The sequence below is a fragment of the Aquarana catesbeiana genome, linkage group LG09 (assembly GCF_042186555.1).
Source record: "Aquarana catesbeiana isolate 2022-GZ linkage group LG09, ASM4218655v1, whole genome shotgun sequence".
NCBI classification, from domain to species: Eukaryota; Metazoa; Chordata; class Amphibia; order Anura; family Ranidae; genus Aquarana; species Aquarana catesbeiana.
The window spans coordinates 255,300,652-255,430,236 of NC_133332.1; the positions used below are offsets into that span (position 1 = coordinate 255,300,652).

Here is a 129,585-nt window from a genome sequence, read left to right on the forward strand (position 1 = left end):
AAGAAAGAGGCAGTATCTTTTCAAAACCAGAAAACACTTAAAACAATACAACACTACAATACAATACTGCAGCCCTGTCACTATATTATAGTACTATATATAGTATATGTACTGCGGCGGGTCAGAAAATGGTTAAAGTTTAAGTTCACCTTACAGAAAATCTGTAAGTTGAACTTGCACTGGACCCAGTGGCATCACTAGGGTTGGTGTCACCTGTTACGGTAAAACATTGTGTCACCCCCCCTGTCTAGGCTGCCCAGCACCATTCGGGTAACGCACGGTCATGGGGCGCACCCCAAACCAGCCCCTGTAAATTATAGTATAGGGTGGTATAGTGGCTGTTAGGGAAAAATTTTCTATCATTTTTCTTTCAGCTTTCTTTTGGTGGTATTTAAAGGGGTAGTAAAGGTTTATTTTTTGTTTTTTTAAATAACAAACCTTAAATAAGGTTTTTGCACAGAGTGGCCCCGATCCTGCTCTTCTGGGGCCCCCCAGCGGCACTCCTGGCTCCTCCTCTTCTCAAGTGCCCCCAAGGAGAGCCGCATTCCACAGGGGAACTCGTGCAGACGCATTCCCGAGTCCTGCTGCTGCGTCCATTGACACAGACAGCAGGACTCTGCCCTGCCCCCTGGTCCCATGTAACTGGATTTAATTGACAGCAGCGGGAGCCAATGCTGCTATCAATCTATCCAATGAGGACCTGAGATAGCGGCTGAAGTGGGTGTGCTCGTCCCTGTCGCTGGAATGATCGGGTTCAGGTAAGTAAAATGGGGGCTCTGGAAAACTGCTGCACTACAGAAGGTTTTTCACCTTAATGCATAGAATGCATTAGGGTGAAAAACCTTAAGGGGTTTACAATCCCTGTAATCACCACTGGGGTTTTTATTTTTTGCTAAAAGAATGATAAAAGATCGAAATAAAAAAAAAATAAAAAAAAGTTTTTCTTAGAAAATTTTGTAAATAAGTAATTTTTCTCCTTAATTGATGTGCTGATAGACTGCACTGATGAGGAGGCACTAATATGCAGCGCTAATGAGCACTGATAGGTGGCACTGATGGGCACTTATATGCAGCACTGATGGACACTGATAGGCCGCATGAATAGGCGGCACTGATTGGCAGCACTGATAGGAGGCACTGATGAGCAGGCACTGATGGGCACTAAAAGGCAGCATTGATTGGTATCACTGACTGGCATCACTGCTGGGCACTGTTGGAACTACACTGATAATCCAGGCACTGATTATCTGTGCAGATCTCCTCTGTGAGGAAATGCCACTCATCGGCTCTCCTATCCTCACACTCCGCCAGTGTGAGGATAGGAAAGCCAATAACAAGCATTTCTTTGTTAACATGTGATCAGCTGTGATTGGATACAGCTGATCACATGGGTAAAGAGCCGTCATTGGCTATTTACCGAGATCGAGGATGCAATAATGTTGTCCCAGAACAAGAGAGCCACCTTGCGCCCGTCAATTGTCTATAAGGCGGGCGGGAGGTGGTTAAACAAAAATAAAGTTTTCTAAAGACCATGCTTATAAAGGAAATTTCAACCTTAAAGTGGTTCTAAAGGCAAAGGCTTTACCTTAAAACAAGTGTAAAGGTTTTTTTTTTTTTTTTTTTTTTAGAAAAATAAAAAGCATGTCTATACTTACATGATCTGTGCAATGGAATTGCACAGAGCGGCCACAAACCTCCTCTTCTCGGGTCCCCCGCCGGTGCTCCTGGCCCCTCCTCTCTGTCCAGTGCCCCCATTGACAGCTGCTTCCCATGGGAGCACTCGTGCATGCTCACTCCCAAGCAGCTCTGCTGCGTCCATTGACACAAACAGCGGGACTTGGCCCTGTCCCCGAATCCCTCGCCACTGCCTTGGATTGAAAGCACTGGGAGCCAATGGCTCCCACTGCTCCAGCAAAGCCAGTGAGACCCAGAAGTGAGGGGAGAGAAGAGAAGCAGATTCACACAGCGCTGGATCGAATGAGGGCTCAGGTAAGTAAAAATGGAGGGGAGGTGATGCTGATGCCAAAAGATTTTTTCCCTATTGCAAGGAATGCATTAACCACTTCAATACCAGACACTTTTCCATCAATTTTCAGCGCTGTCACACTTTGAATGACAATTGTGCGGTCATGCAACACTGTACCCAAACTACATTTTTATCATTCTGCAGCTTTCTTTTAGTAGTATTTAATCACTACTGGGTTCTTTATTTATTTGCTAAATAAAGGAAAAAAGATTGAAAATTTTGGGGGAAAAAAAAAAAGTTTTTCTGTTTCTGTTTAAAAAAAATTGTTGCAAATAAATAATTGTTCTTCATGAATTTCAGGCACTTTTCTTTGGTGAAAATAACCCAAATCAGTGTATATTATTTAGACTGTGTGAAAATTGATCAATACGTTTTTACTGATGGCTTATCTCATTTCTTGAGGTCCAAACATGTCAGGACAGTACAAATATCTCCTAAATGACTCCTTTTTTGAATATAGACAATCCAAGGTATTTAGTAAGAGGCACGGCGGGTTTTTTGAAGTTGTAATTTTTTGTAAAAAAAGAAATTACATTTTTTTTTTTTGCATACTGTCACCAGTGCATTACAGCGTCGTCATATAACGGGTGTGGCAGTGATCTGACTGGTGACAGTACAAACAAAAAAAAATATATCAATTTTTTGTTACTATTTGTTTTATTTACTTTTTTACATTTTTTTTTTTTTTGCACACTTTGACTAGAGCAATATAATGTTAAAATAGTAACATTGTACTACCCTGGGGATGTGATCAAAAACATTTTTACACATTGTTTGCTTATAGCAATTAGGTTCATTGCTATAAGCAAGCATTTTACTGAATGAAATTGATTCATTCGGTTTGTTTTGTTGTGATTAACTGTGATTGGCCACAGGTGATCACATGGCACAGATGGGTTGTGATTGGCGAAGTCTGTACCATGTGATTACTGTGACCAATCACAGGTAGCAACACAATTGTACGCAATGGATGGCTTGAAAGGAAGCCATCCATTGTTTACAACTGTCATGTGACCTGCTGTGGTTGGTTACAGCGGTCACATGGTACCGGCACTGGCCATTTTGCTATAGGCTGGACGGGAAGTGGTTAAGGTAAAAAATATTTAGGTTTGAGAACCACTTTAATGCATTTTCTTGAGTTCATCTAGGAGAGGAACTACCGCAATAACTTCAGGATAAAAAAGACCATATATTAAAATCGAAATCCACAAGCCACATTGAAATAGTCCAAGGTAAGGTTTTATTGTAAACATTAATTGTGTTGGAAACCGTGCGAGGAGGGATCCCAGGTATGGAACAGCAGGATAAACCAGGAACAGAGTCAATAGCCAGGCCAGGGGTCATACACAGAGGAATCAGTCCGAGATAGGTAATCAACAAGCCAGGTCATACACAGCGGGCAGGAGAGAGTAGAATAGTCAGCCAAGCCAGGGTCAAATACGATGAGACAGACAGGAGCAGGGGTCAAGCCAGAGATTCAGGATAATGGATATAACAAGCCGGGTCGGTATCGGGAAGTCCAGGAATCAAGATAAACAGGTACAGGAGACACAGGAAGCTGACGATAATCCAGCAACCTGCATGTGTCAGCAGCAGGTTTAAATAGCCTAGAGGGCGCAAACAATTGTCACGGTGTGCACCTGCCATTGCACATCTGCGTGCACCTGCTGTCGCGCACCTGTGTGCGCACATGGACCAATGTCTTGTCATTGGTGATTCTTGTAAATGGTGCCATCTTTGTAAACATTCTATAGTCTTCTGTGGATGTCGGAGAGCCACCACCCCAGGGCCGGATCTAACCTGTCTAATGTGGGGGTGCAGTAAAAATGTCAGGGAAGCAGAAATGGGAAGTCAGATGGTCAGTGTACAGGGGCACAGCAGGGTAGGGGTTAGCAATTTGTGGGGCAGTTTACAGGGGCTATTAGTTTGTTGGAGTGTACAGGGATCAGCAATGCAGTGGGACTGCAGGGCAAAGGATGGGAGGTCAGCAAGGGAGTGTACAGGGAGTCAGGGCAGTGTACAGGGGTCAGTAGGGCAGAGGATAGGGTTAACAATTAGTAGGGCAGTATACAGGGGCAATTCATTTGTAGGGTAATGTACAGGGGTCGTCAGGACAGTGTACAGGGGGTCAGTAGGGTAGTATACAGGGGTCAGTAGGGCAGTGTACGTTGGTCAGCAGGATGGAGGACAGGGGTCAGCATAGCCGAGGATAGGGGTCAACAGGGCAGTATACAAGGGTTAGGAGAGTGAAGGACAGGGCTCACTGCTGGCAGGGCAGAGGGCAAGAGTTACTGCTGGCAGGGTAGAAGGCAGGGGTTACTGCTTGCAGAGTAGAAGTCAGGGGTTACTGCTTGCAGAGTAGAAGTCAGGGGTTACTGCTGGTAGAGTAGAAGGCAAGGGTTACTGCTGGCAGAGTAGAAGGCAGGGGTTACTGCTGGCAGGGTAGAAGGCAGGGGTTACTGCTGGCAGAGTAGAAGGCAGGGGTTACTGCTGGCAGAGTAGAAGGCAGGGGTTACTGCTGGCAGGGTAGAAGGCAGGGGTTACTGCTGGCAGGGTAGAAGGCAGGGGTTACTGCTGGCAGGGTAGAAGGCAGGGGTTACTGCTGGCAGAGTAGAAGGCAGGGGTTACTGCTGGCAGTGTAGAAGGCAGGGGTTATTGCTGGCAGAGTAGAAGGCAGGGGTTACTGCTGGCAGAGTAGAAGGCAGGGATTACTGCTGGCAGAGTGGAAGGCAGGGGTTACTGCTGGCAGAGTGGAAGGCAGGGGTTACTGCTGGCAGAGTGGAAGGCAGGGGTTACTGCTGGCAGAGTGGAAGGCAGGGGTTACTGCTGGCAGAGTGGAAGGCAGGGGTTACTGCTGGCAGAGTAGAAGGCAGGGGTTAATGCTGGCAGAGCAAAGGACAGGGGTCACTGTTAACATGGCAGAGGACAGGGGCAACTCTTAACACGGCAGAGGACAGGGGCCACTCTTAACACGGCAGAGGACAGGGGCCACTCTTAACACGGCAGAGGGCAGGGGTCACTCTTAACACGGCAGAGGACAGGGGCCACTCTTAACACGGCAGAGGACAGGGGCCACTCTTAACACGGCAGAGGGCAGGGGTCACTCTTAACACGGCAGAGGACAGGGGTCACTCTTAACACGGCAGAGGGCAGGGGTCACTCTTAACACGGCAGAAGGCAGGGGTCACTCTTAACACGGCAGAGGGCAGGGGTCACTCTTAACACGGCAGAGGGCAGGGGTCACTCTTAACACGGCAGAGGACAGGGGTCACTCTTAACACGGCAGAGGGCAGGGGTCACTTTTAACACGGCAGAGGACAGGGGTCATTGCTGACAGGGCACTTGGCATAGCTTTTTCTCCCATCCCTGCACTGTACACAGCCTAAGCACAGGCAGCAAGAGCTCCTCCTCCCCACACACACTAGCTGAAATCGGATTCCATTACACACAGCTACAACCAGTACAGTGTGTAGCTGCCTACCGTGTTGCAGTTCTGACCTGTGGAATTTCCTGGTCAGAATAGCAGCATAGCTGCAATACCCAACTACACACTGTGCAGATCATAGCTATGTGTTGGGGAATCCGATGTCGGCTATGTGTTGTGTTGGGAGTAGAAGCTCTGTTGCCTGTGCACAGGCTGTGTACAGTGCAGGGATAGGAGTAGGCTGGGCACAGGGGTGGAGGGCACCACTGAAATCTGGGAGGGTGCATCCCACTCCAGCGCCCCCCCTAGATCCGGCAATGCTGAACCCCTCTTTTGTCAAGAACTCAATGACCGCACATTGCTTCTGCTTGGAACCTATTATTTAACTGCAATGAAAAAGCTGATGATGATGATTTACTACGGAGGAAGAGTTTCTCTACCAACATGTGAAATTTGCATCACCTATGTAAGCTAATAAAAAAAAGGTATGCCCACTTTTGGATTACTTTCTGTACAGCCCTTAGATCTGTGTGGCGCTTGTATTTAGATTCAAATACAGTAAAAGCTTTATTCAGACACCAATAACAAGCATGCTGCCATCCCCGCCCCCAGGCTGCCTACCTTTGATGTATTTCACCTTTATAGGCTTAGTTGTAGAGATTAGACATGTGAAATAAATTAGTTCGGAAATATTAGAATTAACGAAAACCCGTGTAACAAATTTTTCCCAAAATTCGTAAATTGGAAAATTCGAACATCCAAAAATTGAAAATCCGAAAATAAGAATGAAAATCCGAAAATTTGAAAATAACTAATAATAACTATTACTAACTATTAAATTATAGGTATTGGAATTTCCTTTCAAATTTGGCTGTTAGTGAATGTAATGAATACGAACTTATGCAAAGTTACGAATTATCAGAAATAATGAATGCCGCGTCTAAACTAATGGAACGTAACAAATTAATAATAATAAACAATCATAATACTAATAAAACCTTTTTTTTATTATTATTCATTACGTTCTATTCATTTAGATGCGGCATTCGTTATTTTGGATAAATCGTAACTTTGGGTAAATTCGTATTTGTTATGTTCATAAACAGCCAAATTTGAAAGGAAATTCCAATACCTATAATTGAATAGTTATTAGTTATTTAGATATTATTTTGGATTTCCGAATTTCGAATTTTTCGACTTTTCGAATTTTCGACTTTTCGAATTTCCGAATTTCTAAATATATGAATAATTGAATTTATGAATTTATGCATTTATGGATTTTTTAATTTATGAATATTAGAATTTAGGAATACCCCATCTAAACGAATGGTACATAACAAATTTTCCAAAGTTAAGAATTTATTTGAAATAACGAATTTCGATCATAACTGACCCAAAAAAAGATTAAAAAAACCCAAACTAATGAAACAAACAAAAACGAACACATTTTTCGGCAGTGCACATGTCTAGTAGAAATTAAGTCCTTATAATACATCGGAGGGGGGCAGTTTGGAGGCAGAGATGGTGGCATGCTTGTTATTGGAATCTGAATAAAGCTACTTTACTTTACTGGTCAAAGAAGTTAGTGTATAGTGGCGATATCTTTATGAAGCTGCTTTTGTGCACAGAGGTAAAAATGTAAATTTTAAATGTAATATATTTACAGTCTAATTCAGCATCATGGCCAATGTCTTTTACTCTTTCAAGCTTTCGGCATAATTTTAAATGTAGTTTTCCATCATGTTCTATTCAGATGATAAAGAGAGGGGTAGACACAGTCTTGATAGCAGTCCTCTATTTTGGTAGATAGTGCTTATCTCGTGGAAGATGATTATTCTTCGTCATCAATTAAAGGCTTAAATTTTTGGGATATTTATACATCTCTTTTCTTAATGTGCAACAGGCAGAACGATAAGCGCTTCTTCTTTGTTCTGCTCTGATGGCTTGGAAAAGGTCTCACAGTTGGTGTTCCTTTGAGTCATTAAAACCATTAAGAAGCCCCCTCCAAACCAGCTCACAGCATGGTACACCCATGTATCATTGAAAGCATACAGTCACTCATCTTTACCTGGAATGCAACTTTAGGAAACGATCACCAGGAATACAAACACATCTCCAAAAGATTACAAGAACCCTGTAGATACTGTATTTCTGATGCCACTCAGTGTGCTTATGTATGAACGTGTATTTAAACCAAAGAGAGGGAAGTAATATATTGGAGCTTACCAGTGCTTAGATGTGGAAGATACATTTTGTTTTCTTTATTTAGGCTTTTTCCATCCATGGATTCTGCCAGTAATACACTTCCTCTCCAAGGTGGTTACATTTACTTGTCCACTGTATCTATGGAGGAGCAGTGTTGTTCTGCCTCCAGCAGGATAATCAACTGCTTGCCGACCGTGTGACTTACATATACGGTGGCAAGGCAGCTCTGCTGCGTAGGATCACATGCCAAGTACGTAATCCTGCACTTACAGGTCTGGGGCATGCTTGTGCGCTGCCGGCGACCCACTCCCGCTGTGATAATACACACGGGTAACCGCATATCATTAGACAGAGCCAGAACGGCGATATGCCTATGTAAACCAGGCAGATTGCCATTCTGTCAGTAGCGAAGGCATTCCATGTGTTCCTGCAAATCAGGAACATGGATCCATGCCTTGCCCTAGTAAAAGCACCTCCCACACAGTACATACGCAATGGCTAGGCTCACAGTTAACCCTTTGATCACCCCTGATGTTAACCCCGACCTAACCAGTGTCATCAGTACAATGACACTGCATCACGCCTCTGATGTCAGAATATGACAAAACGCGTAAGCCAGAACCACATGACATAAGCACTCTACATGCCACTGCCATCTTCGAAACTTGTTTGATATGTTTTTCTGTTTTTTTACTGAGTGTAAATCCCCTGAATAAATTGGTGGTTTTAGCCTCTCAGACATATTGCACTATAGTTGTGTTATTTATATCCTTCTGAAGTAGTATCTCCGCATACTTTAGTGGCCTTCATTGATGGATGACGCGAACATCTTAGCAAGGCCTTTGGTTTTCCATCCAGCCCTTGATGTTGCTGACCTCTCTTTAATTTAAGGGTCAATAGGATTCGGCAAGCAGGCTTGCCCCCCTCACAGTATTAATGAGTGTGCATGCACATCCTTTTTTCACAGAAGTTGGTGTGGGGATTTTCTCGCCATCATTTTATATATGGACTCTTATGTGAACTTTTAATACAGACTTTTTGTCAGGACTGGGCTCAGCCCTTCCTTCTCTGAGCTGGCCGCTCAGCTGTCGGCTAATTGCCAGCTCCTATCTCTTCACAGTGACTCACCTGTTGATGATATCCTGCTCATCAGTACTGCTTACTTAAGCCGTCCAGCTCAGATGATCTCTGCCTTTGCCTTGGTCAACATCACAGAGACTTTCTCCTGCGCTCCTGTTAAAGACTTGCTTGGTTGACATTCCTTCCGGCTCCAGATCCTGCTTGCTGTTCCACTACGCTGATTCCTGGCTTCCTGACTTTCTGGCTTGTCTGACTATGTGTTCCGGTTACCAAACTTTGGCTATGTTTTGACTATGTTCTATTAACTTTTATTATTAAACAAGTGTGATTTAACTGTACTTCTGTCTCAGTCTGATTCATGGTTTCTGACACTTTTGAACATTAAGTTAGCACTGCACTCTCTTTGTATTGTGTTGAAAGTGGTCTAATGTGGATAGATCATCACATAGCTTAAGTACCTCATCCCTGGATTTTTAGAAGAAGAAGAATTTAAGTGGAACTATATATCGGTGCAATGCAAAAGTCAAACCAAAGAGTAAAGTTAAAATCTTCAATATTGATTAACAAAGGTCTAAAACATTTTCATAAAACCATATGCTTATGACTCCTATATTGTGGTCCATGTTTTTTATAGTGGTATAGAGGTGAATCCCGACATGTTTCGCCCTGCTATTGGGCTTCCTCAGGAAATGCTATCTGCTTGGGGTCTCAGCCTTCTAATGAACAAAAAGATGACAGGAATAATCCAAAAATGTTCTGTATATATTTTTTGCAATTATATCACACTTCTGTTATATTCTTGTCATCTTTTTATTCATTAGAAGGCTGAGACCCCAAGCGGATAGCATCCCCTGAGGAAGGAAGGCGAAACATGTTGGCATTCACCTCTATACCACTATAAAAAACATGGACCATAATGAGTCATAAGCATATGGTTTTATGAATATGATGTTTTAAATATGTTTAAAATATTAAAGATTTTAACTTTACTCTTTGGTTTGACTTTTGCATTGCACCGATATAATGCCACTTACATTTCTTGTTTGTATTGTGTTGTTGTATATGGTGTGCAATCAGCCTATTAGTGCCGGCTGCTACAATCTGTTCGTCCTAGCGCAGATCTTGTTTGGATTTTGAAGTGCATATTTTTTAGCACAGATCACTGTATTGATGTCACTGGTCCCCAAAAAGTGTCAAAAGTCTCAGTTTGGTGTCCAATTTGTCTGCATTTGTTGTTGCAGTCCTGCTATAAGTCGCTGATCACCGCCATTTCTAGTATAAATAAATAGACAGTCCAGACAGTCTCTCAAACTGACCATAAGGGTCAAATGGCAAACTCCATTATTCAACTGTGGATAAGGTTATTCAATCCCTTCACCAAGTGAACATGCCACTACCACAATAGGTTGGACTCTTACCAGAGAGCCTGGACCCTTTTATTACGAAGGGAGAAGGGTCAAATAGGCTTGATGAATATGTCCCGGTAGGGATCATCACGTAGCCATAGTAAAAACAGCATTGCATGGTAAAAAAGAAAGGCGGCCGCCACAATACATCCAAACATGTAAAATGCATGATAACAGGAACATACATCTCAGACTAACCGGTTTCGTCGACAAAAGGACTTCAGGCCAAAAAGTTCAGTTTTGGTCTCTTCTGACCAGAGTACCTTCTTCCACATATTTGCTGTTTTCCCACATGGCTTCTCGCAAACTGCAAATGGACCTCTTATGGCTTTCTTTCTTTTCTTGCCACTCTTCCATAAAGGCCAGATTTGTGGAGTGCACGACTAATAGTTGTCCTGTGGACAGATTCTCCCACCTGAGCTGTGGATCTCTGCAGCTCCTTTAGAGTTGCCATGGACCTCTTGGCTGCTACTCTCATTAATGTTCTCCTTGCCCGGCCTGTCATTTTCAGTGGATGGCCATGTCTTGGTAGGTTTGCAGTTGTGCCATACTCTTTCCATTTTCGTATGATGAAGTGAACAAATATTTTTTTATAACCTAATCCTGCTTTAAACGTCTCTACAACTTTATTCCTGACCTGTTTGGTGTGTGAGCTGAATAAAAATGCACACCAGACTTTTCAGATATTTATTTGTAAAAAAATTTGAAAACCATTTATCATTTTCCTTCCACTTCACAATTATGTGCTACTTTGTGTTGGTCTATCACATAAAATCCCAAACACATTTACGTTTTTGGTTGTAACATGCCAAAATGTGGAAAATTTCAAGGGGTATGAATACTTTTTCAAGGCGCTGTAATTACTACAAAATAATAAAATGATTAATATAAGAAGTTATCCATCTGGGTATGCCTGTGCTATACATGTAAGACAATCAATGGCCTTTCCTTTGTATTATTTATATATTGTTTGAATCTTCTCTGCAAGACAAGGACCCTCTACCTGCACTCATCTTAAACTGCAAAATTATTCTCATTACTGTTGCAGTGCATATCAGTAATTGCAGGAACTTGCAGGAACGCCATGGACAGACTGTCCTAATTATCCAAGCTGGTCTTGTTGAGCTTGACAGATGGCTACACTATATGGAAATATAATCACTGTATTTCATATAAGTGTTAACTTGTTTCTAAGATTAAATCTGTGGCTTTTAATAAATTATTGTAGTCTATAGCCCAAGGTTTGTGGAAACTAACCATCACTATCCCTATAAGCTTGATGGACAACCCATTCCAAAATCATGGCCAGTATTACTTTTTACATTATTACTACCCACCACCCTTTGTGGTTATGACACCCTCCACTGATATAGGACGGCTTTCCACAAGATTTTGGAGTGTCTTTGGGAATTGTGCCCATTTCAGCAAGTGTAAACGCTAAGCAGAAGTTTTGTCCACAATAAAATAAAAGAGAAGATGTGTATTTTGTGACAGACATGCTTAATGAAATGTTAGCATCAAGGAGTGTACAGCCAGTGTATATCCTGCCGTCCTCTCCTACGTTTGGACTTGTGCCACAGGGTACAGTTGATTGGAGCTGGATATTGCAGGCTGTACTGTGGAGAAATCGCAAATGCTTGAATCATTTAATGTAATATTTGGTGTTAATGTGGAAAGTTGTCTCAGTGTGCTGGATTGCTTCATACAAAGGTTGTGTATGAGAGGCACTCTGGAGCCCTGTTGGACAGGCCAGAGGTATCGGAAATGCCAGCGGTAAAAGAAATTGGTGTGGGGAAAAAGTGTTGTGCAAGAACAGTAGCTGATGGGGTGTTAAACAAAACAGGGGGCAATGTGGTCACTTCTATGTAGCTACTGCCTCATCCATAACAAACATATATACTGTGTGTATATGTATGTATATATATATATATATGTGTGTGTGTGTGTACTGTGTGTGTATATATTGTGTGAAAATAAAACTTATGTGGCTCACGGCCAAAGTTAAAAAAGCTATAAACAATAATAAAAGAGCTTTTAAAAAATAATATAAACATGAAGTAACACTAGTGTCGTTTAAATGTTACAAAGAATATAACAGAATATGTAAAAAGGAAATCAAGGCCACAAAAACTTAAAACGAACGACAGATTCCTAAAAGAATTGAGCTCTGTAATTTTCAAAGCCATTGTATCTAATTTTTAGGGACTCATTAATGAAGGGAATAGTACCACTGGATTGGCACAGGGCCAATGTGGTGCCTATATTTAAAAAGGGAACAAAGTATTTACCAAGTAATTATAGACCTGTTAGTTTAACTTCTATAGTCGGGAAGATACTGGAGAGTTTAATAAAAGACCACATAGACGAGTTCTTTAAGTAACAAAAAGCATGGATTCATGAAAGACAGAAGTTGTCAAACAAACCTGATTTCTTTTTATGAGGAGGTAAGTAAAACCTTGGACAGAGGGGTGGCTGTGGACGTGGTATACTTAGATTTTGCAAAAGCACTTGACACAGTTCCCCACACACGGCTCATGTGTAAGGTAAAGTCTACAGGCTTGGAAACATCAGTTTGTAAATGGATAGAAAACTGGCTAAAAGACAGAATTCAGAGAGTAGTGGTTAATGATTCTTACTCTGAATGGTCTAAGGTTATCAGTGGTGTACCCCAAGGTTCAGTGCTGGGACCCTTACTTTTTAATACCTTTATAAATGATATTGGGTCTGGGATTAAAAGTAACATTTCAGTCTTTGCAGATGACACCAAGCTATGCAGTGAAATAACGTCCTTACAGGATGTTTCAAATTTACAAGCCGACCTCAATGCACTGTCTAATTGGGTGACTAAGCAGCAGATGAGGTTTAATGTTGATAAATGTAAAGTTATGCACTTGGGGGCTAAGAACATGCATCATACATATTAAGGGGAGTACAACTGGGGGAATCAACGGTGGAGAAGGATCAGAGGGTTTTGGTAGATCATAAGCTCAATAACAACATGCAATTCCAAGCTGCTGTTTCCAAAGTGAGCAAAGTCCTTTCTTTTATTAGGAGAGGTATGGACTCCAGAGAGAGAGAGATAATTTTTCCCCTGTACATATCATTAGTAAGACCTCATCTGGAATATGCAGTTCAGTTTTGGGCACCAGTTCTGAAAAAGGATATCAGGGACCTGGAGAAAGTGCAGAGAAGGGCAACCAAACTGATAAGAGGAATGGAGGAGCTCAGCTATGAGGAAAGATTAGAGGAACTGAATGTATTCACTCTTGAGAAAAGGAGATTAAGGGGGGATATGATCACCATGTATAAATATATAAGGGGTCCATATAGTGAACTTGGTGTTGTTATTTACTTTACGGTCAAAACTGAGGACAAGGGGGCACTCTTTACGTCTATAGGAAAACAGATTTCATCTCCAAATATGGAAAGGTTTCTTCACAGTAAGAGCTGTGAAAATGTGGAATAGACTCCCCCCAGAGGTGGTTCTGGCCATATCAGTAGATTGCTTTAAGAAAGGCCTGGATTCTTTCCTAAATGTACATAATATAACTGGATACTAACATTTATAGGTAAAGTTGATCCAGGGAAAATCCGATTGCCTCTCTGGGATCAGGAAAGAATTTTTTCCCCTGCTGTAGCAAATTGGATCTTGCTTTTTTTGGGATTTTTTTCCTTCCTCTGGATCAATTGTGGGTATAGGATTGGGTATATGGGATTGTATGATATTTTTTATTTTATTTTTTTTTTATGGTTGAACTAGATGGACTTGTGTCTTTTTTCAACCTGACTATGTAAGTGCATGTGGAAACACACCCGAAAAAGAGGTGGGTGGAGTGCCCCTTTAGGTAGAGGGGTTTTGTATTTCTCCCTCCGGTACGAAACGGGGGCGAAGATATGTGGGCGACCCCAGGTCACAGTGTGCATTAGCACCGCCTGGTTTTTGCAAAGACAGCCATGATGATTGCACACCTGGGGGCTGGGTTTATATTCCGCTCAGGAAGAGAGCTCAGGGCTCACACTTGGGAACAGCTCCACCCTACAGGCAGGTGGCCAGGTGTAGGAGTCGGGAGGGCTTTCAGGTGGAGACGGCTCCACGAAAGAGAGACAGGCGGTCTCTAGGAGTCTGAGCGTGTATCTCTGCTGGAGGCAGATGTGGCCCGCGACCAAGCAGCACGCAGCTGAGCAAGTAAGCTCCATGAGGGAGTTTGACTAAGTAAGAGTGAGTGAGCCAGGAGGCTGAAGTTTTCTGTTATACAATAATGGTGGAACCCCCTGTGAGGGAAGATTTTCTGTGAAGTTTGTTTAGTTTAAATAAAATTGAGCTGTCGCGCCCTTAAAAAAATAGTCTGGACTGACCGGCGTTCTTGAAAACGCATACACCACTTGAGCATAATCACCCCAGATCGTTACTTTATATTACTAATATATATATAATATAATTTATTTTATTTTTTCATTTATTTTTTTTTACATGGGTTTTTTGTTTCAGGGAGTGGTATTTTGGAGTTTTCATTTTTTTATTTTTATTTTATGTAATTAGGGATTTTTTTAAGTTTGATGTTCTCAATGTGAAGCAAATACTTGTTACTGACCATCTGTTCCTGGAGCTGTTTTTTTTTCACAGCAGGCCACTGCATCGTTTTGAAAAAAAAAAAAAAAAAGAAGTGTAAGAACTTTGTTCTTCTAAACCACCCCACATTATATCACTAACATTCATCACACCTCCCTATCCCCATTGCTAATTAACATTCTGCTGGCCAAGTTTACACTGCCGTGTCATCTGTGGTCCTTTAATTTTTGCAGTATCATTAGAACTCTGCCTGAAAATGATACCATTTTTGTAATACCATGTACAGCTTTAACCGCTTCGGCCCCGGAAGATTTTACCCGCTTCCTGACCAGAGCACTTTTTGCGATTCAGCACTGCGTCGCTTTAACTGACAACTGCGGGGTCGTGCGACGTTGCACCCAAACAAAATTGACGTCTTTTTTTTTTTCCCCAAAATAGAGCTTTCTTTTGGTGGTATTTGATCACCTCTGTGTTTTTATTTTTTGCGCTATAAACAAAAAAAAGAGCGACAGTTTTGAAAAAAATGCAATATTTTTAACTTTATGCTATAATAAATACCCCCCAAAAATATATAAAAAAAACTTTTTTTTTCCTCAGTTTAGGCCGATATGTATTCTTCTACATATTTTTGGTAAAAAAAAATCGCAATAAGCGTATATTGATTGGTTTGCGCAAAAGTTATAGCATCTACAAAATAGGGGATAGTTTTATGGCATTTTTATTATTCATTTTTTTTTTTTACTAGTAATGGCGGCGATCTGCCATTTTTATCGGGACTGCGACATTATGGCGGACACATCGGACAATTTTGACACATTTTTGGGACCATTGTCATTTATACAGTGATCAGTGCTATACAAATGCATTGATTACTGTAAAAATGTAACTGGCAGGGAAGGGGTTAACACTAGGGGGCGGTCAAGGGGTTAATTGTGTTCCCTGGGAGGTGATTCTAACTAAAAGTGGGTGGGGACTGTGTAGGGGAGATGACAGATTGCTGTCCATACTCTGTATGAACAGACAATATGTCTGTTCTCCCCTCAGAGAACAGGAAACTGTATGTTTGCACACACAGATCTCAGTTCCCCGCATGTCAGCTGCGATCGCGGGAGCCCGGCGGTGATCATGACCGGCGGGCACTCACATCGGCTCCGGGGACGAGCAGCAGGTGACAGGGCGAAGCGACGTAACATAACGTCGCTTCGCCCAGCCGTGCCATTCTGCATGCAGTACAACTGTGGCGGCTGGTCGGCATGTGGTTAAAGCATATTCCACGTATGCTAATTAAAGAATTTCTGTATTGGTATTATCATCAAAGCCACATGAAAAGGCCCTCTGCCTTCTGTTTTGTATTTTTTTTTACTTGTAGGAAGGTGGAGTCTGCTTGCTCCACTGCAGGTGGTGCTCAGACCACAGCAGGCATTGCAAAGGGAGAGTAAGTCAAGAGGAACGTGGTTTCTCTATGGTTTCCTGGGTCACTGGAGCAGCTATCCGTTTGGATGCTGGTGCCACACGTGACTGTGGTGGCTGTCTTGGGTCAGGCAGAGTCTATTTAAGACCCTTGCTCAAGGGCTTGGTGTGCATTCCACATGTGGGTAGTGTAGGAACTGGTCACTCATCTGTCAGGGATGGTATATAGTGGTAGGGAGAGGTTCCAGACGAGCAGGTTAAATGCAGGGACACGCCATCCTTCCTGGAAGCCTCTCCACTTGGGTCTCAACTAGACATGTGCTATTCATTTCAGTCCGTATATAAATTCGGAGGAATTTTTGGTTATAATAGTAATGAATTTAGTTGAAATTCATTTAGTTGGTTTTGTATATTCCTTTTCCAATATATGGCACATTTTCGGAAAGGATTCGATTTCGGAGTGGTCAAAAAATGATCGACCAATTCGAATTCTGTGTGATGAATTAGCTGGTTATTAAGGAGTCGGCCGCCACGACCGGCTTTTAACAAAAGAAGGTTCATCCCCGCTGACAGCTGACATGTAAACAAAATAAAAATGCAGAAATTGTGTGGGGTCCACCCCAATCCATACCAGGCCCTTCTGGTTTGGTATGGATTTTAAAGGGGTTGTAAACCCTCATTTTTTTTTTGTTTTTTTTTTTTTTTAAATAACAAACATGTCATACTTGCCTCCACTGTGCAGTTCGTTTTGCAGAGTGGCCCGGATCCTCCTCTTTTGGGGTCCCTCAGCGTCGCTGGTGGCTCCTCCCCGCATCGAGTGTCCACTTTGGAGAAGGCTCTCCTGAGGTGGACACCCGTGCGGGCACGATCCCGAGTCCTGCATCTGTGTCCATTCACACAGAATGCAGGACTCTGCCCCGCCCCCCCAGGACACAAGACACCAGCTAGAGTTGCATTTGAGGGCACAGTGGCTGCAATTGATGGGCGCAGTGGCTGCAATTGATGGCACAGTGGCTGCAATTGATGGGCACAGTTGGGGGGCTGCATATGATGGGCACAGTAACTGCATTTGTCGGGGCACAGTGGTTGAATTTGATGGCAGTGGCCGCAACTGATGGCAAATGAATATTTTCTTTTCTAACACTGAACTGCCTCTCCTCCAATCAGATAACGCGGGTATGATACCCGTCACCTGATTGGCTGAAAAGGACAGGCGCTGCTATTGGACGCCTATCAGGAAGCAGGAAGAGACCCACGGAAGACACAGCTCACCGCTGCCTGACCCGCCACCAAGATGGGGTAAGTGCCAGTCAGGCAGCGGGCAGGGGGCACAGAGGCTGCACCTGATGGAGCACAATGACGGCATTTGATGGGCACAGTTGGGGGGACTGCATATGATGGGCACAGTAGCTGCATTTAATAGGGCACAGTGGCTGCATTTGTTGGGGCACAGTGGTTGCATTTGATGGCACAGTGGCCGCAACTGATGGCACAGTGGCTGCGTTTGATGGGCACGGTGGCTGCGTTTGATGGGCACGGTGGCTGCGTTTGATGGGCACAGTGGCTGCGTTTGATGGGCACAGTGGCTGCATTTGATGGGCATAGTGGCTGCATTTCATGGGCACAGTGGCTGCATTTGATGGGCACAGTGAGGCTGTAATTGATGGGTTTTTTCAGTATTTTTCAGAAATTTAGAGCACCAGTCGCCACCGACCAGGCTGCACCTCTCCACAAACTTTTTTGCGATAGACCATGTCCAACATGGCAGCTCCCAGCCTCCCATGCCTTTTTTGATAATAATTTACCTATTAGTCTTAAAAATGCACCTCCTTACCCCCAATGGTGGGGTCCAGATTCGCCAAATTTCAAACAAGATTTGCCAAACTCTTGGCGAATAATACCCAAGCAGATTTTGCCATGGTTATAGCCAAAAAAAGTGACCATATATCACACCAGCCTAGTGCTGTAGGCACCATGCTCTTACACTTCTGCAGCTCCAAGACAATCCATACAATTAACATTAATAACTATGATATAAATATTTATTTTATTCAAAGCACATGATTTAAGTCAACAAATAGGCCTCTCATAGCAAACGTGAAAAATACAAAAGATACGGACACCGAATCTGCAATGAATTGCCATCTGATGACCTAAAAATTGTCTTTTAACTGACTGTGACAATTGGCTCCACACTGGAAATGTCAGTTCTCCCTGAATGTACATTAGTGGCAGAGCCAACGGTCTGAGGGCTGTTATCTTGCTTGCAGTTACAGTTTTCAGTCCAGGCGTGTCTGAAGTGTGGCGAGACTGTCTGCAATGCATGGCTCTGTGCCAATCTCCTCCTCCTGCATACCCACAGCAAGGCCTTGAGCTCTGAGCGGAAACTCTCATTCAGCCAGCAGTAGATAAACGGGTTGTAGCAAGTGCTGCTCATGGCAAACCAGTGGAAAGCAAAATACATGGCATTGTTACTGCTGATGAGTTTACTGGACATCAGGACAAGATAACAGTTCAGCGGGAACCAACAAACGGCAAAGACCACCACTACAAGCATCAGCATTTTGAGGGTCATCTTCTTCTTCCTCCTGTGGGCGTAGTATTGTTCCATGGTAATGTCTCCAATGGCATTTCTTAGCCACAGTTTCTTGGCCACCATGGTATAAGTGATGGAGATGACAATCAAGGGTAATACATAGAGAAGTACAAAGGTAGCCAAGTCCAAATACTTCCAGAAAAGGTCAGCTGGGTATGGAAAACTGGGAAGGCAAACCATCCGGACAGTATTTCTGCAAGAGGATAGATTAAATACTGGTTACAACATGCCAAGTTTTTTTACATCCCAAACATTTTAATCATAGGTAGCAATGAGTTAAATGGAGAGAATTTATTCAAAATTTTGATAACTTTGAGATTTTCAACAGAATTCTAACATTTTGGCCAAGTGCTTCGGAGTCAAGAGAGAAGTGTTTTTTGGGTGGCTTTTATGTTCTTTAAATGGTTCTTGAGGGCTACAGATGTTACTTTTAACTCTACTGCACCAATTCTTGCTCCAGTAATGGTCCCTCATTAGACTAATTATACTTACTTTTGTTTTTTTTCATTCAATTTTTTATGGAGTATTTTTTCTTTCTTTGAAATACCACCAAACTGCACAAAAAAAAAATAAAATAAAATAACCCGTAGAGCCACTTTAAACCTGTCTCCTAAATGCTTAAAAACTCACCAAAAAATGAATCTTGCGTTTTTTTATTGTGTCCATTTTTTTTTTTTTTTTTGCTAAAATTTGTCAAATTTATTCAACCCTAGTGAGTGGTCACAGCACATGAATAGCCTCCGCAGGCTGTATTATATACTTTAGGTGGGTGAATGGCTGAGGAGTGGGGAAATACTCCTTCATGCCTGGTACAATCTACATATAATCCATGTTCAATTTGTTAGTACGTGTTTCATGGGTTTATTGAATTTCAAAAAGCGATCTTGCCATCAAATTTACTAAATTGCCTGTAAAAATAACTACACTGTTTTAGTGACTGTTTAATACCCACCATTAAACATTAACATGCAGAAGCAGGCATTTAAAACAGAAATAGACTAGAGCTACAGAGCAATTTTAACATCTTCATGCTGAGACACTTAACCCTTTGCTGGCAGTCACCTCATTGGGGTTAAAATACGCAGGAAATTTTTAGTAACTCAGTCGTGCTACTAAAACAACTGATGTTTAGTGCCCTTGGGAACTTGGGGGGAGTAAAATTGCTCCCTTGCAGTGAGGTTGCCTCCACATTGCAAGGGTTATATACTCTAAATCTAGGGCAGTGGTTCTCAACCCTATTGAGACCAGGGCCCGGTAAATTCTTTCAAACCCTTCCTTTCCCTTATATTAAAAATAATCTCCTGTAGGATATAAGGTTTCTCAAGGAAGCTTGAGGCAACTGTAGGTTATAGTGTCTCTCTAAGAAGCTGTGAGGGACACTGTTGAAGGTTGAGGGGACTATAGGGGGACTGGAGGCTCTGCAGCAAGCTAGGGGACTCTGAAAGGTGCTGGGTGGCACTATGGAATGGTAGAGGGAACTGTGGGTGCTTGGGGGTCTGGGGGGACTGTGGGAGGTTGGGGGCACTGCGGGCCACTATGGTTGGGGGGTAGTATGGGAGCTGGGAGACACTGTGGGAATTCAGGGGATCTGCAGCTGCCTGGTGGCCTGGAAGAAGGGAGGCCAAGGCGTGGAGGTTGAGAACCACTGGTCTAGGGACTGGTACATCAGTTTTACTTCCCTGATCAATCACTCTTGCAGGCTCCTCCATGTTGCAAGACTGGTCCCTGCAGTCTCTTATCTCCTATGCCCCGGCGAATGGATGCCCCTGACATGTATGTGGGGTTGACACACATGATTGACCAGTCAAGCTGCGTTTTACTCATCAAAAGTCTATGCAGGACACAAATACCTTACCTTGGCATTTGTGGGCCAACCTGTTTATGGTTGTCGTCCTAAACGTTTCAGAGGTTCTTTACAATGTTATGTACAAAGGGTTGTAAAATGCACGTTGTCTGATTAGACATGAAAGGGGTCTTAAAGATTCAGGGAGTTAAATGTTTTTAGTATAACCAAAGAATCAATTTGCCCGATATTCAAGTCAAAGGGGAGAAGCTGTATATCAAGAAATTTGTTTTGATTGCAAGGGGAGTCATTATGGAAGGGTCTAGAAGATGGTATACATGCATGGAAGCTACCTAGGTGTATAATATAGATTGGATATATGTGCTGGATGGATAGAGTGCCTCTGTGCTTGCTATACTCCTGTTTCCATAGTAACACTAATAATGATATCAATTATTAGACATCCTCTATTCACAACACTAACCCTAGCAAAGTGGGGGCAGCCCCACTGCAAGAGTGCATTTGTATTTATTTTTCCTGGAGTTGGCTTTTAATGACCGGAAGTAGGCAAGAGTTGGCTTGATTTTACTGAATATTTACCAATTTTGCCATTGACTAAATTTTACAGATCGACAACTAGACCGACTTACAGAGTCTCACAAGAACTAAAAGCATAATTAAAGAAATGTGCCTAAAATATCACATTTTTATTTTTCAATTTGCTATAAAGCTGTCATTTCATCCATTACATAAAAAATATGAGGGAGCTCATAAAGTACTGAGTGGAACCAACAGTGTATTTTGCTCTCATATAGAGAGTAAGCCAGGGGTGTCACGGGCCGCACCGGCAGTATGGTTGCCCTCAAAGGGCCGGGTGGATCTGGGGTGCTATGTACAGGCGTCCCAATACTTTTGGTAATCTAGTGTATCTCCCAAACTGTGCACATTTAGGAGATATTTACAATACCTATAGGTAAGCCTTATTATAGGTTAGGTATAGGCTTGCCTGTAGGTAAAAATCATGCATGGGCGTTTACTCCCACTTTAAAACCGTATGGGGCAGATATATTTATATAGTGAGAGAGTAAAAAAAAAAAATAGAGAAATATTTTATAAAATCTTATTTGTTGGGACAGAAAATGTAATCCCCCCCCCCACACACATTCCCTTTTAAAAGATTTTAGAAAAATCTCATCCAACTGGCCCAGTGGGTGTCCAAGATATTTCGTATCTGCGATTGGCGTGGACACAACCTTGAATGTGCCTTCAGCTTATTTATTCACTTAAAGACTCAGAGAGACAGAATGGGGATCTATCAATGTAAACAGATCCCTGTTTTGCCAGGGAAGTAGAGTGAGAGCTGCTGTTCCTAGTTCTCAGGAACAGCGATCTCTCTCCTCCTCCAGGCAGTACACTCTCCCCACAGTTAGAAACACCTCCCTAGGGAACACTTAAAGCGGAGTTCCACCCAAAAATGGAACTTCCGCTCTAAGTACTCATGACCCCCTGACATGCCTCATTTGGCATGTTTTTTTTTTTGGGGGGGGGGGGTACCTAATTTTCACAAGTACCCAGCTCCCACTTCCTCTCCTGGCGCCACGGCGACAGAAGAAATTTCCCCTCTGCTCCTTCCCTCCCTGCAATCTTCTGGGACACAACACAGGTCCCAGAAGATTTCCTGACCATTCATAACACGCAGCACGGCTCACGCACGCGCAGTGCACGCCCAGCTGTGAAGCCACAGCCGGGCGCCCACACTTGCAATGCCGGCGCCGCAGACAGGTGGGAGAGAGAAGCGAGGCTTTGGGCAGCCACATCGCTGGACCGTGGGATAGGCGAGTGTCTGTTTTTTTTTTTAAAGTCAGCAGCTACGCTTTTTGTAGCTGCTGACTTTTAAATGGCTGGAACTCCACTTTAACCCCTTGATCGCCCCCTAGTGTTAATCCCTTCCCTGCCAGTGACATTTAGACAGTAATCAGTGGCTATTTTTAGCTTTGATCGCAGTATAAATGTCACTGGTCCCAAAAAAGTGTCAAAAGTGTCCGATCTGTCCGCCGCAATGTGGCAGTCCCGCTAAAAATCACTGATCATCGCCATTACTAGAAAAAAAAATGTAAAATATTTAAAGTGCTATAAATCTATCCCCTATTTTGTAGACGCTGTAACTTTTGCGCAAACCAATCAATATACGCTTATTGCGTTTTTTTTTTACCAAAAATATGTAGAATACATTTTGTTCTAAACTGATTTAGAAAATTATTTTTTTTTTTAGGTTTTTTTTTTTTTGTGTATATATATATATATATATATATATATATATATATTATAGCAAAAAGTAAAAAATAATGTGTTTTTTTTTTTTTCAAAATTGACGGTCTTTTTTTGTTTATAGCGCCTAACATAAAAACCACAGAGGTGATCAAATACCACCAAAAGAAAGCTCTATGGGAAAAAAAATGACATAAATTTTTGTTTGGGTGCAGCGTCGCACAACCTCGCAATTGTCAGTTAAAACGACGCAAAAAATGGCCAGGCCAGGAAGTGGGCAAATTCTTCCGGTCCTTAAGTAGTTAAAGCTTTCACAAAACTTTAGTTTCTGTGCTTTGTCAAAATGAATGAAATGAACAAATGTGTGTGGACTCAAATAATGGAGAAGCTGTGCCGGCAAGCAAAGCAAAAAAAAGTTTTTCCAGCATGTAACCTTAATTGGCGCCACAAAAATATAAAGACTAAATAAAGAAAATCGGCAATTTCTTTTTACTTGGCAAAGTACTCGGCTTAATACACCTACATCTTCATAGAAGGGAAATTTTGTTGTCATAGAAACCATCATGCCCCTATTTTATTTTATTCCTAAAAGTGATTCATACTCAACGTGAGGCCAGAAACGCCAAACGCCAGGAGTCTGAGTCACGGCATTGAAGTGCCATAGGAAATGTGTGCGAACATACGTTTCTTTGTCATGTCTTTGCATTGGGGAAGCACAAGCACTTTATGGAGTTAAAGCTGAGCCCTGGATGAGATACAATGACGGTGGATTTCCCTGCAAGGATATTTTTTTTTTATCTCTGCCTATCCAGTACTGAGATTTTCACAGCTCTGCCACACAGCACACCCAGGTGAATGACACCATTTACAGTTAGAGCGGACCTTCACCCCCCCCCCCCCCCAAGAAAAAAAAAAACGTTATTTTTTACATGCCTCCAGCCCCCTCCCACAATTAGAGAAATGTTTGTTTTTTTTTGTTCTGCACTTTCTCCTTTCTTGCTGCGGCAAAAATGACGTTGCACCCCTGTTGCCCTTTAATGGCGCAGCGGCGCTGCCATATTCCACGCATGCACAGTGCCGAGGGGCTCTTCCTGGCCTTCCGACGCACATTTGCACATGTGCAAATGCGATTGCATATGTAGGTCCACACACAAGGGGTGGGCGGGAGGGGAGGCTGCCCTGGGCTCAATGGTTTACTGTTGAGATGGGGGCGCCTTCTGTCTGTTACAAGGCTGACAGGAGCAGTGATTTTGAAAAGGGAGTGACTGCTGGCCATAGGATCCGCTAAGTTTGCCCATCGTGAATGGGGTGCATGGGCGCATGTTGGCATCTTTGCCTTGGGTGATTAATGACTTTGCCCGCACACATATGTAAACAAGGATCGCACCAAACATGTGAGGCGTCACCGTGAACATCAGAGTGTGAGCAATAATTCTAGCTTCAGACCTCCTGTGTTCCTTCAACCACCTCAGCTCCAGAAGGTTTTTCCCCCTCAACCACTTAAGGATCGGAAGGTTTTACCCCCTTAATGATCAGGACATTTTTTGCTATTCAGCACTGTGCTGCTTTAACTGGTAATTGTGCGGTCATGCAACGCTGCACCCAAACAAAATTGATATCATTTTTTTCACACAAATAGAGCTTTTTTATTTGGTGGTATTCGATCACCACTGGGTTTCAGTGACAGCCCGTAATGCAGGGTGCAGGGGCGCTGCCCCCCTAATCCATCTGTACGGCCCCCTAATCTACATGCGGGGCGCCGGACACATGGATTCCAAAAAGGGTTATTTTTTATTAGAAGCACGTGATTGGAGCCAGAGGCTCTAATAGGCTTTAAAATTGGGTGATGTGAATTAATATTCGCTATTGTCTTCCTGATTCTCCTCCCGGCTAATCAGGAAGTCTGTCCTGAGACCCGTCACCCGATCGGCTGAGAGGAGAAGCGATCCTATTGACCGCCATGGAGGAGGAGGGAGGAGACGCAGGGCAAGCCGCCGTGAAGCTCCAGGAGAAGAAGATGCCGCCCGGAGAAAGGGGTGGGAGAGCACTGCGCCCTGAGCCCACCCAGTTGTGTGACAATAGTGAATTAATATTTGCTATTTTCTTCCTGATTCTCCTCCCGGTCAATCAGGAAGCGTGTCCTGAGACCCAACTAGCCGAAAGAAGTGGTGCTCGAATTGGAGGAGAACAGGTAGAGGAGGAGGAGACGCAGGGGAAGCCACCGTGAAGCCGAGGAAGAGGAGATGCCGCCCGCTGCCCTGAGGAAGCACTGCCCACGATCTAGATAGGGTAAGTGTGGGGCTGGTGACCGACCGTGGGGGGGAGGGGAGCGGGTGATCCGACCGGGGGGGGTTTTACGGCTGATCTGACCGGGGCTGGATTGTTTGCCACCCCCCCAAAAAATATATAGCACCAGCCGCCACTGGATATGTCGCTGTGCCTGTACGGGCCGTCAGTTTGCAGTACATTGAGGGCAGGCAGTCCATAAAAAGCTAAATTGGTAGCCTGTAAAGACTTCGAAATTTGTCACCTATGGATAATTTGGACGAAGCAGAGAGTTAAAGGTTGAAAAGGACTGACGGGGACTGAATGACAAGGTGTTAATAAGAGAGACGTAGTAGGTTTGTTTGGCAGAATGGAGGCAGGAATTGTAATTTAGAAGGGTAGATTTATATAGAGTGAAGTCCTGCAGGAATTTGGTTTTACGCCACAGTCGTTCAAGAGCACGGCAAAGTGTAATTACAAAAATGCTGTGCTAAATATAGCAATATAATTAATAAAAAATAAATAAATGAAACACTATGTGAATACTCATAAGTTCAACAAATTAAGCAACTAAAATTCCAAAAAAAATGTGAAGGTGACACAAACAGTCCCAAACAGTGCAAACACGACTGGATGGAAGTCTTGATCAACACTGTTGATTAGGGCTGCAAACACAACAACGCATCACGTGCTCCACCACCTGGTGAACAATAAAACTCTTACCAGAGCAAAGATCTAAAGAGTCAAATGCACTTGTGTATCCACATGGTCACCTGTGCAAAGTAATGTGTATCCACTGGGTTCCGCTACAGCAGTGTAAAAGATAAGTGCTCATCAGTATAAAACTGATTCCGGGAATCAAACAGACAACTTGCTGGTTGTAGAATGCGTGATGACGTCACGCGCAATAGCTCCTCCCTACGCGTTATGTCACATATGACGTCATAAACAGTGGAGCAAAAAAGTATTTAGTCAGCCACCAATTTTGCAAGTTCTCGTACTTAAAACACACCTATACCCTTGATGACAATTACAGGCCTCTCATCCTTTTAATAGGGAGAACTTGCACAATTGGTGGCTGACTAAATACTTTTTTGACCCACTGTACTATCATAATTTGCAGACGTGCATAATGGTTTTAATGGGAGATTTTACTTTGAGTCAAAATTTTTAAAAAATGTTGGATACGTTTTATAAGTAAACTGACTACAAGAGTTATTTTGGAAAGGAATTTGTTTATAAGTATTTAAAAAGAAGTTCGCAGCCTGAATGTAGAGGCCAGAAACCTTTAAAAATGACGATAAAACAGTTACATTTTTGAATAATGTTGAAATAACTAGAACATAAGTGAGACTTAAGTCTACAAACTTCAGAAGTTTCTATAACGTGTAATTAAGCAATCATCTGGTATAGTCCTGTAATTTGTTTTCCTAAAATTATAATTATACTTTATCACTGTAGAGCGCTTCAAGAGAACATATTAAAAAACATTAAATAAGGTGAAATCTAAAAGTTTTCAACAAAAATAGAAAACCCTTCAAAAAGCTTTTGTAAAAAGTTGTAATTTATGGGAGCTGCAAATTAAAGTCTATTTAAACCACTAATTACACAGTCTAAGAACATAGATGGTATATGAAAGTAGATACAAACCCAATCGCTAAAATCTCAGATACACTTTAACGTGTTAATGACATTTCGAAAGTAATTTTCAATCATTTAAAGTTTTCAGCTTTCTTTCAAATAATTCCTGGTGATCTTGCCATGAAGGTCCTTGTTCAGGCACTTCCTGTTATAGGGTGACAATGCTCTGTTCTTGTCTACCAATTGCTCTACTGTATTGTCACCTTGTTACAGGAACTTCTTATGGAGACTACAAAAGGCTGTTAAAACGCTCATTACACAGACATGGTCCACTGTTGTCACCATCAGGAAACCTGCCCTGAGAGGCCTGTAGCCATCACTGGAGTGCATGTAGACAGGAACTGGCTGCATAAAAAAGCTGCAGAAAATCAGCAGCACAGAGATGCAACAAAAGATAGAAAACTGGTAAAAATTATCATAGAAAATATATATTCAGTGCTGTGAAAAAGTATTTGCCCCTTCCTGATTTTTTTTTTTTGCATATTTCTCACACTTAAATGATTCAGATCATCAAACAAATTTTAATTTTATACAAAGATAACCCCAGTAAATCCAAGATGCAGTTTTTAAATCATTATTTAAATTATTAGGGGAAAAAAGCTGTTCAAACCTGCCTTGCCCTATGTGAAAAAGTAATTGCCCCCTCCCATGCTGAATAAATATAAATAAATAAATAAACATAAATAGAAGCTGTCTGACAAAGTGAAGCATGCTAACAGATCACAAAAATCCACACACCATGCCACAATCTAAAAAAATTCAAGAACATATTTGAAACAAAGTAATGTACAGTACATGTATCGCTCTAGGAAGGGTTTCAAAACCATTTCTAAGGCTTTGAAACTCCAGTGAACCAAGGGGAGAGCCATCATCCACAAATGGAGATGACTTGGAACAGTGGTGAACCTTCCCAGGAGTGGCCGGCCTACAAAAATTACTCCAAGAGCATGACGAAGACTCATCCAGGAGGTCATAAAAGAACCCAGAACAACATCTAAAGAACTGCAGGCCTCACTTGCCTCAGGTAAGATCAGTGTTCATGATTCAACAATAAGAAAGAGACTGAGCAAACATGGCATCCATGGGAGAGTTCCAAGGCCAAAGCCACTGCCGACCAAAAAGAACACAAAGTCTCATCTCACATTTACCAAAAAACATCTTGATTATCCCCAAGACTTTTAGGCAAATATTCTGTGGACTGATGAGACAAAAATGTAACTTTTTGGGAGGTGTGCGGGACTCGGCCCCGCCCCCCGGTGCCAGCATCATTGGATTTGATTGACAGCAGCAGGAGCCAATGGCAATCTATCCAATCAAGAGCCGAGACAATGAGCAGAGTGGAAGAGCGCGTCTCTGCCGAGGAAAGGAACGGGCTCAGGTGAGTAAAATGGGGGGGGGGGGGGGGGGCTGGAGGGCTATACAGTGTCAGAAGTTTTTTACCTTAATGCATAGGGTGCATTATGGTGAAAAAACACGAGGGTTTACAACCCCTTTAAGTGTGACAAATATGCAAAGAAATAAAAAATCAGAAAGGGGCAAATACTTTTTCACAGCATTGTATATTCTTAATGATTGAGTATTTGTACTCTAGTGAGGCAATTCTCTATTCTGGAAGCCACTAGGTGGTGACCACCCACCTAATATTAGGCATTTTTGCTGCCAAAACAGCCCCGACTCGTCAAGGCATGGACACCACTAGACTTCTGAAGGTATGCTGTGGTATCTGGCACCAAGCCGTCAGTAACAGATCCTTTAAATCTTGAAAGTTGCGAGGTGGGGCCTTCATGGATTGGACATGTTTTTCCAACACCTCCTATAAATGTTTGATTGGATGGAGATCTGCAGAATTCAAAGTCCAAGTCAACACCTTGAACTTGTGTTCCTCAAGCCATTCTTGAACTCATCAAACCAGACCAACTTCTTTCACTGCTCCGTGCTCTAGTTCTGATTCTCACTTGCCCATTGTAGGCACTTTTGGCTGTGGGCACCCTGACCGGTCTGCGGCAACGCAGCCCCATACACAACAAACTACAAAGCTCTGTGTGTACTGACACCTTTCTATCAGAACCAGCAATAACTTTTTCAGCAATTGGAGCTACAGTAGCTCTTCTATTGGATCGAATTACACGGGCCAATCTTTCTTCCACACCTCCATTAATGAGCCTAAAGCAGACCATAGATTATGCGATTTTCTTTTGTTTTCGATGGGTTGCAGGAAAGAAAAAAATACTCGATTCCCCCATCAATACAGTCAGTGTTGATGGGGGAAACCCTCCCACGAAGCTGTTGGGTGGTGGGGGGTGGGGGGGTCTCGGGGAGCCATTCCCGCTGGGAGGACACAGTGATAACTGCTAGCGGCTATAGCCAGGGCCGTCTTTACTGCAGGACAAATGGGGCAGCTGCCCAGGGCCCTGTCACTGTTTTGGGTCCAAAGCGGAGCTGCCCGTTAAGCCGCTCGCTGCCCGCAAATCGGCGCTGAAAATACCCACACACAGTCTGTCACTGTCATCAGCGGCGGCGCACGCACAGTGCAGCAGTCAGTGCCAGTGCTTTATTTTTTAGATCGAGGAGCGGGCCGTGGGTGGGCAGGGCCTTGAGCAGCACTGATGCTCTGGCCCGCCCCTTGCTATGCGTACACTGTGCAACAGCGTACCTGATCGGAGGTGCGGAGGAGGAGTTAGATCACGGCGCGGAGTGGAGTGCTGCCTGCCTGGTGCCTGGTCAAGTGAAACTCGGCTAGCAGTGTGTGTGGAGAGGTGCCAGGACAAGATAGGTCTTCTTTCTCCTCCCCTGGCTCCTGCTCCCCATCCCCATGCCATGTGCCCTAAGCCTGGCTTTCAACAAGAACCACTGAAACTTCCACATCAAACCTATTTTGGTGAATTACCAATAAAATGCATCTTAATTCCCGTTTTCCTTGATTTATTAGTGATTTTGAATATTTCTATGCACAATGTTAAGTAAAGGGCATACGCAGTGGCTGTGCGTCCATAAAGGGCGTCGCCCCCTCTATCCTATCACCTCCCTCTCACCATAGATAGATTCATGCATTGCATGAATCTATCTATGGTTGCCGCTGACACCCCCTATTCAGGTGTCCGGCCCCTGAATTACAGCGGTAGGGGTGTTTTTTGGATGCACCTGATTAGAGCCATAGGCTCTAATAGGTGCCCAAAAAGGTGAACAGCGGGCGCCATTCTGGGAGCTCGCTGTTCACTCAGCGTTGTGTTAGCAAAGCAAAGGAATTTGTTTTGCTAACAGTGAACCGCCTCTCAGCCAACCAGGTGCTTGGGTCTGTTACCTGTCACCTGATTGGCTGAAATGACAGGTGTTGTGATTGGAGGCCTGATAGAGAGGACGGGAGATGTTTATAAAATTTTGCAAACAGGTCATTTTTTTCTCCTTCACTGATGTGCACCGATGAGGCTGCACTGATGGGCACTGATAGGCAGCACTGATAGGCGGTGCGATGGGAGTCACTTTGGACCCATGAAACCCAGAATCCCTTGGAGAGGTTGAGAAACACTTGTTTCAGCTCCCTATGCACCTCCTATGTCTAAGTCAACCAGTGTCTGTTAGATGGGACATTGCAAGAGTTTTGTAGACTGCTGTCATCTGAAATCCCTGATTAATCAAAGCATTGCTTGGATGTGGATTTCATGGTTTTCGATGTAGGAGCCGGTCCGTCTGCTCCCGGGTTCTCCTGCTATTGTGTGAAGGTGTTCTGTGTTCATATTTATGATAATGTGTATTGTGTCTTCTGAGCTAGAGGACAGCAAGTCTGACCTGAAAGGTCAGACCTCTGAGTCACCTAGGCTAGTTAAATGACTAGTTAATTAGCTCATGTTAATTTATGTTTCTGGTTACAGTTTGTATTTAGGGTAATATGATCAGGAGGGGGAACCTCCTTCTCAAGTGTATAAAAGCCTGTATTCTTGATCAAATAAACAGTTCCAGCTTTACAGCCAAACAAGTCCTGCCTAGTTCTTGGTTGTAATATGCGGCTATAATATTTAATATCTATATTCAGACTGGAGGAAGTGGTATATGACGGAAGCACTCAAGCGGAGTGTGGGACATTTCGTTACAGGCGGCACTGATGGGCTCTGATAGGCACTGCTAGTTGTCACTGATGGGCAGCACTGATAGGTGACACTGATGAGGAGGCACTGATGGGCACTGATTGTCAGCACTGGTGGGCACGGATTGGCAAAACTAGTGGACACTGTAGGTACTGCACTGATTATCAGAACACTGATAATCAGTGCCCTAAATATCAGTGTAGATGTTCCGTTTAACAGAAGCCGGTTATCGCTCTAACCGGTTGTGTTTGTGATAACCGGTTGTGTTTACTTCCATGATCAGCTGTCATTGGACACAGCTGATCACATGATAAATGGCCGCTGTGATTGGTCCTTTACCCTGACCTTTGGTCAGCTGAGTCGGAAGGACTCGGTGAGCACAGAGCGCCGAACACACTCTGCAGGGGACGCGCGGGCCGCGAGATCACAGGGGGACATCCATGTACATCCTCCCGGCAAAATAAGCCCATGCTGTAGCTGTCTTTCGGCTGTAGCGCGGGCAGGAAGTGGTTAAAATAAATTGTGATTTTATTAGTGAGGCAAATTCTACATTTAAACCTTGGGACATTTTGTCTTTTTTTATAAATGAACTAATAGAATTCATTACGAGAAAAAAAAAAAAAAGTACAAGCAACATTTCCCGCATTGATTATTATTTTCTAAGAATACTTCAAATGCATTCTTGTCGCCGATTAAAGTTTCTGAAATCCACGGGGAATTTTCTGCCATTATCCGCACATAAGAGTCAGACATGTCTGTATGCATTGTACTTAATGTCTGGGGAGATCTGTCTAAGAGGGACACCACTTAACTGTAGACAAAGTGGTCTGTAGACACAATGATTAGAAAACTTTAAATTCTATTTATAACTTTTTTTAGTTTTAATACATTGTGGAAACATTAGTGCTTTCTGTGCCCCTGCTGGGGGATTCATCTAAGGATAGGCTAAATACACTATATTACCGAAAGTATTGGAATAATAGAAAAGCATTGTGGTATGGTGTGGTATGGTCTCCAGTATACACTATATTACCAAAAGTATTGGGACGCCTGCCTTTACATGCACATGAACTTTAATGACATCCCAGTCTTCGTCCGTAGGGTTCAATATTGAGTTGACCCACCCTTTGCAGCTATAACAGCTTCAACTCTTCTGGGAAGGCTGTCCACAAGGTTTAGGAGTGTGTCTATGGGAATGTTTGACCATTCTTCCAGAAGCGCATTTGTGAGGTCAGGCAGTGACGTTGCACGAGAAGGTCTGGCTCACAGTCTCCGCTCTAATTCATCTCAAAGGTGTTCTATCTGGTTGCGGTTAGGCCAGTCAAGTTCCTTCATCCCAAACTCGCTCATCCATGTCTTTATGGACCTTGCTTTGTGCACTGGTGCACCTGCATGTTGGAACAGGAAGGGGCCGTCCCCAAACTGTTCCCACAAAGTTGGGAGCATGAAGAGTTCCCTTCACTGGAACTAAGGGGCCAAGCCCAACCCCTGAAAAACAACCCCACACCATAATCCCCCCTCCACCAAATGATTTGGACCAGTGCACAAAGCAAGGTCCATAAGGACTTTGATGAGGGAGTTTGGGGTGGAGGAACATGACTGGCCTGCTCAGAGTCCTGACCTCAACCCAACAGAACACCTTTGGGATGAATTAGAGCGGAGACTGCAAGGCCTTCTCGTCCAACATCTCACAAATGCGTTTTGAAAGAATGATCAAACATTCCCATAGACACACTCCTAAACCTTGTGGACAGGCTTCTCGGAAGAGTTGAAGCTGTTATAGCTGTAAAGGGTGGGCCAACTCAATATTGAACCCTATGGACTAATACGGGGATGTCATTAAAGTTCAATACTTTTGGTAGTATAGAGTATACTGGAGACCATTTTCACCATGCCACAATGCTTTTCTCTCAAGAAGGATCTATTTTTCAGGCATAATGCAGGGTCACATCTGCTCTCTGGACTAAGATGCCGGCTCAGAGTAAATCCTGGAGGCTGTGCAGTTCTTGGCTGTGTTTGCAAATGTCTGACACATATCGGTCTCTGCTGCAGCCTCTCACCTTGTGACTTGCTACAACGTTACAATGTTTCAGTCTAAACACCAGGGGAGAGGAAATGTTTCCTTCTGCCTGCAGCAACACGGATATGGTTGCGGCAATGGAAATAATGATATTTACATTTCCCGATATACAGGTGACCAAATCATATACAATAATTAAAACCACTTTTTTTTTTTTCTTAATCCTGCAAGGCAATGCCATAATGTGCTAGTATGCATCACATACTAGCACATTATGTGAAACTTGCCTTAAAACGAAGCCCTCCAGCAATGTGCTGCCACCTCTGAAGGCGCTTGCATCTTCACCGAGTCTTCCTTCCAGCGGACTTCAGCTGTGTGAGTAGCTGGAGCCGCGATGACGTCACTCTGGCGCATGCACGCGGGAGCCGTCGTTCACGGCACAGGATTCTGAAGCAAGGGCACCATATGCCGTTCCTTCAGACTGCATGCTCCGGTGACGTCACCAGCTGCATGAAACGTAAATATCTCCTAAACAGTGCATGTTTAGGAGATATTTACCGTACCTATAACCCAGCCTTACTATAGGCTTACCTATAGGTAAGTCATGCATGGGAGTTTACTCCTACTTTAATATACGGAACAGCAAGCATTAATATGCAACTCATGTCAACATTTAATTTCATGTAAATGTTATAATATTAATTTAAAATGCACATACCAAGCATACACTATAAAGTAAGGGAAGAAAACAATGTAAATTAAAATTACCCAATATAAAATCGTTCTAGCTTCTGGCAGACAGCATGAGGTAACGAGAATCCACTGGCCATGAACCAGATGAAGATGATACAGATTATTCCTTTAACTGTTGACATCCGAGGTTTTAGAGGATGCATAATAACCTGAAAGAACAACAAAGCTTTCATAGACTAACCCATATTACAATATGCAATAACCATTACTGAACATTTCATACACTATACTGTATGGTCCAAGGTTTGTGGATATCTGCCTACGACAACTATATCAGCTGTTGGCTATTCAATTCCAAAACCAAGGGCATCAAAACAGAATTGACCCCGCTTTGTGGTTGTAACATTATGTGGGAATTTGTGTCCATTCAGCTCAAAAGAGTATTTGTGAGGTCAGGTACTAATGTTGGATGAGAAGACATGGCTCACAATTGGCATTCCATTTCATCCCAAAGGTGTTCAGTAGGGTTGTGGTCAGGTACTGATGTTGGATGAGATGACCTGAATCCCAAAGGTGTTCAATAGGGTTGTGGTCAGGTACTGATGTTGGATGAGATGACCTGAATCCCAAAGGTGTTCAGTAGGGTTGTGGTCTGGTACTGTTGTTGGATGAGATGACCTGAATCCCAAAGGTGTTCAATAGGGTTGTGGTCAGGTACTGATGTTGGATGAGATGACCTGAATCCCAAAGGTGTTCAATAGGGTTGTGGTCAGGTACTGATGTTGGATGAGATGACCTGAATCCCAAAGGTGTTCAGTAGGGTTGTGGTCTGGTACTGTTGTTGGATGAGATGACCTGAATCCCAAAGGTGTTCAATAGGGTTGTGGTCAGGTACTGATGTTGGATGAGATGACCTGAATCCCAAAGGTGTTCAATAGGGTTGTGGTCAGGTACTGATGTTGGACGAGATGACCTGAATCCCAAAGGTGTTCAATAGGGTTGTGGTCAGGTACTGATGTTGGATGAGATGACCTGTTCCCAGAGGTGTTCAGTAGGGTTGAGGTCAGGTATTGATGGTCATTATTATGGAACTAACAAACAAAAATTCTCAGTGCTGCCCTGGATTGTCTAGTGTAAAATGTCCAAAAATTAACCAAAAAGTCATAATAAATAAAACTGTATAGTGTGTACATAAACATATGCACCTATACACAAAAGTGTCTCTTATGTGCTCAGTCTGGTTAAAGTAAAAAATCAAAAATCTGTAAAAAATTTACTGTTGTCTCAATTGGAAGTGAGGCAGCTGTCACTGGGGTCTGTGAACCCATACTGAATTAGAAGAAGGGAGGGGGAGAGAGGCGCCAGGCGACCAATAGTGTAGCACAGGTTAATAAATGTATATGTAAAATCGTGGAGTAGTCCTAGCCGCATCGGCGGCTCTGTTAAGACTGGAGAGAGAACACTGGAACCCCGAGCTGTCGTGAGCCGAATGGCACCTGTCAAACCACAAATAGAGATGACCAGTCGGAACGTGTTTCAGAGGCTTAGTCGCACCTCCTTTCTCAGCCTCAGATCGGTTGTGGTCAAATATTGATGTTGGATAAAAAGACCTGGTCCAAATCGGTGTTCCAATTCATCCCGAAGGTATTCAGTGGAGTTGAGGTCAGGGCTCTGTACAGACCACCTACGTTTCTCAACACCAAACTGGTGAAACCATGTCTTTATGGAGTTGGCTTTGTTAATGGGGACACAGTCATATTGATACAGAATGGGGTCTTCCACAAATTGTTACCACAAGGTTGGAAGAGCACAATTATCTAAAATCTCTTTGTATGATGTAGAATTAGCTGTACCCTTCACTGAAAGCATCTAAACAGTCAGTTGGATGATCAAATAGATGGGTGCAGTAGGTGGGTCAAGTGATCACATATGTTTACGGCCATAATATGAACATTTAATTTTTTCATGAATGCAATCTTGGATTAAATGATCCTTTGAAATAAAATCATGTAAGAATATAGAAAACAACTAAATGATAATGATTCATATATCCACATGGTGAAGATGAAAAAAGCAGGAAATCAAAACAGCTGGAGACCTAAAAATAGAATTGTTCCAAACAGTTATGTAAGATTTGTAAGCACAAGTGGGTTGGGTAGATGTTAAATTTACATAATAATTAGAAGAGTTGAAGCTGTTATAGCTGCAATGGGTGGGCCAACTCAATAGTGAACCCTACGGACTAATACTGGGATGCCATTAAAGTTCATGTGCGTGTAAAGGCATGCGTCCCAATACTTTTGATAATTTTGTGTATGGTGTATCCTAAATTGACATAGGTGTGCAAAAAAAATGTCCATATAAAATGTGCAAACACTGTGCAAAAAAAAATAATTAAAAAAATAAACATATAAGGTGCAAAAACGAGCTCAGATATACTAAACGTTAATTGTTTCTCAGAGCGCAGAGCATTGCGCTCGGAGTCCACCCAGATTTGTTAAAAAATCAAATGAACATTTGCTTTAATAACACTGAACTGCCTCTCCGCCAATCAGGAAGCGTGGGTCTAATACCCGTAACCTGATTGGCTGAAGGCACAGGTGCCCCTTTTGGACGCCTAGCAGAACGGGAGAAGGGGGAAGCATGGAGGACACAGGAGCCACCCCACAGTTCACCGCCATCACCTACTGCCTGACTCGCCACCAAGATGGGATAAGTGCCGAGCAGACAGCAGGCGGGTGGGGGTCACAGTGACTGCATTTGATGGACACAAGTGGCTGCATTTGATGGGCACAAGTAGCTGCATTTGATGGGCACAAGTGGCTGCATATGATGGGCACAAGTGGCTGCATTTGATGGGGCACAAGTGGCTGCATTTGATGGGGCACAAGTGGCTGCATTTGATGGGGACAAGTGGCTGCATTTGATGGGAACAAGTGGCTGCATATGATGGGGCACAAGTGGCTGCATATGATGGGGCACAAGTGGCTGCATATGATGGGGCAAAAGTGGCTGCATATGATGGGGCACAAGTGGCTGCATATGATGGGGCACAAGTGGCTGCATATGATGGGGCAAAAGTTGCTGCATATGATGGGGCACAAGTGGCTGCATATGATGGGGCACAAGTGGCTGCATATGATGGGGCACAAGTGGCTGCATATGATAGGCAGAGGTGGCTGCATATGATAGGCAGAGGTGGCTGCATATGATGGGGCACAAGTGGCTGCATATGATGGGGCACAAGTGGCTGCATATGATGGGGCACAAGTGGCTGCATATGATGGGGCACAAGTGGCTGCATATGATGGGGCACAAGTGGCTGCATATGATAGGCAGAGGTGGCTGCATATGATGGGCACAAGTGGCTGCATATGATGTGGCACAAGTGGCTGCATATGATGGGGCACAAGTGGCTGCATTTTATGGGCACAAGTAGCTGCATATGATGGGGCACCAGTGGCTGCATATGATGGGCACAAGTGGCTGCATATGATGGGGCACAAGTGGCTGCATATGATGGGGCACAAGTGGCTGCATATGATGGGGCACAAGTGGCTGCATATGATGGGGCACAAGTGGCTGCATATGATGTGGCACAAGTGGCTGCATTTGATGGGCACAAGTGGCTGCATTTGATGGGGCACAAGTGGCTGCGTATGACGGGGCACAAGTGGCTGCGTATGATGGGGCACAAGTGGCTGCGTATGATGAGGCACAAGTGGCTGCATATAATGGGGCACCAGTGGCTGCATATGATGGGCACAAGTGGCTGCATATGATGGGGCACAAGTGGCTGCATATGATGAGGCACAAGTGGCTGCATATAATGGGGCACCAGTGGCTGCATATGATGGGCACAAGTGGCTGCATTTGATGGGCACAAGTGGCTGCATTTGATGGGCACAGGGAGTTTTCAGTATTTTTCAGTTTGTTTGCGCCCCCCCAAAAATTTGGAGCACCAGCCGCCACCAAAAGGAATCACCTCAAACGAGTAAATTAGCTCCTTACCAGATTCTCTCATTCCACAAGGAGAACAACAAACACCTTGCTGCATAGCAGCCATACACAGTATCTGAAAAGAGTACACCGCTCACATTTTTGTAAATATTTTATTATATCTTTTCATGTGACAACACTGAAGAAATGACACTTTGCTACAATGTACAGTAGTGAGTGTACAGCTTGTATAACAGTGTAAATTTGCTGTCCCCTCAAAATAACTCAACACACAGCCATTAATGTCTAAACCGCTGGCAACAAAAGTGAGTACACCCCTAAGTGAAAATGTCCAAATTGGGCCCAATTAGCCATTTTCCCTCCCCGGTGTCATGTGACTCATTAGTGTTACAAGGTCTCAGGTGTGAATGGGGAGCAGGTGTGTTAAATTTGGTGTTATCGCTCTCACTCTCTCATACTGGTCACTGGAAGTTCAATATGGCACCTCATGGCAAAGAATTCTCTGAGGATCTGAAAAAAGAATTGTTGCTCTACATAAAGATGGCCTAGGCTATAAGAAGATTGCCAAGGCCCTGAAACTGAGCTGCAGCATGGTGGTCAAGACCATACAGCGGTTTATCAGGACAGGTTCCACTCAGAACAGGCCTCACCTCAACTGGTCGTCCAAAGAAGTTGAGTGCATGTGCTCAGCGTCATATCTAGAGGTTGTCTTTAGGAAATAGACATATGAGTGCTGCCAGCATTGCTGCAGAGGTGGAAGGGATGGGGGGTCAGCCTGCCAGTGATCAGACCATACGCCACACACTGCATCAAATTGGTCTGTATGGCTGTTGTCCCAGAAGGTAAGTAATCAAGTGAAGCAGCGCTAAATAAATACACTTTTGAAATATCCAATAAAATGCAACACAGTATAAAGTGCTATATAAAAATTTCAAAACAAAGCGCAAATGCAATATAATAATCAAAAACTGTGTCAGAGTGCAATAGTGCAATCATAAATACAATAAAAAATAGTCCAATGACAGCAGAAAAATTGTGCATGAAATTTCACAATGATTAAAAGTCTTTTCGACTGTGCAAATTAGTGCAAAAAAAGGGGGGGAGGGAAGAAAAGTGTCCAAGTGCAATAAACAGGATAAGATGTGATGATAGCCTGTAGATCACTTGAAGAAATCCACACTCAGTGTGTAATAGCCTCTCACCTCAAAGATAGACCCCAAAGGGTCTAGTCAGGCATCAAGGTAATCGATCGTGGCAATCTGTGTTACCTTCCTCTTTGTTGAAGATATCCCAAAGGGGTAAGGAACAACTGCAGCTTTAAGGGATAGATAGATCTTTTCCCATACCGTCCATGTTCCACAGCGACCTCTTCCAATATTCCTCCAGATCCGGGATATTACATAAAGGAGATAAAAGTCTCCATAGTGTAGTAGTTAAAATTTGTTGTCTTTTATTTTAAAATATGCAAAGTAACATCTAAAATGGCAAAGCCAGCAGCAAGCATAAAAACAGCATGTCAAACACAGGGATTTCCGGTCTCGACCGTGACCGGAAGTGACGTCACCCGACTCATCCCGTCGCGAATTTTGTTTTTGTTTGTCATCCCAAAAGGAAGCCCTTTTCTAAATATGATTCACAAGAAAGCCCACAAACAGTTTGCAGAAGACAAGCAGACTAAGGACATGAATTACTGGAACCATGTCCTGTGATCTGATGAGACCAAGATAAACCTATTTGGTTCAGATGGTGTCAAGCATGTGTGGCGGCAACCAGGTGAGGAGTACAAAGACAAATGTGTCTTGCCTACAATCAAGCATGGTGGTGGGAGTGTCATGGTCTGGGGCTGCATGAGTGCTGCCGGCACTGGGGAGCTACAGATCATTGAGGGAACCATGAATGCCAACATGTACTGTGACATATTGAAGCAGAGCATGATCCCCTCCCTTCGGCGACTGGGACTGCAGGGCAGTATTCCAACATAATGACCCCAAACACACCTCCAAGATGACCACTGCCTTGCTAAAGAAGCTGAGGGTAAAGGTGATGGACTGGCCAAGCATGTCTCCAGACCTAAACCCTATTGAGCATCTGTGGGGCATCTGCAAACGGAAGGTGGAGGAGCGCAAGGTCTCTAAAATCCACCAGCTCTGTGAAGCTCTGGTGAAATCCATGCCCAAGAGTAACCCTCCAGGCAGTGCTGGAAAATAATGGTGACCACACAAAATATTGACACTTTGGACCCAATTTGGACATTTTCACTTAGGGGTGTACTCACTTTTGTTGCCAGCGATTTATACATTAATTATGTGTTGAGTTATTTTGAGGGGACAGCAAATTTACACTATATGTGAAATTATATATACTAAATATATACGCTCGTGCTACTGGTGTATCAAACAACAATTGTCAAAAAACAATTTTCAGTCTGGTGGGTCATTTAAAGCTTGGTAAAGAATCCTGGGATGCCGGATAAGATGATATGCCTTCAGGTCCGGAAATCCTTTAAAGAGTTTCTCAGCCAGAACACAGCAGGTACCCAGAAGTAAAAATAGAAGGTAGTGAAGTACCATTAAAAAGGTTTTATTAAAGAAGGGAGTGGGTACTTACAACAAGTATGATAAAAACAAGCCTCAAAATGGAGCTGTGGGTGTAAAAACGCCGTTCCTGGCGTGCGTTCCACAGGACCGGAAGTGACGTTAGTGATACCAGAAATAGCATCTTTTTACTTCTGGGTACCTGCTGTGTTCTGGCTGAGAAACTCTTTAAAGGATTTCAAGACCTGAAGGCATATCATCTTATCCGCCATCCCAGGAATCTTTACTAAGCTTTAAATGACCCACCAGACTGAAAAGCTGGGGGTCGTTGTGATCTGGTGAGTGGGGATACATGAGGGGATGATGCACACCTGAATTTCTCTGAAGCACTTTATATTTACTTCACTGTGGATTGTAGCACCTTTAGTCAATTTATTTGGACTTTATTTCCACTTATTGTATTTTGGACTTTCTTTTGGTCAACAAATTTATTTGGACTTCACTGTGGATTGGAGCACCTTTAGTCAATTTATTTGGACTTTATTTCCACTTATTGTATTATGGATTTTCTTTTGGTCAACAAATTTTTCTCTTATTGTTGTTTGCGAGTGCTGTATTTATTTTTATATAGCAAATATACACCGTTATACAAGCTGTACACTCACTACTTTACATTGTAGAAAAGTGTAATTTCTTCAGTGTTGTCACATGAAAAGATATACTAAAATATTTACAAAAATGTGAGGGGTGTACTCACTTTTGTGAGACACTGTATACGACCATGGATGCAAAGGTTATACGATCTCCTAAGCCAAGAAAGACTCAATGGAGGAAGTTAAAGTACAGAAGAAAATCCATAGTGTGGTATTTCACCAAGATTTTAATAAAATAATAAAACCACACTTAAATGTTTTAAGGAATTACATAGCATATGTTCCAAACAACCAGCAGGTCCAAGCAGTCTTGCCAATTTGTGGAATAACGTCACATGTGAGGCCCCTCCCAACGCTTTTCTCTGTAACCAGCGTCATCTGGGGATATATTCCATGTATATGGAGTCTATCTTGGCTTAGGAGATCGTGGAACCGTTGCATGCAAGATCGTGGAATGCTTTAAGATAAAAGAAACTTCTGACTTTACAACCGCTTTAAATAATGCTTTTTTAATAGAGGAGGAATGTGTTACTAAAAGGTCAACTTTAACACCTTAATCTCATACTGCTTTTGTAGCTGAGCCCTAAATAATCTTCTGTAGATGTCTCACCTGATGTCTGTCCAGAGCTATGGCTGTGAGGGTAAGGACCGATACATGGACTGAGCAATATTGGACAAACCGGCTCACGTGACACATGAGTTTACCGAAAACCCAGGTGCTGCTCACAAATCGAACCTGAGGAAAGAAAAAGGATTTTAGTCAATTCTGGCTTTAAAAAAAGTCTCACTTTAATAAATATCAGCAAAATTCTAGTTCAGATATAAAAGTAAAAGCTGTAGGTATTGGAGTAGGGGTGAGCTCTGGTCTCTTTTTTTTTTTTTTTTTTTTTTATTAAAGGAGGTGTGTTTTTTTTTTTTTTTTTTTTCATGGGGATTGTATTTCGGTTAGTGTAGCTTATTTGGTTTGGTGTTTTTTTAATCAACTTTAATGTAATATGTTATTTGTGTTCTGTAGCTTTAAAGTGGATGTAAACAATGACAATGAGCTTCTCTTATTTGCACCATTTTGGTCTTTTGGTCTGTTTGGTCTGTCATTCTGGACCTTTTTACGGCGGCGCCTCCCGCCCTTTTAAGAGGTTTATGACACCGGAAGGCGGGGCTTAAGAGCACCTGACCAGCGTGATTGGCTGCCACGGCGGTCACGTAATCCGAAAACTTCCGATCGCTGCTTTCGGTTAGGCACCGGTAAGCAGGGCGCAAAATGCTTTGTGCAGCGCGCATTACGTTGCAGGGCGTTAAGCAGAGGCAAATTGGAGTGATGGACGAACGGGCCAAACAGCCAATGTTCGGCCTGTACTCATGCTCAGGCCAAACCATTTGACCAAAACACTATTGGAGGGTGCTATGCCTGCCAAAAGGGACAGGGGTCATAACTGCCCATGTTGCTTTGCAGTGGCATGCACACACCCCTGACTACTGCCTCTAGAGCTAAAGGGGGTAAGGTAAAAGCATGTCTCAACTGTGGGATTTTATCACCCCTTAACCACTAGTGTTAATGAGCCATTAAGCAAAGCATGGTGGCCATGTCATTTACAGTGCCTTGAAGTAGTCATAACCCTTGAAATTTTCCACATTTTGTCATGTTACAACCGAAAACCTAAATGTATTTTATTGGGATTTTATGTGATAGACCAACACAAAGTGGCACATAATTGTGAAGTGGAAGAAAAATGATAAATGGTTTTCAAATTTTTTTACAAATAAATATGTGAAAAGTGTGGGGTACATTTGTATTCAGCCCCCCGGAGTCAATATTTTGTAGAACCACCCTTCACTGCAATTACAGCTACAAGTCTTTTTGGGGATGTCTCTACCAGCTTTGCACATCTGGAAAGTGACATTTTTGCCCATTCTTCTTTGCAAAATATCTCAAGTTCTGTCAGATTGGATGGAGAGCGTCTGTGAACAGCAATTTTCAAGTCTTGCCACAGATTCTCAATTGGATTTAAGTCTGGAATGTTGACTGGGCCATTCTAACACATGAATATGCTTTGATCTAAACCATTCCATTGTAGCTGGGAGGTGAATCTCTGCCCCAGTCTCAAGTCTTTCGCAGACTCTAACAGGTTTTCTTCTAAGATTGCCCTGTATTTAGCTCCATCCATCTTCCCATCAACTCTGACCAGCTTCCCTGTCCCTGCTGAAGAAAATCATCCACACATGATGCTGCCACCACCATGTTTCACGGTGGGGATGGTGTGTTCAGGGTGATGTGCAGTGTTAGTTTTCGCCACACATAGCAGTTTGCTTTAAGGCCAAAAAGTAAAATTTTGGTCTCATCTGACCAGAGAACCTTCTTCCACATGTTTGCTGTGTCCCCCACATGGCTTCTCACAAACTGCAAATAGGACTTTTTATGGGTGTCTTTCAACAATGGCTTTCTTCTTGTCACTCTTCCATAAAGACCAGATTTGTGAAGTGCACAACTAATAGTTGTCCTGTGGACAGATTCTCCCACCTGAGCTGTGGATCTCTGCAGCTCCTCCAGAGTTACCATGGACCTCTTGGCTGCTTCTCTGATTAATGCTCTCCTTGTCTGGCCGGTCAGTTTAGGTGGACGGCCATGTCATGTTAGGTTTGTAATCATGCCATATTCTTTCCATTTTCGGGTGTAGATTGAACAGAGCTCTGTGAGATGTTCAAACCTTGGGATATTTTTTTATAACCTAACCCGGCTTTAAACTTCTCCACAACTTTATCCCTGACCTGTCTGGTGTGTTCCCTAGCCTTCATGATACTGTTTGTTCACTAAGGTTCTCTAACAAACCTCTGAGGGCTTCACAGAACAGCTGTATTTACACTGAGATTAAATTACACACAGGTGGACTCTATTTACTAATTAGGTGACTTCTGAAGGCAATTGGTTCTACTAGATTTTAGTTAGGGGTATCAGAGTAAAAGGGACTGAATACAAATGCACGCCACACTTTTCAGATATTTATTTGTAAAAAATTTTGAAACCCATTTATCATTTTCCTTCCACTTCACAACTATGCGCCACTTTGTGTTGGTCTATTACATAAAATCCCAATAAAATACATTTACGTTTTTGGTTGTAACATGACAAAATGTGGAAAATTTCAAGGAGTATGAATACTCTTTCAAGGTACTGTATACCCACTTGCCGACCGGCTCCTGTACATATACATCGGCACTTTGAAGATGGATATCTTGGTAACGGTAACTGCGAGATCACCGTTATTGGCGGGAGAGGCCCCCCCTCCCACCGCTCTCCCGCGCCCTCTGCCGCTTACCGGAGCCGACGGGCAGCGGCGGAGGCGATTGGGTCCTTGTTGTGGCTGGGTATGGAGACAAGTGAGGGGAAGATGGCCCCCACCCGTCTCCATACCATAACAGGGCGGAAGCGACGTCATAACGTCACTTCAGCCCATATGTCTTAAAGGGCCAATTTTTCAATGTCATTTTTTCAAATGACAATTTTTTTTTTATTGCATTTTAGTCCAAATATGAGATCTGAGGACTTTTTGACCCCAGATCTCATATTTAAGAGGTCCTGTCATGCTTTTTTCTATTACAAGGGATGTTTACACTCCTTGTAATAGGAATAAAAGTGACCCAATTTTTTTTTTTTTTTAAAAACAGTGAAAAAAATAAATAGAATCAAGTAAAATAAATAAGGAATTTTTTTTTTTAAAGCGCCCCGTCCTGATCACACTCATACGTGAGTAGCGCCCACATATGAAAATGGTGGTTAAACCACACATGTGAGGTATCGCCGCGATCGTTGGAGTGAGAGCAATAATTATAACCCTAGATCTCCTCTGTAACTCAAAACATGCAACCTGTAGAATTTTTTAAACGTCGCCTATGGAGATTTTTAACGGTAAAAGTTTGACGCCATTCTAGGAGGGGGCGCAATTTTGAAGCGTGACATGTTGGGTATCGATTTACTTGGTGTAACATTATCTTTCACAATATAAAAAAATTGGACTAACTTTACTGTTGTCTTATTTTTTTTATTCAAAAAAGTGAATTTGTTCCAAAAAAAGTGCGCTTGTAAGAGCGCTGCGCAAATACGGTGTAAAAAAAAGTATTGCAATGATGGCCATTTTTTTCTCAAGGGTGTTAGAAAAAAAACAATATATGTTTGGGGGTTCTAAGTAATTTTCTAGCAAAAAAAAATGTTTTAAATTTGTAAACACCAAAATCTCAAAACGAGGCTGGTCCTTAAGTGGATACAGCCCAGTTCAGTAGCAATGGTAGAATATAGCTGGGTTGTCTGAATTGGGGGGGGTTGGGGGGCAGTAAAACCGCAGCTCAACTCTGTTTTTACCACCCTCTGGCTGCTCACATGAAAGAGCCCTAAGGGAGTTTCTGCAATCCCCAGAAGCCATTTAAAGCCCAAAAGGACCCTCCTAAACTACTTTCTTTTCTCCATACCTATTGACTGCAATATATTTCACTAAGCTGATGAAACTTTCTTGAATTGCAACCAGGTTTTAGGGAAATGGGAAGTCTACATTTTATAAATCCCTAATGCTTTACTAAATCATAACCAGGAATTTTAAACTGGCAAGTAAATGCAGTTTACATGCAGCGTTCGCTAACGATGATAGGTTAACGCATTCACTTCTTATAAACACTCTAAACGCCTTAGCTACTAATGTCCACAAACTCTTAATAGACCACCAGTGTAATGGAAGAGGGAAGGTTTCCCTCCTGTGTGCGCCTCTCACCTAGTGAGTCTCGCTATGCTGCAGCAAGATTTTCTAGCTTTTGGGGCTCTGCTAATGACAACTTAAAGAGGAGTTCCGCCCAGGGGGTCCAGTAAAAAAAAAAAAAATTAAAAGTCAGCAGCTACAAATACTGCAGCTGCTGACTTTTAATTGGACACTTGCCTGTCTCAGGGTCCAGCGATGCGGGGGATCGAAGCCCCGCTCGTCTCCCCCTCTGTTCAGTGGCACCGGCATTGCAACTGTGGGCGCCGGGCTGTGGCTTCACAGTCTGGCACCCACTGCGCATGCGCGAGCGGTGCCGCGCGCCATGATTGGCCGCTCAGTCACCTGGGACCTGTAATGGGTCCCAGATGATTGACAGGAGGGAGGGAGCAGAGCGGAGCCCTTCCTGTGCCGAGGGGGAAGTGATGTCACCAGCCCAAGCACTGGAAGGGGCAGACTACGAGGGACCCCCTAGCAACAGGCATTTAGAGGTAAGTTAAATGTTTTTTTTGGGGGTTTTTTTAGGATTTTTCATGTATTTTTGTGTTTTTGGGTGGAACCCACTTAGCGATCTAAGAGATTTGAGGTTCCAATAATAACTTACAGATTTATTCCTGAATACTGGAACTTGGGCTGTTTGAACTGGAGCTTTTTTAAATGCTTCCGTTGATTTTTCTAACATATACACAACTGTATTACATACTTAAAGCGTAACTCCACTTTTGTTGAGAAAAAAAGATTCCCCTCTGGGTGATTGATGTACATTGCAGGGATTTTAATAAACTTTTTTGCAGATTCCTTCCTTTTGTTAAAGCCCCTCTAACTTGTCAGCCATCTTCTCTCCCAGCCGATCTGCACCTTCCCCATTTGGGTGCAGTCTGTCCCTGCTAAAGAGCTGGTAACCGACTAAGAAGTCGGCCCAGTTCTCCAGGAATCCGAACCCCTCCTTTCTACACTAGCTCCTCAGCCACTTGTTTACTTTCCTAATCTCCCACTGCCTCTCTGGTGTGGATCGTGGTACTGGTAGTATTTCTGAGAATACTACCTTGGAGGTCCTAATTCTCAATTTAGCTCCCAAGTCCCTAAAATCTTTTTTTAAGGCACTCCATCTTCCTCTGACTTTGTCATTGGTGCCAACCTGCACCATGACAGCCAGGTCTTCCCCAGCCCCTCCACCAGATTAGTGATGTGCCGAACCAGAGCGCCCGGTAGACAACATACAGTTCATCGCTTCAGGTCTTTGTGACAGATTGCCCTCTCTGTCCTTCTGAGAATTGAGTCCCCTACCACCAGAATTTGTCTTTCCTTTCCCTTGGTTTGACCCCCGCCCTCTCTGCCCACTAACTTCTAGAAATGTCTCCAATATTCCAGAACCAGGGGGAAGCACCAGAGACCTGCCTGTATGAGTCACCCAGACTGACCTGCAATAAATCCTTGACCCAGATTCCAGATTAATTTTACCATCTGCCAAATATATTCGCCTGCTCTTAAACACTAGCACGCTAGCTATTTATGTCCAGATGTAAATAAAGCATTCATAATCGTCCCTCATTTTTCTGCTGACTATCAATGTAAAGTATCATTTCCCCACTAACCTCCCTTACATTGATGGTAAGTTGAGAAGGACCCCCTTCCAGTGGTGGTTAGTGGTGAACTGATCCCTTGCATTAGTGGTAGCTGGAGAAGAGCCCCCTTATATTGGGGGTCAATGGTAAGCTCATCCCTTACATTGGTAGTTGGTGAAGAAGCACCACCCTACAATAGTAATCAAAGCAGAAGTGACCCCCCTTCACTGTTGTGCACTGGACAAATTTTTTCTTACATTGGTGGTAAGTTGAGAAGGACACCTTTTGCACATTGGTGTTCAGTGGGAAACTGCTTCTCATATTGGTGGTCAGTGGAGGAAGGCTCCCCCATACATGGTGGCTCAGTGGTGAGCTGCTCTCTTACACTGGTTATCAGCGGAGAAGTGTCCCTTTTTAATGGTGGTCAGTGGTGATTTACCCCCTTATATTGGTAGTTTGTGAAGAACCCCCCCCGCACACAATAGTAATCAAAGCAGAAGTGACCACTATCATTGTCCAGTGGACGATTTCTCCCTTGCATTGGTGGTAAGAGAAGGACCCCCTTACATTGGTAAATTCACTGGACAGCAATGAAGGGTGTCACTTCTGCTTTTGATTACCATTGTAAAGGGGTGCTTCTTCACTAACTACCAATATAAGTGGGTCAAATCGCCACTGACCACCGTTGCACTGGGACACCTGCACTGATTACCAAAGTAAGGGAGCAGCTCACTACTGACCCCCAATGTAAATGGGCCCTTCTTATCGCCCACTGTAAGGGGACATTTCTCCTCTGACCACCAATGTAAGGGGGTCCTTCTTCACTTACCACCAATGTAAGGAAGAATTTCTCCATGGGACAGCAATGAAGAGGGTCACTTCTGCTCTGGTTACCATTGTAAGTGGGTGCTTCTTTACTAACTACCAGAGGGTCAAATTGCCACTGACCACCATTGTATGGGGACACCTCCACTGATTACTAATGTAAGGAAGCAGCTCACTACTGACCCCCAATGTAATGGGGCCCTTCTTATCACCCAATGTAAGGGGGCATTTCTCCTTTGACCACCAAAGTAAGGGGGTCCTTCTTCACTTGCCACCAATGTAAGGAGGAATTTCTCCACTGGACAACAATGAAGGGGTTCACTCCTGCTTTACTTACCACTGTGCTTCTTAACTAACTAGAATTGTAAGGGAAAATTCACAACTGGCCACCAATGTACCAGGGCATTTTTCTACTGACCACCCTTGTAAGGCATCATGTCACCACTGGCCACCGATGTAAATGGGTAAAAAATATATCCACTGGACAACGATGAAGGGGGTGTTTTCTGCTTTGATTACCATTGTAGTGGGGTGCCTTTTCACTAACTACTGATGTAATAGGCAAGTCACCATTGATGACCAATGTAAGAGAGTCCTTCTCAGCTTACCACCAATGTAAGGAAGAATTTATTCACCATATAACAATGAAGGGGTCACTTCTGCATTGATTGCCACTGTAAGAGGGCATTTCTTCACTTACCAACAATTAGACATGTGCACAGCCAAAAAATTTGTTCATTTTCGTTTTCGTTTCATTAGTTTATTTTTTTTTTCGTTTTTCGGGTCATTCGTTATGATCGCGATTCGTAAATTCGTTAATTCGTAAATTCGTAAATACGTTCGTTCGTACATTCGTAAATTCGACCATTCGTTCATTTGTACATTCGTTCATTCATACATTCGTACGTTTTTACATTTGTTAATTTGTAAATTCGTAAAATCGTACATTTGTAAATGAGAAAATTCGGAAATTTGTAAATTCGAAGTTTGAAAGTCCAAAAACCCAAAAATTCAAAAATCTGAAATAGTAACTAACTATTAAATTATAGGTATTGTAATTTCCTTTCAAATTTGACTGTCAGTGAGCGTAACAAATACGAATTTATCCAAAGTTACGAATTATCCAAAACGAATGCTGAATCTAAACAAATGGAACCGAACAAATTAATCATAAATAATAATAATAAAACGTTGTTATTATTATTATTATTATTGTTATTTATTATTATTAATTAATTACGTTCCATTCCATTTTTTTGGATCATTCATAACTTTGGATAAATTTGTATGTGTTACGTTCACTAACAGCCAAATTTTAAAGGAAATTACAATACCTATAATTTAAAAGTTACTAGTAATTACTAATAGTTAAGTTATTATTAGTTAACTATTATTTCAGATGTCCGAATTTTCGAATTTACAAATTTACAAATTCACTAATTTACTAATGTACGAATGTACATTCGTAAATTGCGAATGTACGAATGTACGAATGCCCGAATTTACGAATGTCCAATTTTATCGAATTTACGAATATTCGGAAAAAATTTGTTAAACAAGTTTTCGTTAATTCGGATATTCCCGAATTAACGCATTTGTCGAAATTCGTTAAAAAACGAATTCGGAACTAAACGAATTGCACATGCCTACCAACAATGTAAAGGAGCAGTTCACCACTGATCCCCAATGTAAAGGGGCATTTCTCTACTGACCACCAATGAAGGAAGCAGTTCACCACTGACCACCAATGTAAGCTGGTCATTTTCCACTGTCCAGCAATGGAGGGATCACTACTGCATTGATTACCAATGTAAGGGGTTACTTCTCCCATGACCCCACCAGTGTGAGGTATCTATAGACACATTATAAGGGTACAGTAATCCTTTTACATTCTGACAATACAGTATTAGCAAATGGAATAGAATCCTTTACAATTTAAACTATTAAAGGACACAAGCTAGTTATTATTCCAGTTACCAGCAAATTGTAAAACAATAATATCTTTAGGGCAAGTAAGCACAAACGTATCAAAACAATTGCCCACACATTAATAGGGTTAAGGACTCCTAGACTATTAAAATGCAGCTGCGCAATATGTGTTACCCACAGTCATTAAAGATTCATACATTGCCTTTATCCCTATATTAATAATGCATGTCAACACAAATAGATGTTAGAACCAAATAAATATCTAATAATTAAATATGAAGGATGTGTCTCGTTATCTCCCACCACAATTATTTTTGTACTGATTGTCTTTCAGCCAAGAGGATAGCACATTCCAAGCTTTTCTTAGAATACCACTTCAGAGCACAGAGCTCGGCACGTCTACAAAAAGAGAAACGTCAAAATTCATATAGATGATGTGTCCAGTTACCTGCTGGGTTTTTTTCAACAGTTTTACATTGCCTTGAAAAAGTATTCATACGCCTTGAAATTTTCCACATTTTGTCATGTTACAACCAAAAATGTAAATGTATTTTATTGGGATTTTATGTGATAGACCAACACAAAGTGGCACATAATTGTGAAGTGAAAGGAAAATGATAAATGGTTTTCAACATTTTTTACAAATATGTGAAAAGTGTGGCGTGCATTTGTATTCAGCCCCCTTTACTCTGATACCCCTAACTAAAAACTAGTGGAACCAATTGCCTTCAGAAGTCACCTAATTTGTAAATAGAGTCCACCTGTGTCTAATTTAATCTCAGTATAAATACAGCTGTTGTGTGAAGCCCTCAGAAGTTTGTTAGAGACCCTTAGTGAACAAACAGGATCATGAAGGCCAAGGAACACACCAGACAGGTCAGGGATAAAGTTGTGGGGAAGTTTAAAGCAGGGTTAAGTTCTAAGAAAACATCCCAAGCTTTGAACATCTCATGGAGCACTGTTCAATCGATCATCTGAAAAACGAAAGCGTATGGCACAGCTGCAAACCTACATGACCGTCGTCCTAAACTGACAGGCCAGGCAAGGAGAGCATTCATCAGAGAAGCAGCCAAGAGGCCCATGGTAACTCTGGAGGAGCTGCAGAGATCCACAGCTCAGGTGGGAGAATCTGTCCACAGGACAACTATTAGTCGTGCTCTCCACAAATCTGGCCTTTATGGAAGAGTGGCAAGAAGAAAGCCATTGTTGAAAGAAAGCCATAAGAGGTCCCGTTTGCAGCTTGCGAGAAGCCATGTGGGAAAAACAGCAAATATGTGGAAGAAGGTGCTCTGGTCAGATGAGACCAAAATGTTACTTTTTGGCCTAAAAATAAATACTATGTGTGGCGTAAAACTAACACTGCTCATCACCCTGAACACACCATCCCCACCGTGAAATGTGGTAGCGGCATCATGTTGTGGGGATGCTTTTCTTCAGCAAGGACAGGGAAGCTGGTCAGAGTTGATGGGAAGATGGTTAGAGACAAATATAGGGCAATCTTAGAAAAAAACCTGTTAAAGACTTGAGACTGGGGCAGAGATTCAACTTCCAGCAGGACAGGGACCCTAAACATAAAGCCAGATCTACAATGGAATGGTTTAGATCAAAGCATATTCATGTGTTAGAATGGCCCAGTCAAAGTCCAGACCTAAATCCAATTGAGAATCTGTGGCAAGAGTTAAAAATTTTTGTTCGCAGACGCTCTCCATCCAATCTGACAGAGCTTGAGCTGTTTTGCAAATACAAATGGGAAAAAATGTCCCTCTCTAGATGTGCAAAGCTGGTAGAGACATCCCCAAAAAGACTTGCAGCTGTAATTGCAGTGAAGGGAGGTTCTACAAAGTATTGACTCAGGGGGGCTGAATACAAATGTACATCACACTTTTCACATATTTATTTGTAAAACATTTGAAAACCATTTATCGTTTTCCTTCCACTTCACAATTATGTGCCACTTTGTGTTGGTCTATCACATAAAATCCCAATAAAATACATTTTTTTTTTTAAATTCCTTTATTTCGTTATTATATGGCAAAGTTACAAATAACAGAACAAGTCACGACGTATACTTTCTGACAATTACATATTGACTATCATATTCAATGAGACAGAAAAATAAGACCAAGCGAACATAGACTTTTTGGACATTGTGGATATGTTCTTGCCAATGTTGTATCATTTACATAAACGAAAACCAAGGTGGCCTAGGAAGGGGCCTCCCTGTATAGTTATCAATCTGATCATAAAACAATAGGGATATGCGTCAAACCATTATACGAATTTGAACAAATAAAATGCGGAATAAATTGTTGACATGCATTTCCAGCTCGCCATGTAATGTATAATCACTATAATTGAATTACCGCCGTCACTACGGCTATGGTAGCGAGCAAAATTGTACAGAGGATAAACAAGGTAAACGGAAAAGATGCAGAAATAAGAGGGGAAGAAGCAAGGGTCGAGTTGTGGAAAGACAAAAAGGGAGAAGGGGAAAGGGAAGAGGAGAAAAGGCAGGGGAGGGCGAGGGAAACATGGCCGCAACACCGCCCCCTCCAGAGAGGCTGTTATTCCCGCACCTATACAATGTACATGTGTGCGTAACAAGGTGATAGGTATGCAATTGTTACCTTATGTATCTAGGGCTTGTGCATGAGCTATCTCTTGTAGGTATGCCTTGGTAGTCACAAAATATCTCCAGGGCCTCCACTTGTCACTGAATTGTTCCTCCTTATTGTGTAAAGTTGCAGTTAATTCCTCCATGCGGAGAATACAGTTGACTTTAGAATACCACAGGACCTTAGTTGGTGGAAGGGGTTGTTGCCACAATGCGGGGATACATGCCCTCGCTGCATTGAGAAGTTGCATTGTCAGGGTCTTTTTGTACTTTCGGGTGGGTCTCACGGTCAGGTGTAAAAGGCATGCAGCCAGATTGTCTCTTAGTTCTACTGAGGTCAGACTACGGATGGTCGATGTCACCTCCTCTCAAAAAGGTCGCAAAACTGGGCATGCCCAGAAGATGTGCACTATGTTTCCAACCTCTGAGTTGCACCTCCAACATTTATCAGATAACGTAGGGTTCATCTTGTGAAGCAAATACGGGACTCTATACCATCGGGTCATAATTTTATAACCCGATTCCTGGTAATGGTTCGCGATCGAGGATTTGTGCGCTAGGAGTAGGATTTTTTCCGTTTGTAGTGGAGAGAACTGAATTCCCAAGTCCCTTCCCCATTTATGTATAAATGCCGGAGTCGGTTCTTCCTTCTGGTATGTTAGAAGGCTGTATAAGAATGAAAGCGTATGTCGCGTTGGTTCCCCAGATTTGCAAAGTGACTCAAGAGGGGTGAGGTCTTGCGGGGTGTATGGAGTTTTCTGTAGGGACAGCAGAAAATTTCTGAGTTGCAGAGTGCTAAGGTTGTCTAACTGTGGTTCCGTAAGTCTAGAGATGGTGGAAGCAGAGGGGAGCTCCCCTTGTGGCCAAACATCCCCCAGAGAGTGTCTCCCGTGTGCGGTCAGCTGTCTTAACCTTCTACTAGTTAAACCCGGAGTAAAGTCAGGGTTTCCTATGACAGGAGTCATAGGAGAAGGTAGTGGTGACAGATCTGTGCTACGGAATATCCTTTTCGCTATCGTGAGAGTGGCACCTATCAAAGGGTAAGCTTTCAAATCTTACGGTGGCAGGGACGAAAGCCACGGGGATGAAAGCAGAGGGATGGAGGCATCCTCAACTTCCATTCTTACCCATTGTTTTGAGTCTTTGTTACAGTGCCAATCCACGATCCTTGCGAGGTGAACTGCCTTGTAGTATCCAAGGATGTCGGGAAGGCCGATGCCTCCTGTCATGAGAGGGTTTACCCGTTGGTGGCGCTATCGGTCTCTTGGATCGCAGTACCAGTGTCCACCAGCGGGTGTCTTCCAACACCTGGGTCCTGCAGTAAGAAGTCTCTCCTGCTGGTGGCACTGTTGCATCCCTGGGCCGTAGTACCGGTGTCCACCAGCGGGTGTACTCCGGCAGTGTTGAGCAAACAGCACACACTGCGCTCAGCTGTGACATGAGTTCAATTACCACAGCCTTATAAATACCCAGCAAGCCCTCATAGGCTTGCCTTGGTATCTCTCTCCCTGCATTCTGACCTTGCTGCCTGTTATTTTGACCTTGAGCCTGCATCTGCCTTGTCCTGTCCTGATCTGATCCAATCCCTATCCTGAGCCCTTCCTGGTCCTGTCCCTTCTGTTCCTGGTTACCTTGGATCCCTGCCCTGTATCCCATCCATCCATCCTCTCCCTGTCCTGTTGGTTTCCCGTCCTTGCCCATCTGCTGACCTCCCTGTGTATGACCTTGGCCTGGCTTTGTTTACGATTCCGGTATCTCCATTTACTTGTATATATTGTTGTTTGTAGTGGGTTTGTTGTGTTGTTGGTTTTGCACTGTTTATATTCCTTTTACTTGTCACTTATTTAATAAACACCATTATTTCACTTACATGTGTTTCTGGTCTCCTCTGTGCAGTCCACACGGTCTGGTCAATTAGATCCTCTGACAGTATACCAAGGCCATCCCTACCAGACGTGACTGCACTGAGGAGCCTTTTTGAAAATGCAGGCAGAAATAGTGATTTATCTTACCTCATTGGTAACTGAGGATAATTGTTATTGCCATCTGGTATTGAAGGAGTGGACCAGGGATCAACTATTAGAGTGTATCCGTCTGGCCCATTCTCTGGTGGATGAGGGCGGTATGTTATTTGAAAATGTTCAGCCTCTGATCCAGCTGTGTGCAGAGCTAGCCTTGTCCAGTACTCCAGAGGGCAGTGATGATTTTTCTCCCCCCTTCAGTTTTGATCAGGTTGAGTCTCTGGTATGGTTATTAGAGGATGATCCAGCCTTTTTCATGGAACGTTATGCCTCTTGTTCACAGCAGGTGTTGTCTGATTGCATCCATTCAGTGCAATCGCTGGTTAGTCAAGCTGTGTGTGAATCAATGTTTGTTCATCCTGTGCTACAGGCATGGTCAGATCTCCCTAATTTAGCCAAGCCACAACAACCCAGCCCTGCCATTAATCACCTGCCTTCCCAAGAATCTATTTCCCCATCGCTCATGGCAACCTCAGCTACAGCCCAGTATACACAGCTTTCCACCAAGTATTATTACCCAGTCTCCACTCACTGCACCTATCCTGCCCTCAATCCACCTGTCTCTTCTCCTCCACCTGTAACAGTCCCACAAAACCCTTCTCTAGCTACAGTTCCTTGGTCTTCCTTCGATCCAGCTACTTTCTTTTCTTACAGCCCTGCACCTACATACAAAACTGCACGGGCTAAACCAAAAAAGAAACAAAAATTCTTCCCGACCCACACCATCTTGCCAGTAACCCAACCTGCTCCTGCTACCCAGCCTGATGTCCCGGCGCCTGCCTCCCAGCTTGATGTCTTTGCCTCACAGTCTGATGTGCCTGCTGTCCAGTCTGTCCTGATGTCTGCCTTCCAGCCCAAAGACTCGGTGCCTGCTTTCCAGTCTGATATGCCTGCCTTCCAGCCGGATGTCCCGATGCCTGCCGTCCAGCCGGATGTCCCGATGCCTGCCGTCCAGCCGGATGTCCCGATGCCTGCCGTCCAGCCGGATGTCCCGATGCCTGCCGTCCAGCCGGATGTCCCGATGCCTGCCGTCCAGCCGGATGTCCCGATGCCTGCCGTCCAGCCGGATGTCCCGATGCCTGCCGTCCAGCCGGATGTCCCGATGCCTGCCGTCCAGCCGGATGTCCCGATACCTGCCGTCCAGCTGGATGTCCCGATGCCTGCCGTTCAGCCGGATGTGCCGGCTTCCCAGTCTGACGTGCCGGCTTCCCAGTCTGACGTGCCAGCTTCCCAGTCTGATGTCTCGATGCCTGCCTACCAGTCTGATGTGCCAGCTTCCCAGTCTGATGTGCCAGCTTCCCAGTCTGATGTGCCAGCTTCCCAGTTTGATGTGCCAGCCTCCCAGCCCGATGTCTTGAAGCTTGCCTTCCAGTCTGAAGTCCCGGTGCCCGCTTTTCAGTCTGTGCCCGCTTCCCAGTCTGATGTCTTCATGCCTGCCTCCCAGCCTGATGTCTCGAAGCTTGCCTTTCAGCCTGATGTCTTGGTTTCTGCATTTCCACCTGATGTCTCGATGCCTACCTTCCAGCCTGATGTGCCAGCTTCCCAGCCTGATGTGCCAGCTTCCCAGTCTGATGTCTCCATGCCTGCCTACCAGCCTGATGTGCCAGCTTCCCAGCCTGACGTTCCAGTGCCTGCCACCCAGCCTGACGTTCCAGTGCCTGCCACCCAGCCTGACGTTCCAGTGCCTGCCACCCAGCCTGACGTTCCAGTGCCTGCCACCCAGCCTGACGTTCCAGTGCCTGCCACCCAGCCTGACGTTCCAGTGCCTGCCACGCAGCCTGACGTTCCAGTGCTTGCCACACAGCCTGACGTTCCAGTGCCTGCCACCCAGCCTGACGTTCCAGTGCCTGCCACCCAGCCTGACGTTCCAGTGCCTGCCACCCAGCCTGACGTTCCAGTGCCTGCCACCCAGCCTGACGTTCCAGTGCCTGCCACCCAGCCTGACGTTCCAGTGCCTGCCACCCAGCCTGACGTTCCAGTGCCTGCCACCCAGCCTGACGTTCCAGTGCTTGCCACACAGCCTGACGTTCCAGTGCCTGCCACCCAGCCTGACGTTCCAGTGCCTGCCACCCAGCCTGACGTTCCAGTGCCTGCCACCCAGCCTGACGATCCAGTGCCTGCCACCCAGCCTGACTATCCAGTGCCTGCCACCCAGCCTGACGATCCAGTGCCTGCCACCCAGCCTGACGATCCAGTGCCTGCTACCCCGTCTGACGCTTCAGTGACTCCTGTCCAGTCCGATGTACCTATTGTCCAGCCTGGTATGCCAGCACCTGCCGTTCTGCCCGATGTGCCAGCGCCTGTCTTTGCTGTCCAGCCTGAAGCTCCAGCACCTGCTGCCCGGTCTGATGTTTCAGTACCCACTTTCTGGTCTGATGTGCCCATCCTCCAGCTTGATATCCTGGTACCTGTCTTCCAGCCTGATGTCGTGATGTTGGTATCTCAGCCTGAGGTTTCGGTGCCCGTGTCTCAGCCTGAAGTTTCGGTGCCCGTGTTTCAGCCTGGAGTTTCGGTGCCCGTGTCTCAGCTTGCTGAATCGGTGCCTGTTACCCAGTCTGTTGAATCGGTGCCCGTTACCCGGTCTGCTGATCCGGTGCCCGTTGCCCAGTCTGCTAAACCGAAGTCCGTCACTTTGCCTGCCAAGCCAGTACCCGTTATCCGGTTTGCCGAACCAGTGCCCGGTGTCCAGCTCGCTGAGTCGGGCCCTATTACCCAGCCCACTGGGCCGGGGTCCGTTACCCAGCTTGCTGAGCCGGTGCCTGTAATTCGGCCTGCCCTTACGGTACTCGCTGTTCGGCCTAATGCTCCAGAGCCTGCTTCCCAGCTCGATGACCCGGAGCCTGCTTCCCAGCTCGATGACCCGGAGCCTGCTTCTCAGCTCGATGACCCGGAGCCTGCTTCCCAGCTCGATGACCCGGAGCCTGCTTCCCAGCTCGATGACCCGGAGCCTGCTTCCCATCTCGATGACCCGGAGCCTGCTTCCCAGCTCGATGACCCGGAGCCTGCTTCCCAGCTCGATGACCCGGAGCCTGCTTCCCAGCTCGATGACCCGGAGCCTGCTTGCCAGCTCGATGACCCGGAGCCTGCTTGCCAGCTTGATGACCCGGAGCCCGCTGCCCAGCTTGGTGTTTTCGGATGTGCCCGCTGTCTTCTCGGATGTGCCCGCTGTCTTCTCGGATGTGCCCGCTGTCTTCTCGGTTGTGCCCGCTGTCTTCTCAGACATACCCACTGTCCAGTTTGAAGTACCCGATGCCCGGCCTGATGTGCCCTCATCTGTTCGGTTGGAGGCCATGAACTTTGGACAATCGCACCTTGTTGGAGCGTCCGGAGGCCGCTCCTTTAGGGGGGGGTACTGTCATGAGAGGGTTTACCCGTTGGTGGCGCTATCGGTCTCTTGGATCGCAGTACCAGTGTCCACCAGCGGGTGTCTTCCAACACCTGGGCCCTGCAGTAAGAAGTCTCTCCTGCTGGTGGCACTGTTGCATCCTTGGGCCGTAGTACCGGTGTCCACCAGCGGCTGCACTCCGGCAGTGTGGAGCAAACAGCACACACTGCGCTCAGCTGTGACATGAGTTCAATTACCACAGCCTTATAAATACCCAGCAAGCCCTCATAGGCTTGCCTTGGTATCTCTCTCCCTGCATTCTGACCTTGCTGCCTGTTGTTTTGACCTTGAGCCTGCATCTGCCTTGTCCTGACCTGATCTGATCCAATCCCTATCCTGAGCCCTTCCTGGTCCTGTCCCTTCTGTTCCTGGTTACCTTGGATCCCTGCCCTGTATCCCATCCATCCTCTCCCTGTCCTGTTGGTTTCCCGTCCTTGCCCATCTGCTGACCTCCCTGTGTATGACCTTGGCCTGGCTTTGTTTACGATTCCGGTATCTCCATTTACTTGTATATATTGTTGTTTGTAGTGGGTTTGTTGTGTTGTTGGTTTTGCACTGTTTATATTCCTTTTACTTGTCACTTATTTAATAAACACCATTATTTCACTTACATGTGTTTCTGGTCTCCTCTGTGCAGTCCACACGGTCTGGTCAATTAGATCCTCTGACACCTCCCTTCTCTTTGGGCCTGGTTAGTGTTTGTATTTTCGTCCTGGGCGACCTATGGGCCCAAATGAAGTCCCGTACGATCGTCTGTAATTGTTTAAAGAAAGTGGGCGGTACCCGAATCGGCAACAAGTACATACAAAACCCGTGGTAAAGCCGTCATTTTCAGGGCGTTACACCGTCCAAAACAGGTCAAATTTAAGTTATGCCAAACACGAAGGTCTACCTTAAGTCTACCTTAAGAGGGGTAGATAGTTATGAGAGTACAAGTGTGCCAAGTCCGGTGTAATGGCTATTCCCAGGTAACGTATGGATTTGTCTGCCCACTGGAACAGAAAGGACTTGCACATGATCTGTGCCTCAGAATCTGGTACTGTAATATTTAACACTGCGGACTTGGCACAGTTGACTTTGAAGTTAGACACTTCTCCGTAAGACCGTAAAGCGGCTAGTATGTTGGGGAGTGTAACCCGGGGATTGGATACAAAAAAGATTAGGTCATCGGCGAAAGCCGCGATTTTGTGCTGACCCGAGGGCTTCACGATCCCGGTGATATTGGAATCTCCTCTGATATTACACAAAAACGGCTTGAGGGTCAGAATAAAGATAAGCGGGGACAGGGGTCAACCCTGCCTCGTCCCGTTTGTGATGGTGAAGAAATCTGAGCGCCACTCATTGACCCGCACCGCCGCCGACGGAGCAGAGTACAGAGACAAAACCCAACTAAGCATATTAGGGCCTAAACCAATGTGCTCCAGGGTGGCCTGCATAAAATGCCAGGCCACCCTGTCAAAAGCCTTTTCCGCATCCGTTGAGAGCAACAGAAAAGGCTTTTTAACACAGCGAGCCGCATGCATAAGATTAATGACCCTAATGGTATTGTCCCTCGCCTCTCTCCACGGCACGAAACCCGCCTGATCAAGGTGTATTAGTTGTGGAATGTGCGGTAAAAGTCTGTTTGAGAGTATTTTTGAAAACAATTTTAAATCTACGTTAAGTAACGCAATCGGGCGGTAATTTCCACAGTGAGACAGGTCTTTCCCTTCTTTTGGTATTAGGGAGATAAATGCCCAAAGCAAGTCTACCAAGCAAGGACTATCTCCCTTTAACGTATTGTACGCTGTCAAGAAGTGAGATGTCAAGGAAGTCGCGAAGGTCTGGTAATAAGTCAGGGTGAAGCCGTCAGGTCCCGGCGCCTTCCGTGGTTTTGTTTGAGCTAGGACTGACTGGAATTCCTCAGACGTGATCTCAGACTCGAACAAATCTCTAATATCGTCTGGAAGTGTAGGCATACCGGAGGCCCTGATGTATTCACCTGCTGACACTGTCCTTGCTGCTAAGGACTCCGCGGATTCCCCCCCGATGTATGTTATACAATTTCTGATAATATGTGGCAAATTCATTCGCTATGTCTTTGGAGGAATGTACTTTGGTCCCCTGTTTAGTAGCTATAGAAGGGATATAGGTGCGCTGCCTCGGGCCACGTAGCGCTCTAGCCAACATCGAACCTGGCTTATTCGAGAATTCAAACAAGGTCCTTCTCGCCCAAGCCAGACTCTGCGCCGTTTTTTGATATAACAGGTCTTTCAATTCCCCTCTGGCCTTTAACAAGGCCTTGAGATGTGCTTCGGCCAATGACCTCTTATGAAGCAACTCGAGAGAGAGCGCACCTGGGAAATCAGCAGGTCAACCTGCTTGGTTTTTTCTCTTTTCCTTACAGTCCCAATCCTGATTAACTCCCCCCGCACCACACACTTATGTGCCTCCCATACCGTCATCGGGGACAATGACGGATCTACATTTTCTGCAAAATAATTGGTGAGGGTTCTTCCTATTTCACTGTGGACTTCAGGTATTTGTAACAACGATTCATTTAGTTTCCAGGTTAGGAGTTTTTGGCTCAGTCTCCCAACACAGAGTCACATGGGTAGGTGCATGGTCTGAAAAAGAAATATAATCAGTCTGGGAGGAGGTGACAAAGGGGAGATCCCTGTGCTGGATCTGTAAGAAATCGATCCTAGAATATGTACGGTGCACCGAAGAGAAGTAGGTATAATCCCTACCCTCCGGGTGCATAATCCTCCACGGATTAAGTTTTTTAAGTTTTTTAAGATAGGAGAAGGACAAGTGTGACGCCCCTCTCGAGACATCGAGTTACGGCTCTTGTGCGTAATTAAAATCACCACCCATCAGGAAGAGACCCTCATGAAATTCCAAGATTATGGGTATTAAAGACCTCATAAAAGAAAGGTGGTCTGAATTTGGGAAGTAAACATTAACCAAGGTCACTGTGATATTCCTAATTTTCACTTTGACAAGCAGGTAACGACCCTGCGGATCTGCCCGCTCCTCCAATAGAGTCCACGGTAGTGACTTGGCTATTAATATACTAATGCCTTTCGACTTCGACAGAGGGGAGGCGGCATGATATACATTAGGAAAATCCCTATTGCAAAGTCTGGGAATTGCTTGGTGTTTAAAGTGGGTCTCCTGGATTAGCGCCACCTGGGTGTGGGATTTTTTAAGATCGGAGAGAAGTCTTGAACGTTTCTCAGGCGTGGCCAAGCCACGAGCATTTAAGGAAGTAAATTTAATCCCTAATCAGGGATGCGATGACGGGGGCCCTCCGGAGGGAGCCATGTTGCACACCTGTAGGGATTGGAATAAGGTAGAACAAAACAAAAATGGGAGGGGAAAGGAAGGGAGGGGGCAAAACAAAGGAAGAGAGAGAAGGCAAGGGATGGGTGAGGCAAGTGAAAGTGTGAGTACAGCAGATAGTGATGAAAGAAGAAGACAAGAAAGTTATAGGTTATCTAACTGTTACTAAATTAAGCCTTGCGCAGGTATGCGCTTCCTATATGTGGGGGTGGAAGACTAGACTCTGTGACACAGAGGGAGACGTGCCATCGGGAGAGAACCTATAGTATAGAAGACACTAGACTATAACCTCAAAACACATTATTTATTAGGCCAAGTGTCGGTCCGGGCTCTGAATTTAAACTGCCAGTGATTGACAGTTCGTAAATTTAAAGCCAACACTCATAGGTGCGCTGGCGGTCACCGTATAAACTCATAAGAAAACATAGTTAACACAAAAAGAAAACTTGTCAAACACTGTGAGATAACACACATAATGTGTCCTTTCACCTTCCGGGAAAGGGCCACCCAACACCCCCGTCTTATGTCAGAAAAAACAAAAAGAAGGATAACAAAAAGTCCTTCTGGGAATAAAAATTTATGTTTTTGGTTGTAACATGACAAAATGTGTAAGATTTCAAGGTGTATGAATACTTTTTCAAGGCACTGTATATGGATAGTTTTGAATTCCAACCAACCAAGAAGATGGCACATTCCAAGCTTTTCTTAGAATATCACTTCAGAGCACAATACTCTGTATTCCTACATATTTCAAGTTAATATCACATCAATCCAATTATCGAAGTATCCCTATGGAAACAATTGCTCAATGCACAATATGAATATTAATTCCTAAAGGACTTTTTGATGATGCATTACATCTACCTTAATGATATGTGAATGGTCAATGGTATCAGCGTCGATGTACGGGGGCTGTACTGAAGTTATTGCAAAAATGGGGATAACTTTATTAACTTACATAGGTTGTCCAAATAACTCTTCCTCTATCTTCTTTTTCATTGCAGGTAAATGATGACTTCTAAGTAGAGGCCAAGTGCCATCACTGAGTACTTGACAAAAGAGGGGTGCAGACTGTCCAACATCAACAGGAGGCTACAGAATGTTTAACACAGATGACCCCAGTGACAAGAGCAATGCCTGGTCTTTGGTGACATCGCTATAAACATTCTGTAGCCTTCTGTGGATGTTGGACAGCCGACACCTCTCCTTTGTTTATTCTAAAACTAGATGCTCAGATGCAAAGAAAGATTTGAAAAGCCAACTTCCAAAATGGCGGAATGGACATTTCTGGTTCTGGCGTGTGCCTGATATCCATTACTGACGTGTTACTCATCATGTAACTTGCTCTCATTGCTGGGAGACAGACTGCTCACAGAGAGAGAGCCAACACAACTCCATCCTGCAAGAGTTTATCCCACTTATCTCAAGCACACGCTTAGGTGTCAGTGGAAGAAATCATGCCCATCATTGGTGTCAGTGGGAGTAATAGTGCCCCATTATTGGTGTCAGTGGAAAGAATAGTGCCTCATCATTGGTGTCAGTGGGAGGAAAGGTGTCCCATCATTGATGTTAGTGGAGGAATGGTGACCCATCATTGGTGGCAATTGGAGGAATAGTTCCTCATCCTTGGTGTCAGTGGATGGAATAGTGCCCCATCATTGGTGTCAATGGGAGGAATAGTGCCCCATCATTGGTGTCAGTGAGAGGAATAGTGCACAATCATTGGTGTCAGTGGAAGGAATAGTGTACCATCATTGGTGTCAGTGGGAGGAAAGGTGTCCCATCATTGATGTTAGTGGAGGAATAGTGACCCATCAATGGTAGCAATTGGAGGAATAGTTCCTCATCATTGTTGTCAGTGGATGGAATAGTGCCCCATCATTGGTGTTAGTGGGAGGAATAGTGCACCATCATTGGTGTCAGTGGGAGGAAAGGTGTCCCATCATTGATGTTAGTGGAAGAATGGTGACCCATCATTGGTGTCAATAGGAGGAATAGTGCACTATCATTTGTGTCAGTGAGAGGAATAGTGCACCATCATTTGTATCAGTGGAAGGAAAGTTGTCCCATCATTGATGTTAGAGCAAGGGTTTGATCGGCTAATTATCTGCAGATTGTGCCACATCCTAGATTCAAATTTGAAACAGAGAAAATTCCCCTAGTGGACTTTAAAGGCACATATAAGGAATGTTTAAGAGAGTATATAGAGTAAACAACAGTTTATTTATTACAAAAAAGTTCCTCAAGTAAATATCAAACAAATAACATGAATAAAAACAGGGAATGCAGTTCCATAGATATAAATCTAGTGATACCAATACACTTGCACCCGACGCGTTTCGCCTCCTCCTTCAGGGGTGATTGTAAGCTTTAAACATACATTTCTGTGTGGGGAATGGCATATGCAACATAGACATAGTAAATATACATAAAAATCCAGACCAAAGAACATATAATTACATAAATATACATATATTCGTTTACACTTACATTGGTATCTATAGATATTGGTTACGCATTCCAAAGAGGTTTAAAAGAAAACTGACATATTGACACATACTGCCCATCAGACGCGTCCCCTGGTCATGGTGTGTAGAACTTTAGTAGAGTGTAGCCAAAATATTCATATAGCCTCTATCAAGGTGAAAGGGAGGTGGGGGAGGGAAAAGGGGGAAAAGAAAAAAAGGGGAAAGGAAAAAGGAAAAAGGGAAAAGGGAGGGAGGAGGAGGAGGTAGGGAGCAGGAAAAGGAAAGAAAGGAGGAGGGAAAAGGAAAGAGAAAGGAAAGACAGAGAGAAAGGACAAAAGGAGGGAGGGGGGGTGGAGAAAGGGGGGGGGAAAGGGGAAAAGAGAAAGGGGGGGGAAGGGGGAAAGAAGGGGGGGGAAGAAGGGGAAGGGGAAGGGAGGGGGGGGAGGGAAAGGGGGGGGAAAGGGGGAAGAGAGGGAAAAGGAATAGGGAAAGAAAACAGGGAAGGAAGGCAGTGGGAAAGGGAGAGAAGCACATAGAAAGTACAGGTATCAGTTGAAAATAGTGGCTAGTAGTTTCAGTGATAGAGTCTAAGTCAATAAGTATATTTAGATTACTCACAATGTGTAACAGCAGCTCACACCAACAGCGTCCTGCCCAGAGCAGATGACGCCTGGTGTGAGCCAGAGCTGGGTATATAGAGCCCTCCCCACCAATCAGCTGTTGATAGAAAAGAGACAACAGCTGATCGTGGGTGGTGGAGGAGGGACGAACGCGCTCTGACTGGCCCCCCGGGTGGAGCGAGCGCCGCCAGGCCCCCACAGCGCATGTGTGCGCAGACGTCGTGAGGCGTGGCCACACCTACTACACCCGCCGACACGTCTAGCTTCCCCAACGGACTGCGCATGTCCGTTGGGGTCGCAAGATGGAGGACAGTGTGAATAACACTGTACCTCACACAGCGCCGCCATGAGTCAAAAAACGCTCAGGCGGCTTTGTGTGCCGGGCGGATAGCAGATCACAATGTAGGGCTAATGTAAGGTAGATTAAAGCACATATATTGTGCATCTTATAGAGAGAAAAAAATGCATGTATAGTCAATTTGGTTGCCATGACAGGGAAAGCAATACTGGTGGGCAATATTATACGGGTTGGGATGGTATCTTACTGGAGGGACATATAGTATTAGACAGTGATTACATAGACAAGCATAGGGAATGTATAACTGAGAGGTATGTCACATGGGTAGGGATCAAGGATATCACAAAGTCATACATACATATGGTCCGGATATTTGTGACCTAAAATATCATATTGTACAGTATACGAAATATATGACAACAGTTTGGTCCGTGACCTAGGATAACATAATATACAGTATGCAGAGTATATGACAACAGTCTGGTCGGGGTCTCCAACACATGACAGTCTGATATGTCCTATAATACAATAAAGGTCTCACTTCTGTAAAGACATGAAGAGGGCCAATAAGTATTGACCAAGCTAGGCTGCTGCATATGTTGTTAGGTTTGGAGCCCCTCCTTTACTATATGATGTAGATAGCAGATAGAGAAGGGTCCACCAGACAGACAGATAAATAACCAGAAAAGCGAATAGTGGTATCCTCTACATAGAGGATAACAGGATGTAAATAACTTGATCTATGGTCCAAGTATGAATATATGCTTGTCTGTAAGGTTGTCTTCTCTACTGCTCTCTACCGCCTGATGAAAAGCCTTCGAGAAAGGGTTTAAACCAAATGGTTTCATTTAGGCCTGGGGGTTGAGTGGCTCTTAAATTATATATCCACCGGGACTCTAGCTGTAAAAGTGTCTTATTCCAGTCTCCTCCCCTCGACTCTGGATGTACCCGATCTAGAATAAGAAATTTGATTTTTGGGCATATGCCATTATGTACTGTTAAAGTATGTCTCCCCAATGGGAGATCGGGATCGCAGGTTTCCATGCTTACTAGATGTCTATATGCCCTCTTCCAGAATTCTGTTTTGGTTTTCCCTATATAAAAGCATGTACATTCACATAGAAGTAGGTAAATAACCCCGTAGGTCCTGCAATTGGCAAAATGTTTGGGGTGGAAGGGCTGGCCATTTGGAAGAATCGGGTTTTTAGTTGTAAGCATGTATTTGCAATATCTACATTTGCCACACATAAATGTTCCCTTATACTTACAGTGTGTTTTATTAGTCCCTGCCTTAAACTCACTGGCTGTGATCTTGTCTCCCAGGGAGGTAGTTCTTTTGAACGTAAAGAGGGGTCTCTGTGGGACCAGTGGTCCTAGTGTTGGATCGCACTGTAGCATGTGCCAATATTTTGTCACAATGTTCCTAACCTGTCTATGTTGATTGTTAAATTTGGTGATGATTCTAAGAGTGTCGGTATCGTTCTTGTCAGGTTTATTTGCTTTTTTGGAGTATAGTAGCTCCTCTCTTGGCTGCATCAGAGCTTTTTTAAAGGAGCGTTTCAATGATGCGTGGGAGTACCCCCTTAATAGTAACCTATCACGTAGCTTATTTGCCTCTAACCTGAAGGTGTTGTTGTCGGAGCAGTTTCGTTTTACTCTCAGGTACTGGCTATATGGGATAGAATTAAGGAGGGGTTTGGGGTGAAAACTACTCGCATGCAAAATAGCATTACTTGCGGTGGATTTCCTGTATAATTTGCTTATGATGTTACCTTCCTCACCCCTGCAGACCTCTACGTCAAGGAATGTGACGCACTGTTTATCAAACGACATAGTGAAGTTGAGGTTGAAGTCGTTACGGTTCATCCTCAGCAAACACTCCCTAAGGAGGTCGATCGATCCGTCCCACACGATGAAAAGGTCGTCGATGTATCGGTACCAACACAATATGTGGTCCGTGTACATCGACAGGCCCTCATCATTAAGGAACATGGCCTCCCACTCCCCCAGGTACAGGTTGGCATACGATGGGGCACAACAAGTCCCCATCGCAACCCCCTGCACCTGGAGGTAGTGGGAGCCGTTAAAGGTAAACACATTGTGGCTGAGGATATATTCCAATAGCGAAGTAATGAACTCACAATATGTAGGGTCCAAGTCTCTGGCTGTACGGAGAACATGTTTTATGGCTGCTACACCCTTCTCATGGGGAATGGAACTGTAAAGGGATTCGACATCGATCGTAACGAACATAGCATGTTCGGGGATTGTTTGTTTGTCGATAATTTGTAAGAAGTGCACTGTATCTTTAACAAAGGAGGGGAGGGCATGGACAAATGGTTTTAGTACTTCGTCTATCAGCTTGCTTGCATTTTCACTGATTGCCCCTATGCCGGAGATGATAGGTCTGCCGGGGGGGTTTTTTATGTCTTTATGGACTTTAGGTAATGAGTAAAAAACCGGTGTACGTGGAAAGTTGTTTCTAATAAATTGCCATAGGGGTTTAGTGATAGTAGAGTTGGAATATGCCGTATCTATCAATGTATAGAAATCCCGATTATATTTACTGACCAAACTCGCCGGTATAGGGCGATACCACTCTCGGTTGTCCAATAGTCTGTTACACATCTTAATGTAGTCTTCATTATCGAACACTACAATGTTCCCACCCTTATCTGCATTTTTAATTGTAATGCTATCATTTTTAGACAATGATTTGAGTGCCGCCTTTTCATTTATAGTAAGATTTTCAGGGGATTTATTATGGATTCTTATTTTATCTAGTTCTTTGCCAACTAACCTTAGGAATGCCGCTGCGTTCGAAAGGGTACTAGGCGCAGGGCAGAAATCAGACTTCTTTTTAAGTGTGGAAATGTTTCCCTTGGGGGGTTCATTGGGTATTTCGATGGATTCTAGTATTTGGGATAGATTGATTTCATCTATGAGGTCGGTTGGGTCATTCTCATCGAGAAGGGACACCAGCTGCTTTAGTGCTTGGTGTTCCTGTGGTGTCAAGTTAGTGGGTCTTTTCTGCTTATGATATAGTTTTTTTAAAATAAGCTTGCGTATAAATAGTTGGAGATCCTTATAGATCTCAAACTTGTCCAAATTTTGGTTGGGACAAAAGTTTAGACCTTTTTTCAGGACATTGGTTTCATCATGAGAGAGTTCATAAGATGAAAGATTGATAATGTTCAGGTTGTTTGATTTAGGTTCTTGATCGGTATCAGGGACAGTTAGAGTGCTATTTGAGTGTAAGTATTGGGATTGGATTGTGTGGGTTGTACACCCATCAGAATTTTTTCTAAAAAAGATGGGTCATTGGAAATTGTGTCCAGTGTTGTGACTGTTGAAGGATTGGATTGAGGATTCATTTCCCTTATCAGGGTGTGTGTATTGCTCTGTGCGTTTAGTGTTTTTAGGGTTGATTCTTGTGTGGCTGTGGAAGGATTAGTTTTTTTGGGAATGTCAAGGGTTAATTTCTTTGCTTGTTGCCCCTCATTGGGGTCACCACGAAATGTGCGTTTGGTGCTATGTCCCGTGTTGGGTTTCTGGAACGTTTGGGTGTGGGCTTGAGGTGGATTGGGGGTGGGTTGTGAGGGGTTGGTTTGATGTCCCTGATACTGATAGTTTTTATTTGGGTTTACCCTATTTTGAGTCCATCTATAAGCCCTTCCATCCTTAAAGGCATTCCTATCACGGATGAGTTTCTGTCGTTTTTTAATGAGTACATCCTTATTGAATGTTTCTAAGTGTGTTTTTAGTCTATCTTCTTTATTAGTAAGGGGTCTCTGCGTTTTTAACTGCTGTAGCTTGTTGCAGAGGGTTACAATGTCTAAGTCTAGGGTATTAGATCTCTTTCTATATTCCTCAATCAGGATTTCCATTAAGCTTTGTGAACATGCCCGTAGTGCCTGTTCCCACTTGCTTTCGAATTCCGAGTCCAGGCCCTCCAGTGTCGGGAAGATCTGGACTCGCAATCCTGCAGGGTTGATATCTTCTTTAATGTAGTCCTGAAAGGATCTAACATGCCAGTAAAATAATGATTTTTTCTCCAGAGTTTTAGAAAGTCTGGAGAAAAGAGAGGATATCTCGGAGTCAACAGATTCCTTGTCTCCAAAGTCTTTTAAGTAGCCCTCCATCAGTGTTTCCCATCCATCACCCGTGAAGTTGGTCATTTTTGCCTTATTAGTACATAAAAAAAAACTAAGGGAGTATATGTAGTATTTTTTTACTAAGCAATAAAAAACAGAGAAACAAAAAACAGAAAAAAGGTTTTTTTTAGAGATCCAGAATACTCATAAAGAGTTCTGGATAGCCATGCAAAGATAATTGTGGATCTAATGCGGGGAGCGGTATCTACTACCAGTTTAATTGAGAGCAAGGGTTTGATCGGCTAATTATATGCAGATTGTGCCACATCCTAGATTCAAATTTGAAACAGAGAAAATTCCCCTAGTGGACTTTAAAGGCACATATAAGGAATGTTTAAGAGAGTATATAGAGTAAACAACAGTTTATTTATTACAAAAAAAGTTCCTCAAGTAAATATCAAACAAATAACATGAATAAAAACAGGGAATGCAGTTCCATAGATATAAATCTAGTGATACCAATACACTTGCACCCGACGCGTTTCGGAGCTACTTTTGCCTCCTTCTTCAGGGGTGATTGTAAGCTTTAAACATAAATTTCTGTGTGGGGAATGGCATATGCAACATAGACATAGTAAATATACATAAAAATCCAGACCAAAGAACATATAATTACATAAATATACATATATTCGTTTACACTTACATTGGTATCTATAGATATTGGTTACGCATTCCAAAGAGGTTTAAAAGAAAACTGACATATTGACACATACTGCCCATCAGACGCATCCCCTGGTCATGGTGTGTAGAACTTTAGTAGAGTGTAGCCAAAATATTCATATAGCCTCTATCAAGGTGAAGATAAATAGGTAGGAATGTATGGGGTAGTTTTACTTCCTTTCAATAGGAAGAGAAGCCCATTAGTCAAGGGCGTATGAATGTTTGGATCTGAAATCACACTGAGGCCAAATGCGGATCCTGTAGGTTATGAAAATATGTAGATAAGTACATGTTGGCCAAACATAAAAGTAGCTAGAGTAATAGGTAGGGAGTCCTAAGATGTATCCTTCCTGGTCAGCCTACAGTATAGGGGTCAACAGCTGATGATGGGTGTGGATCAGGTGAGGCCCAAATAACTGGAAAATCAACATGAAGAAAAAGAGTATATCAAAACCCTGATTGTGTATTTCTATCCAGAAGAGGAGGGAGAAAGAAGAGAAAGGGAGGTGGGGGAGGGAAAAGGGGGGAAAAGAAAAAAAGGGGAAAGGAGGAAAGGAAAAAGGAAAAAGGGAAAAGGGAGGGAGGAGGAGGAGGTAGGGAGCAGGAGAAGGAAAGAAAGGAGGAGGGAAAAGGAAAGAGAAAGGAAAGACATTCATACGCCCTTGACTAATGGGCTTCTCTTCCTATTGAAAGGAAGTAAAACTACCCCATACATTCCTACCTATTTATCTTCACCTTGATAGAGGCTATATGAATATTTTGGCTACACTCTACTAAAGTTCTACACACCATGACCAGGGGACGCGTCTGATGGGCAGTATGTGTCAATACGTCAGTTTTCTTTTAAACCTCTTTGGAATGCGTAACCAATATCTATAGATACCAATGTAAGTGTAAACGAATATATGTATATTTATGTAATTATATGTTCTTTGGTCTGGATTTTTATGTATATTTACTATGTCTATGTTGCATATGCCATTCCCCACACAGAAATTTATGTTTAAAGCTTACAATCACCCCTGAAGAAGGAGGCAAAAGTAGCTCCGAAACGCGTCGGGTGCAAGTGTATTGGTATCACTAGATTTATATCTATGGAACTGCATTCCCTGTTTTTATTCATGTTATTTGTTTGATATTTACTTGAGGAACTTTTTTGTAATAAATAAACTGTTGTTTACTCTATATACTCTCTTAAACATTCCTTATATGTGCCTTTAAAGTCCACTAGGGGAATTTTCTCTGTTTCAAATTTGAATCTAGGATGTGGCACAATCTGCATATAATTAGCCGATCAAACCCTTGCTCTCAATTAAACTGGTAGTAGATACCGCTCCCCGCATTAGTTCGACAATTATCTTTGCATGGCTATCCAGAACTCTTTATGAGTATTCTGGATCTCCAAAAAAACCTTTTTTCTGTTTTTTGTTTCTCTGTTTTTTATTGCTTAGTAAAAAAATACTACATATACTCCCTTAGTATTTTTTTTATCTACTAATAAGGCAAAAATGACCAACTTCACGGGTGATGGATGGGAAACACTGATGGAGGGCTACTTAAAAGACTTTGGAGACAAGGAATCTGTTGACTCCGAGATATCCTCTCTTTTCTCCAGACTTTCTAAAACTCTGGAGAAAAAAATCACTATTTTACTGGCATGTTAGATCCTTTCAGGACTACATTAAAGAAGATATCAACCCTGCAGGATTGCGAGTCCAGATCTTCCCGACACTGGAGGGCCTGGACTCGGAATTCGAAAGCAAGTGGGAACAGGCACTACGGGCATGTTCACAAAGCTTAATGGAAATCCTGATTGAGGAATATAGAAAGAGATCTAATACCCTAGACTTAGACATTGTAACCCTCTGCAACAAGCTACAGCAGTTAAAAACGCAGAGACCCCTTACTAATAAAGAAGATAGACTAAAAACACACTTAGAAACATTCAATAAGGATGTACTCATTAAAAAACGACAGAAACTCATCCGTGATAGGAATGCCTTTAAGGATGGAAGGGCTTATAGATGGACTCAAAATAGGGTAAACCCAAATAAAAACTATCAGTATCAGGGACATCAAACCAACCCCTCACAACCCACCCCCAATCCACCTCAAGCCCACACCCAAACGTTCCAGAAACCCAACACGGGACATAGCACCAAATGCACATTTCGTGGTGACCCCAATGAGGGGCAACAAGCAAAGAAATTAACCCTTGACATTCCCAAAAAAACTAATCCTTCCACAGCCACACAAGAATCAACCCTAAAAACACTAAACGCACAGAGCAATACACACACCCTGATAAGGGAAATGAATCCTCAATCCAATCCTTCAACAGTCACAACACTGGACACAATTTCCAATGACCCATCTTTTTTAGAAAAAATTCTGATGGGTGTACAACCCACACAATCCAATCCCAATACTTACACTCAAATAGCACTCTAACTGTCCCGGATACTGATCAAGAACCTAAATCAAACAACCTGAACATTATCAATCTTTCATCTTATGAACTCTCTCATGATGAAACCAATGTCCTGAAAAAAGGTCTAAACTTTTGTCCCAACCAAAATTTGGACAAGTTTGAGATCTATAAGGATCTCCAACTATTTATACGCAAGCTTATTTTAAAAAAACTATATCATAAGCAGGAAAGACCCACTAACTTGACACCACAGGAACACCAAGCACTAAAGCAGCTGGTGTCCCTTCTCGATGAGAATGACCCAACCGACCTCATAGATGAAATCAATCTATCCCAAATACTAGAATCCATCGAAATACCCAATGAACCCCCCAAGGGAAACATTTCCACACTTAAAAAGAAGTCTGATTTCTGCCCTGCGCCTAGTACCCATCCGAACGCAGTGGCATTCCTAAGGTTAGTTGGCAAAGAACTAGATAAAATAAGAATCCATAATAAATCCCCTGAAAATCTTACTATAAATGAAAAGGCGGCACTCAAATCATTGTCTAAAAATGATAGCATTACAATTAAAAATGCAGATAAGGGTGGGAACATTGTAGTGTTCGATAATGAAGACTACATTAAGATGTGTAACAGACTATTGGACAACCGAGAGTGGTATCGCCCTATACCGGCGAGTTTGGTCAGTAAATATAATCGGGATTTCTATACATTGATAGATACGGCATATTCCAACTCTACTATCACTAAACCCCTATGGCAATTTATTAGAAACAACTTTCCACGTACACCGGTTTTTTACTCATTACCTAAAGTCCATAAAGACATAAAAAACCCCCCCGGCAGACCTATCATCTCCGGCATAGGGGCAATCAGTGAAAATGCAAGCAAGCTGATAGACGAAGTACTAAAACCATTTGTCCATGCCCTCCCCTCCTTTGTTAAAGATACAGTGCACTTCTTACAAATTATCGACAAACAAACAATCCCCGAACATGCTATGTTCGTTACGATCGATGTCGAATCCCTTTACAGTTCCATTCCCCATGAGAAGGGTGTAGCAGCCATAAAACATGTTCTCCGTACAGCCAGAGACTTGGACCCTACATATTGTGAGTTCATTACTTCGCTATTGGAATATATCCTCAGCCACAATGTGTTTACCTTTAACGGCTCCCACTACCTCCAGGTGCAGGGGGTTGCGATGGGGACATGTTGTGCCCCATCGTATGCCAACCTGTACCTGGGGGAGTGGGAGGCCATGTTCCTTAATGATGAGGGCCTGTCGATGTACACGGACCACATATTGTGTTGGTACCGATACATCGACGACCTTTTCATCGTGTGGGACGGATCGATCGACCTCCTTAGGGAGTGTTTGCTGAGGATGAACCGTAACGACTTCAACCTCAACTTCACTATGTCGTTTGATAAACAGTGCGTCACATTCCTTGACGTAGAGGTCTGCAGGGGTGAGGAAGGTAACATCATAAGCAAATTATACAGGAAATCCACCGCAAGTAATGCTATTTTGCATGCGAGTAGTTTTCACCCCAAACCCCTCCTTAATTCTATCCCATATAGCCAGTACCTGAGAGTAAAACGAAACTGCTCCGACAACAACACCTTCAGATTAGAGGCAAATAAGCTACGTGATAGGTTACTATTAAGGGGGTACTCCCACGCATCATTGAAACGCTCCTTTAAAAAAGCTCTGATGCAGCCAAGAGAGGAGCTACTATACTCCAAAAAAGCAAATAAACCTGACAAGAACGATACCGACACTCTTAGAATCATCACCAAATTTAACAATCAACATAGACAGGTTAGGAACATTGTGACAAAATATTGGCACATGCTACAGTGCGATCCAACACTAGGACCTCTGGTCCCACAGAGACCCCTCTTTACGTTCAAAAGAACTACCTCCCTGGGAGACAAGATCACAGCCAGTGAGTTTAAGGCAGGGACTAATAAAACACACTGTAAGTATAAGGGAACATTTATGTGTGGCAAATGTAGATATTGCAAATACATGCTTACAACTAAAAACCCGATTCTTCCAAATGGCCAGCCCTTCCACCCCAAACATTTTGCCAATTGCAGGACCTACGGGGTGATTTACCTACTTCTATGTAAATGTACATGCTTTTATATAGGGAAAACCAAAACAGAATTCTGGAAGAGGGCATATAGACATCTAGTAAGCATGGAAACCTGCGATCCCGATCTCCCATTGGGGAGACATACTTTAACAGTACATAATGGCATATGCCCAAAAATCAAATTTCTTATTCTAGATCGGGTACATCCAGAGTCGAGGGGAGGGGACTGGAATAAGACACTTTTACAGCTAGAGTCCCGGTGGATATATAATTTAAGAGCCACTCAACCCCCAGGCCTAAATGAAACCATTTGGTTTAAACCCTTTCTCGAAGGCTTTTCATCAGGCGGTAGAGAGCAGTAGAGAAGACAACCTTACAGACAAGCATATATTCATACTTGGACCATAGATCAAGTTATTTACATCCTGTTATCCTCTATGTAGAGGATACCACTATTCGCTTTTCTGGTTATTTATCTGTCTGTCTGGTGGACCCTTCTCTATCTGCTATCTACATCATATAGTAAAGGAGGGGCTCCAAACCTAACAACATATGCAGCAGCCTAGCTTGGTCAATACTTATTGGCCCTCTTCATGTCTTTACAGAAGTGAGACCTTTATTGTATTATAGGACATATCAGACTGTCATGTGTTGGAGACCCCGACCAGACTGTTGTCATATACTCTGCATACTGTATATTATGTTATCCTAGGTCACGGACCAAACTGTTGTCATATATTTCGTATACTGTACAATATGATATTTTAGGTCACAAATATCCGGACCATATGTATGTATGACTTTGTGATATCCTTGATCCCTACCCATGTGACATACCTCTCAGTTATACATTCCCTATGCTTGTCTATGTAATCACTGTCTAATACTATATGTCCCTCCAGTAAGATACCATCCCAACCCGTATAATATTTCCCACCAGTATTGCTTTCCCTGTCATGGCAACCAAATTGACTATACATGTATTTTTTTCTCTCTATAAGATGCACAATATATGTGCTTTAATCTACCTTACATTAGCCCTACATTGTGATCTGCTATCCGCCCGGCACACAAAGCCGCCTGAGCGTTTTTTGACTCATGGCGGCGCTGTGTGAGGTACAGTGTTATTCACACTGTCCTCCATCTTGCCACCCCAACGGACATGCGCAGTCCGTTGGGGAAGCTAGACGTGCCGGCGGGTGTAGTAGGCGTGGCCACGCCTCACGACGTCTGCGCACGCAAGCGCTGTGGGGGCCTGGCGGCGCTCGCTCCACCCGGGGGGCCAGTCAGAGCGCGTTCGTCCCTCCTCCACCACCCACGATCAGCTGTTGTCTCTTTTCTATCAACAGCTGATTGGTGGGGAGGGCTCTATATACCCAGCTCTGGCTCACACCAGGCGTCATCTGCTCTGGGCAGGACGCTGTTGGTGTGAGCTGCTGTTACACATTGTGAGTAATCTAAATATACTTATTGACTTAGACTCTATCACTGAAACTACTAGCCACTATTTTCAACTGATACCTGTACTTTCTATGTGCTTCTCTCCCTTTCCCACTGCCTTCCTTCCCTGTTTTCTTTCCCTATTCCTTTTCCCTCTCTTCCCCCTTTCCCCCCCCCTTCCCCTTCTTCCCCCCCCTTCCCCCCCCCTTTTTTCCCCCTCCCCCCCTTTCTCTTTTCCTCTTTCTCCCCCCCTTTCCCCCCCCCTTTCTCCCCCCCTCCCTCCTTTTGTCCTTTCTCTCTGTCTTTCCTTTCTCTTTCCTTTTCCCTCCTCCTTTCTTTCCTTCTCCTGCTCCCTACCTCCTCCTCCTCCCTCCCTTTTCCCTTTTTCCTTTTTCCTTTCCTCCTTTCCCCTTTTTTTCTTTTCCCCCTTTTCCCTCCCCCACCTCCCTTTCTCTTCTTTCTCCCTCCTCTTCTGGATAGAAATACACAATCAGGGTTTTGATATACTCTTTTTCTTCATGTTGATTTTCCAGTTATTTGGGCCTCACCTGATCCACACCCATCATCAGCTGTTGACCCCTATACTGTAGGCTGACCAGGTAGGATACATCTTAGGACTCCCTACCTATTACTCTAGCTACTTTTATGTTTGGCCAACATGTACTTATCTACATATTTTCATAACCTACAGGATCCGCATTTGGCCTCAGTGTGATTTCAGATCCAAACATTCATACGCCCTTGACTAATGGGCTTCTCTTCCTATTGAAAGGAAGTAAAACTACCCCATACACTCCTACCTATTTATCTTCACCTTGATAGAGGCTATATGAATATTTTGGCTACACTCTACTAAAGTTCTACACACCATGACCAGGGGACGCGTCTGATGGGCAGTATGTGTCAATACGTCAGTTTTCTTTTAAACCTCTTTGGAATGCGTAACCAATATCTATAGATACCAATGTAAGTGTAAACGAATATATGTATATTTATGTAATTATATGTTCTTTGGTCTGGATTTTTATGTATATTTACTATGTCTATGTTGCATATGCCATTCCCCACACAGAAATTTATGTTTAAAGCTTACAATCACCCCTGAAGAAGGAGGCAAAAGTAGCTCCGAAACGCGTCGGCTGCAAGTGTATTGGTATCACTAGATTTATATCTATGGAACTGCATTCCCTGTTTTTATTCATGTTATTTGTTTGATATTTACTTGAGGAACTTTTTTGTAATAAATAAACTGTTGTTTACGCTATATACCCTCTTAAACATTCCTTATATGTGCCTTTAAAGTCCACTAGGGGAATTTTCTCTGTTTCATCATTGATGTTAGTGGAGGGATGGTGACCCATTGATGGTGGCAGTGGGAGGAATAGTGCCTCATCATAGGTGTCAGTGGATAGAATAATGCCCCATCATTGGTATCAATAGGAGGAATAGTGTCCCATCTTTGGTGTCAGGGAAAGGCATATTGCCCCATCATTGGTGTGAGTGGATGGAATGGTGCCTGAAGGGCCACATCCGGCCCGCAGCTGCAGTTTGCAGACCGCTAACCTAGTTTAAAGAGGTTGTAAACCTCAGAAAAAAAACCAAAAGACCCTGCAAGACAAAGGCATAATGAGCTAGTATGCATTGCATACTAGCTCATTATGAAATACTTACCTTAGAGCAAAGCTGTTGCAGCGGCCCCCACACACCGCTGACAAGAGTTGCTATAGATGAAGCGTTACCAACCTGTGAATTTTGAACACGCTATGTATAATATCCCCTCCAATCCTGGTAAATTATCCAGCACATCCTGACAAAGTCTTTACATACTTCACGGATTGTAGATGTACGTATGAATAATAGCACAACAGGAGAAACATTCATAAGTCCTTCAAGAGATGTAATCATGGAACTTAAAAGGATATCCACCGGTGAAGTACCAGCACTCTTGCACATTCATGAGTACCAGTAAACATCAATATCCCCGTTATACATGTAATTGCTCAAAGATTACAAGTAGTGCATACCAAGAATGCTTTCGGGAAATATACTCCATCTATCATATAGTTGGTATCTTAGAAGCAATTCAATCAAATAAAATTTTATCTTAGCAGGATCCAAAAAAATGCATACATGTGTCAGTGATGTCAGTATCCATATATTATATGGATCCTTGAAGTTTAGAGGTGCTAGTATGTAAGACGATTGGTATACTGATAGCAGGTATGCCAAATAAGGCTTATGCCCCGTACACACGAGCGGATTTTCCATCAGAAAAAACTTGGATGGTTTTTCAGACGGAATTCCGCTCAAACTTGCCTTGCGCGCACACACGGTCACACAAAAGTTCTCTGTCAAGAACGCGGTGACGTACAACACTACAACGAGCCGAGAAAATGAAGTTCCATGCTTCCGAGCTTGCGGCGAATTGTTTCCGAGCATGCGTAGGAATTTTGCGCGTCGGAATTTGTACAGACGATCGCATTTTCGGATAGGAACTTTTCCCGCTCGAAAAATAGAGAACCTGCTCTCAATCTTTTGCTGGCTGGAATTCCGCCAGCAAAAGATCGATGGAGCATACACACGGTCGCGTTTTCCGACAAAAAGCTCTCATCGGAGTTTTGCTGGCGGAATTTCCGATTGTGTGTACGCGGCATTTGTTTATACTTGTGAGAAGGTGGTAAAAACAGGTGGCTAAGCCATGTATTTACTGGCCTCTCAACCACCTCCTACGCTGCAAAGGCAGTCATATGTGGCAAAAAAGGTCCCCCAATTTCATTTCAGCAAATGTAATCCATAATCAACTGAGTGGAGCTGTGCCTCAACCACGGATATTCACTATTGGTCTAGGGCAGTGATGGCAAACCTTGGCACCCCAGACGTTTTGGAACCACATTTCCCATGATGCTCATGCACTCTGCAGTGTAGTTGAACATCATGGGAAATGTAGTTCCAAAACATCTGGGGTGCCAAGGTTCACCATCACTGATATAGAGAAACAGGCAGCCTAGAACATTGAAATTTGTGGGAAAAACATAAGGTTCTATTTATAAAAAAAAAAAAAATTAGCCAAACATCACAAGCATTCGCCCAGCGATCCCAAATTCTTACTGTATTTTCCTTATTACCATGATATTCTGTGATCGATGGCTCCATCTACTGGCCATAATGCAGTATTTTTCCTGATTGAGGTATGGCAGGGAAAAATACCACATTATGGCCACTAGATGGCACCAACAATTATAAGTAATCAATATATTTAGCAAAATACAGTAAGCATTTGTGATGGCTAGGCGAGGGCTGGTGACACCTGTCCAGCCATAACCGTTTTAATGTTTGAGCATATATGCACTAAAAGAGATTGTTTTGCAAATTGTAAAATAAAATCTGTGTTTTTAGAAAATGTACACGTCTAGGGAGTGGTGAACGGCAATATATTCTGTTTTTGTTCCTGGATTTAGATGAATATTGCCCAAATTAGAAAGAATGCGTTCAGTCCCAGCAAAGTGCAAATCATGGTAGGATAATTAGATGTTTCACTGTCCAGCCCTCTCAGTAAAATCGCTAATCATTTGTCCAGGCTGAGGGCACAATTTAATTAAAATTAAAGCGTTTAATTAAAATTATGCGTGCAATTACATTTTAATTACATTGGGGCCAAGGCGTGGGTTACAATGACATTTTAATAAAAATATTATCTATTTAGGGCCAGGGCTGGGGGCTAATTGTAATTTTAATTAAATTATTTACCTAATTGGGGCTAAGTCTGGGGGGCAATGTTTAATTTCATTGAAATTATTACCTAAATGGGGACAATACTAAATTAATTTTTCTTATACTTTCCTAATTGGCGCCCAGGCTGGGGCCCAATTCAATATTAATTAAAACGATTACGTAATTAGGAGTAAAGTTGGGGGCACAATTTAATTTCATTAAAATATTCACCTAGTTAAGACTAAAGCTGGGGGCACAACTAGATTTTAATTAAAATATTAACCTAATTGGGGCCAAGGCCAGGGGCACTATTCAATTGTAATTAAAATATTTACCTATTAGGGGTCAAGACTGGGGGCATAATTTAATTTTAATTTAATTATTTACCTAATTAGAGCTGGGGGCAATGGTTACTTTCATTCTAAATATTACCTAACTGGGGACAATACTTGGGGAACAAATTAATTTTTTGGAAAATATTTTCCTAATTGGGGCCAAGGCTGCATAATTAGGAGTAAAGTTTGGGGCACAATTTCATTTCATTAAAATATTTACCTCGTTAAAATCTAGTTGTGCCCTCAACTTTAGTCCTAACTAGGTAAATATTTTAATGAAATTAAATTGTGCCCCAAACTTTACTCCTAAGTATGTAAATGTTTTAATTAAAATATTTTCCAAAAAATAAACTTGTTCCCCCAGTATTGTCTCCATATTTTAAATTAAATTAAGCATTGCCCCTAGCCTTAGCTTAAATTAGGTAACTAATTTAAAATTAAATTATGCCCCCAGTTTTGACCCCAAATAGGTAAATATTTTAATTCAAATTGAATAGTGCCAGCTTTAGTCCTAATTAAAATATTTAACTAATTAGGGCAAAGGCTAGGATTTAGAATTTTTAGATTAAAAAAAAAAAAAAAAAAAAGCAAGGTCCGCATAATTCCTCTATCATCATACCAAAGAGAGATTAACTCGAAATATAATAAAAATGGTCAGATAGATGCTTTAGAAATATTCGTACCACGGTAGAAGTAAAGGTCGGGGTAACACTATCTAACACTTTGAACAAACAATAAAAGAAGTGATAATAGAATGTTGACACACAAGCTTGGAAAAGTGAGATGTTCTTACACAGTAAGTTCCCGCCATTCCTGCTTTAGGTGGAGAGGCTATTCTGATCCTGGGGTAGCTGGAGAGAAGGTTAATTTTGGTATTTTTTGGCCAATCTCAGTGAGTGAACCCGAAATCATTGTTTTCACATTTTTTTAAATTTATCTCAGTGCTGCTGGTCTCCCACAGCCTCTTTAAAGCCACTTTATATCTACATGAACTCCAGCAATGGCTTCATCACATTTCTAAGGATGGGTATCCTATTGGTGACAACAGTTGACCATGCCTGGGTATTGAACGTTAAATTTGTGGTTTCTATCGAAAGCCTATGTGACAGGGTGACAATAATGGACCTTAACTGGGAGACAAGGGCAGAGTGTTGTTGCTTACTCGGTGCCTCTTCCATTCAGAAAACATCTTGCATACTTTTCACCGAATATAAGGCATTTTTTGAATAGAGGGGGTACGGATAAATATCACGATCTTCACTTCTCCAATCACAGATTGCTTTGTATACTGTGAAAAGAATGGAATGAGATAGATCTGGACAGAATAGGATGTCCAAAAAAAACTTATATTGGTGTGATGGTCAGGTGTCAGTCAGGGGTCGGGCTCAGAGACCAGTAACACTAGCAGTAGAGAGGCTCCCACTGACCACCTTGATAAGTACAGAAGCAGGTCAACCTGGCAGATGACATGGACTCACCAGAGGTGCGCAGTCTAAGCACCAGTGTTAAACATAGCTCCTGATGGTGGATATGGGTTTTGCTGGGGGTTTATACCAGCTTGTGGTCCTCAGGATTGCCCCACTGAGAGGTGAGCAAGCTAGGGTCCAGTAGGAGATATATCGGGTTGGGATCAAGCAGAAGCAGACATGTACTGGCCATCGGGACTACTGGGAGTTTCCCGGTGGGCCGATGGCTCAGTGGGCTGGTTTCAGTGACAGCCTGAGCATCTCATGCAGCCATTAATTTGAGCACCGCCAGTGATCAGCAAGGTGTCCGTACACGGACACTGATGTCCGTGAGCGGTCCTTGCAGTGTCCGCAGCCGATCCAAGTGCAGACTGCAGAGTCCTCCCTGATTCACTCCCTCCTCCTCTTGTGTATGACACAGACATGTCACTGAGCTTGCGTTTGACTTCAGCTGCGCTGTAACACAATCCTGCCTCCTACAGGAGTTCCGTCTATCACAGGAGGAGCCGATGTAGGAGGTAGGACCCTGTAACAGTACTGCTGAAGAATTCAGACGCAAGCTCTGTGACACAGAGGGAGATACCCGCTGTCTTAACCAGGCACAATTGGGCACAAACTGAGGGGCTCAGAGTCAGCATTGATGGCACAGACTGAGGGGCTCAGGTTTGATGGGCACAGACTGAGGGGCTGCACTGATGGGCACAGACTGAGGGGCCGCATTGATGGGCACAGAGACTGAGGGGCTCAGCATTGATGGGCAGAGACTAAAGAGCTGCATTGAGAGGCTCAGCATTGATGGTCACAGACAGAGTCTGCATTTGATGGGCATAGTGTGGCTGCATTTGATGGGCATAGTGTGGCTGCATTTGATGGGCACAGTGTGGCTGCAATTGATGGGCACAGTGAGGCTGCATTTGATTGGCACAGTGAGGCTGCAATTGATGGGCACTGATAAGCTGCATTTGGTGGGCACTGATAAAGCTGCATTTGATGGGCACTTGATGGGCACTGGTAGGCTGCATTTGATGGGGCACTGGTAGGCTGCATTGATGGGCAGTGATGAGGCTGCATTTGATGGGCACAGTGAGGCTGCAATTGATGGGCACTGATAAGCTGCATTTGGTGGGTACTGATAAGGCTGCATTTGGTGGGCACTGATAAAGCTGCATTTGATGGGCACTTGATGGGCACTGGTAGGCTGCATTTGATGAGGCTCTGGTAGGCTGCATTGATGGGCAGTGATGAGGCTGCATTTGATGGGTACAGTGAGGCTGCATTGATGGGCACTGTTGTGTGTATATATACACCACAAGCAGTCTTTATATAAAATAAATTTTAAACTTATTTGTACTTGTAGAACTAGGCCAGAGAGTAATAGGAGTGTTTTTTGATGGTTTTAATTTGAAATGTACCATGGTGTCTCTCACTAAGGTCTGTACTTTGGAAATCCGCCACAGCGTTGGTCTGTGCCTATTCCGGAGCACCGATGTACTGCCTATAAGAGAAATAGAACAGCCAATGGTCAGTGAAGGGGGGGCGCGGGTTTGTCCAGCCGGCCGGTATAGAAGAGACCTGTCATCCGCACTGCCCATCACCTCACTTCATAGTGCACAACCCGACTCAGCCTTAGCGCCGTTGCATTGCTGAAAGGCAGCCAATGGCTGTGCAGCAATGCCGGTTTCTGAAATTCTAGCCAATGAGGTTGTAGCAATGTTCTTGCGTAACGTTAGCCCTCCCACTTCATGCAGTGATGTGAGAAGGAAGGAGGAGAAAAATACAGACGAGATTAAGTGAAATAATAAAAGAGGTGAGGTAGAGTATATTTTCAGGTAACACATTTTCATACAGAAAAATTAAATGTTGTAAAACTTGGAGGACAGATATACAGTGGGGCAAAAAAGTATTTAGTCAGCCACCAATTGTGCAAGTTCTCCAACTTAAAAAGATGAGAGAGGCCTGTAATTGTCATCATAGGTATACCTTAACTGTGAGAGACAAAATGTGGAAACAAATCCAGACAATCACATTGTCTGATTTTCAAAAGCATTTATTTGCAAATTATGGTGGAAAATAAGTATTTGGTCACCTACAAACAAGCAAGATTTCTGGCTCTCACAGACCTGTATCTTCTTCTTTAAGAGGCTCCTCTGTCCTCCACTCATTACCTGTATTAATGGCACCTGTTTGAACTTGTTATCAGTATAAAAGACACCTGTCCACAACCTCAAACAGTCACACTCCAAACTCCACTATGGTGAAGACCAAAGAGCTGTCGAAGGACACCAGAAACAAAATTGTAGACCTGCACCAGGCTGGGAAGGCTGAATCTGCAATAGGCAAGCAGCTTGGTGTGAAGAAATCAACTGTGGGAGCAATAATTAGAAAATGGAAGACATACAAGACCACTGATAATCTCCCTCGATCTGGGGCTCCACGCAAGATCTCACCCCGTAGGGTCAAAATGATCATAAGAACGGTGAGCTAAAATCCCAGAACCACACGGGGGGACCTAGTGAATGACCTGCAGAGAGCTGGGACCAACGTAACAAAGGCTACCATCAGTAACACACTACGCCGCCAGGGACTCAGATCCTGCAGTGCCAGACGTGTCCCCCTGCTTAAGCCAGTACATGTCCGGGCCTGTCTGAGGTTTGCTAGAGAGCATTTGGATGATCCAAAAGAGGATTGGGAGAATGTCATATGGTCAGATGAAACCAAAGTAGAACTGTTTGGTAGAAACACAACTCGTCGTGTTTGGAGGAGAGAGAGTGCTGAGTTGCAACCAAAGAACACCATACCTACTGTGAAGCATGGGAGTGGCAACATCATGCTTTGGGGCTGTTTCTCTGCAAAAGGAACAGGACGACTGATCCATGTACATGAAAGAATGAATGGGGCCATGTATTGTGAGATTTTGAGTGCAAACCTCCTCCCATCAGCAAGGGCATTGAAGATGAAACGTGGCTCGGTCTTTCAGCATGACAATGATCCCAAACACACAGCCCGGGCAACATAAGAAGTATTTCAAGGTCCTGGAGTGGCCTAGCCAGGAGGGAGTTGAAAGTCAGTGTTGCCCAGCGACAGCCCCAAAACATCACTGCTCTAGAGGAGATCTGCATGGAGGAATGGGCCAACATACCAGCAACAGTGTGTGACAACCTTGTGAAGACTTACAGAAAACGTTTGACCTCTGTCATTGCCAACAAAGGATATATGACATTCTCCACCATAATTTGCAAATAAATTCATTCAAAAATCAGACAATGTGATTGTCTGGATTTGTTTCCACATTTTGTCTCTCATAGTTGAGGTATACCTATGATGACAATTACAGGCCTCTCTCATCTTTTTAAGTTGGAGAACTTGCACAATTGGTGGCTGACTAAATACTTTTTTGCCCCACTGTATGTTCTGTCCTATGCCCAATACCTTTTATACAACTTACACATGTCATTCTAAAGGTGTCTGTAATGTTGGAATGCATGCTTTTTCTCTAAATAATTAAAAAAAAAAGCCGTTTATACTTAAAGTGAAATGTTTTTACTTTTTTTTTTGCGCAATTGCGTATAGTTTATATACTGTTTTTGTGCGTGTTTGGTAAATTAATTTGGGCTGGTCTGGATGACGTCCAGGGCCAAATTTTTGTCCCCGTCCAGCCCTGAGCAGAAGCATGGTTGGTAAACAAGGCAAAGATCGGTAACGAGTGGTTGCAGGTTGGGATCAAGCAGCAGCGTAGTCGAGGAACAAGCCTATTAAACAGTAGCGAAGATACGGATGGCAGCAGGAGTGACAAGAGCGAGATATCGGCTGGAGAGAGCTCAGTAATCTGGCAAACAGGAAGTGCAAAGGCATGGCTAAAATAGGAAGTTCATGGAAGGAGCAAAGAGTTCAAGACAAGATTATCCAAGGAATTGTCCAGGAAGCTATCCAGCAAAAAGAAACACCGCCAGACACAGCACAGATCGCAAGTTCAGAACCAGGTCCTGACATCAGGTTTCCACAAATGTCTGACCATATGGTGTATAGGAAAAACCTATGATTAAGGTCCAGATGTTGGGACTGAAATAAGTCAATACATCAATCTTTTCTTAATCATATGATGGATTATTTTAGGCGAATGGGCAGACTGGTTCGAGATGATAGAAAGGCAACAGTAACTCAAGTAGCCATTTGTTACAACTAAGGTATGCAGAATACCATCTCTGAACGCACAATACATCGAACCCTGAAGCAGATGGGCTACAGCAGCAGAAGACCACACCAGGTGCCACTCCTGTCATCTAAGAACAGGAAACTGAGGCTCACCACAGGCTCAGTTTCACACAGGCTCACACAGGCTCACCAATGTTGGACAATAGAAGATTGGAAAAACGTTACCTGGTCTGATAAGTCTCGATTTCAGCTGCAACATTCAGATGGTAGGGTCAGAATTTGGTGTAAATAACATGAAAGCATGGATCCATCCTGCCTTGTATCAATGGTTCAGGCTGGTGGTGGTGTAATGGTGTGGGGGATATTTTCTTGGCACACTTTGGGCCCCTTAGTACCAATTAGGCATTGTTTAAACGGCACGGCCTACCTGAGTATTGTTGCTGACCATGTCCATCCAGTGTCCCCATCTTCTGATGGCTCCTTCCAGCAGGATAATGCACCATGCCACAAAGCTCAAATCATGTCACTGCTGGTTTCTTAAACATGACAATGAGGTCACTGTACTCCAATGGCCTCCACAGTCACCAGATCTCCATCCAATAGAGCAGTGGTCATCAACCCTGTCCTCAGGGCCCACTAACAGGCCGGGTTTGCAAGATAACTGAAATACATCACAGGTGATATCATTTGTTGCTCAGTGATTGCAGTATTCTAGTCTGCATCTCTCCAAGGTAATACATAAAGGACAGGGTTGATAACCACTGCTCTATTGGATTGAGATCTGGTGACTGTGGAGGCCATTGGAGTACAGTGACCTCATTGTCATGTTCAAGAAACCAGTGGTGAGATGATTTGAGCTCCTTTGGGATGTGGTGAAATGGGGGAATTGCATCATAGATGTGCAGACGACAAATCTATGCTTTCATGTAACTATGGACCAAAATCTCTGAGGAATGTTTCCACCACCTTGTTGAATCTATGCCATGAAGAATTAAAGCAGTCCTATAGGCAAAAGGGGGTCCAAACCGGTACTAGAAAGGTGTACCTAATAAACTGGCTGGTGAGTGTATATGCCCCCCCCGATAAAATTAATTTCTATCTTTAAGAAAATTACAAACCCTGTGCTGGAAGAGCACTAACCTTCCTGTCCATTGTCCAACTCAAAGAGCTCTCTAATCCATTTTCAATCTGGTCCACAATTATCCTCCATGACTTTCTACATAGAGCAACAATTATTTTCTATGTGCCCTAGTGGTGACTGGCATTTATCCAGTGCAGAAAAATGCCAGTCACCGCATGTGAATGGGCCTTTAAGTCTTCATTCACTTGAGCATACCTATCTGTACACCCATGTCAAGGGTCATCCATGTTCGCACGGAAAGCATAGGTGTTTCATGCATCCCTGTGTAGGCAGTTCCATTCCATGTCTATTGGGATGCAGCCGTTGCCTGTCACTGAGTGCACACGGTCTGGTACACCCATGTGAATGAGACCTAAGTCTGCCTGAATAAATTCCTGACATGTCTTGATATACAACAATATAATTTTTCAGAAAGGGTCCACCATTTATGATTCAAAAGCTGTCCTTGATCAAAGCCCGTGATTTTGAGGCTGAGATGAGGTCATTGTACATTGTAACCTTGTAATGTTCTGCCACACAAAGATTAATAAAAAAGCAGAATGTGGTTGTGAAGGTTTTAAGAAACATAGGGAACACAGAAAAACACTATATGAGTGAATTATATGCAATTTATTTATTTATTTTTTTGAAAAACCTGAAAACTGAACAAAAGATCTAAAGTAGGGCACTGAAATAAAGCAGTGTAAACACACATAAACATGATTGAAAGGCAGTAAATGTGTAGTAAATGAAAATAAAGTCATAAACTGATCCCCCCTCAAAGTGTACTAAGCACATCAACAAGTGGAAAAGCAAAAGTGCCCCAGCCCTTCACATACAGTATGGCTGATTATTGTTCCCCGGGGGGCAGAATCCCCATTTGCAAAAATTCAGGCATGAGATAAATTGGATGATTCCATCTTGTCTAAATTTGGACATTTCGCCTACTCTGCAAAATGCCAGAGTCAACTGGGAAGGCGAAATAATGATGGTTTAGAATGTTTTTAAGGCTCTTAAGGGCTTCTTGGATTTTATTTTCTCTTTTGGTTTCACAATTTTTTTTTTTTTTGGTGTATTTTGTGGTTTTTTTTGTTTTTTTTAGATTTTTCCTAAACGATGAGGGGAAAAAAAAAGGAGATATTAGGAACTTGAAAAATTGAACCTGTTCCTTCCAGCGCTATAGCCGATAGACTATCCAGTTTTGGGAGGACGTTCATTGGAGTGGAGGAACTTGAGTGTCCTGCACAGAGCCCCCACCTCAACCCTACTGAACGCCTTTGGGATCAGGTCTTCAAATCTGACATCAGTACCCAATCTCAACCCTACTGAACACCTTTGGGATCAAGTCCTCTCATCCAAGATCAATACCCGGTCTCAACCCTCCTGAACACCTTTGGGATCAGGTCTTCTCATCCAAGATCAATACCCGGTCTCAACCCTCCTGAACACCTTTGGGATCAAGTCTTCTCATCCAACATCAGTACCTGACCGCAACCCTACTGAACACCTTTGGGATCAAGTCTTCAACCATGGACCTCAGCCCATATAAACAATAGGATAATATGGTGCACTCTGGATATAGCTGTATACTACTAACAACAAGGGGGTGGACTGGGCAATAAAATAAGTCCATATATGTCAATATGACAACGCTCAAATGAGCAACATTTTTCCAGCATGGGTGTATATAATATAAATTAAGTTTCATCCGCGCTGTTCTGGGATAGTGCTGGTCATCACTGGCTGGTGGAGGCGATCTGCTGCACTGTTGGCTCACAGCGCTTCTGGAAAGCTGGAGCGAGGATCGGCGATGCTCTGTAATGACGTCACTTCCGGGAACGGAGTCGGCAGGCGGTGCTTCACGTTCGGAGCATGTGTGCTCTTTCCTCGGGCTTTACTGGTGGCAATCTTGCCAAAAAAAGGGGGGGAGCGTGGGACTTTAAATGAGTCACAAAATTTGTGCCTCCATCCCGGGTTCAAGTACATAAAAAGGGAGTGTGGGACTTTAAATGAGGCAATTGACTTGTGGAGGTAGAGTATATAGTAATCATTTTTTATTTGTAACAATAGTATAAAAGTATTTTCATATATATACATGTACAATGGCATAAACATAATGGATACATATACATTAGCTTGGCAACACATAAAAGATAGGAAATGTTAATAAATATACTACAAGAGGTTTCATATTGGCAGGCATTAGTACCTCATATACAAAAGAGCTGCTATAAGATAGGTACACATACACATTGATAATTACATAATACTCAATGAATTTTGGATGTATAAAAAGTATATATGGGCTAGTAAGTAAGTAATAAGCCAGACTTGTCTAAGCACCCCATGGAAACTCGACGCGTTTCATGGCTACATGCCATTCATCAGGAGTTGGGTAGAGAAGTAAACTGTAAATATAAATAAAAATGTAATGTTAGCAAATATGTTCTACCCCTTTAGAGGGAGAAAAGACCTCATGGGGAAAGAGATCTATACTCACAGGTCAGGTGGAGCACTGTGCTTGGCTGGCATCGAGGCAATCTTGGTATAGGCTAAATATACCATACAGGGGAGGGGAACTGAATGACTAATAGGCCCAGTAACCATAGGGACTGATGGAACACAGCTTAATAACACGGCAATACTATCTTTTAGAGAAAACGGCAATACTATTTTTTAGAGAACACGGTAATACACTAAGATCGTACTGTCTTTTAAAAAAACATAATAACAATATTATCTATAAAAACACAACATGATAGCGCGGCTGTAATACGGCATTATCTACCACTACTTAACAACTATAAACTAAATTACTATACTTACAACAGACGACCAATGGAATCATGATAGTCTGACATTATAGCTATGAAGAATAATAATAATGATTTAGAAATGATAATTTAAAAATAGGAAGACAACCTATAATAATATACTGAACTGTACTGAACTATATTGGGCTATATTAAACTATATTACGGGTATTAGGTACAATGAACCTGCATTTATACTGGCATTTATTAAAAAGAAAGATTTTAGTGGCCGTAAAATCAAATAATTTATCAATTAATTACCTAAAATGATAATAATCAGTTAACCCATAAGTAATAATATTAAATGGGACTAAGAAGGGGTGGGGGTGGGGGGAGAATAGACTGGACTAAGAATACTTTAGATATCTCCTGGTATGAACTAAAATTAGAACTAAATTTAGTTGGGTGGGGGAGGGTGAAGGAAAATAAAATGGGAAGGGAGGGGTACTAAATTGGGACAGTTATTTTTTGAGAATATTTGTTACCACTTGTCAATATTAGTAAGTTGTTTTATATCATGATTTTTTACAATGATTTTTTTACAAGTGGTGGACCTGTAGCAACATCACTATAAGGTTGCAATAGGATCACAGTAAATTACAGTAAACTATTACAGTAAAATATTGATTTCAATGCCCTCATTGAGACCTCTGGGCGATAGGCTATCTAAGGTATATATCCAATAATTTTCTCTCACATAACCGTTTATAACGTTCGTCGGTGGGGAATATGTTGGGGATAGCTTCTATCACCCAAACATGTAATCTTAAAGATGACTGTTTATGGAATTCTTTAAAGTGTCTTTAAATTGGGATGCTCACCAAAATGCTTCTGCAGTGTGCGTACATAAAGTAGGCCGCACGGGCATGTCAAGCAATATACTACATATTCAGATCCACAATTAAAAAAATCGGGTATAATGTGCTGTTTCCCTTTATGAGAGAATTCTTTCTGCCTATGTGTCACATGAGCACATGTGAGACACAGGGATTTTTTACACTGGTACATCCCTTTAATATTAAAAAAGGTTAAGAGAACACTAGCACTAGGACAGTGATGATGAACCTTGGCACCCCAGATGTTTTGGAACTACATTTCCCATGATGCTCCACTACACTGCAGAGTGCATGAGCATCATGGGAAATGTAGTTCCAAAACATCTTGGGTGCCAAGGTTCGCCATCACTGCACTACGATGTACTGATCTTATTTTACTTGGAGCTATTTGCACTTTTTTTATTTTTTGCTTGTCTATATGTGACTAGTGCTCGATCACTTATTGTGGATTTTAGTAGAGGGTCTTTACTCAAAATAGACCAATGCTTAACAAATATCTTTTCCATTTTCCTAAATCTATTGTGAAATTGCGTATCTAATCGAACTGGTTGTGTAGTATCCTCTATTTTATCTCTCACAGTCCCAACGTTTTTGTGAAGATAATGTTGGAAGGCATCCTCAACAATATCTTCAGGATAACCTTTTTCTCTAAATTTAGTTTTCAATAAATGACTATGGGTATAGTATTCCTGGACTCGAGTGCAATTGTGTTTAAGACGGCAAAATTGACTTTTGGGAATGTTATTTACCCATAGTGGATGATGGCAACTGTTGAATAAATAGGAGTTACTGGAAGTGGGTTTGATGTAATTCTGTGCGCAGATGGTGTTACTATGATGGAATAACTCCAGATCCAAAAAGGCAAATTACTATCAGATACTGAGGTGAATGATAGACCCATGGTGTTATTGTTGCAATACTGTACAAATGTGGGGATAGAAGACTGTGGATCACCGTCCCAAATGATGACCACGTCATCGATGTAACGTTCGTAAAAAAACTATATGAGACACATATGGGTCTTTTTGCTGTATATGGTGGTGTTCCCAATAACCCATGGTGAGGTTTGCATAGCTTGGGGCAAAATTTGCCCCCATAGCTGTGCCTTGGGTCTGGATATAGAAATCCCCATTAGATAAGAAGTAATTGTGTGTGACAGTATTCCAAAGTTTCCAACTAAAAAATGTATCTGACGTGGATTGAGTAATGGTTCATTGTTAAGAAAATTATGTACTTCTCACCCATCATCAGTACCTGAGATCAACCATACTGTACACCTTTAGGATCAGAAATTAAAGCAGAAGTAGGGAGTTCTACTACCCAATATGATCAGAAGATTGTTTAGAGCTACCTGGGTGTGCAGAGAGGCAGTCGCACAGCTGCAGTAGCAATCTTGAGAAAAGATGGTCCGCAACTCCTTGCTTGCTCTTTAAAATCTTCAAAATTTGTTGATTCTCCATAAAAGACAGACAGCAAATGTAAACGTGTTTCAGCCTTGCAGGCCTTGTTCACAATTCACAATAAATTTTGAAGATTTTAAAGAGCAAGCAAGGAGTTGCGGACCATCTTTTCTCACCGTTGGGATCAGGTCTTCTCAGACAACATCAGTACCTGACCACACAAATGGACACAAAGTTCAACAGATACCCTCCAAAATCTTGTGGAGAGTCTTTGGAGGCTGCTATAGCTGTAAAGGGGTGCAACTCCATATTTATAGTTATAAACTATAGTTATAGACCATAGTTATAGAATGGGATGGTCAATAAGCTCATATAGGCGTGTTGGCCAGGTGTCCACAAACAGTTGGCCATATAGTAGCTTTCCCTTTAAGAAAGAAAACATTGTAAACGAGTATTAGGCATTTACAAAGAACCATAGCAAACAAGTACATGCAATTACTTCTTCACATACATACATAGCATCCTATGAATTTAGAACAAATATCTAATCCGATTTGAAAACAAACCTGACTGCATGAATAAAACAGACAGGATTTCTTCTAAAGTATCATGAGGCAGGGATAAAAGAAAACCTGTAGTCATTATAGATGTAAGCTCCTCTAATTCCACCACTGCAGAGATGAGCATGACTTCCGTTAGAAGGGACAACATACTGCCAGTGCCTTCAACTTAACACTTTCAAATTGTTAATGTTTTTAATAATAATGTTAAAAAAAAAATAAAAAAAAAATATATATATATATATATATATATACAGTATATATATATGTATATGTGCAGTATCTCACAAAAGTGAGTACACCCCTCACATTTTTGTAAATATTTTATTACATCTTTTTATGTGACAACACTGAAGAAATGACACTTTGCTACAATGTAAAGTAGTGAGTGTACAGCTTGTATAACAGTGTAAATTTGCTGTCCTCTCAAAATAACTCAACACACAGCCATTAATGTCTAAACCACTGGCAACAAAAGTGAGTACACCCCTAAGTGAAAATGTCCAAATTGGGACCAAAGTGTCAATATTTTGCATAGCCACCATTTTTTTCCAGCACTGCCGTAACCCTCTTGGGCATGGAGTTCACCAGAGCTTCACAGGTTGCCACTGGAGTCCTCTTCCACTCCTCCATGATGACATCACGAAGCTGTTGGATGTTAGAGACCTTGCGCTCCTCCACCTTCTGTTTGAGGATGTCCCACAGATGCTCAATAGGGTTTAGGTCTGGAGACATGCTTGCCCAGTCCATCACCTTTACCCTCAGCTTCTTTAGCAAGGCAATGGTCGTCTTGGAGGTGTGTTTGGGGTCATTATCATGTTGGACTACTGCCCAGTCTCCAAAGGGAGGGGATCATGCTCTGCTTTAGTATGTCACAGTATATGTCGGCATTCATGGTTTCCTCAATGAACTGTAGTTCCCCAGTGCCAGCAGCACTTGTGCAGCCCCAGACCATGACACTCCCACCACCATGCTCGACTGTAGGCAAGACACACTTGTCTTTGTACTCCTCAACTGGTTGCCGCCACACCCGCTTGACACCATCTGAACCAAATAAGTTTATCCTGGTCTCATAAGACCACAGGACATGGTTCCAGTAATCCATGTCCTTAGTCTGCTTGTCTTCAGAAAACTGCATGCTTTCCTGTGCATCAACTTTAGAAGAGGCATAGAATAGAAAAACACATATCCGAGAGTCTAAAGAGCTACACACCCCAAATAATTGAAAAAAAAAATGGAAGGATTCCCCCAAGGGTTTTTTAGCAGCTAGGTATTCTAATAAAGAAAGTTTATATAGTTTATAATATTGTAAAATCTTTATTGAACAAAATTAGTACAAGAATGGAAATAAGATTTAACCGCTAAGCCACCGCCCACCGTCATATGACGGCTGGACGAGGCTTATGTTGTTCTGGGAGGACGTCATATGACGTCCTCGCCCTCCCGAGCCACTAGGGGGCGCGCGATGTCCGCCGGGCACCCGCGATTGCCGGGTAACAGAGCAGGAGCATGGATCTGTGCATGTAAACACAGATCCACGTCCTGTCAGAGAGGAGAGGAGACCGATGGCGTGTCCCTTGTACATAGGGACAGCGATCGGTCACCTCCCCCAGTCAGTCCCCTCCCCCCACAGTTAGAATCACCTCCTTAGGTCATACATTAACCCCTCGAGCGCCCCCTAGTGTTAACCCCTTCCCTGCCAGTCACATTTACACAGTAATCAATGCAATTTTATAGCATTGATCGCTGTATAAATGTGAATGGTCCCAAAAATGTGTCAAAAGTGTCCAATGTGTCCGCTGCAATATCGTAGTCACAATAAAAATTGCAGATCGCCGCCATTACTAGTAAAAAATAAATAAATAATAAAAATGCTATAAATCTATCCCCTATTTTGTAGACGCTATAACTTTTGCGCAAACCAATCAATATACGCTTATCGCAATTTTTTTTTACCAAAAATATGTAGAAGAATACGTATCGGCCTAAACTGAGGAAAAAATTTGTTAAAAAAAAAAAAAAAAAATTGGATATTTATTATAGCAAAAAGTAAAAAATATTGTGTTTTTTAAAAATTGTCCCTCTTCTTTTGTTTATAGCGCAATAAATAAAAACCGCAGAGGTGATCAAATACCACCAAAAGAAAGCTCTATTTGTGGGGAAAAAAATGATAAAAATTTAATTAAGGTGCAGTGTAACATGACCGCACAATTGTCATTCAAAGTGCGACAGCGCTGAAAACTGAAAAATGGCTTGGGCAGGAAGGGGGTGTAAGTGCACTGTATTGAGGTGGTTAAAATATGAATTCTGGCTACAGGTGTATACAATCATGTTCTATTACAGCTGTCATTTATTACACAGTACAACTATCAATTGACAGTGCATTATAAAAATGATATCCACACGAACTCCCCAACACGTTTCAACTTATTCGATCATATTCTTCGTCAGGGTGTTTTTGGCTCTAAAAGGATATATCAAAACAACCATATAATTCCAAACAAACTAGTATATATGGACATTAACAGACTCAGCATGTTTCATTAGTACTGCAAATTGCACCTGTATTAGCCATAATATGGGAGACACCATATAAAGTGCACAGCCTCCGGAGGATTTCAAGATGATCCCAGGAGGGCTGCTGCACATGAAAGATCACAGTCTTAGAAGTAAGTGCTTTTATTTGGAATGCTGAACTAATGTTCCATTTTCTAGCTCCTCTGTAACACTAAATTTGTAACCTGTAGAAATGTTTAAAGCGACGCCTAGGGAGATTTTTAAGTACCGTAGTTTGTCGCCATTCCACAAGCAAATTTAAAGCATGGCATGTTAGGTATTTATTTACTCAGCATAACATCATATTTCACATTATACAAAAAAATTGGGCTAACTTTACTGTTTTAATTTTTTTTTTTATTCATCAAAATGTATTTTTTTCCAAAAAAATTGCGTTTGAAAGATTGCTGCACAAATATTGTGTGACAATAAATATTGCAATGATTGTCATTTTATTCTCTAGGGTCTCTGCTCCAAAAATATATATAATGTTTGAGGGTTTTCTAGCAAAAAATACAGATTTTAACTCGAGGGCAACAAGTGTCAGAAAAAAGCTTAGGCATGAAGGGTTAAAATTGCGTACGCTCGTGGAATGGCGACAAACTACAGTACTTAAAAATCTCCATAGGTGACGCTTTAAAAGCCTTTAGAGGTTAACAGTTTAGAGTTACACAGGAGGTCTGGTACTAGAATTATTACTCTTACTTTAACGTTCACAGGGATACCTCATATGTGTGGTGCGAACACTGTTTACATATGTGTGCGTGAGCTATATATGTGTCCCACTTTACACGGGGTGCTTTAAAATTTTTATTATTAAAAAAAAATTTATTTCCACACTCTCTCTTTAAATTTTGTATTTTAGGAGTTTTATTGCTATCAGAACGGATGAACAACATCTCTTGTGACAGCATGGGCAGTGGCAGGTTCTCTTTACTTAGACATCTGGGGTCTATTAGACCTCACATCTGCCCTTAAAAGCATCAGTTCAAACCAAGACCAAGATCAGTTTGAGCAGATATAGGGATGAGCCTAACAACTCCGGTTCGGTTCTCAGCAAAACATGCGCACAGGCAAAATTTGTTTGCGAACCCCATTAAAGTCTATGGGAGCCGAATGTGAAAAATCAAAAGTGCTCATTTTAAAGGCTTATATGCAAGTTATTGCCATAAAAAGTGTTTGGGGACCCGGGTACTGCCCCAGGGGACATGTATCAATGCAAAAAAAAAAGAAGTGGGCAGGGTCACCCGGTTACTTCACCAGGTGGCCCCATCCTTGCCTATATAACAGCTGTCAAAGCAAAAACACGGCAGTCACGGGAATGCCTCCTGTGGAAGCAGAGTTTTTCCATTTTTTTTTCTCGGGACTGTTGGACGCCGTGATTGAAGATGAATGGACATTGCTTTATTGATTTTTTAAATAAAGGAATTGTCAAAAACTGTCTCCTGTCATTTTTACTTTTTTACACTTTTTTTGGTGAATGGGTAGGGGTACCCCCTACCCATTCACATAGGGGGGTGGGCCCCCTTGTTGAAGGGGGATTCCAGATTCTGATAAGCCCCCCCCACAGACCCCCACAACCACCGGGCAAGGGTTGTGGAGAAGAGTCCCTTGTCCCCATCAATATGGGCACAAGGTGTTTTGGGGGGATCCCAAAGCACCTCCCCATGTTGAGGGCATGTGGCCTGGTATGGTTCAGTGGGGGGGGGGGGGCGGCCTGCCAGGTTGTGTGCTCGGATAAGTGTCTGGTATGGATTTTGGGGGGACCCGCACGCCTTTTTATTTTACATTTTGGCACGGGGTTCCCCTTAAAATCCATACCAGACCTGAAGTGCCTGCTATGGATTTTGGGGGAGATCCCCACACCATTTTTTTAAATTTTGGAGCAGGGTTCCCCTTAATATCCATAGCTCTCACAGCGTGCTGTGATTGGCCAAAGCATGCAGGTCAGGTGCATGCTTTGGCCAATCAGCAGCAGTCAATGCACTGCGATCTCGTAGTGCATTGACAGTCTCGCAGTGCATTGTGGGGCGTTCCGCGGGCGCTCGAATTTCCTGCGAATGCCCCATATTGTTCTAAATTTGGCGACTAGGCGAAAACCCAATGTTCGAGTTGAACTTACGTTCGACTCGAACATCGGGCTCTTCCCTAATCAGATACTTTCACAAGCCACTAATTACATAGACAGGAGATTTGGGACTTTAGATGAAGCAGTTGAAATGCGAAAGTAAGAGTATAATTATTTTATTAAATTCATAGTAAGTATATAAAAGGTGATTTCATATATATACATACATGTGCATCTAAGTAACGCACAATGTGTAGGCATAATGGTACAAGAGTATATATAAAAGACACATTAGTCAGGGTAGATACATAAAATTAATATATACTGAGTAGAACAATAATGTGGCCTACAATTGCCAAAAAGCGGCATGCCCGGTACCTGGGTCTGTGATCACATGGTATAAATTATTAATACTAAATTGACATTGATGACATCATCAGGACGTAATAGATATCACTGTAGCATCAAGTATAGCTCAACGCATTTCGTGGATGTTTCTCCACTCATCAGGAGCAGATGCGACAGATTCCTGTGAAATATATTAATATAGTAAACCACACTCTATACAGAGGGGAATAGTAAAAAATATATATATACTACTTAAAATAATTAGCCAGGCACACTTACCAACCCCGGCAGTGGGTGCGGCAGGCGGCGATCGGCACATGGTGGGCCAGAGGTATAAGCCCCCTGGAGGGAGCTGAGGCGCTGTGATTAGCAGCATGGGGTGATGTTATAAAGTGCCTGGGTATGAAGGTGATCTGCATATAAAAACAGTGCTGGTGTGTAAGTCAGCAGACGATGGTGTCAAGGAACAATTATTGGGTATATACTAAGTATGCATTGAATAAATATATGAATTGAAGGTAGTATTAATTTTTAATAGTCCAATAAATCTGCGTATATGTGTTGATAATGAAAGGGAGTGTTAATTAATAATATAATATAATGTATAAAATAGAAAAAACTTGCGCTGCGCTTAGGTATGTGTCATTGTGTACGTTCACTCTAATGGTGCCATATACACGTGCAATGTGCAAATGATGCAGATCTATAATCAATCATGCATGTATAAATCAATACACCAAAGAAGTGCAACAAAGTGCCATATACAATAAATTCAAAGTGCAATGTGCAAATAATAAGGAACTAAATAAACTCTGCATATATAAATAAATAAATAAATGCAATAAACACTGATTAATTGACAATACTCAATAAAAATAAATATAAATATAAACGTGCACTAAAAATATCACATGCAAAAACTCCAATAAACTCATGTAAATGACCAGTGATAAGGAAATATACATATAACCATATAGGTGATATGTGATGCTTGAGACAACGAATTGTCCTTATTTGTGAAAAATCCTCCAATATAACATCACACAGCAATGTGCAGTAAAGAGTTCAAAGGAAACAATAGTGCATAAAGTGTTCCACAGGAAAAAGTCCAATAGCTGAATCAAAGTGCCCAGATCATGCCGTGATGTGCCTCGGTGACCCCAAAAGTGGTTGCGCTCACCATAGAGCGTGTGACACAGTGTTCAGCTGCGTCAATACATGCTATGGAGCCACCCCTGGGCTCAGTGATAGATAACAGATGATCTCCCAATAGGCTCTCTATGGCTCCACAGGCATCATACCAAGAAAACAAAAGGACTGTATAGTGTGATATCGCCACATACTTTATTAAAAATAACCCAATCCCCACACTGGGGTACTCACATTTTTACAGGTGCTATTGTGCACCAGACAATACAGATCAAAATAGCGCTAATCGGCGTGCTGCGGGGTGTAAGAAATCCTCAGCCCAGCTCTATGCTGATCCTATGCTCCTTTTGGGGAGCGGGTACCTGATTTTGACAGGTACTCAGCTCACCCACTTCTGCTCTAATCGCCTTGCGCATGCGCAGTGGGAACCCTGGCTGTGAAGCCACAAGCTATCACAGCCAGGTGCCCTCAGTTAACATGCCAGGCGACAGGAGGGGAGAACGGCTGGGGTGAGTCCATCGCTGGCTCGTGGGACAGGTGAGTGGCTGTTTATTAAAAGTCAGGAGTTGCAGTCTTTGTAGCTGCTGACTTTTCATTTTTACACAGGAGACTGGAGCTTCTCTTTAAAGTGTCACCAAACCCACATTATAAAAAACTATCAATAAATGGTGTATTACATGCTGTTCATACTCACTCAGTCACTATAAGATTTGTTTTCTGTATTCTGCAAAAAACCTGGTTGATCCTGCTGCTCTCTATCTCCCCCCTTCTGTTCATGTCAACACTACAGTTGGGGATTTTGCAGGGCGGTGTTGGCAGCTTTGCACATGCTTAGTTTTCAGTGAGTTCCTATGCTGAGCATTTCCTCCCTATCACATCTGAGCAGCCCATGTGACTATAGAGTCACACATGTGGGTGTACACACAGTGATAAATGACAGCCCACTCCCTCCCTCCTCCTCCATGCCCGTTAACCAGCTAAGCACAATGGGGGTGGAATATTACATGTAGATTAATGGAGGCTTTACCTCCCTCTTATTCGAAGACACAGGCTGGAAGGGCGTGACTGGCAGAAATCCACCAACACCATGTTATTGCCAAAAAATAATAATGATTTGATTTCAAATATATATTTGTATGACAATTTAAAGCAGTTTATTGATATTAATGATTTATTTTTACTCTGTATTCCAAAGCCTGTTTTTTTCTTTATTTTGAACATGTGACCAGCAGCAGAGGACTAGAAGCTCCTCCTGCCACTGTTTCCCTGCAGACAGGCTGGGAAAGAGAGCTGGGTCATGTGACAACTGTATATCAATTAGGAAAAAGGTACTTAGATGTTTTTTTTTTTTTATTAAAATAATTACAGTGCCATCATCCATATACAGAAATAGAAGGGACAATGTAAATTCAGCAGCATATTACATTTTTTTGGGGATGAAGTGGGTACCTAGTTTTGACAGGTACCTGCTCTTCTGCTGGAATCTCCTAGGCAATCCCACCAGAAGTTCTAACAACCTCCTCCCCGGCCGCAACCACAGGTCACAGAAAGCTGCAGGACCATTCACAAAGTGCAGCCTGACTCGGGAAGCCGCAAGGAGTAGACACTATTCACGCCGGCACCAGTGAAGCCAGTGACCAGCGAAGAACCGGTCCAGGTGAGGAAGACGCTGGATCCCTCGACAGGTACAGTAATGGGGCGTACACACGGTCGGACTTTTCGTCTACAAAAGTCCGACAGCCTGTCCGACAGACTTCCGGGGGACTTTCGGCAGACTTGCGGCAGACTTTCTAACGAACGGACTTGCCTACACATGACCACACAAAAGTCCGACGGATTCGTACGTGATGACGTACACCGGACTAAAATAAGGAAGTTGATAGCCAGTAGCCAATAGCTGCCCTAGCGTGGGTTTTTGTCCGTCGGACTAGCACACAGACGAGCGGATTTCGGGGTCTGTCGTAGTTACGACGTAAAGATTTGAAGCATGTTTCAAATCTAAAGTCCGTCGGATTTGAGGCTGAAAAAGTCAGCTGAAAGTCCGGAGAAGCCCACACACGATCGGATTACCAGCCAGCTTTAGTCCGTCGGCGTCCGTTGGACTTTTGTAGACGAAAAGTCCGACCGTGTGTACGCCCCATTAGTGTCCTTTTAGCAACAGTCAGCTGCTACAGTATTTGTTGCTGCTGACTGACAGGCTGGAAGTAGTTATTTTTTTGATCTTTTGTTTAAAAAAAAAAAAAAGTGTTTTTTGATCTTTTGCTTGTAAAGGTAAAAAAGAGATTTGGGGCCTTTTTGACCCCAGATCTCTCCATAAAGAGCCCTGACATGCTTATTTCTTATACAAGGGATGTTTACATTCCTTGTAATAAGAATAAAAGTGATAAAAAATAAATAAAGGGACAATGTAAAAAAAAAAAAAAAAGTAAAATAAATCAAATACAGGTGGGGGTTCCCTTTTCATCTCTCCGCATCCCAAAATGGCAAGTCAGTTATCTTCCGTACACTTGGGGACCTAGCTAACTTCTTAGGAACTTTTGAACTTACACAAATCCAATTTCCAGAATGGCCCCTCAGATCAGCAGCCTCCCTTTCTCCTCTGGATGGGAAAAGCAACCCAAAAAGTAATGCCCTCGATCCCGCACTTCCAAATCCCCAGCAGGGTGAAACATCTTCCCCACCGGCCTGTGGAAATCCTATCCTTTTAACTCAACCGTGATTTGTTCTTTTCTCCTCTGGTTTGGTTATCTTTTCTTTTTTCTTTTTTTTCCCCTTTCTGACCCGGGATCCCGGGTGAGCAGAGTGTCCTATATAGGTGGTCACTCTCCCCAGAAAGGAGGAGGAGATAGACTTGTCAGTTTTCACAGCTTCTAAAGCTGTCATCAGGGTTTAGTTACAACCATTTTGCATAGGTTATAAGTTTCTTGTTTTATGAGTGTTATCATTTGCATGTTGTTAGAGATTTAGCGACCCTGTGAATACCACATCTAGCTCGCTTGACAATGATTCTGTTAGATTACGGTGCTGTTTGCAATTTTTGATAATACTTAGACACAATCAGGACGGGGGTGGAGCTCCCCTAGCCGGACCAAACACGTTCCCCACAATAGGGTTAACAGAGTCTTCAATGCCGCTGTATTTGAAATGTATTTTTGCTTTAATTTGTAGTGCCCATTACCTTTACCCCGATATGGACACTAGAGGGAGTAATTTCCCTATAGATGACAACAATATGCTCAGTCATAAGCAATACACCAAACTGATGTACTACTCCCTAAGACACCTCTCCCACTTCTACTTTGCACTTAGTCTACCCATAGCTCTACCATACATCTTACCGTCTCAGTGCATACATTCCATACCTTCGCTTCTTTACTTTTTTACCTTCCTCCCATCTTCTCCCCTTCTCTTCTCAGCTCACCAACTTAATATTAGGCCCTCTCACATTAGGGCCCACAGATATTGGATACACTATGTCACGTTCTCCATACAATGGCAACCCCCTTAGAGATTAAGATATCCTCACTAAATTGTCGAGGATTTAATACACCCGAAAAACGTAGGCAGATACTGCATCATTTCCACAAAGCCAAAACGCAAATATTACTATTACAAGAAACTCACTTTTGTTCAGACACAGTCCCATCGCTTCCAGATAATCACTTCACCACATGGTTCCACAGCACTAATCCCGTATATAGAACGAAAGGGGTTTCAGTGGCCTTCCACAGATCCTTTATTCCAGAGGTGCTCGATATTGGCATAGATCTGAAGGGCAGGTTCTTGTTTTTGAAATTGCAATTTTTACAGAATGTTTTTACTATTGCCAATGTTTATCTTCCAAATCAGGAGCAGCTCCACTTCCTTTCCTCTGTGACAACCCGTCTGAAGGTCTTTAGGACTCCCAATTTAATCTTAGGGGGTGACATCAATGTCCCCCTCATCCTGAGACTGGACTCGTCTACTGGTAAGCCACACATCACACCCTCCTCACTAGCTAAAATGCGTTCCATACTAACGGAGTTGTCCCTAGTTGACACGTGGCGACTCCTACACCCTGCTGAGAGAGACTACACATACTATTCCCCTGCACATAAATCTTACAGCACAATAGATTATATTTTTCTTTCACAAACATTACTGGACCTAGACCCTGCTTGTGGGATCGGCCTCAAATTATGGTCAGACCATGCACCGGTACACGTCACTCTTGGTAGGCTACCACATCGTGCACAACGCCACACTTGGAGACTGAATGATCTCCTGAATGACACTGTGTGCACTGCGGCAGTATCTAAAGCCATTACGGACTTTCTCCAGACCCACATACGAGATGAGACATCTGCAATGAATAAATGGGAAACTCTGAAATGTGTGTTGCGAGGGATTTTCATTCAACATGGCTTCAGACTGAAAAAAGCCCGCACAGAGGACATACGTCACCTCTTCTCCTTAATCGCCGCTCTCGAAACCACACACAAAAGCACCCTAGACCCCAAAACATTAGCAGAACTCTCTAATGCAAGGATGGACCTACTGCACCTTTTCACAGAAAGGTCATTGACAGCCTGTAACAAGAGACTCCACGTTCACTACTCCCAAACTAACAAGTGCGGGAAACATTTACCACGGGTCATTCACCCTAGACAACAGAGGCAAAACATCCCCCACATTATATCCCCTTCCCAACAAAAGAAATACAAGCACACCAAAATCGTTTCCGAAATCAAGGATTTTTATTCCTCGCTATATAACCTCCCCCCACCAGGGACACAGACTTCAGACTACCCTCATCGGACCTTCACCAATACATACAGGACACGGCATTACCTATAGTGTCCCCTGCAGATGCGGATACACTGGAACAACCTATAACCTCTTCCGATTTTTTACTCACGATCAAAGGTCTTAAAAATGGAAAAAGTCCAGGCCTAGATGGGTACACTCCCCTGTTTTATAAAACATTTGCGCAACAATTAGCTCCGATTATAGCACAAGCTTTTGAGGAAGTAGACAAGATGCATCCTTTACCATCACAACTCCTCCAAGCCCAAATAGTAGTATTACCAAAACCCGGAAAAGACCATGCGCACTGCAGCAATTATAGGCCCATATCCCTATTGAATATCAATGTCAAGCTCTTCTCCAAAATTATAGCCACACGTCTAGCTCCCCTGCTTCCTTCCATAATCCATAGTGACCAAGTAGGATTTATTCCGCTAGGCTAGGGATAATAGGGATAATACCACAAAAACTCTACACCTCATATCATATGCCAAGCATCACAACAACCCCACTTACTTACTGGCGTGTGACGCCGAGAAAGCTTTTGATAGAGTTAGCTGGCCCTTCTTACAGGCATCCCTACATCAAATCGGTCTAGGCCCAAAGATATTGTCAAAAATAATGTCACTATACTCAAATCCCTCAGCAAAAGTAACAGCTAACGGTGAGTCTTCGGAGGCCTTCGGGATAAGAAATGCTATAAGGCAGGGGTGTCCATTATCACCGTTATTGTTCGCGCTTACTATCGAACATTTGGCCCAGGCCATCCGCGATAATGACTCTATCCATGGGATTTCCACACCCTCAGCCCCCCACAAATTGTCGCTATGCGTGGATGACTTGCTCCTCTGTCACTCAGCCGCAAGTTAGCATCCCCTCCATTCTAATTGAGCTTGACCGCTTTGCAGCGCATAGCAACTTTAGATTAAACATCACTAAGACAGAAGCCTTGAATATTTTGCTGGCACCGAAAGATGTAACCCTTATTAGAGAAAATTCCCTTTCCGCTGGCAACCACGCTCGGTTAAGTATTTGTGAACCGAGATCCCTAGGGACTTACAAGACATATATGCCTTGAATTATAGTCCTATGCTGACAAAAACTCAACGTTCTCTAGAATCCTGGCACCATTTCAAGCTTACATGGTGGGGGCGTATGAATGTCCTCAAAATGGACATTCTACCTAAATTGCTATAGTTGTTTCAAACACTACCTATAATTTTACCCAATGCATTCTTCCTTTCGATTCGCTCCCTAGCGGTCAGGTTCATATGGCAACACCACCCTCCCAGACTTAAGCACAGAATCTTGTGTACCCCCAAAATTCGAGGAGGCACTGGCCTCCCGGACTTTCAATTGTACCATACCTCTGCCACGATCTCAGGACTCCTTGAATGGTTCCCAAGACCCCTGACCAAACCATCTACGATTATAGAGCAAGATAAGGCACAGGTAGACCTTCGGGCCCTACTTTGGGGATATCACGTTAAATTGCGCACCATGAACGGCATCTCTCCAATGACCACAGCAGCGCTCACCTTATGGTATAGCAAATTTAACAAACTCTCCCTATCCACTGACCCTAGCTCTCTTTCCTCTCTATTCGATAACCCATCACTTCCGACTTATGTCTCCAGAGGACAATGTGGCCCATACATGAGGGAACAATAGCCTACTGCCAGACAGTTTGTTCACCCCACCACAGGTCAACTCCAACTGCCACTCTGACCGACTGGCTCTCCATGTTATCCCTAACTCAACACAGCAAGACACTGCATCTTTCGGGACAGGTCCACAGACCACTCACGACATTTGTGGATATGTGTAGTCTCTCTCAGATCCCCAGACACACCCTATCTATGATATATAGAGATGTAAAGTCCCACATATGCGATTCTCTGCCTAATTACACTCAAAAATAGTTGAGGGATCTAGGCATAGAGATATCCCCAGAACAATGGTCCACATCATTTACATAAACACACAAACCGTCCAGATCAGGATTCACACAGGAGAAGATATTACAAATTATTATCACGGTGGTAAAGAGATCCAGTCACAGTACACAAAATGTATCCAGCTACTTCAGACATATGTTGGCGCTGTCACAGAGGAAGGGGCTCCTACATTCATGTGTGGTGGGAGTGCGACAAGGTACACCCATTCTGGGACAAAGTTTTCAGCATTTACAATGACATATATAATGCCTCTTTAATTCCATCCCCCTTAGCGGCTCTTCTATCCATACTCCAATCTAACAAGAAGAGTCTCCCTAGATTCTTCTTATCCGCAGCTTGTCATGTCATAACTCTATTCTGGAAAACGGACACCACTCCATCTATCACCAGATGGATAGACATCCTTAATGACATAATGCTCATGGAAGAGTTACAGGCAAAATTAGATGATACCTATGTAAAATTCAACATGTTGTGGTCCCTTTGGCTCCAGCACTCCTCTTCTGACCTCCCCTTCAACAGAATTTCTGTGTGAGGATGAGGTCATATACCTCACGATGTTGGAGGAAGGTGCCGTCTTTAATGTTTATTATTATAAGCTTCGGTTCTCTTGGGTCCAAAAGTACTTGTCTCTGACAATTTCTTATAATGTAAAATTTAGATAACCTGGACAATACAACTCCTATGATGCTGAGTTCCCCTCTTGCCCCCTCCCCTCTCTTGGATACCCTATCCCCAACTGTTCCTCCTCTCCATACCCTCCCCCATAAGACAGTTTGATTGTGCGTAATAAGGCCCGGGCGGTGACCAGAGAGAGAAGACACGCACGGGGAGGTATTTTTCTATGAAAAGCTGTTTTAAGCATTTAAATATACCTGAAGTTACACTGTTTTATACTATGGGGGGGAGGTGTGGTCCGCCTTCCCCACTCCACCACTTTTACCTTTCTTTATTCTGTTCCCTTTCCCCCTTATTACTGTTTTTCTTATATTGTGTTTTATTGTGAAAAAAAAAAAAGAAGAAAACACTCAATAAAAATTATATTCAACCTTAAAATATATTGTGCTTGCAAAACCTTTGCGCAAATACTGTGTGACATAAAAAATTGCAACGATCGCCATTTTTTGCTCTAGGGCAGTGATGGCGAACTTTGGCGCCCCAGATGTTTTGGAACTACCATTCCCATGATGCTCATCCACTCTGCAGTGTAGTGGAGCATCATGGGAAATGTAGTTCCAAAACATCTAGGGTACCAAGGTTCGCCATCACTGCTCTAGGGTCTCGGCTAAAAAAAAAAAATGTATAATGTTTGGGGTTCATAAGTAATTTTCTAGTAAATAATACTGATTAAAACTTGTAAACAAAAAGTGCCAGAAAAAGTCTGGTCAGCAAGTGGTTAACATAATCCCTGGTGAATCCTGCCTTGGAGACCGTTCTTCAGGCACTTTTTGTTAAAGGGTGACAATGTCCCACTTTTTTCACGATTTACACACGTATGCACTCTTCCCTTACTAGCCTATCCCTCTATGAAGGCATATGCAATTCAGACACCAGGCATTATATCTCGTTTATGCAACCATCTTATGTCCCCTCTGGCAGCTCACATGGCTCAATGGTCCAAAGATCTTGGGGTTGACCTGGAAGTGGAAGATTGGGATGATATCTGGGCAGCCACTAAATCTTCTCAAAACATCGTAGCTCTTGAAACAAACGATAAAGTGATCATGCAATGGTATTTGGTCCCAGTAAGGATCTCCAAATGTTTACCAGGTTACCCTTCCGTGTGTTTTTCGTGCTTGTGGTCAACCGGGCACGCATGCTCATATTTGATGTACTTGTCCTATTGTGCAGTAATTTTGGATAGAAATTCCATCCTTAGTATCACGTTGGACCCTGACCCATTCCTTGCTCTGTTGAATCATAACACTCTGGACTGCACTAGAGCCCAGTTTTGTCTTATCCTTCAAGTTATGACAGCAGCCAAACAAACTGTAGCAGGTGCCTGGAAGTCCCCCACGCTCTGTGCCCCTGAAACCAAAAATAGGACCACAAAATTGAAGCAACTATCCAAGACAAAATTCCTAAGAACCTCAAAATCTGGTAACCTTGGGTGGATCATTTTCTTCCACCCGGGTTTGATGAATCCCTCCTGGAACTTTGAGCTCTTACTACTTATATTTGTAATGGAATGAGTCCTGAGCCCACCTGGAGCATTTGACCTCTTCTCCACACTTCTATCCTTTCCCCTCATTTTCTTCCTTTTCTACTTTCTCTTGCCTTTCATGATCCTAAACTATCAAATTTTGATTTTATGGAATGCGTGCCTGCATACATCCTATCCTTCAGTTTTGGATTGCTTTTATCAGCTTCAATGTTGGTTCTACTGTTGTTTACTCTGATATGTTTTGAAGACCTCATACCTCTTCCACGTTATGTGTGTGGTCTATCTGTTATGGCCTGGAACGGACAATTTATGGATGTCCACATTTGAATGTATACATTTTGTTTTTAGTATCCAAGTATACTTTGTGATCAGTTCTACAATAACAACAATACATAAAATATTGAACAAAAGGGATGACAATGCTCTGTCCCTCTATCCCAACTATGCTTCTGGATTACATAGTTACATAGTTGGTGAGGTTGAAAAAAGACATCAGTCTATCCAGTTCAACCTATGAAGTGTGTGTGCATATGTGTTTATATCAATAGTACATCATATACCCCTGTATGTTGTCGTCGTTGAGGCGCTCATCTAATAGTTTTTTTAAACTATCGATGCTCCCTGTTGATACTACTGCTTGTGGAAGAGAATTCTACATCCTTACCGCTCTGATACTACAGAACCATCTATGCAGTTTGAGATTGAAGCACAACTTAGCTGAATGGCCACATATCTTTTTAAATTCCCTTTCACTAAATCGTTTTTCCAAACGCTAGGGTCACCACAGTACGATATTTGTACAATGATATCATATCCCCTCTCAAGCGTCTCTTCTCCAGAGAAAGTAAGTTCAATGCTTGTGGTCTTTCCCCATAGCTGAGGTCCTCTATTCCCTTAATTAGCTTTGTTGCCCTTCTCTGGACTCTCTCCACTTCCAGTACATCCTTCCTGAGGACTGGTGCCCAGAACTGAGCGGCATACTCAAGATGTGGCCAGATCAGAGTCTTGTAGAGTGGGAGAATTATTGCTTTATCTCTGGAGTGAATCCCCTTTTTATTGCATGCCAATATTCTGTTGGCTTTGTCACCCAACGACAACAAGTGGCCATTTTGACACACAACACATCAGCATAGCCAGCTGTTATCAGAAAATGCCATTCGGCCATCGCTGGAGGGCATGTAGACCGGTGGTGGCTGCAAAGAGGCTGCAGAAAATCAGCAGCACTAACATTTGTAAAAAAGAAAAATAAATGAAAGCAGGATTTTTTATATGGCAATGGCTTATGATACATAATGCACAGAGCAAAATAAACGCAATCAGTTGGGGTTTATAGCAGATTTCAATAATCCATCAACATCTGGATAGTACAGGTGCATGAAAAATAAGATCGAAATGGTCTAGGAGCTGTGGCGGCATTGCTGTCCATGGTGCTGTAAAAATAATGAAGCACTTATTTATATCTCCCCATGCAGCACTTTTTGAAGGACATTAGGACAGATGACTTGTTCTATAGCATGTTATTAGAGGTGCTGTGACAGATCACCTCTGTACTGTAACTGTATTATAGGTGTTGTCACCGCCTGGTTCCAGTGTGTAAAAGACAGCAGCTGTCACATTACATTTCCACTGTAGTCAGTCTACTAGATGGGATTTAAGGCATTTTATTACACGGTGCAATACATCACATTCCAGGCAGCACATTAGCTACAACTATTATCAAGACCCATGCATGCTATGAGTATATATTAGGACGATCAATGTACATCTATGATCATTCCCCCGGCTACTCACCAAGGGGGGCTGACAGGGAGCGGGTATAATCTGTATTCTGTGTCTAATCTTACTACTGACTACCCCCAGGGGGGTAATAATATGCCCAAATGTGGGCTCAACCCTCCAGAGGGGAGTGAGATCCTTTAAATAGCTGATGGAAGGGGGGGGGGGGTGTAGCAATGGATCAAAGGTCTAGATTTAGCTGGTCACAAGCACAAACGCTGCCTATTTGCTGACGATATCTTAATTTTTATGTCATTCCCCCATATCTCTGCTCCTAACCTTATAAACAAACTTGATCATTTCGCCCACATTTCTGGTGGTCTAACTAACTCTCAAAAATCTACAGCCTTAAATATTTCCTTACCTTCTCATATTTTACAACAAGCGCAAACATCCCTCCCTTTCTCCTGGTCCACCTCGCGCCTCCCTTTTTTAGGAATTAACCTTGCCCCCAATCTTTCTGATCTTTTCGCTGCTAATTTCCCTGAATATTGCGGCAAACCTCCAATTTCCCTAAACAATGGTCCTCTTTACCAATATCATGGATAGGTAAAGGTAACGTAATAAAGATGACTATATTACCCAAAATCTTATATCTTTTTTTCGAGTCTTACCTATCCCTGTCCCAGCATATTTTCTCAGGCTACTACAACGTAAAGCATTAGCTTTCGTTTGGGGTTCTTTGAAACCTTGTTTACTCGTTACCTCGTATACAACGTAAAGCATTAGCTTTCATTTGGGGTTCTTTGAAACCTTGTTTACTTGTTACCTCGTTTACTACAACGTAAAGCATTAGCTTTAGTTTGGGTTCTTTGAAACCTCGTTTACTCGTTACCTCGTTTACTACAACGTAAAGCATTAGCTTTAGTTTGGGTTCTTTGAAACCTCGTTTGCTCGTTACCTCGTATACGACAACGCAGGGGCGTTGCTAGGTCTACAAAAGATCTGGGGCTAGAGCCCATAGCAGCGTAGTAAAGAAAGTCATACGCTTGGGTGGGCATACACATGTATATACAGTAATATATGTGTATGTGTGTATGTGTATCCCCAGAGAGCCTCCCCCTTGCATCAGGGTCCCCAAAGAGCCTCCCCCTTGCATCAGGGTCCCCAAAGAGCCTCCCCCTTAAATCAGGGTCCCCAGAGAGCCCCCCTTACATTAGGGTCCCCAGAGAGCCTCCCCTTGGGGACCGCAGCAGAGACTCGGGGCTATGGACCCCAGATTCGGGGCTATAGCCCCAAAAGCCACCCCCTAGCGACGCCACTGCTACAACGTAAAGGATTAGCTTTCCTTTGTGGTTCTTTGAAACCTTGTTTACCCAAACATACTCTTACCTTCCCAAACTTAAAGGTGGACTAGGGTTTGCTAATTTTACCACATATTACCATGCAGCTCAAATAGCACATATACCTAAATGCCATTCAACACATGAAACTCTGATTTGGGTAGCGCTAGAATCAATAGATTGTGACCCATTTTCCATAACAGACCTAATATGATCCAACCCCTCTGACCGTAAAAATATCGAAAATGTTATAACTAAACATACAGCGGCTATCTGGGATAAATTTAAATGAGTTACAATCGCCCCATGTACCTCTATTATCGTTTATCAGAAACCCACTTTTCTATCCGGCATGTTTATTTCCCAAATCTTATAAAGAATGGATCTCCTCTAATCTAACGCAACTCTGTGAGTTCTCATCATCTACCTCATTTTAAAACATTTCCTGAATTAGGTGAAAGTTACAAGCTCCCTCATTCTGAACTTTTTCGTCATCTACAGATTCAAAAATTCTTTATGCCCTATATACAAGGAAAAAGTAATCTAGATAAATGTACGCGTTTTGAAAGTATATGCAAACGTGATCTCCATTCAAAGGGACTTATAACAATAATCCCCAACCATCTTATTACTTTACCTAATATGGAACCACCATCATATGTAGCAAAATGGGAGAAGGACCTTGGATTTCAGTTGGAAGCAACTGATTGGGATAAAATATGGGCCATAACAAAATAGTCTTCACAAAATATTACTGCCTTAGAGACAAACTATAAGGTACTCAAACACTGGTATTTGGTCCCTGTCAGAATTGCGAAATTTGTTCCCCATTATTCTCCATTTTGTTTTCGTGGCTGTGGTGAACTAGGATCACATTTTCATACATGGTGCTGCCCGGCTGCAAAAAATTATTGGAAAGATGTTTTTCTCACGATATCAACACTATTTGAGATCTCTATCAATCCTGATCCTACAATTGCACCTCTAAACATAAAACCGGCCACTATCTCCTACATCCAATTCAAACTCCTATTACAGATAAACACAGCCGCGAAAACAATTGCCAAAGCTTGGAAATCCTCATACTTAATGATTTCTGAAACTAAAGCCTCGTACACACGATCGGATTTTCCGATGGGAATTGTGTGTTGACAGACTGTTGGCCTAAAATCCGACCGTTTGTACGCTCCATAGGACAAATGTCGGATTTTCCGCAGACAAATGTTGGATGCCAGGCTTATAAATTTTCCGCGGACAATGGTCTGTTGTCAGATTTTTCCGATCGTGTGTACACAAGTCCGTCAGACAAAAGTCCAAAGTACAAACACGCATGCTCGGAATCAATGCTCACCAAACACAACATTAGCAGAAGGTGCTCAAAGGGTGGCGCTAAAGAGCTGAAAAGCCACATAGTATGTCACTACGTTCGTGTTTGTTGGCCGACAATTGTGTGCCATTTGTATGCAAGACAAGTTCATGGTCAACGCCCTTAGGACAAGACTGATGCTTTGTCTGCATAAAATCCAATCATGTGTATGAGGCTTAAGAATAGAATAAACCAAGCATTGATGCGTTCCAAAACAGAAGCCATATTCCGTGACAAAATATACAACTTTGAAAAAATATGGAGGCCTTGGGTGACTCACTTTTTTTTCTTTGACACCTCCCTACTAAGGCCTTGGTAATTCTACTTCATACCTCTATTCTATGGGTTCATAGTATATGACTACCACCATATGATACCCCGGGGATCCCCACTATCTTTGAGTTCTTTCTTCTTCTCTCTTTTTGCCTTTTCTAACTTTCCTCCTTATCCTCTTCTCCCTTTTTTAATTTGCTTTATACACAAAGTTGGTAGCGGATTTCTTATTTCTTTATTTCCCTGAATATCAACATACAAATGTTATATTGTTCCAATACACAACACAAATCTATCAATTCTGTCTATCACACGAGATGATTTAGGAGGAGGGCGGGACTTTTCTCACAGCGCGGCCAAAGTTTTCACACTCAGCACCCAGACACACAGCGGGAGATGCCGGCAGACTGTGTAACAGGGACTGACTATAGTGAGGCTGCGATTATGGGCACGGTGAGGCTGCCATTATAGGCATGGCAAGGCTGCGATTATGGGCACGGTGAGGCTGCGATTATGGGCACAGTGAGGCTGCCATTATAGGCACAGCGAGGCTGCAATTATGGGCACAGTGAGACTGCATTATGGGCATGGTGAGGCTGCCATTATAGGCACGGCAAGGCTGCGATTATGGGCACGGTGAGGCTGCGATTATGAGCACGGTGAGGCTGCGATTATGGGCACGGTAAGTCTGAGATTATGGGCACGGTGAGACTACATTATTGGCATAGTAAGGCTGCGATTATGGGCACGGTGAGGCTGCGATTATGGGCACGGTACGGCTGAGATTATGGGCACGGTGAGGCTGAGTTTATGACATGTGACGTCCTAGCCATGCCCCGCTTCGGCCATTGCCATAACAACGGTGCTAAATCAGCTAAAAGTAGTTGGATCCAACTACTTTTAGTTGATTTAGCACCGTTGTTATGGCAACGGCCGAAGCTGGACATAGCGGGGCATGGCTAGGACGTCACATGTCATAAACTCAGCCTCACCGTGCCCATAATCTCAGCCGTACCGTGCCCATAATCGCAGCCTCACCATGCCAATAATGTAGTCTCGCCGTGCCCATAATCTCAGACTTACCGTGCCCATAATCGCAGCCTCACCGTGCTCATAATCGCAGCCTCACCGTGCCCATAATCGCAGCCTTGCCGTGCCTAATAATTATTAATTAATCGAAATTAGTCGATTTGATTAAAAAAAAATCGATTAATTTCACACGAAAATTTTAATCAGTAACAGCCCTAATATAAAACATATTTTTTGTGAGATGTCAGATTTTTACCTGTATCGGTGAAGTTAAAATATCTTAAAATAATACTGGAACTTAAGTTCGATACCATCAATTGTATCTATATATGTTACTTATCAATTGTACCTATGTATGTTAATTAGTGAAATTCAATAAACAAAATTGACAAGAAAAAAAATTAAAAAGATAATTGATATCCCCTCTTAGGCTCCATTCACACCTAGGAATTGCGACAAAGCGCAGGATGCATTTGCAATGCCTTCTTAACGGCACCCCGATCGCCGCAAACCGCAACTCTGTCATCCAAAAGAAGCTCATGCTCCTTTTATGAGAGCCAAGCTTTGCGCATTGCGAATTTGCCGCGATTGCAGCGCGATTTATCACGCCATAATCACACCACGATTAGAGTGCTCATTGTTATGCCATTTTGAGAATCGCGCCATTTTGCGGTTCAGATGTGAATAAAGCCTTAAATGAAAAAGAGGGGAGCTAGTAAAAAGAATTGAAATGATAAATACTGTTTTTGTTTTTACAACATTTTTGATGTAATTGAGGACATTTTGGCAATATTTTGCTTGGAAATCAATAAGGAAGGTAAAAGTAAGGGGGGGGAGGCTTAGGTCATTTTCAAGCAAGTAAGTACAATAAAACATAAAAATGACCACACACAACAATTGTGGGGGGTATTTAAACTGCTGATACACTTCTGGGAAAGGAAGTTAGCTGTGTCACTGCTGGGAGAGGGGAGCTGAGCTACTGAGTGACTGCTGGCAGAGGGGAGCTGAGCTACTGAGTCACTGCTGGGAGAGGGGAGCTGAGCTACTGAGTCACTGCTGGCAGAAGGGAGCTGAGCTAGTGAGTCACTGCTGGGAGAGGGGAGCTGAGCTACTGAAGCACTGCTGGAAGAGGGGAACTGAGCTAGTGAGTCACTGCTGGGAGAGGGGAGCTGAGCTACTGAAGCACTGCTGGAAGAGGGGAACTGACCTACTGAGTCACTGCTGGGAGGGGGGAGTTGAGCTACTGGGTCACTGCTGGGAGGGGCGGGAGCTGAGCTGATAAGTCACTACAGGGAGGGGATAGCTAAATGAGCTGTGAAGTGAATGCTGGGAGGAAAGAGGACTGGGTGAGCTGCTGAGTCACTGTTTGGAGTGGGAGCTAAGCTGTGGAATTACAGCTGAAAGGGGAAGCTGAGCTTCTAAATCACCATTGGGCATAAGGGAGCAGGGTGAGCTGAGCCAGGGGCGGAACAAGGGGTGGGCAGGAGGGGCGGCTGCCCTGGGGACCGTGGTATCATGTGAGAGGGGGGGGCACCACAAGGAGCTTGGGAGGGTGAATTTGGAGGGGGGGTTGTGGCAGGGTAAGAAGGGTTCTAGGAGGTGCATTAGGAGGGGGGGTGGGTGAAGAGGACTTGTGCTAGGATGTGGGATTTAGGGGGTTTGTGCTAAAATAGGTAATATGGTGGGGGGGGGTTTGCGCTAGGATTGGAGTTTTTTTTGGGGGGTATTTTTTTGCTAGTAGGGAAATTGGGGGGGGGGGGATTTGTGCTTGGAGGATGGGATTTGGAGTGGGGGGGGGGTTTGTGCTCGGAGGGGAAATTTGAGGGGTGGAGGATTTGTGCTAGGAGTGGAAAGTTTTTTGGGGGTTTTTTTTGGGTGGGGGCTGGTGAATTTGTGCTGGGGGCATATGCGAAGAGAGAAGATTTGAGCTGGGGAGGATGGGGGGAGGCAAAGATTTGTGCTAGGAGGGGGAATCTCGGTAGGGGGGTAGATTTGTACTGGGAGTAAGGTGGGATTTGTGCTTAGAGGGTAAACACGCAGATTAGTGCTCGATTTTTTTTGGGGGGGGGGGCTTTGCTGACACTTGATCGTACATCTTGGGGAAGGTGGGTGCAATTTGGCATCTTCGCCCTGGGCTCTAGATGACCTCGTGCCGGCGCTGAGCTATTGAGCTACTGCTGGGGGAGCAGGTTCAACTTAGCTACTTAATCGCTGCTGGAAGTGGAGAGCTGAGCTGGTTTTTCAATGCTGGGAGTAGGAGCTAAGCTTCTGAGCCACAGCTAAAACAGGAAGCTGAGCTTCTAAATCACCATTGGGAGTGGGGAGCAGGGTGAGCTGAGCTGCTGAGCTACTGTTGGGGGAGAAGGGGGTGCTGAGCTGCTGAGTGACTGCTGGAAGAGGAGAGCTGAGTTGCTGAGTCAGATCTAGGAGGTGGAGCATAGGGAACTGAGCTGGTGATTCACTGCTGGGGGAAAGGAGGAAGATGAGCTGAGCCTCTGACTCACTTCTGGGAGGGGGGGAGCAGGGTCAGCTGAGATGCTAAAGGACCAACTTGAAAAAAACTTTAGTTCTTCAGCTGTGAACTTTGAGGATGAGTTGTGTTGAAGTGCCTTCAGCTACAGAGGTCAGTACGTGCGTGTTGTAAAGCTCACTGCATTGTTAAGAATATGCAATTTTTTGAACATTAGGATCCTGACCACAAATTTTCTTTAGAAAAGACTGAGTCTCACATTTTTGGAGAACAGATCAACAGGTAATATAATTATGTTATAGGGGTAAGGAGGGCACAAATAACCAGTAAATGTCACATGATTACTGATGACAGACAATGTCATATATGTCATATTTTATACTTGAACAAAGGTAAATCATTCATTCTTGTTAAGCAATTGTAATATTCTGGTGTATTAGGTTTGTGTATTGAGCCTTTCACGCTCTAATGAGTTGCTAATAATAGGGACTTGTACTATAACATCCTGTAAATGCGTGCAGTGGTTCTTGTACCTCGCCAGGGTAAAGAGGTTTGAGAAGGGTAATTATCCCTCCATCAAATCCTTTACCAGGGTGAAAGGGGTATTGAGATGACTAATTAATCCCTCCATCAGATACCTTACCACGGTGAAAGGGGTAATGAGATGAGTAATTATCCCTACATCAGGTAACTGATCAGGATGAAGGGGGTGTTAGGATAAGTAATCATCTCTACATTGGGTATTTTACCATGGTGAAGGGATATTGGGATGAATAATTAACTCTACACTGGGTACCTTACAAGGGTGAAGGGGTGTTAAGAACAGTAATCATCTCTGAAGGGGGGACGAGAAGCGTAATCATCTCTACATCAGGTAACTTATCAGGAATAAGGGGGTGTTAGGATGAGTGATCATCTTTGCATTCGGTATCCCACCAGGGTGAAGGGGTATTGGGAAGAGTAATTATCTCTACACTGAATACCTTACCAAGTGAAGAGAATGTTCTGGTTTATCATTTCTACCTCGGGAACCTTACCAGGGTGAAGGGGTGTTGGGAAGAGTAATTATCTCTACACTGAATACCTTACCAAGTGAAGAGAATGTTCTGGTTTATCATTTCTACCTCGGGAACCTTACCAGGGTGAAGGGGTGTTGGGTAGAATAATCATCTCTACATTGGGTGCCTTACCAGGGTAAAAGGAATGTTGAGAAGGGTTAGAATTACTACATTGGGTACTTTACCAGTGTGAGGGGGTGTTGGGTAGAATAATCACCTCTACATCAGGTACCTTACTAGGTGAAGAGAATAATCATCTCTACAATGGGTACCTTATCAAATTAAAGGGGAATTTGAGAGGAGTTTTCATCTCTACCTCAGGTACTTTGCCAGGGTGAAGGGGGTGTTGAAAAGGATAATCATTTCTCTATTAGGTATCTTACCAGGATGAAGGGGGGTTCAGAATGATAATCATTTCTCTAGGTGTCTTACTAGGGTGAAGGGTGTGTTGAAAAGGGTGACCATCTCTAAATCAGGTGCCTTACAAAGGGGGAGGGGGTGTTGAGAAGAGTATCTCTACCTTAGGAATCTTACAGGGTGAAGAGGGTGTTAAGAGAAGTAATCGTCTCTTCAATGGGTACCCTACAAGGGTGAGGGGGGGTGTGAGGAAGCGTGATCACCTCTCCATCAGGTACCTTACCAGGGTGAGGGGGGTTGTGAGGAAGAGTTTTGTCACACATCTACATCAGGTACCTTACGTGGGTGAAGGGGGTGTTGAGAAGAGTAATCATCTCTGAATTAGGTACCTTACCTGGGTGAGGACTTTTATCTCTACAGGAACCTTCCCAGGTGAAGAGGGTTAAGAAAATGATCTCTACCTCAGGTACTTTGCCAGGGTGAAAGGGATGTTCAAAAGGGTAATCATTTCTATATCAGGTACCTTACCAGGTTAAAGGAGGTGTTAATTAAGGGTAATCATCTCTAAATAATGTACCTTAAAAGGTTAAAGGGAGTGTTGAAAAAAGTAGCTATCTTATCATTCTCAATTATATTGTACATTGGGTACGCTACAAGGGTAAAGAGGGTGTTAAGAAGAGTATTCATCTCTACCTCAGGTAGTTTGCTAAGGCGAAGGGGGTGTTGAGAGGGTAAACCTTTCTATATCGGGTACCTTACCAGGGTGAAAGGGTTGTTGAGAAGGGTAATCGTCTCTAAATCGGGTACCTTAAAAGGTTGAGAAGAGTAGTTATCTCTACATCAGAAACTTTACAAAGTGAAGAAGGTGTTAGGAAAAGTAATCACCTCTACATCAAGTACCCTACAAGGGTAAAGGGGGTGTTAGGAAGAGTTATCTTTACATTGCGTACCTTACCGGGTTGAAGAGGGTAGTAAGAAGAGTAACAATTTCTATTTTAGATACCTTACCAGGGCGAAGGGGGTATTAAGAAGAGTAACCATTTCTATTTTAGGTACCTTACCAGGGTGAAGGGGGTGTTGAGAAGGGTAATCATTATATCTGCCACTGCCAAGTTGACAATGAAAAAGCTGGTTGCTGACTGAATTCTCTTGTTCTTTATGACGACATGACAAACCAGAATATTCCCAAAGAGAGAGATGACAATGATCACAGAGTAGGCGACTATCAATAGGGCTTTCACTGTCGAGCTCTGTGACTCAGCTTCGTACTTTGTATTATTCTCAAAGTCCCCAATATCATCAATGTTTATGTCCCCGTTGAAGAGGGATGAGATGTTAGGAAAGCCGTAAAAGGCAGAGAAAATGTCAGAGGAGTTTACCACATCGGTCCTCCTGAAGGGCTTAGAGACGTACGGTAGGGAGAACCACATGTGCCTCGTCATTTTAATGCATTAGGGCATCAGATAATTCCGCCTACTGTTGTATTTCAAAAGTTCCCCTGTCCAGGTGTTCAAAACTTTCCTAGGGGGTGATTGGCTGCCCCATGATAATCCCTTTGCAATGTCTTCTAGTTCTCCAGAGCAGTAGCAAGATATGATTTTTCCACTGAAGCCAAAAACTTCCTAAAAACTCTGAAGTCCAGTGAATGTGTTCTGTGCTAACGGAAAATGTTCTCCCCCAGTTCGCAGTGGGAATAAATCCTTTGCCAGGGGGTAAGTTCTTTTGTCTTCTTCCATCTGCCTTGAAGTCAGGACTCTTGAGCTTGCTCCTGCATCTTGGCTCTCATAGTGCGCTGGATGGTGACGTTGGTCTCCACCACTCACCGACCAATGGGGGCATTTCTGCATTCACTAGCTAATTCGAATGCTTTACTTTTTTCATACCGAGCTGTTATTTTTGTCAGTCCTGATTGCTGAAAATGTATGGAGGCAAGCCTCCCCAGCATCCCTTTAGATGTTCTCATAGATTTCCAGTGTGCGCTGCTGCATCTGTTCATTCAGATCATTGTATGCAAGTGAGATAGGGACCATAGATTGTAAGCTCCTTGGGCAAGGACCAATGCAAATGTACAATATGCAAATTGTCTGGAACATACAAATAAGTGAAATCTTTACAGCCAAGCGGTCAACCCTGCTGCCATCTACTTACACATTCAGTGTGGGGCTACACTGGCTATTCAATCCCCCTCCTGCTGAGAGATTTAAGTACTCTCATTAGCAGCACACTGATTTCAGCACGCTTTGCAGCTTTTTTGTGTTTTTCAGTGTTTTTCTTGTGCCGCTTGACTTAATGAATTGTTAAAAATTCCAAAACCACCTTTAAAGTTGATGTAAACCCATACTTTCATTTGCTAATGCACTGTGTATCATAAACAATTGTGATATTTTTCCAATGTGTAAAATACCTTTTTTCATCCCTTTTGTTACATCTCAGTGCTGCTGACCTCCTGCAGCCTCTGCCTGCATGCACTACAGTGAAGACTGTATGGCATTTCTCAGGGTGGGTTTCCCTATGGTGACAACAGTGGACCTTGCCTGTGTAATGTGCGTAGCACTAACTCACGGTGGAGCTGCTGATTTAAAGCGGGCTGTTTCCGTCACCTTTTTACCTGTGGTTTCACCAACTCCGGGTCTAGGGTCCCCGTTGAGCTCGTCTTCAGATAATATAGGCAATAGTCACTTTAGTACTTTTCCAATGCTTTAATGGGAGAGAACTGGAAGAAGTAGCAGGAAAGAGGTAGAAGAAGAGTTGCAGGGAAGTTCAAATACCTTTTTGTTGGTGTAGCATGAAGGAATTGAAATCTCAAGGATGAATGTATCCTCCATTCAGGATAAAATCTTTGCCCGCCCGGACATGTCTCTCTCACTAACCTAGCAGCCGCAACGCAGCATGAACAAAAAGTCTCTACAACAGACTTGAGTGAAACAAAATTGTACGATCCTCTGCCACAGGATGTAGTAGTTTTTTCGATGAACAGCAAACACAGTACCAGAACCTTTAAGCCAACCCGGCAGTACTTGTGCGGTAGATTAGTTTAAGATGTGTCCTCCAATCGAGTCACCAGGCCCTACTTAAAGCGGGGGTCCACCTATCTATCGTTTTTTTTTTTTTTAGTTCATTCACAAACTTTTCTTCTCAGCATTACATACTCACATATTGTGTGTAATATGTCCGCCTGTGTCAGATTTCGTCGGAAAGAATAACTTATATTATTCACTGCAGGCGGTTTCCATCTTCATTGTGGGCATTTGAAGCCCACAAGCATTTATTTCCTGGATGTGGTGAATGCTGTGGTCCCAGCATTCACCGCTCATTCCCGCACATGCTCAGTGGCATCCTGGGAAGCCTGAGACTAGCTCCCAGGAGTCTGGGAGAGGCTAGAAACACACCTACTCCCACGGGAGGAGAACCAGGAAGTGCAAAGAAGAATAGAAAAATAAAAGGTAATTACGGCGATTTACATTTTTTTAAACGGCATGTCAGCATCTAGGCAAGGAAGAGAATACATACAGATATTGTTCAAAATTTGGGTGGAACCCCGCTTTAAGACCAGCCTTGCATGGTCCCTTCCAAGATGGGTCCTCCCCTGGATCTTCCCAATTGTCCGGCTTCTTCCTGCAGGACAGACAGCACAGGACCATCCCAGCGATAGCAGGCCCCAGACAGGCTTCTGGGTCTACCCGCACGGCTGCCGCAACGCAACCCTCCAGGCTGGAAGGCTGTGAGGTAGAACTCACTGACACATGCCTCTAGGCCAGGAGGGCCACGAGGTAAAGCTCCAAGAAACATGGCGTCTGTCCCATAAATACTCTCTCCCAGAATGCAACCCCGACCACCACCTCCGCCGAGTTGTCTACGGGACAGAAGAGCACTCATATACTTTAGCTTTTTGCTTTCCAACACTGACCCATGGTAACAACGACACCCACAGGCAGAATGTGGAACTGCACGCAACACAGCCAAACTGGAACAGAGGCTAATCTAACAGAAAATTAAATCCGAACTATGTACAGCACAAATGACCCACTAAATTTACACATAAGCGGTAGATTGGAAAATCTACCAGCACTACATGTGCATTAAACTGGCCACTTGTGGTCTTTATTAGAAGCACATGTGGCAAGGTGACGACGCCGAAAGCAACTGGGAGACAAGCAGTGGTGTATTTAGGTTTTGTGCTGCCCTAGGCCTGACTAAACGCATGCACCCCCTAATTTAAATATGACCCACCCCTTCCTGTCAAGACCACACACCCTTCCTTTTTAAGACCCGCCCTGTCAGCTTCATGGGATGAGGACAGAGGGATGCAGTGGGGAGGGGACATAGGGACGCTGCGGGGAGGGGACACAGGGACGCTGTGGGGAGGGGACAGAGGGACGCCGTGGGGAGGGGACAGAGGGACGTCGTGGGGAAGGGACACCGGGATGCCACGGGGAGGGGACAGAGAGATGCCGTGGGGAAGGGACGCCATGGGGAGGGGACCGAGAGACGCCGTGGGGAGGGAATGCAGCATCTTTTAATTTGGGGGGAGAGGGGGGTAAAGGAATATGTGCTGGGGGGTGCTTTGGGAGGGCAGAGGACATGTGCTAGTGTGGGGGGGGTTCAGACCCCCCCGCTAGCACATATCTTGACCCCTCCCAAAGCACCCCCCAGCACATATCCCCTTACCCCCTCTCCTCCCATCACTCCATGTGTGCATTGGTCTGTTATCTGCCCCCCATCACTTCATGTGTCCATCAATCTGATATCTGCCCCCCCCCCCCCATTACTCCATGTGTGCATCGATCTGTTATCTGTCCCCCATCACTCCATTTGTCCATCAATCTGATATCTGCCCCCCCCATTACTCCATGTGTCCATCAATCTGTTATCTGCCCCCCCATCACTCCATGTGTGCATCAATCTGATATCTGCCCCCCCCTATTACTCCATGTGTCCATCAATCTGTTATCTGCCCCCCCATCACTCCATGTGTGCATCAATCTGATATCTGCCCCCCCCATTACTCCATGTGTGCATCGATCTGTTATCTGTCCCCCATCACTCCATGTGTCCATCAATCTGATATCTGCCCCCCCATTACTCCAGGTGTGCATCGATCTGTTATCTGCCCCCCATCACTCCATGTGTGCATTGATCTGTTATCTGCCCCCGTTACTCCATGTGTGCATCGATCTGTTATCTGCCCCCCCCATCACTCCATGCGTGCATTGATCTGTTATCTCCCCCCCGCATCACTCCATGTGTGCATCGATCTGTTATCTCCCCCCCCCCCATCACTCCATGCGTGCATTGATCTGTTATCTGCCCCTCCATCACTCCATGTGTGCATCGATCTGTTATCTGCCCCCCCATCACTCCATGCGTGCATTGATCTGTTATCTCCCCCCCCCCATCACTCCATGTGTGCATCAATCTGATATCTGCCCCCACCCCATCACTCCATGTGTGCATCAATCTGATATCTGCCCCCACCATCGCTCCATGTGATGGGGGGGGGCAGATAACAGATTGATGCACACATGGAGTGATGGGGGGGGGCAGATATCTCATGTGTGCATCAATCTGTTATCTGCACACAGTATACAGTACACAGACCTCAGACCAGCAGCGCAGCTCTCTCACTGAAGTTGTGTCCCTCCTCTGTGGCTCCTCCTCCTCCTAGCTATGTATACAGGAACATTGGAGCCAAGGAGCGTGTGCGGCTGTCAGTGGGGAGAGAGGGGACGGCTGCTTCGGAAAGGCCGATCGCCGATTGCGACAGCAGATGTCCTGGGTGCCCACGCTAGCACACCCCTGTCTGCCCAGTTACCCATAGCTGTTTGCTGAAACTTGTTGAGGCACTGGGCTCCGGGATTCAGCTGTGTGACCCTGCGTGCGGGAGAAGAAGTTTTTTTTCGTGCGGGGGGGGGGGGCTCTTTTGCTACCCCCACCCACAAAGTGCCGCCCTAGGCCTGGGCCAAAATACAGCACTGGAGACAAGGACAGTGTGGTCACCCTTTAACAGGAAGCACCTAAACCAAGACAGTCATGAAGGATTTTTTAAAAATTAAAGCTGACTGAAAATGACTTTTGAAATCACATGCACATGTTAAAGCTTATCTCAAATATTATTGATTGGGCTTATATATACTTTGACCAACCTATGATGGAAACCTGAAACCTCAGAGTAGGATGATATCAGAAGTTGGGTTGTTGTTAAATGATCCTAATATGTTAGGTCTTATGAGTTAGGCCTTATGAATTATTTTCATTTTTTGTATTATTCTTACTGTTTATTTTTTTAATAATTAGCGCTTAAGAATCAGAAGTCAGGTTGTTGTAAAAAGACCTTAATATGTTAGGTCCTATGAATTAGGACTTATGAATTGCTTTTATTGGTTGTATGTTTATTAGTTTGTTTATTTATTTAGTATTTAGGGCTTATGAATTAGAAGTTGGTTTGTTGTAAAATTACCTCAATATGTTCAGTCTTATGAATTAGGACTTATGAATTACTTTTAATTTTTATTATTTGTAGTATTAGTATTGTTTTTTTCCGTTAATTATTAATTAGGACTTATGAATCACTGTTTTATTTTCGTAATTCGATATTTTTTATTAATTAGAGTCTATGAATGTTTTATTTTTTAATTATTTTGTTTTATTATTAGTAGTCATAGTAGTAGTGGTAGTGTTTTTTTAATATATATATGTATATATATATATATATATATATATATATATATATATATATATATATATATATATAAAATGGTTTTTTTTTGTTTTTTGTTTTTTAGTAGGTACCTCTGTTAGTTCAAAGATATTCACTAAAAAAGGAGCAAAAAAACACATTTCCATTAGCTGTATGCAGTAATGATAGTGTTCAGTGCATTAATTCCTTTCATATGTAAAATTCCTTCACTCAACACATTTATATGCACAGCACACTGTCCAGCAATTGCGTCAGAGACAGGGGTTGGGGCAAACTATAACCAAGCCTTAGCTGTGTTGGCTGCAATATAATTTTTAGCTTTTTTCCCTTTTGCTTTCACCTTGTGATTCTGCCAGTAAATCAATAGGGACAAATGTTAAGGTGACAACCGTTTTAGGATGTGAATTCCCCTCACTTAAGGGAGATTTCCTCTTATGTCTTGTTGCTTTTCCAGGTAAGGGGAATCTCCCCAGTGAGATACAGACAGTAAATAATGACTGGAGAAGGGTTTGAACCCTTGTATACTCTATTCAAAACTACAAAAAATGCCTTTATATCAGGGCTAAATCTAGCCTGTCTGATGAGGGGGTGCAGTATAAAAATGTTAGGGGGGCATTGGATGTAGGGTCAGCAGGGGAGTGTACAGGGTATCAGCAGGACAGATGATAAGTTTGTACAGCAGTGTACTGAGGTTATTAGCTTGTAGGGCAGAGGACAGGGGGCAGCAGGGCTAAGGATGGGATGTCAGCAGGGGAATGTACAGGAATCAGTAGGGCAGTGTACAGGGGGTGAGTAGGGCAGTGTACAGGGGGTGAGTAGGGCAGTGTACAGGGGGTGAGTAGAGCAGTGTACGGGGGGTGAGTAGGGCAGTGTACAGGGGGGTGAGTAGGGCAGTGTACAGGGGATGAGTAGGGGAGTATACAGGAGGTGAGTAGGGCAGTGTACAGGGGGTGAGTACGGCAGTGTACAGGGGATGAATAGGGCAGTGTACAGGGGGTGAGTACGGCAGTGTACAGGGGGTGAGTACGGCAGTGTACAGGGGGTGAGTACGGCAGTGTACAGGGGGTGAGTACGGCAGTGTACAGGGGATGAATAGGACAGTGAACAGGGGGTGAGTAGGGCAGTGTACAGGGGATGAATAGGGCAGTGTACAGGGGATGAATAGGGCAGTGTACAGGGGATGAGTAGGGCAGTGTACAGGGGGTGAGTAGGGCAGTGTACAGGGGGTGAGTAGGGCAGTGTACAGGGAATGAATAGGGCAGTGAACAGGGGGTGAGTAGGGCAGTGTACAGGGGATTGGTAGGGCAGTGTACAGGGGATTGGTAGGGCAGTGTACAGGGGATTGGTAGGGCAGTGTACAGGGGATTGGTAGGGCAGTGTACAGGGGATTAATCTGGCAGTGTACAGGGGATTAATCTGGCAGTGTACAGGGGATCGGTAGGGCAGTGTACAGGGGATCAGTCGGGCAGTGTACAGGGGGTGAGTAGGGCATTGTACAGGGGATCAGTAGGACAGTGTACAGGGGATGAATAGGGCAGTGAACAGGGGGTGAGTACGGCAGTGTACAGGGGATCGGTAGGGCAGTGTACAGGGGATCGGTAGGGCAGTGTACAGGGGATCGGTAGGGCAGTGTACAGGGGATCAGTCGGGCAGTGTACAGGGGGTGAGTAGGGCATTGTACAGGGGATCAGTAGGACAGTGTACAGGGGATGAATAGGGCAGTGAACAGGGGGTGAGTACGGCAGTGTACAGGGGATCGGTAGGGCAGTGTACAGGGGATCGGTAGGGCAGTGTACAGGGGATCGGTAGGGCAGTGTACAGGGGATCAGTCGGGCAGTGTACAGGGGGTGAGTAGGGCAGTGTACAGGGGATTGTTAGGGCAGTGTACAGGGGATCAGTAGGGCAGTGTACAGGGGATCGGTAGGGCAGTGTACAGGGGATCGGTAGGGCAGTGTACAGGGGATCGGTAGGGCAGTGTACAGGGGATCAGTCGGGCAGTGTACAGGGGGTGAGTAGGGCAGTGTACAGGGTATTGTTAGGGCAGTGTACAGGGGATTAGTCGGGCAGTGTACAGGGGATCGGTAGGGCAGTGTACAGGGGATCGGTAGGGCAGTGTACAGGGGATCAGTCGGGCAGTGTACAGGGGGTGAGTAGGGCAGTGTACAGGGGATCAGTCGGGCAGTGTACAGGGGGTGAGTAGGGCAGTGTACAGGGGGTGAGTAGGGCAGTGTACAGGGGGGTGAGTAGGGCAGTGTACAGAGGATGAGTAGGGGAGTGTACAGGAGGTGAGTAGGGCAGTGTACAGGGGGTGAGTAGGGCAGTGTACAGGGGATGAATAGGGCAGTGTACAGGGGGTGAGTAGGGCAGTGTACCGGGGGTGAGTAGGGCAGTGTACAGGGGATGAATAGGGCAGTGAACAGGGGGTGAGTAGGGCAGTGTACAGGGGATTGGTAGGGCAGTGTACAGGGGATTGGTAGGGCAGTGTACAGGGGATTGGTAGGGCAGTGTACAGGGGATTGGTAGGGCAGTGTACAGGGGATTAATCTGGCAGTGTACAGGGGATCGGTAGGGCAGTGTACAGGGGATCAGTCGGGCAGTGTACAGGGGGTGAGTAGGGCATTGTACAGGGGATCAGTAGGACAGTGTACAGGGGATGAATAGGGCAGTGAACAGGGGGTGAGTAGGGCAGTGTACAGGGTATTGTTAGGGCAGTGTACAGGGGATTAGTCGGGCAGTGTACAGGGGATCGGTAGGGCAGTGTACAGGGGATCGGTAGGGCAGTGTACAGGGGATCAGTCGGGCAGTGTACAGGGGGTGAGTAGGGCAGTGTACAGGGGATCAGTCGGGCAGTGTACAGGGGGTGAGTAGGGCAGTGTACAGGGGGTGAGTAGGGCAGTGTACAGGGGGGTGAGTAGGGCAGTGTACAGAGGATGAGTAGGGGAGTGTACAGGAGGTGAGTAGGGCAGTGTACAGGGGGTGAGTAGGGCAGTGTACAGGGGATGAATAGGGCAGTGTACAGGGGGTGAGTAGGGCAGTGTACCGGGGGTGAGTAGGGCAGTGTACAGGGGATGAATAGGGCAGTGAACAGGGGGTGAGTAGGGCAGTGTACAGGGGATTGGTAGGGCAGTGTACAGGGGATTGGTAGGGCAGTGTACAGGGGATTGGTAGGGCAGTGTACAGGGGATTGGTAGGGCAGTGTACAGGGGATTAATCTGGCAGTGTACAGGGGATCGGTAGGGCAGTGTACAGGGGATCAGTCGGGCAGTGTACAGGGGGTGAGTAGGGCATTGTACAGGGGATCAGTAGGACAGTGTACAGGGGATGAATAGGGCAGTGAACAGGGGGTGAGTACGGCAGTGTACAGGGGATTGGTAGGGCAGTGTACAGGGGATCGGTAGGGCAGTGTACAGGGGATCGGTAGGGCAGTGTACAGGGGATCGGTAGGGCAGTGTACAGGGGATCGGTAGGGCAGTGTACAGGGGATCAGTCGGGCAGTGTACAGGGGGTGAGTAGGGCAGTGTACAGAGGATCAGTCGGGCAGTGTACAGGGGGTGAGTAGGGCAGTGTACAGGGGATTGGTAGGGCAGTGTACAGGGGATTAGTCGGGCAGTGTACAGGGGATCGGTAGGGCAGTGTACAGGGGATCAGTAGGGCAGTGTACAGGGGATCAGTCGGGCAGTGTACAGGGGGTGAGTAGGGCAGTGTACAGGGGATCAGTCGGGCAGTGTACAGGGGGTGAGTAGGGCAGTGTACAGGGGGTGAGTAGGGCAGTGTACATCGGGTCAGCAGGGTGGAAGACAGGGGTTAGCAGGGCATAGGAAAAGGGTTAGTAGGGCGGAGGACAGGGGTCAGCTACCAGACAGCCCCCCCCCCCCCCCAACATATTAAAACAAATATTTTGCTAAAAATACATTTACACAACATAAAAGTTCTTGCTAAAACTGAAAAATTAAGACTGTATTGAGTTAATAGATAAAGCTCCCTGTGTGAATGAGGCCTTGTGGCTTATTTGCATGGGTGCTGTGGCCTGTACAGTGTGAATAAGTGTTTCCTTTTTTTTTATGTGGCTGGAGCTGTGTGTAGGCAGCCTATGTTATGCTATGGGTATACAGCGGCTGTAGAAACACAGCCACAGGTTCAAATTTGACAGGTGTGTGGATGCAGGTGTACGGCCCTGAACACAGACAGTGTGCATTCGGGCCCATTCACTCTCTCCTGCACAACTGTCAAATTAGGACCTGCAGCTGTGTTCATACACCACTCACTCATACCATATGGGCCAGAGAGCCCTTTTAAAATGTTGTCTATTCAAGATGGAGGATAGATGTTTTTGTACACTCACGCCTATATTCCCAGAATTAATGGAATTGCCAGGAAAGGAAATGGTAATAGTAGAAATGTTATGCCCATGAATATGATTGATGGTGTTAATGAAAGGATATAGGGATGGAATGTCTTATCCTATGTAATTAACACCAGAGTGAGCAGCAATCAGAGGGTTCAATCTAGTCAAGCCAAGGCCATCAAAGGATAAGTGCAGCTTAAAATCTAAGTGCACTTATCCTTTTTTGCCCCCTTCCAATAATCTAATCAAACCCACCCTCCCCACCACAAGTGCATACTTGTCTTAATATGAAGGCTGCTTCTGCTGCTTGTTTATAACCAGCACCTCAAGTCTTCAATGTCTTGCCTGTGCCTGCATATTACTGCCCCATAGACCTCCAGACCAGCCTTTCTCAACCTTTTCAACACAGAGGAACCCTTGAAATAACTTTCCGGTCTCAGAGAAACCCTGCTAAAATTGTCTATATCTACAATTCATGATACATTCGTGTGATGGTCAGTGGGAAGAATGCTCCTTACATTTGTGGTCATTGGGAAGAATTACCCCCTTACAAGAAGCTAAAAAGATCAGTAGTGTCAGTGGGAACTTATCTGAGAGGGAGAAATTGCACAAGGAACCCCTAGCAACATCTAGAGGAACCCTGGTTGAGAAACCCTGGTCTAGACCAATGGAAACAGTCCTGTGTTGCTCAGTATAGACAAAGCAAAGAGCCTACACAGCTATAGGTATGCAGGTGATGCCATCTTTTTAAAGACCTTGGATTACGCACTTTTCTTTCCCATGATTGCTGTGCTGGAGGAGAGTTGTATTTATATCATACTGTGTAACACATAGGGGGCTACAAAATCTCATTACAACCAATGATACTATCAGTTTCACTGTCAGAAAATTTTTACAGCAAATAAGAAACTCCCAGGTTTACTCATTGAGCTGCCTCAATGAAAATCGCTTTTCAAAAAAGGATATATTATTTTTGTCTTTATTTAGATCAGGGGTGTCCAAACTTTTTTCAAAGAGGGCCAGATTTGATGAATTGAACATGCGTGAGGACCGACCATTTTGCCTGACATTCTTTGAACCATCAAAATTCGGTCTAAATGTGTTCATCAGAGCACTAATACACCGCCCAACAAGAATTCTCTTGCCTTCGTGTCTGTGTGTGGTGAAGAGATGAGCTCGGGCGTGTTTTTTGGATATATATATATATACACACTGTATATCTCTTGTGTGGCCCCCAACGAATCCCAGAGCACTGCTCAGGACTAAGGATGAGCTCGGGCGTGTTGTTAGAATATACCGTATTTATCGGTGTATAACACACACCTTCACATTAAGAGGGAAGTTTCAGGAAAAAACTTAAATTTCAAATAAAGAACTGTGAATAAGGGTCAGCGCCCATGAATGCAGCCTCACCATTGCCGTGAATGCAGCCTAACCATTGCCATGAATGCAGCCTCACCATTGCCATGAATGCAGCCTCACCATTGCCATGAATGCAGCCTCACCATTGCCATGAATGCAGCCTCACGAGTGCCATGAATGCAGCCTCACCGTTGCCATGAATGCAGCCTTACCATTGCAATCAGTGCAGCCTCACCATTGCAATCAGTGCAGCCTTACCATTGTAATCAGTGCAGCCTTACCATTGCCATGAATGCAGCCTTTCCCATTGCCATCAGTGCAGCCTGATCGATGCCCATCTGCAGCCTTGGAGGAGACAGGGAAGGGGCAGGACAAGCGCCAACAGATTACATACATGGAAATCTCCTGTTTACTCAGCGGCCTCTTTAATACAAAGTCCTACCTCCTATGATAGACAGAAAAGTCATCCAATGGCAGCCCAGGAGACGGGACTTCCTATTACAGACGCCGCCGAGTAAACAGGGGACTCTCCTGCATGTACTCTGACGGCACTCGTCCCGCCCCCTCCCTGTCAGCGCCGATAAATACGGTTTAGGGCAACAAAAGATATATATATTCAAATCACCAGGGGGGCCATATTAAACCGGAACGTGGGCCGCAGTTGGCCCGCGGGCCGAACTTTGGAACATGCCTGATTTAAAGGGTTTTCTTTTTTTTCTTTTTTTCTCGAAAGGGGGAGTTATATTTAACTTTTTATTCATCTCTCTCACTCTTTCTATCTCCCTCTCTTTCTTCCCCTCTCGCTATCATTCTCTCTCTTCCTCTCTTTCTTTCTCCCTCTCTCGTCCCCTCTGTCTCTCCCTCTCTCCCTTTCTTTCTCTCTCTTTCCCTCCCCCTCTCTCTTTCTTTCCATCTCTCTATCTACCCCTCTCCCCCTCACTTTATCTG

The 129,585-nt window shown here is 43.7% G+C and overlaps 1 protein-coding gene across 1 annotated transcript; it reads right to left on the minus strand.

Annotated features, from left to right (window-relative positions):
* Positions 1-18,145: 18,145 nt before the first annotated feature.
* Positions 18,146-118,401, minus strand: LOC141108535 (G-protein coupled receptor 83-like). Its single transcript, XM_073600217.1, has 4 exons — positions 117,295-118,401; positions 41,227-41,352; positions 33,545-33,678; positions 18,146-18,910 (listed from the first exon to the last, which is right to left on the minus strand). The coding sequence occupies exons 1-4, from the start codon at positions 117,673-117,675 to the stop codon at positions 18,289-18,291; spliced, it is 1,263 nt and encodes a 420-aa protein (XP_073456318.1). The 5' UTR covers positions 117,676-118,401; the 3' UTR covers positions 18,146-18,288.
* Positions 118,402-129,585: the final 11,184 nt, after the last annotated feature.

Bases quoted from the DNA above. Each gene is read 5' to 3' on its own strand.
- LOC141108535 (XM_073600217.1), bottom strand. From the start codon at position 117,675: ATGACGAGGCACATGTGGTTCTCCCTACCGTACGTCTCTAAGCCCTTC. The intron at 33,679-41,226 runs GTGAGACATCTA...TTGTTCTTTCAG, and splicing joins TAGCTCTGGACAGACATCAG to GTTATTATGCATCCTCTAAA. The intron at 18,911-33,544 runs GTAATTTTAATT...ATCCTCTTGCAG, and splicing joins CTAGAACGATTTTATATTGG to AAATACTGTCCGGATGGTTT.